The sequence below is a fragment of the Hydra vulgaris genome, chromosome 07 (assembly GCF_038396675.1).
Source record: "Hydra vulgaris chromosome 07, alternate assembly HydraT2T_AEP".
NCBI lineage: Eukaryota > Metazoa > Cnidaria > Hydrozoa > Anthoathecata > Hydridae > Hydra > Hydra vulgaris.
In genome coordinates, this window is record NC_088926.1 from 39,277,495 (window position 1) to 39,421,673 (window position 144,179).

Genomic DNA, 144,179 nt, shown 5'->3' on the forward strand with positions numbered 1-144,179 from the left:
GAAAAGAACATTACAGAGGTATCCTGGACACAAGTGCGATCCCTTTGGGACTTCGATTAGTCTGAGATAATTTTATTCTGATGTATAATAATAACCCTAAAGACTCTACATTATTATGTAGTATTTAATTCGAATCAAAAAAAGCTGAAAATGTATTATGTTTAATGACCTGGCCTCCCTAAAGCCCAGACCTCAACCCCATTGAGTTACTGTGGGATAAACTGGATAGAAAAGTTAGAACTGTATGTCCATCATCAAAATTTCATTTATGGAACATTAAAGAACAGGAATGGAATTATATTCAGTTAAAAACAATTAGAAAATTAATTGAAAGAATGTCGACAATAGTTAAAGCAGTTAGTAAATCAAAGAAAATTTAAATATTATAATGGTTTTTATAAATTTTTATTGCATAAAACTGACTAATAATATATTTTATATTGAAAATGTATAAAAAATATAATTTTTAATAATATAATAAAAATTCTGTAACGTAATTACATATTAATTTTGTTTTTTTGAAAAAATCTCCCTTGTTCTAACTTCTGAAAGCGGCAGTGTATGTATGTATGTATGTATGTATGTATGTATGTATGTATGTATGTATGTATGTATGTATGTATGTATGTATGTATGTATGTATGTATGTATGTATGTATGTATGTATGTATGTATGTATGTATGTATGTATGTATGTATGTATGTATGTATGTATGTATGTATGTATGTATGTATGTATGTATGTATGTATGAATGTATGAATGTATGAATGTATGTATGTATGTATGTATGTATGTATGTATGTATGTATGTATGTATGTATATATGTATGTATGTATGTGTGTATGTATTTAATATTATGTATGTATATATTAATATTATGTATGTATGTATGTATGCAAACAATTGTAGGAATAAACTAGTGCACTAGCTTAGAAAAGCTCATGTAAAATAGACATGGCGAGACAAGTAAGCTACTCGCCAAGGTAGCACTTTGCGTATACTTTGTGTTTTTACAGGAGCTATTGGTTTTAAACATACAGTTTTTGGTGCACAAGCTTACTTATTCCAGTAAATACTTTTAAATACATTATTTTGTAAACAGTTTCATCAAAGAATTTTTCATAATTCTAAAATTCTTTAATTTTATGGTTATTGATTTTCAATTTTAAAATCATAAATCGTGAATCCTATTTGTGTACAAAAAATCACCATTACCTCTTAAAAATCAGGAAGGTAAATAAAGTAAAAAAAAATAATCACAATACCTTTACATACTATTGTAAAATTTGTGGTCACAGGATCACCAGTGCCTGCTTCCTCAGTTTCTACTTTGACAAAAACTTCATAGGTTGTACAAGAAAGCAATTCGCTAAGATGTAGCTGTTTTGCAAAAATTGTTATTGTTTTATTGTACCTAAAACTGCCTGCAATTCCATTTTGAGGTCTGACATTTGTACTGTATAAACGATCTGAAAATTTTTAAAAGTGATGAAAAAATTGTTGAAGATATTTTATAGCATAAAAGTTTAAAACCTCAATCCTGTTTTAAGAAATATAATTAAGTGAAAATGGTGCATTAGGTAGATAAATGAAATAAAAAATTAGGGAGATAACAATTATATATATTTTTTTGAAAATGTTTGCAAAACTTACAATGAATTTAAGATTAGATTTGAATTTGATTGTGTTTACAGGATCACTCCAGTGAATATAAGCAGATGTTGTTTCCACTTCTAACTCACGCAGCTTACTTACAATTGGAAGAACTTTAAAAATAAATATAATTGTATATTTTTACAAGAAATAAAGTATAATAGTGATTCAGTTGATGGCAAAATAACGAGTTAAGGTCAAGTTATTGAAAAATAATAACAACTTTATTATATTTTTTTCCTGCAAACTTTAATTGAAAATAAGTTTTTATGAATTCAAGGTGTGTTCAAGGTCTTAAATACATAAGGCCAGGTGAATAAAAAAGCTGAACAATTACTCCAAAAATGTTAAGCTTTTTCTTATTCACACGGCCTATAAGCATTATAAGCATAACAAATGTTTGGCTTTTTAAGTATGTGACTTTAATAAAAGGTAAACAATGCGCTAATACTGCACCTAATGATAAAACATAATGAAAGTGAAAGTGAGCTACTATATATTATGTATCATGCAATAAAATATCTAATGAACCTAAAATTACACCAGTTAAACCTACTAAAGTAAATAAAAATATCAAACCAGTAGCTTATAACATAGATGTAGATGCCGCTATAAAGTAGGCTCTAGTATCAACATCTATTCCTACAGTAACATATGATGAGCTCAATCAATAAAACCTAAGAAAGCTATTGCTAATTGAGCATATCACACTTAAGAATCCAAAAACTTTATTTTTTGAAGTAAAAATAGGAATGATTTGTAAAATATTTCAAATCCTGTAATTAATAAAATATAAACTTCAGGATGAAAAAATCAAAATAAATGTTGATATAAAACAGGATCTCCTCCTCAAGCTGGGTTGAAAATTTTTATTAAAACTTCTATCAGTTAATAACACTGTTATTACTACTGCTAATTTGGGTAACGATATAAGTAATAAAAATGCTGTTATTAATACAGATCACACAAATAAAGGAACTTTATCAAATTTCAAATGCCATAGTGGTGTAGTGGTAGCAAGAAGTTCCAAGTTCAATCCCCGCCAGGTCCCTGGGAGTACCATGCTCAACTTATTTTTCCGCACAGCTGCCTTGTTTGTCAAGATTTGTGCTTTGGAGTTTTCGCAGGCCTTGTATTTTTAATAACAATTATAAACAATTTTAAGTTGAAATAAAATTGTGAATTGTATTTGAATAATAAACATTAAACTTGAATTAATTTTTTTTTTTTACAAATGAAATAATTATATTAAGTATTTTTTTTTTTTTTTCAGCAACAAACTATTGAACTAATTAAAATTAATTGAATAAACTTTGAAACTAAAAGATCATTTACCTTACATTTGTCAAATACTTAAAGAAAGTTTAATAACTAAATTTGAAAATTTTATTATGTTAAGGCCTTCACTAGCAGGGCCGTAGCCAGCTTGAGCAGACACGGTGAAAGAAGTTGCCCCAGGCCCCTCACCTAAAACTAACTATATAACTTTTACTTTATTCATTTTAAATTTATTCATATATAAATATAAAATAAATAGATTTTAATTTCAAATAACTTTTCGAGCTTTTTTGTTTGAGAATTCTTCAATGACAGTGTAATAATTAAGTTCTTTAGCCAATTCACATTCAATACAGAGTCTTGCTTGATCAAACGTTTTTGTCCCATTGTGGATCTTTTTTGATTTTTAATTCATGAGAGACAACTAAATGATCTTTCTGCCTAAGCAATTAAAAAAAAAAAAACTGTCACTATGGGGCTTGAAATAATAAAAAGTTATGAGATATGTTGATTTATTGATTATAGTTTTTATCTTTCCTAAGTTATCCACTAAACATTCCTAAGTTATAAACTAAACTTTCCTAAGTTATCCACTAAATGCGGTAGTGGTGTAGTGGTAGAGTGGTAGAGTGCTCGCTTCATAAGCGAGAGGTTCAAAGTTCAATTCCCACCACGTCCCTGGTAGTACCGCGCACAACTTGTTTCTCCGCATAGCGGCCTTGTTCATCAAGGTTAGAGTTTCGGAGTTATAGAGTTGAGAGAGGGTTATAATCACAAGTAGCCTCCTCATCTGTAGTGGCCTTCTCGGCCTTAGGGAGGTGAATTAAAAAAAAAAACCTGGGCCCCTCAAAGGCCCAGGCTTGATGAATTTGTATTGTCTTTCACCACCTGCCAACAGCCCTGTTCAAGGGTACCTTTTAGATAAACTAAAACCTTATACCCCATGAATTTTTTTTTGATTTTAAAAGCAGTCTAATTGCACATTCAAAACATAAATAATTTGTTGGTAGCTTTTAGAGAAAAATCATGAGTAAGACTAAATTTAAGGCCCCCTCTGATCCACCGGTAGACCCTAGCTATGTGATCAAATAGCAATATATAATTTGTTTGGTTGTTTGACTTTCTGTGTTGTTTTTTTTAATTGATGGGGTTAAGGTAATAAAGGAATACAATGGCTTAACCTAAAGCTTTGGATTTGAAAGTATTTTTTCTAGAAAGGAAATATTTACTTTAACATTAACGCTACATTTAACAAAAACTATAAAGTATATACATATTTTTCTATTTTTTTCCATTTACCCTAATCTTAACATCAACATTCTCTAATGAAAAAGATCTGTTGAAAAACTTTTGCTTAAACATTTATACTCATAAACATTGCATATAAGAGATTGGTCTATGATTAATGCCTGGAGTATTGATTCCATAAAAGATAAATAATTATGTTAGCCATATTCATATATAATTTTTACTAATATACATAAAATAAGATTATTTTTTTTGAAAATATAAAACAGAAAGTTACAAGTTTTTGACATGTATACTCATTAGGTTGGCTATAAAAAAAATTCTTTTATTGATTATGTTGCAACAGAGTGTTTTTATTATTTTTAAAAATAGTCTTTATGCTGGTTTGTTGTTATTCTCTTTTTTTATAAAAATTTTCATTTCTATAGAGAATACAAGTCGCAGAATTTTGGAACTTCATGTCATATCTTGTTTTTTATCTAGGTTTCTTAATTTACTTCATATTCATTTAAAATCATATTCACCTTAAAAAAGATACTCAAAATACCAGGATATATAACAGAAATATTTCTTTCAATAAAAAAACAATGTTAAGTCACCTAATGATTTTATTTTATATTATCAACTTTCAATAATAATCAAATTATTATATTATAATATATTACTCTTTAAATGGCCTTTTTGGGATTAAATCTCGAGTTACAATAATATATATATATATATATATATATATATATATATATATATATATATATATATATATATATATATATATATATATATATATATATATATATATATATATATATATATATATACAGTGGAGGCAGAAAGTCATGCACCCAGCAACTTTTACAACAAAATTTTGATTTTAGAATAGGTTTTAAAAATAAAAACAACCAGATTTCAAGTTCTTTAATGTCAAGGTTGTTTACTTTGTGTAGGAACTTTAAATTTTTTTGTGACTTTTAATTTTTAGTAACTTTGTGGTAATTTGGATGTTAATTTATGCAATCAGCTGATGTCCCTTTAAATTTTGTTTACAATTGATATATTTGGTAATACTTTATATATTTGTATTTTGGGCTTGTAACTTACCAGTCCATGTTATTTTGTATTTGTTTTCGGTTTTTAGTGGATATTAATTGTAATTTTTACATTGGTTGTATTATTTATTGTTTTATTTTGGAAAATGGAGGTTAATATGATGGGCCTAATTGTGCAATTAAGACTTGGCATTGGGGGTCACAAATTTTACTTGCTTAGCATTTATTTGATTTTACTTGCTTAGCATTTAGATGATCGTCTTCTTGTCTGAATGAGCTTAGCGGATAGGCGGTTAACTGCCCCTGATATAGCTGCCAGGCTGTATAGACTATATAGAATCAGGCTGGCAGTTAGGACTGTTAGAGCCAGGCTGCAGAAAGCTGGTTTAAACACTTGTGTGGCTGCGAAGAAGCCACACAAGTGTTTAAACCCTTCAGCTGGTGCTTTATTTGGCAGACAAGGTGAGTTTGTCTTTCAGCAGGACAATGCACCCTGTCACAAAGCTAAGCGGGTATGTGATTTCTTAACCTCCAAACGTGTACGAGTCTTGGAGTGGCCTCCTCAGAGCCCTGACCACAATCCCATTGAACATCTGTGGGAAATGTTCAGATGTTCAATGTCTCATCTTCCAAAAGCTGCAGGTATCCAAACCCACTGGTTTGGAAGATTTGTGGAGGTGTTTGAATGAAGCGTGGGAAAGCATAACCCCAGAAATCTTACATTCATTCGCCATTCACATAATACGCCGAGTCCATGCCACGGCGTATCATGCATGTCCTCAAAGCCAAAGGCGGTCAAACAAAATATTAAACATATCATTATTTTTATTTTTAAGACATTTATGTTTCATTATGCTAACATTTGGGACAGTTATTAGTGTTTTTTAAATAAAATTTATATGTGTAAATAGTAAAAAAGTGTTATTTTTCAAGTGTAGGAGTCTTTTTCTCTTTTTTAGCAGTTGTATTTTTTATTCATCATTGGTTTTTTTCTTATTGATTTTTATTATTGATTTGAATAAATTATCTACCATTTTCATGCTAGGTGTAAAGTACATTAACATGATTCATTAACGAGGCCGCACATTAAAACGATACATTAAAAAGACCCACATACTAAAACGATACATAAAAAAGACCTACATATTAAAACGATGCATTAATATGATTCATTAACATTATAACATTAAAAATCTCAGCATGATAAGCAGTAATAATAAAGAGAAAGTCCATTAAAAAAAAAACAGAAAGTTAGTAATAGTATATTTTCATTCATAAAATCCATTCAAAAGTTATGGCGTCAAAAATAGTAAATTCTTAAATTTTAAATATTTCCAACTCTGAAACAAAGTATTTAATTTTTCAAACTAATAAATCACTAATTACATTTTCCCCCTTAGGTGATTTAACCAAGTAAAAATTAGTTTTTCGGGATGACAATGACTTGTGATGATGGTGATGAATGTGATGATAATGGTTGGTAATGAGGCTGATGAAGGTGATGACAATGATTGGTGATGAAGGTGATGACAATAACTGGTGATGATGGTGATGAAGGTGATGACAATGACTGGTGATAATGGTGATCAAGGTGATAACAAATGATTGGTGATGATGGTGAAGAAAACACTTTTTACTTTTTTGGTTGTAAACACTTTAGTAAAAACTAAAAAAAAATTAACCTTCTTAGCTGGTCATCACTTGAATTTCTTTTGAAAATGGCTCATTACCTACTTGGGTAAAAGCTTGCACTCTGATTTTATAACTAAAAATAATTTAATAATCTAAGTACCTCAAAAAAAATTTATGAATTTTTTTGTATTCAAAAAATTACTTAAAAATTATTACTTTGCTCATTAAGTAGCATTAATTAATATTTATACATTTTAACCGAGGAACTGTATAAATTTAGCAGCCTCCTTCCTCCTCTAGACTCTAAAAAGACACATTTAAACAGCCTCCTTAGTAGTTCCTATGCATTTACTGAACTTCAAAAAATTTAGATCAGCATTAACTATTTAAATGAGCAGTTTAAAATAATTGTTTTGATCAATAGTAACTAATTTTAAAATTATCAAATTTTTAAGTATCTTTTTTTATTAAAAAGTTATACTTTATTTTTATTTGTTAATCCTTTTAATTTTTTTTCCATGAAGTTATTTATTTAAGTTCAAGATTAAGATGTGCTTAGAAAACTTTTATTTAACTTTCTAGCCTTTTATCTCTATTAAGATATCCACATACTAAACTTTTACAAAAACAAAAACTTACCGGGTACTTGCTTTGAGATCTGTCAACAAAAAAGCCTCAACATCATTTTTAGAAGTTTGGTACTTAATATTTCTCCAACAACATTCATTCTAACTTTTATATTCAATATAGTAGCCAATAATAATGCCGTTGCGTTTCCATGGGTCTGGTTTTTCCCACTGCAATTTTATTGATGAAGATGATTTAGTTATTCCTTCAAAATATAAAGGAGGGCTGCATGGAAAACCATCAGAAATTTTTCCCCAGACAATTGATGCTGCAGTTCAACCATTATGCTTGCCCAAATCACCAGATACCATAAAACAATACCAAACACCAGAATCCAAGTCATCAAATAAAGACTTTCGTATATCAGAAGCAACTAATTTACCCTTCTTGTGTGACAGCATATCATATTTGTGCAAACTTTTCCTATATTCTATCTTATAGTATTTAACAAAAATTGTAGCTGGTCTCCAAATTAAAGTGACTTTATTTGTTGTATAGTCTATTTCACATTGTACATTACGAGCAGATGGAAACTTTGGAGGAGTTTTCAAATAAATATTAGCGCTTTTGAACCCATCTCCAAGAACTGTGAATGCAGCAACAATTACACAATAGCCTTGGTCAGCAGATATAGATTCACCTAAAACAGCATCCTGCCAAAAAAATCAGTCTACATGAATATATTTGAAATCGCTTAAACAAAAAATAAATTATTGAAAGACTAACATGTTTTAAAATTGGTCAAGTAACACGCATTGTAATAATTTTATATATTTGTCTTAAAACTGCTTAGTTGATTTCAAAAAAAAATTTATTTATTAAAAAAAAAACTATTTTTACTAAAAATAAATTATAAAATGCTGAACCAAAACAAAGAAAGGCATAACTATAATATGATTCAGTTAATACTTAAGGTTGTTAGTTACTTAAAAACTTAGTAATGATTCCGTAAAATAAACATTTTACACATTTACACACATACAACTTTCTTAAAATTCACAAGATCTTTTACAATAAATACAGCAAGCAGTTAGATAATCAAGTTAATTTTAATTTAATCATTTCGTTTGCTTAATTTATGGTTAAGAGCTTTTTCTTTTTCTCTTTTTTAGCAGTTGTATTTTTTAATCATCATTGGTTTATTTCTTATTGATTTTTCTTATTGATTTGAAAACATTATCTACCATTTTCATGCTAATTGACAACTTTTTCTTTTTTTTAATCGACGTTTTTGTTGCAAATTGTTTTTCAATTTGCAGTTTTTATCAATTTTTTTTGTTTAAATCATATTCATGCATTTTGGCGAAAGTCATTTAATTAAAGTAGATTAAGCATTAAGTTAAATTTTCAATCTAGAAATTACATAGCTAAAGATATTCTAAGATTTATACTTATAATTCTAAGATAATTTAAAAACTTCTAGTTATTATTGTTAATATGTTTGTTGAAAATAATGACATTGAAATAGATGAAGTTAATAATCTACGAAATAATGGAAATGCATTAAGGCAATTGAAAACTAGTGGTCACTGAAATAAAAGAAATAGACAAAATCGATAGTCTTTAAAATGCAGGATATGTTGTTAAGTGAACAAAAGGTAATCTAAACTAAAAAAAAGACAATGTCCATAGGTAAATTAAAAACAATTGTTGCCAAAAAAGAAAGAAATTTCAGACAAAATTCATTATCTAAAATTAATTATCTACAAAATGTGTGTTTGAATATATATATATATATATATATATATATATATATATATATATATATATATATATATATATATATATATATATATATATATATATATATATTTGAACATAAGTTGTTTAAAAAAATATTGCAAACTATAAAATAGAAGCAATATTTTATTAAACAACTTTTTTTTTTGTTGCAATTTTTTAGAATAAATGTTTATACAATTTAAAAATTATATATATAACACTTTTCAGTAATTTAAATAAAATTTGTTTATTAAGCAATCATTAGAAGTAATTTGTAAAAGCGTTTTGCGTAACTTTAATAAAACGTTTTAAAAGATATGTTTTATTTTTAAAGATATGTATTATTTTTAAACGTAGTTAAAAACAAAATAAACAAATAGTTTTTTCTTGTAATTTGAATTTTGAGTTTTGTTTTGTGTTTATAAATTTTCTTGTTTGTAAGGAATCGTTTTTTATTTTCATTATTATTATTTTTTTTCTTTCTAGTTCAAGCTTAGGTAGCATTTTTAAAATGTTTAAAAGTCATCTAAAAATAGTGGTCAAGTTGTCAAAAAATAAAATCATTTGCGTGGTCAGCAATGGCGCTCAATCTCACGCCATTCCTGTCCAAGCCTGCAAGGGTTTTAAAGATAAATACAAACTGTATAAAGAGTTTAACCTTTATTGAAAGCTTGACATTTGAAAAGAGCATCGCCTTTGAGTTCATAAAAATAAAAATTACAGATCAGTATACTTTAAATACAATTAGATTTTAAATACAAATTAACAAAGAACTTGGACTGTGTTATTATTAAAATGCATGAATTAAATAAACTATCAGACTTTCGAAAGTACTATACAAATTTAAAAATAACGCAATGTTCATCTATTAATCTAAAGTTATATCTAGCTCAAAAGTTTTTGATCTTATTCCTGATTTAGAAGGTATTAACAGAGTCTGATACAGGTAATGAAGATTTAAGAATACCATATCGCGTGGTTGAAAATAAAAGAAAATAATAAAAGGCCAAGCAACTAAATTTTTTAAAAAAAAATCTGTGTCAAACGCACACGAATGAGTAACGGCAGCAACCGCAGCGTTAAATTAAACATTATTTATAAGCGATAGTTGTAAATAAGGAACTTTCTCTTTTAACTGTACTTTTTTTGTTACTTAATTTTTTCCCTACGTTTTTCTTGTAGCTTTAAACAGCCATTTTTTTTGTAGCTTTTACAGCCATTTGCAAAGTCATTGCAATCAATGAGTTAATTTAAAATATTTTTAAATTTATCTATTGTGCGTTTTAAAATAAATTTAAATTTATCTATTGTGTTTAAACATTTAAAATTTGCATTGGTTTTAATAAGAATTATTATTTTAAAATGAAATAAGAATTCATTAATTTTTTATCGCATCTTTATCGTATTCTTTATTTACAAAGTTATTTATTAAGATCAATTATTAAGATAAAAATTTAAAAAAAGAAAAAATTAAATATTTGAACATCAAAAAAAGAATCAATTGACCCTCAATTCCATATCAAAGTCGGTTTAATTGACCACTTGCCTTCAATTTCTTATTTTACACGCTAGACTAGCAAGTGGATTTTTTTAGAGCTTGCCAATAAGTTATAGAGTCCTGAGTTCTAGCAAAATGCTCAACATAGCTATTTGAACACCGTTCAGTAGAATTTACAAACTGGGTAATATCTTTTGCAATAGCTGACAAACCAACATTATTATTTATGGACAAATTTTCTGCTTCTACAAATCCAATACAAAATATTTTTTAAAAATGTACAAGTCTGCTCAAGGCCTGTCCAAAATGAATCTTTTAATATTAATTCTTTCGACTCATGTTTTGAAGAGAATTTTGGGTTTCCAGGATCTATATCATCTTTAGCCATTTGTTTCAGCACTTGTTTTCTTAAATAATACAGTTCCAAGTGGTATAGCATTACCAGCAAACCGAGTCTTTGACGCCAGCTTTAATGAAACATTAATTCCTTTTTGTTTTTGAATTAAATCAAACCAAGATTTTAACGATGAATTGATTATATCTTTGACTAAATTAATGGATATTTTAATAATATTTTCCAAAACAGATGTTTTACATAGATCAAGAATTAAAAGATTTAATGTATGTACACAGCAATAGAAAATTGAGAGAGGATACTTTTTCACAATCATGCGTCTAGAAAGTAACATTGCAGAATAGTTGTCTGTAACTCCTACTAAAAATGTATATGGTCCTATTTCATATAAACAATTGATAATAAGCTCTACCATGTAGGCACCTGTTTTTGGCTGGGTACCGGAGCAAATACTCCTGCAAAGAACAGGTTCAGGTTTAGTTACAACCACATGAATGATTGGCTTTTTTTCTAAAAATATAAGTCGTTTGAATAGTAAACTGTTTTTATTTAGACAATAATAAAAATTCTTATTCATTTAATGAACTTTATTATTTTTTAATGATTTTATTAGTTATTAAATTTTCTTTTAGCTTGTCAAGTTTATTAAAACAATTAGATAATTTTCAAAAAAGTAAACAAATTATCTAATATTGGCAAAGACATCCCATTGAATTGCAAGAGGAAGCGAATTAGAATTTTTTTTTTAACTAGTGCTTTTATCTTATAATATTCATTATCAATTAAATTGTTTGAAAGAGATTTTCGATTGGGCAAATTCATTGCAGGGTAAATCCATGTCAATTGAGCCAGAAAATTTCAAAAATGTCACCATACATCTCAGATTTTGCTGAATTTTATACAGTTGAGAGTACTTAGTAAAACAAGAAATTCTTGAAAATTTTAGCTTCTAGCTCCAAGAGGATCCTGAAATATGATCATTTTACTTTTAACTGATCTTGGTTTTGAGAACTTTGTTTAAAGGTTCCAAGTCACATAGCTTTAAAAATATTCGATATTTTGACTTAAAAATTTGTACCTGGCTATTTTCAGGGTTGAAGAATCCAATGAAATTATCAAAAATATAAAAAAATATTTTTAAGTACCTGTAATTATCAATTTAAATAAATTTAGGCAATTTTTTATATACCTGATTTTGGTGCTCAAGAAACCCACGTGGCCTTGATGATATCAAAAAAAAATTTTTTACACATTATTCTAAATTTTATGATCTTTTACAAAACATAAGATTTTTGATCTGCAAGTATATGGATTTCCTTATATGGATAACGGGGCACAGGCCCCTCTTTTTTGTAGCTGAATCTTGCAATACATTTTCCACTACCTTTCAGACTAACTAGAGCTATGAAAATTTCTGTATTTATATAGTTTCGATAAACGAGCATTTTAAAATTAAAAAAGAGCCCAAGAAACTAGGGGAAGGGGCTGTAGGCATGTGCCCCACTTTTTTGAGCAGAATCTTGAGATGGATTTTTCACTATCTTCCAGACAAGCTGCAGCTCTGAAACTTTCAGCATTTGTGTAGTCCTGATGAACATGCGTTAAAATTGTTTCAGATCAGATGACCAGATGGTCCATGGGGCTGGGGCACCTGGGACCATGTCCCACTTTTTTTCTTGAAAAAATTTTTTTTTTTTTTTCAAAACACATAAATGTGTCTTAAATTTAAGATAACTTTGAAAATATTGCATTTAAAATTTTTTATTGCTTTATACTCGTTCCTTTATACTTCATTATTTACAAAATAAAATACAAAAAAAAGAAAATCAAGATAATGTTAAGATTAGCTTAGATGCATCGACGGTCAAAGTATAAAAACGTCCATTTGTTGTTACAGGTGCATCTATTATACAAGTTATGTTGGTAATTGGCACCCAACACTCATCTACTCTAGATGGCCAGAAAAGTTTATTAAAAGGACCGTGCGGGTGCATGGACGTTACCATAACTTGCTCTATTTTATCAATTTACCATATCTTGCTCTATTTTATCAATTTCATTGATCATACCAATCCAATCAAACGCATCATATTTACATATATTTACATAGCATCAATTTTTAACGCATCATATTTACATATATTTACATTTTTTATTTACAAAATTCAACGCATCATATTTACATATATTTACATAATGAATTCACCCAATTTCAAGGCATCAATGTTAATTTGCTGATCATGTTGAGAACTTTGAATTTCAGAAAAAGAAAAAATGCCTGTTATATGAACATCTTCACTTGTTCGTTTAAAGCTAATAGTATCTATAAATTCTGGTTTAAATTGATGATAGCTCCTAGTTCCAGGAATTGTTCTACTTAGCTCAAAACGTGTTTTCAAAGTGGTGCGCAATTCTGTCAGTCTTTCTTTTTCAATCTTGAAAAAAATAATCTCTTTAATATTGTTAGTACAGTAGTCAAACATTTTGTTACAATTCAATATCTGGTCATTTATGGGCCTTTGTAGACTTGCATTTGTAGTTAATCGTTTTACAGTGCCACCAATACCATCACATGGTAACTTACCATGGCTTGTAGCAAAAAATGTCCACTCTGCATCAATGTCAAAATCATTTTTATGGAGACAGATATTGTAAAGGTTTTTGTGATTTTTATACTGTGCAGCACAACCATCAGAAAAATAAAGAATCTTTGAAATTTTAGGATGATATTCTTTTAAATAGTTAACTATTTGTGTTTGAACTTCATACACAAAACCAGTGTCATGCTCATTATCTTCTGACATGAAGATATTCAAATTGGTCATTTTTGTTTAATAAATAGAGGGCAACGGGGTGCAATGTGCATTGACTTTTGCACCAATGGTAACTTTGGATTTCATCTTGAATCACAAAAGTGAAGTTTTCTGCAAAGTCAACTAAGACAATACAGCAGTCTTTTGCTAAATTTCCTTTTTGTTGCTTTAGATATCTTGCTTGAAATTTTGCAATGTAGGAATGAGCTGTTATCTTGTTTATTGCCTCTGATAACATCAATTTGTATTCTTCCATTGTTGTTGTCTGATAGATCAATGTTGTTCTGTCTGTTTTTTGCCACTGATTGAATGACAGCTCCTCGTCATTGTCAATTAGTTGTGCATCCAGAAACTTCTTTAAAGAAACTATACCTGGACAGTTCGGACATCGATGAACCATACACTCATTACTTGTCACATCACAAACAACTTTTGTCATTAGATCTTTGTAAGTACGTTTTATTTGTATAGCATTGGTCAAGAGTATTGCATTTTGATGGAGGGTACATACACAAACAGAATGAGTGCCTGATGCTCCAACAGTTATACACCATTTTGTTCTTAAACTGCAAAACCTAAAAAATCCAATAACTTCTTGAGGGTATTTAGTTTTAAAAGAAACATAAAGTTCTTTAAGATTACATAAAATAAGGCGCTTTTGCATGTGTTGTTTTCTACCAATACTTACGTAATCTTTTTTACCAGGCATTTGTCTAGTAAATTCGTCATCATGGTATACATTGTTGACTCTATTTAATGTTATTTCTGAAAATATTTTTCCTTTCTTAATGCCTGGAACTGAAAAAATCCCACTTATTTTCTTTAGTTTGCGCGCGTCTTTAATTTGGTATATAGTGACGTTGAAATATTTTGCAGCAAAATTTCTTGACCAAGACTCGGGTGTAAATGTTAACAACTGAATTTTAGTTTTTTGGTCAGAAACAATTAACTTTTCTTTTATTTCTGCTGTTAGTTTGTCTAGATCGGCGCATTTACTTTTGTCAATAATTTTCGTATGACGAATTTTATGTTTCAGTTCTTCTTCCCTAACATTATGTATTTTGAAATATGCTCTTCATACTTTAACATTGTTTTTATAACTTTACTTTTAGCAACAGATAACCGTTGATGCTTTGGAATGCTATGAAGTTTTATGGGGGATACACCTATTGTTTCCAAACTAACATTAAATGCCTCTCGTGACTTTTCAGAAGTACCACACGAAATAGATTCTTCAAGTTCACAATTATCTTGTTCATGAAATTTACTGACTATAGCATCAAAGCAGCTCCGACAGTTGATATCCAGGCACAACATTCAGAAAATTAATTCTTAATTGTTTTGCCATGTCTAATGTTATTACATGACTCCCTGAAATGAAAAGAACAATTTGATTTTAGTAATTACCTATCAATATGAAAATTATTTGTACTTATTTCAATATATAATGCATAACCAGATCAGCTTTTTTTCAAACTTTTATAAACTAGTAGATTTTAATTTCATTATTCAAAAAAGATTTTACAATAATTTTTTATCAACAATATTTAACTTTGATTGCTTTTCTTTTTGATTTATGCTTGTCCAATAAATTACAACATTTTGCGTGCTTCTTTTCAAAGTGTGTACCAAAAATCTTTGCATGATGAAGGCAGATTGTTAAAATTTTATCATCTGTTATTCCAGATCTCCAAATAAATTCTTCTCTGGCATCTTCTCTATAGCAATCAAATTTCTTTAAATCAATCTTTCTAAAATAACTTAGTTTATGACAAGTATCATTTAACTTTTTTCCAAAATCACATGAATCCATTCTTACTGTAACACTAAAAACAATTTGAGATTAATTTAAAAATGAGAAACCAATAGTAATTAATTTAATGAAAGCAACTTAAGCAATCACCATGGTAATACAAAACTAAACAGTGATTGATTTCTTTTATCTTACTTTGACAAAAAAAAAAGTTTCCTTTTCACAAAGTTTAATTATACTCAATTTGTTAATGTTAAAAATGTTAATGATGACTTTAATAGGTAACAAATTTCTTCTATACTAGTGTAACGACATGATGTTTTTTGTTTCTGTTAACAACTTGCTATTACCATTTTAGAATTAGCAAAACATATTTTTCTTTTTTAATTCAAATTTTAAATTATACAAAAAAAAATTCTGTTAAAATCATTACTTTAGACAGTTTTTATCTTATACATGCAAATCAAAATTCTTATAAACATTAAGTTTCTTAAAACATTTTTAAAAGATTATTGAACATAGAATGGTCAAAACCAAATGGAACAAATATAAATCACAAAATTTGGGAAGCAATGTTATCAATCTTTCCTAAATTTTTGGGAAACATTGATAACATTGTTAAACATATAAAATGTTTAACTTTGTTAAAAATGAAAGTCTAAAAAAAAATTTGAAGACAATAGTTTTAAAGTTATCTTAAATAAGTTTTGAAAGAAAAAAATTTTTTTTTTGAGAAAAAAAAGTGGGGCATGGACCCAGGTGCCCCAGCCCCATGGACTATCTGGTCGTCCAACCTGAAACAATTTTAACGCATGTTCATCAGGACTACACAAATGCTGAAAGTTTCAGAGCAGCAGCTTGTCTGAAAGATAGTGAAAAATCCATCTCACGATTCTGCTCAAAAGAGTGGGGCACGTACCCCTAGCCCCCTCCCCTATTCTCTTGGACCCTTTTTTAAATTAAAAATGCTCCTTTTTCAACACTATATAAATACAGAAATTTTCATAGCTCTAGCTAGTCTGAAAGGTAGTGGAAAATGTATTGCAAGATTCAGCTACAAAAAAGAGGGGCCTCTGCCCCGTTATCCCTATATGGAAATCCATATACTTGCAGATCAAAAATCTAATGTTTTCTGAAAGATCATAAAATTTAGAATAATGTGTAAAAAAATTTTTTTTGATATCATCAAGGCCACGTGGGTTTCTTGAGCACCAAAATCAGGTATATAAAAAATTGGCCAAATTTATTTAAATTGATAATTACAGGTACTTAAAAATATTTTTTTATATTTTTGATAATTTCATTGGATTCTTCAACCCTGAAAATAGCCAGGTACAAATTTTTAAGTCAAAATATCAAATATTTTTAAAGCTATGTGACTTGGAACCTTTAAACAAAGTTCTCAAAACCAAGATCAGTTAAAAGTAAAATGATCATATTTCAGGATCCTCTTGGAGCTAGAAGCTAAAATTTTCAAGAATTTCTTGTTTTACTAAGTACTCTCACCTGTATAAAATTCAGCAAAATCTGAGATGTATGGTGACATGGCCTGGCTCAATTGACATGGAATTACCCTGCAGGCAAGTACCTGATGCAAAGATAGCTCGAGCAAAGTCATATTTGAAAGCATCTGTAAGAATAAAAAATTAAAATACATATCAAAAAATTATAAATATATATAATAAGGCAAATTAAAAAGTTTATTTTATGCAACTTAAAAATACTTAAAAGAATCAAGCTAAAATGAAAATCATGTATCAAATAAAATTAAAAAGTAATTTTGATATATTTTTTTAATATAATTAAACAAATTTTACACCACAATATAATGTTAGTGTTTAGTAACCAAAAAATTAGAATGCAACAAGCTCACTTGTTGCATCCTTGTATAGCTTATTATAAGAAAACAATATTTTCATTAGAAGTGAGTAGCTAATAAAAGCAAACATACTTGTTTTTGTTCCAATCCAATAAACATTTCATTGACTTTTTGATTTTATGGACGAGAAGCTGATTGAGCAGAAGATGAAGACAGTTATTCGGCGCTACTGCAGTTTCTTCCCCCCACCCCCACCCCCACCCCCACTCCGTTTTTCATGATTGATTATGATAGAGAATTTTACACTAATTAAGAATCGTATAAAAACATAGGTCTGAAAATCAACGGAAAGTGCTCTAATTCGACGTCAAAGTTTTGAAAAATTTCAATATAAACGCTAATATTCGCCATTTTGAAAATAACTGCTGATGGCTGTTTTAACCACTGGTATTAACTCGTCGTTAACGTGGTTTTAACGTTAAAAGGTAACTAAACCATGTTCATCTTGAGAAATTTGCACGCACAATTTAAAAAATTCTTTCGTGCTAATCAACAGAATTTCAAAACTAAATTCATTAAAAAAGAAACTATTGTAAACATGCAATGCAATTAAAAAGGAATTAACATAAGATTCGTCATTTTTTTTAAATTTTGTTTATTTTCATAATTAGCATAAAATTCTCTATCATAATCAATGATAAAAAAAGGGAGGATGGGGGGGGGGAGAAACTGCAGTAGCGCCCAGTTCTTCTAACTCTGTTTTACCAACTGTTATTGTATTGATGCTTTCAATACTTGATCTTGTAATTTCTGTACAATAAAGAAAAATTTCCTTTATAACAAAATAATAACAAAAACTAATAACAAAATAATAACTAAAACATCTTTATTTTTTCTTCATGAAGTCTCACTCAAAGTTTTTATTTGTGTTTTTTTTCTGCTATTTTTTCTTTCACAACAGCATTTCTTAACTCTTCTGGTATTTTGCTGCACTTATAAACATGAACAAGTAAATTATGTGTATTCTTTGAATAACCTTTTCCACAATATTTGCAACTGTATGAGTTGGTTGTTTTACCTAAGATTTTTAGAAAAAGCTTCTTGACAGGGTCTGCTTTATGAGGCATCTTTATTGAGAAAAGTATTATTTTATTTTTAGTTATATCTGAAATACAAATGATTATAAAGAACTAAGAGCCTACAAAACAAAATAAAATCAAGAAACTCTTCGTAAAAAACAAAGCATCCCATATTGACAAAAGTTTTTATCGAATAAAACGTTTTATTTCTATCGGCATGTTTTTCAAAAACATGTTGCAAAAAACACGTTTTTTCGCGACTTTTTCGCAACTTTTTCGTGTTATATATTTGCGCACCTCTAGATATACTTGATCTTTGTAGAAATAAGTTGTTTTTTTTGTTGTTTTTTTAGGTTATTTAGGTGCTCCCAGAAGTTCACGCCTCCTTCCTTACCAATGTCACTTATTAGGCTAGAGCCGGCGTCGAACCCCGGATCACTGGGTTCTGAGCCAGAACTATAACCCTGCGGCACAGCTGCTAAGTTTTCCAGTACCTTTAAATATAATTTGAATTAACGTCATACATATTTTCATGTAAGTCATATTTACTTTCGTGTTTTAGTTCGTATATTTACTGATAAGATTTAAACATATTAAACATCTAAGTGACTTGAAGACCAACAAAAAGGTCCTAAACACTTAAATTAGGTACGTGACTATCACGATTTACGAAACCGAACTTTGTGCTAAAATTTTGTGCCACGTTTTTCGTATTCTTTTCAAAGTTAACGTGCTTGAGGAAGGCTTTATGGAATAATTTTTAAGTATTCGTTATCAACATAGATTATTTTTAGAAAGAAGAATAGTTGAAGCATTAGTTCGATTTGGTTTTAATTATACTCACTTGGTATATTAACGAGTTTATTGATGTCAAAAATTTTGGTCTTCTTTTGGCTCAAAGTTGTAGTGAAATGGCGTCAGCCGACAACATCAGTTAGTTACTTTCTATATTCAATAATTCAGTAGTTATTATATAGATACTATAATAATATATGTTCTCTCTCTCTCTCTCTCTCCCTCTATATATATATATATATATATATATATATATATGTATATATATATATATATATATATATATATATATATATATATATATATATATATATATATATATATATATATATATATATATATATATATATATGTATATATATATATATATATATATATATGTATATATATATATATATATATATATGTATATATATATATATATGTATATATAAATATATATATATATATATATATATATATATATATATATATATATATATATATATATATATATATATATATATATATATATATATATATATATATATATATATATATATATATATATATATATATATATATATATAGATATAGTAACTGAAAATTCAATTCAATCTCTCTGAAATAATCGAAATCAAATAGAAAAAAGAAGTTTACTAATGACAGAAGAAGCTAGAAAAAAGTCTTTCGATTATTGTCTGGAAAATTTGAAGCAATAGAAAATGAGCTTTTTTTTTGGATTGATGCATTGCGTCGTTCGAAGATTGAAGTGCCTCCATCGTTAGCAACTATGAAAGCAAAAGAAATAGCGCAAAAATTAAATATAAAAGAAGAAGAATTTAAAGCTTCTTGGCAATGGCTCGCAAACTTTCGTCGTCGTCGAGGCTTAAAATCGATGCATCTCTTTGGAGAAGGAGCTGAAGTTGACAAAGATGATCCTGTTCTTCTTAAGCAACTTGAGGACCTTTACTCAGTTATTAAAATGTACAGATCCAAAAATGTACATAATATGGACGAAACTGGACTTTTTTTTACTTGCTGATTAGATATTCTCTGATAATGCCTTCTGAAAGCTTAGTAACTACAAGAGGTAAAAAAAAAAATCTAAAGAAAGAGTGGCTTTAGTTGTTTGCTCCAACGCTACAGGATCTCACAAAATACCCTGTTCTATAATTGGAAAAGCTGCATGACCTGCTTGTATAGTCGGTAGAACATGGCCTATACCGTATTTTTGTTAGAAAAATGCATGGATGGATGTCTCTTTATGTTGGAAATGGTTCATTGAAGTCTTTTATCCTGAAGTTAAACGCAAAACTGGCTTGCCTGTTTTTTTATTAATAGACAAAGCACCTGGACATTTTGAAGCGTTTGAGCGAAATCTTGTAAAAGTTGTTTTCTTCCCTCCAAATTGCACAAGTTGGAAGCAACCATGTGATATTGGGATTATTGCGGCTCTCAAGAAGCGATATAAATATCTATATCTCTCAGACATATTGTCATATTACAGCCTCGATGTAAATACAAAGGAATGTCTGAAAGAAAGTAGTCTTTTATGCAAAAGAGGTGCAGCAGGAGTTGAATACGGGAAGCCCGCACATCTTCTTGACGCTGCAAAGTATGTCAATTTGGCTTAGGTATCAATTCAACCTTCATCTCTCAAAAATTGCTTCGACAAGGCAGAATTATTTTAGACTTCCAGTCCCGTTAACACTGAACTATGCTCTGAGGAGGCTGACTTTGCATCTGACATATGCTCTTGCTGCTGAATGAAATTGAAGGAATAGGGAATATGATCAATTCGGAAGATATCAGCAATTTTGAATCAATTGACTGTGAAGATTCTCTAACGTATATTGAAACAATCAAGGAAGATGTTGAAGATTGTTTGTCTCTCGAAGAAAATAATGATAATGCAGTTGCTATGGATGACAAATCTGATGAAGAAGAAGCTAATAATGATGAGATAGACGATGGTACAGACTTCTTAGGTATTGAACTTGTATAAATTTATTAAATAAATACTTTTTCCTTCATGCATAATATATTTCATAATAAAGATTTGTTTATATAGTTAATAATTTAGTTTGCTTGAGTTTGCTTTTTTCTTATCTTTATCTTATTTGCGCACTCCAAGTTAATTGCGCACCGCAGTGCCTGTTTCAATTTGCGCAATTAAGCGAGAGACTACTGTATAAGTAGTCGATGTAGCAACACTCCGTGCATGATTTACAGTAAAAAAAAAATGAAAATAAAAACATTTTATTAAAAAAAATAAAAATAAAAACATTGTTATATTATTAAAAACATTGTTTATATTATTAAAAACATTCAGAATGTTTTTAAAAATATTCTGGTCAATCAAACTTGCGTTTTTGCGGTTTTTTTAAAAAAACGGTTAATTTGTAATTAAATTAATTGTTTACTATATGCAAATTTTTATATTACTTTGTAAAAACAAAGTTTATTTAATTTTTGTTTGGATGAAATTGGTTTAGAGAAGATCAGTCAGTTATATTCCTATTATATGATTTAAAGTTTTAGTATTTAGTCATTTACTATTAGTTTTCAAATACAGTTGATTCTGCCATTTGCATCCTCTTGATACAATTTCCACATCATGCCGTTCAGCATTGAAGTCTCTTGACAAACAAAATGAGATTTAAAGATGTAAAAAACGATGCACAAGGTTTTGTAAATTTTTTAAATAATAATGATTTACCACGACGAGGTATCAGGTTTCACGAGGTTTACAGATCGACTGCATCGATGCAAAGTAGGATATGAGATTTGCAAAGACAAAAAATCAAGCGCCAAAATATGGATGAAAAAGAAAAAAAAAACTTAGAGTGCGAGCTATCCCAATTGAATATTGAATAAATTATTTATTCATATAAGCACTTATCCAATGACCAACTTTTTGATTTGGAAGATGTCATGTCAGATAGCATTGATAGGAAGAAACTAGAACATGAATGGAAGTATTCAAAAACATGCAAAAGTGTTTTATATAGCAGCAGAGTAGAAAAAGTTAAAAAAAGAAAAAATGACTTCATTTACACCATTTCTTACTGGAAAGATGACGAAACTGATAGTGAAGCTGTTGACTATAGCATGAAAAAGATCCAGCTTGCTGCTGATGCTGTTTCTGGAGAGTTTATTTAATTTAATTTAATTTAGTTAATTTAATAACACTGCAAGTGTTGTGACTTGCGTAAATAATACAGCAAGTGTTGTGACTTGCCAAAAATGTATTGCAAGTGTTGTGACTCGCTTGAATAATACAGCAAGTATTGTGACTTGTCTAAATTATATAGCAAGTGTTGTGACTTGTTACATTTTTTGATAGACAGCTCTGGCTTACCTTCACGTGGTGTCTATTGTTAAAAATGATTAAAATATAGTTTCATTACTGGAATTAATCGTTTTAATCATTCACTAAAAGCCAAGATAAAAATATAATATATTATATTTAAAATAGTTACAAATTCTTTTTTTTTTTACGTCAACATTTTGTTTATTATTTATTTTGAAACAGGAAACTTGTTTGTTGACCAAACAAAATGGCTAGCTCGTTAACTATATGGTCCTTACGTCTGGTTATGTAATAATCACAAAGCACTGCTTATTTTTAGAGGTATTAAGTTGAAGTTACTTTTACTTCAGATTTTTTTTAACCACTCTTTCGAGCAAGTTGGCTTGAAATAGAAACCGTTAGAAACGTATCAAAAGCCGCATCTTTTTTCATTTTTTGACCATTATTCTAAATATATAAAACCTTCAAAAAATGAGGGGGTCTTAAACTTTAAGTGGCTGTATCTTTTGAGCGTCTAAATATATTTTGATAAAATTTAAAATCTATTCGCAATTTACGTTTAAATTCAAGATAAAGAATTTTTGTTTTTCAAAAAATAATTTCCTTCGACCAGGGGGATTCAGGGGTCATTTTTCAAGAATATTCCTGCCTCTGAGATCTGACTGCCATGATTTTTAGCAAAAAATATTCATTTTACTGAATATTAGCAAAATAATAGTTGCAATTATCATCTTGTCAAAAATCTATTAGGAATGCAACAAATTTCTCATTTCTACTGACATACACAAAACATGAATAAATCTCCGATAACAAAATCAGACAAATTAAATGCCACAAACAGTATTTTAAAAATTATAATATGTTACAAAAATGAAAAAGAAATAGGTATTTTTCAATCTAAATATATTTGTGAAAAATCTTACAATCTCGTTGAACTGTATTCAACGACCATAGCTCTTAGATTTTCACCTTGATGGACGTTTTTCTTAGATACAACGAACCTTTTCAGTGTTTTGTTTAAGTTTTTATGCACTGCTTCAGATGTTTGTTCTGATGTAATACCGAGCGGGATTTTCTGCCTATCGAGATACTTCTTGCGATAGAACCTGATTATATGAAACTTCCATCCAAGTGAAATCTTCATTGCGAATACATCATGGACATATACTTTTAAGTGAAGTATGAACATCACAAATTTGTCGATTTTTTCTTTGTAGGATCGAATTTCATCCCAAAACAGTATTCAGCTACTAAATCAAACAAAATTTAACCAAAATTAACTCGCTGAAAATAATACTATTAACATATTTGTGTCTCCTAATTTTATTTAGACTGACAGGTCAATTGTCGCCTTTCTGTACTAATTGAATTAAAAACGTTCTAAGAAGTGTTAAAAAAAATTTAAAAAGCAATGAAGTACTTTTTTTAAAACTCCTCAGGGTTTCAATATATTCCAAATATTTTATTGGAGAATAAAGTGTCATTTCGTCCAACGATCTTAACACTTTGGCACAGTTAGGTCCATCAAAACCACCACCATTATAGCCATGCCTGATAGCCGTTTTTTTTTCAAGAAACTTCATCAAATTTTTATCAGTGAAGAGAAGATCAATAATTTTACTAACATGGTATTTATAAATATGATATTCAGGTGGTGGATCTATGTTAATAATTTCTTCAGGCAATTTCTCATCCAACAGACGTGGATAAGTAACATTTTTATAATATTGCATCTGTATACGAGGTTTGTTATCAAATTGGTATTTTTTGAATTCAACTGCTAGTGATCCGAAAGTTCTTTAAACTGCTTTTTCATCCATTGGACCATCACAATAGCAACACAATTATTTTCCACCGTGACCCTTCATTATAGAAATTAACTTATAGGTATTGCTTAATCCAATGATGATGTCGATCAATTTGAGGTCAGAAGCCAAAGTAAACTTCAATTGATTGTGTTGAAGGAGTTGAAAAAGTGTTTTCAAGTTGTGATGATTCTCTTCTACGTTTCGAACTATGCCTCAGCCAAACTTTGTTGATCCCGGTGTACTTCTGGTTTCTTGGTTTTAAATCTAATACTGATGGGTCAAACATGTCCATGACAATCTTTAGAGATCCCTGCCTTCTATCAATACCAACACGTACAACAGAATAAAAAATATCAATTTTTCTGAAGGAAAAAACTTCAGTTACGAGCATAGATAGATCAGTACAATAAAAAACATCTTTTTTAAAAAAGTTTTTACCGATCTTAATAAATATTTCTTATTGCCAGTACAGTTGTTGCGACAACAAGTGCTGTCCAAAACAGTTGCAGGAGCGACATCTGCTAAAGTAAATAAGCGTAGTTTTATAGGTTTTTATAAAAATAATACTTTTGAATTTTATATGTTACTTTTTATTTTTAGATTTACCATATGAAGACTTTATGACATTTAGAAAACTGAATAAAGGCCCACAGGGTCCACAGGTCCCAACATAGATTTATAGATATAGACTGTTTAAATATTTTTGTAAATTTTAATTAAGATTTAAAACTTTTTTTTTATTAATAATGTTTAACCTAAATGGTTTTTTTTTTTTTTTAAATAAAAGTTAATATAGAAAGTGATAACATTTGATTAATTTGGTGTTGGTCTCAAAAACAGGGTTCGTAGCCAAATATTTGTATAAAAATTCCCTGACTTTTCCCGGCTTTTTTTAAAAATCAGATGATTTTCCCGGACTATTTTCAACAATGGTTTTTAAAAAATGTTTAAAATTTCCATCTAATGTAAATAAAATTGTACATGTTTCGAATGACAAAACTAATAAAACTTAGCTATTAGTTAAGTTGGATATTAGTATGGATCTTATTATGAATGTTAGTATAGATCTTATTATTAAGGATGACTAAGAATGAACACTAAGAAAAACATAAGTTTCAGAAAAAATAAATGGGTAACACCAACAAAAAAATTATAGCTTAATGGTAAAACAAGTAACTTCTTAATCAGAATTCCCTGACTTTTCCATGACTATCTAAAGAAAAAAAAAATTTCCTGACTTTTCCAGGTTTTCCATCACTTTAGCCAAATTTAACTAATTTTCCAGGTTTTCCAGGTACCGTACCCTAAAAAAGCCTTGGTTTTTCACACAATCAAATTCTATTTAGCATGTTCCGGAACCAAATCATTTGGTAATTTATTTTAAATTTATCATTTGATAAATTTGATAAGCATGCATTTCAAGGTATGTCATTGAAAAAATATTACACAAATAACTTAGTATTTTCAATGTTATATTTGTAATAGTTTTAATATGAATTTTTATATGTGATATGTGGTAATGTGTGTTATTTACTGTGTGTTAATATGTGTTATATAAAGTTATATGGATTTATATTTTGTAAATGTTTATGTGTTTTTATTTGTATGCTGTTAGTAGTTAAAATATGTACAACAAACTCTGGATAACTTGTTAATCATTCATAACTTAAACTAATTTTATAAACCTAGTTGAACCTTTATTTATGAATGATACTCTCAATATCTCTAACATTCTCTAACAAGCTAATTTCTTTATCTCTCAAAGGTGTGAGTTTTTGAGACTTTACTGTAATATGTTATGCTATTTTTAATTTTGTGATGTTAATGTTGTGTTGTTTTGTATTGATAGACAATTTGGTTCACCTTCACGTTGGTGTCTATGGTAAGAAACGATTATTGGGAAGTTTCATTACTGAAACTGACTACATAAAATCATTAACTAAAAGTTAAGTATTCAGTTTTTAAATAAAAGCTGAAAGTTTTATCTTTTATATTTAACTTTTAAGTAAGATTTATCTTATTGAGATTATTTTTAGCCGTGCTTTTTTAAAAAGAGTTGGTAATCTAAACTTGCAACAATAAATCTTGAAACTTTCACAAAAAAAAAACAACCTCACAAAGTAAGTTCTTATATGTTATCTGTTAAGTCACAATTTTGAAATACTTTGAAATAAATAAATAGAGTACATTACACATTAATACGTAATAAGTGTTTTTCTTTTATCAGTTACGGTATGACTATATTATAACTTAGTTCTTTGGAATTCACTCTCTTTTTTCTTGTTTTCCTGATTCATATAATTTGCAATCTTTTAAGTTGTTAATCATTATATTTCTTTATAAACTTTGTCTTTTCTCTTCCAGTAACTTCCAATTCTAATAGTGGTTGTTTATAGCCTTTTTGGATGTGAAGATGTTAAAAAAAAATTAAAATGTGGCTAATGGAGTCTTTCAAATCAAAGGATAGTACTTATCAATACTGAGATCAGATGAAAATACAGTAGAATTTAAATTATGTTGACACTGATCAAGCAAATCTGGTGAATTTAGCTTGTGATAAGATTTAATTGATTGAACGTTGCTACAAAGACCACAAAGTTTTTTGAAAGATTAAACTTAGATTAGTTAGCTGGTAGGTATGATTTTTATGCCTTATATTTTAGATTACTTTAGGTATAATTTAAGTTTAAAGAAAACCTCATTCATAGATGGATTCTGCCATCAAAAGAAATGAGCTATGCAATTGTCTTATTCATGCTAGTTAACCTTAACTTAGGGCTTCTTGTGTTGCCTCAACAATGCACAGCAAAAGCATTAACAGGGACATAATAGTTATTTTCCATGCGCAACATTAAACTGTTAATACTCTGACATTTAGGAGCTGTTGGTAGAATCAGCCTCTCTATATGTGTCATTATAAATAAATTAAAAATTCATAATTAAAAAAAAAATGATTACTTGAAAAAAATATGATAATGTTTATATAGCAGATTAAAAATTGTCAGTTGTAAAATTAGAAAATGAAAAATTTATAATTCTCCTAACCCTAACCCTATTGCTCCTCAATCCAAATCCTCTGTTGATGTAACATTTCTTCTTATTATCGTGTTCCAAAATCAGTCGATTTATGTACTGATTCCTTTGGGCTCCTTACTTTATTTCTTCACATTATTTCCACACTTTTCCATTGAATATTTTGAGATTGCGCCATTTCACTAAATGCCTTAAATGTTTTATTAAAAATATTTAATTTAAGTGAATTCCATAAATTCACGTAAATTTTCTTTAAAGTTTCAAAAAAAATTTATGTGTTTTTTGCTAATGATTTGTGCAAAAAAGAATAATCGAAAAAATTTTTTTTTTTTCTTTCTGAAGTCAATAGCAAAATACACTCAGAGATTTTGGAAAAGTAAGAAGAATTTAAAGCGAGTTTCCGGATTTCAGGAAATCCCCGAAAAAAACTTATCTATGTTCATTAAAAATATTTAAAAAAATATTTATAAAGTTTAATTATGTTTTATTAATTTTAGAAATAGAAAATTTTATTAAATTAATTTTAAATAACTTGTCACTCTTTTAGAGATTTTGTTAAACCTCTAAAAAAGATTCTTTTTGCCCACCTTGTAACTTCAGAGAGTTATAGAAGAGGTTACTCCACCACAGCAGCTTTTTTTTGTGTGTGTGTACGTCTATAAGCTGAGTGTACTTTTCAAAATTATTCACGTGTTAGTTTTACTTGTGTTGGTAGAATGTTTCACTAATCTATGTTTTTGTTTCTCAGATATTATTCTTTCAAGTTCCATGATCTTTCTAATTAGCCCATTTTTTTTTTGAAAAAATTGGATTGTCTCAACAATCCCTTTTTTTTGGCCAGCGTTTATAAATTTTTTTTTTTTCTTGAAACATAGTTTTCTGAGTGTGGCAAGAATTTTTTTTTTTTTTAAATCATCTCCCTAAGGTCAAGAATTTCATTATAGTCAAGGAGGCTACTTTAATTATGGTTACAACCCTCTCTCAACTGTATAACTCCAAACAGGAATCTTGACGAACAAGGCTGCTACACGAAGAAAAAAGTTGAGTGAGCATTTAATGTGACTTATGCTGGCATCATTAAAAAGCAGGCATCATTACCGATTATTTTAAGTGACTAAAGTCATTATGTCTGCAAAGTAGTTTGCCATTTATGGATTACTTGAACGCTACTAGAAGATCATTAGCAATTAAAAGTGAGCATTTTACTAATAACTAGCAAAATATTTAATAAACTGTTAGGAACAACACTTAGCACTGTAAACATCTTAAAAGTGAAATTGTTTTTCCTACTTGGACAACTCCAATGTTAATTCTAGGGTGAATTACACATAGGTGTTTTCCTTTTTAATTAAGGATTTTACAAGAGACTTGACAAATATTAACTTAGTTATTTACTAATTGCAGGTAATCATCTAAGATGATCCACATTTTATGTTGCCAGAGCAGATGCGCAAACTCTATTTGTTTGGGTTTGGGTTGGGTCATGTATACTTGTTGCTAGGGTTTGGGTTGGGTCATGTATACCTTGACATTGACCTTGGGATGAGTAAATGACATGCAGTGAAAACTCTTTTAAAACAGACTTGGCTAGGGTTGCTGTTGTCAGGTTTTAACGAAAGAGAAAGAAATATAATTTTTGTAGGTATTCTTCTATGTAAAAGCCAGACATCTAGTCTTGACGAGCTGGCTGACCTGATTTTTCCGTAAGCTCTTAGCATTTTAACAGACACTTTGAATGTTTTAAATGAAGTTTTGATAAACAAGGTCATGGATAAAATTGAATGATTTTTATAAATTTCTTTGGTTTTTTATAGTTTAACAACACTATTTTCTTTTTTTCTCTATTTGTTGGGTGCAGTTTCATTTGTTTTAGTTTTGCTCCGGTGGTGCTCTGCTTTGTTTTACCTCCACTTGGTTTCAACTCTTCTGAGTTTTTTCAGTTTCATATTTGATTTGTTACAAGGCCTGAAACATATACCAAATCTTGAAAAAAATTCCATAAGGACAAAAGTTATACAAAAAGACATTTGCAATTAAACCTTTCGGGAATGAGTTGAACTTTTTTTGATTTTTATTTTTTTATAGTTCTACATTTTCAATGTTCGTTTTTTTTCAACTCCATATTTTTATTTCAAGTTTTGAGTAAGAACTTTATATTATTTAGAGATATCAAGTTAACCAAGCAAAAATTTTAATGTTTCTTCCAAAAAATGTAATTATTTTAGTTGTTTTACTCTTTGTTTGCTTTAAAAATAGGAAAATTTTTTATGTTAATTTTTTATTAAATAATTTCCTTTCATTAAATTTCAACTTTTTCATTTAAATTTCAAGAATTTTTATTAAATATGCGTTTTCTTGTTTATTGACTTCAGTTGCTTATTTTATTATTGTTGCTAATCATCAATTTTGTTTATTGTGTTACTGGCTTATGCAAATTCGTACCTCATTGGTTGCTTCAAAACAATATTTTTTTTACAATGTTTAATTAATAATTTACTAATGAAAAACAAAAATTTTTTGTGTTACTATATTAAGTTTTGCAAAACCTGGATTTTTTTAAGTAACTTTTATATATAAATTTATAAAGTGAATATAGATAGAACGAAAATTATAATTAGTAATTTTATTCTTAGTTAAAACTATAAATAAGACCCTATGTTAATAGTACTATCATTAACTTGTTTAAAAAACAAAGCAAGAAGAGAGCTTGTTGCCATCGTGCAGTGTTCTGTTGCTTAAGTTTAGTGTCATGATACTATTGTTTTGAGATATATTTCAAAAAATTATTTTTACTTTTTTAAAAGTTTTTTCGTATTGGCCACCTTGACTTTTATAGTGTTAACACAATAAAATAAAATAAAAAGATGTGAATTGAAAAGTATGTTATAGTTCCTAGATGTTGCAATATCACAATTGTGTACCAACTATTTAACTTCAAATAATAATTATAAACGACTCTTTATTTTAATAACTCTTTACTTTGATAGCTAACAAATCCCAACTGTTATGAATGCTGTTTTATTGTTTCACGTTTATGGTCTAAATATGGAAAGTCTAGATGGACTATCGATTTTGTAGGTGGCTTTAGTGAAATCAATTACTAAAGAGTCATTTTTTATATTTTCGGCCTGTAATAAATGTATACATAGCAGTTATTTCTACAGTGGTCATTGCTCTAAAAGTATTCTCTACTCTTAATAATTGATTGATAAGTATTTTGAATTAGTTTAAAAAAACTTATTAAAAGTTATCATTTAAAACCTTTTGACATTTTTTTTTTTAGTATTTTAAACTCTTTTAAAGTTATTAATGACTTTTTTTTATCTATTGTTTATGTTAAATTGCTACAGTTTAGAAATAATAACCCTATAAACATGACAATATATCCTGCTAAAAATGTTGAGCAGATTTCAAGATATGGCAATTTTTATATTGACTTGGTTTCCTGAAATGAACAGTTTTTCATGATATCCAATCCCTTCTCTTCCCTTTAAACATCCTCGCTTCCAACAAAGCTGCAGGCAACCACTATTAGAGTTGGAAGTTACTGGAAGAGATAAGATGAAGAATTTAAAAGATTGCAAATTAAGTGAAATTAGGAAAGCAAGATAATGGAAGCAAATTCCAAATGTTCAAGGGAAAAAATTAGAGGAATAAGTGTTTTTGTTTAAGGAACAGTCACAGAAAAAGGATAAGACTTAATTGAATAACAAGTAACACAAGAATGATTTTTAGAAGATGCCACAAGAGACGATAGCTCTTTAGAGCAGTGCTCATTATAGTATTTGTTGAAAAGAGAAAGAGAAGCAACATTATGACGATGTGATAATGGTTGGAGGTTGGGTGCAAGAGCAAGTCCAACTATGTTTACAATGCATTTTTGCACCTTGTCTAAAAGAGAAAGGACATCATTAGAAGATCCACCTCAGATATGTATGTCAGTATACCAAACAAGGCCGGATTTGAAATTTATAAAGATAGATGATAGAATCCGGAGTAAGAAAGTGCCAAGCTCAATAAAGAGATGCAACCTTAGCAGATAATAATTGTGCTCCGGATTAGATATATGGTTTCCAAGTAATATCGGAAATATGAGTTATTCCTAAAAGATAAAGGGTAGATGAATCATCGAATACATTACCGTTCATAAATATGGGAAAGTCAAAATAATTTCGAAAAGGATTGGCTGAAAAAAAAAACCTGTTTATTTAACCCAGTTTCAGAGCCCAATATTTCAAAACACCCTTTTTCTTTTGCTTAAAATAGTTTTAGCTACTTCAAAGCTTAAATGTCGCTAACTGATCAAACTGTACGGTAGTGGTGTAGTGGTAAGAGCGCTCGCTTTGTAAGCGAGAGGTTCGGAGTTCGACTCCCACCACGTCCCTGGAAGTACCACGCTCAACATAGTTTCTCCGCACAGCGGCCTTGCTCGGCAAGGTTCGTGTTTCGGAGTTAAAGAGTTGATAGAGGGTTGCACCACGAATAACAACTAAAAAATTAAAAACACTAAAAAATGAGTAGCCTCCTCGACTGTAGTAGCCCCCCTCGGGCCTTGGGGAGGTGAATAATCTAAAAAAAACAAAAAACTGGAAAACAACAAGAACTTATAAAACAGTAATTTCAAAGAAAAATCACTTTTTAATGACATTAATAAAAAAAATGTTTTTAATGACAAAAATAAAAAAGTAAGCTAACTATAATTTAAAAAGATGATTAAAAAAGATGGTATAGAAGCAAGACATTATTTTTACTGCATTTTTATTAATCCACTATATTTTTGCTACTTTACTTTAAAAACAGGAATTATGAAAAATAAAAAGAAAATAAAGGTGGTACTTCTAAGTGCACAAAGTTGGTGTTTAAAAATTTTCCCACCCACCCTGAGCTAATCATGAACCCTCCCCCATTTATTAAATTTTACTTGTTATGAACAAAAAACTGTATCTCAAAATATTTCTGCTGTCTTTTTCTGATTTTTGAAACCGCTTTAGGTCTTAAAAATTAGAAACTATAAACTCACTTATAGGGAAAAAAAATTCCCATTCACCTGTATGTTAAGACTACCTTCCCTGCCCCTTTCTTCCTTTCCGATCTCCCCTCATTTGATACATATGCATAAAAACTCCCATCCAACCACATTGTATTAAGCACCTGAGAGTAACTTGACAGAATTAAAACTGGAAAAACTTTGACCATACCAAATCGTTTTTTTAGTTGTTGCTCACTTTCTTTTTTTGTTTCCTTCGTAGTTTTAAAATATCCTTCGTAGTTTTAAAATATCCTTCGTAGTTTTAAAATATCCTTCGTAGTTTTAAAATATCCGACCTTTAAGATTAATTAAAATTTTACTCGGGATTAATTGAATTATAAAAGTGCAGATGTAGAGGCTCATTTTTTTTTTAGTTATCTAGTTAATTTACTTAGAGTTATCACAATGAATGGAATTGTGGTCTTTCCTAAAACAGAAATAAAAAACATTGTACATCATTAGTAGATAAATTTAAATGAGGAAGTTTAGAATCATAATCTGACTTTTTTATTTAATGTTTCTAAATATTTAAATAAATTTTAATTACCTAAACAAGTTTCGACTTGTTTAGGTAATTAAAATTTATTTAATTTTAGTTAATTTCAGTGAATAATAAAAAGTTGTTTTTTCGTTATTGAAAATTAGCGAACAATTGGTTGAGACAAATCTTGGTAAAACACATCAATATTTAATAAAGTTGTTTGCTATCACTTTCTGCATTTTATTATTATCTCATTTTCTACATTATACGGTCCACAACATGTTTTATATGATGGGGCATTTATAATTTTAATTATTTTACCATTTAAAATATAAATTTATAAAATTTACAAATTATTTTTATTATATATATAGTTTAATTAAATTATTATAAACAAATTATAAAAAAATTTATAGATTTTTTAAAATATAAATTTGAAAAAATAACACTAAAAGGCTTATATTTTTTTATATTTTTACATTATTTTTTATATGCATTTTTTATATACATTATTTTTTATATGCAAATTTATAGTCAAAATGTCATAATCATTTGAATATCATAACATATATAAACAATCAACCTCTATTTGTTTTTTTACCTAAAATATTATTAAAAAAATAGTCCTTACAGCAATAGACGAGGGACTTCCAGTTAGACAGCATACTGCAATAGTGGTAAGTGTTATTGCTAATTCAGGAGGTAATGTTTATAACATTGCATTATCTTTTTCATTGTATTTAGAACTATGGAAGAAGCTGTAAATAAAAGAGAGAAATTATTACTAACATACTGGTCACTTTCCCTCAAAATTTAGCCTAATAACTTTTTTTAAGCTCTTTTAATCAATATAAAAATTAAGCTTTTGTTCTGGTGTAATAAATGAGGGAACATAGGAAATGGAAGGGAGAGGGGAAGAAATTGGTAATATTAAACAGGAGGGTGGGAATTTTTTATTTTTATTTCTATAAGTGAGTTTATATTTTCTAATTTTTAAGACCTGTACCCGTCTTCAAAATTAGAAAAAATTAACATAAAATGATTTTTTTGTTTTTTAGTTTTGAGATACAGTGTATAACAAGTAAAACTCTTTGTTCATAACAAGTAAAATTAGGAATGCAGAGTGCCAAAAGGACTCCGGCTTTTTATTTCTATTTTGTCCTGCTCTCGTGTCCAAAAGCACTAAACATGTTGTTTGACTTATGATCTGCAAAAAGAAAAAATTCATATGATTTAATGACTTTTAACTTATTGTTTTTAAGCCCAAAGTCCCAGAGTCCTTGCCACCATTATACCTAAGGACTCTGGGTTCGAAAACTAACATTTAAAAGTTTTTTCTTTAAGTAGTCAAAAAAGCTTTTAATATTATTAGAGCTCCTGAATACTAAAAACTAGGAAGTTTTGTGACTTTCAAACCGGAGTCCTTTTATCTCTGAGTAAAATTTTAAAAACAGGGCGAGGAGATCTTAATAAGCTCAGAATGGGTAGGAAAATTTTTTGAAAATTATTAAATATCATCTTCTGTGTATTATATACTTAGGAGTACCAACTTTTTTTGCCTTTCATTTTTCATAATTGTTCCAGTTTTATAAATGTTTTATACCTTATAAGTTTAAGTAAATGCGAGTTTTTTTTCTGTTTAAGAAATAAAACAAAAAATATTCCCAAAGTTTAAGACGATAAAACTTTGGGAATATTTATTACTCATTAAAATCTTTGCGTGATGTAAAAATCAGCAAAATCTGACGTTTAGGGTGGCATGCCCTGGATTTTTTTACATGGAATCGCTCTCATGTTATAAGGGCAATTCAATGCATGTTGTGTCTTCTTATTATGACGGCAATTTAATGTCCTTATGTTATGACGGCAATTTAATGCTTATTTAAACCTTTTAGCTGGTGTTTTTATATTAAAAATTTTTTAATAGTTGGTAATTTTTTTTATCTCATATCATTTTTTCTAATTCTGTGTGTGTGAGCTACGCTTTTGTTATTCAACCACACTTTTTTAAATAACATCTTCTGAGGCTAAGGCTTCCCCAGTTCTTGCTTGAAATTGTTCTTTGTATTAGTTTTTATAGCTATAGTTTCAGTTTTTTTTTGAGGGTAATGTTATTGAATCATTCCTTTATAGCTTTCTCAGCAAATTGTTCTGGAATTATTCTAGGTGTGTCAGTCCATCTGCTTTGCATTTTGTAGGCGGTTTTGCTTCTCTTTTTTATAAGCTGATCAAAAGAATTTTGATATTCTCTTGGTCAGCCTATACTTCTATTATCTGCTAAAGGAAACAATCCAGGTCAAATATATCTTTTTTAAATTAGTTCTTTTCTTTTTTAATGAATTTGCAGATCTGAAAAATGATCTGCCACAAAGTAAGCCAGATTTAAGCTCACGTTGTGACAGATCTAAAATGGATTTTTGGTTGAGTTATAAATTTACCTTTGTAATTGATTGGATGCCTTACCTTAAATAGTTCATCTTTAATTTGAAACTAACATAAGCAAGTTTTTGTTTTCATTAAGTAGACAGAAAAATAGTTCTTATGTACTTCTTTGCAGCCAAAACAAACTAATTTTGGTGTTCTTAAGTTATATATTCAAAGTCAAAGTAGTTCACAATCAAACCTGCATAAATTAGAATTAAATTAGTGGCCAGGTGAACTTAATTATGCCTAATTTTGTTTTAGTAAATATAGTATTTTAAATAGACTTTTAAATTTATTTTCTTAAAAATAAGTGAGGTTTAAGCTTAATTACAGTTTTAATATACATTGTCTGTGGTGCAATAATGTATATGTAATTAATAGCAACAATCAATAAACAAAAATCTTAGTAAAAAAAAAATTCAAATAAAATGCATATTTGCTTTTGGCAAAATTTGATTTGGGATGTAATTTAAAATTGATAAGATTGTTCGCAGTTTAAAAGCTCCCCATTCCGGTTTATTTAGCTATGAGTTTTAATACGTTTTTTATACGTTTTAAATTATATTTTTTTTATAACTAAATTTTTTTATACGTTTTAAATTATAATAGTTATAAATATAAACATAAAAAGATCTAACAAGTATAATGTTACAAAAGTATTTTATAATCAAGTATTGAATATATTTAATTTCACTTTATATTTGTTCTGATATTTTAGTGATACTAATGATTGTACAAATAATTTTTATTGTGTTTTTGTGTTTAATAAGTTTTATTGTCTTTCTCAATTTCCAAGTTGTTTACTAGTCAGATGTAGAACAATAAATTAACCTACCTTCAAAACGTTAGTGGTGCAAAAAAAAACAAATGCATATATAAATTATTTTTTTTTGCCGCGTAGAGTTTTTGTGCCGTAGGTGTTGTCTTAACTTATACTTCATAAAAAAGGACTGTTTTTTAAGTTTTTATAAAAACCTTAAAAGATATTCTTTTTTTAAGAAGTATAAATAAAAATATCACGTATGGCATAAAAATTGTTTGGCATGCTTTAGTATGCAAAAAAACTATTACAGTATGATAAAAATATGTATGTACCTAAGTCATACTAATTTTATAACATACTGAGGTATTATTCAGTTGCATTTTCAAGCGACTATTTTTAATCGATTCTTTTTCGTTTTATATGTTTACAATATTTGTACAATTTAGTACTATTTTTATTGTAAAAAACCAGTTCCTCTCAGTTTAAAGTTCTGACAAGAACCTGTTTCTTTTAAAAAAAGTTTCAGAGAACTATTGTTGATATGAAACAGATGTGAATGAGGAGTTATTTTCTTGTTTACGTCGGAATGATTATTACAAGGATTTAATTTTTTCTTTTTAAAACAAAATGTCATTTGATGTGATTTTATGGTAAACTTTAAATTTAATCGATTATCGGTTTATCTTAGGTATGTTTGTTGCTTGTTTTTTTTTAATTATACATATTACATTTTGTAGCTATGCTTTAATGATAAAATTACGTTGACTATGATGTGTCCCCTTATTATGAATCTTTTTTTCTAATTTCTTTGTATTTCACCATGACAGCCCTTTTTCATAAGTCTTGCGTAATTCTGTTTAGACTTTAATTGCTCTGTCTAATTTAAGATAGGCAGATTGTATCACGTGTTTTATCTTATAAAGTTTATAAAAGTATATCAATTGGAAGACAGAAAAAATGCGGATATTTTCAACGGGTAAATTGCGGGAAGAAAGTGGGAAATATTTTCCTTACTATTTTTTTCTGCCCTCTATTCCTGCACTTTTGAACTGTTTCAGTATTTTACCAATACAATACAAATCGCCCTTAAAGAAATAAATTCGTCAAAGTTTTTAATAAATGTTAAAATCAAATCAACATATATTTATTTTATACAATTTCTTTAGAAACTTGATTTATAAAAAACATTCACTTATTTAAATAAAATATTTTATGTTTTATTAAAACAACCGAGCTACGAAACTTTTTTAGAATATATGAATAAAATAAAGTATTTTTTAATTATATATTTGAATAACTTTTGTTATTTTCTTTTTAATATGTTAATTTTATCACTGCGCTCTCCTGAGACCGCCAGGGTAAATTTTGGTTTACTCTAATTTTTTTTTGTTTAATTATTAATATTGGGTTTAGGTAAGTGTTTTAAAATTATTTTTAAAATCTCAACTAACTTTTAAACATATTTTTTTTGTAAAAATAGTTTTTACCTAAAATAAACTATGGAGGGGGAGGGTAATATGGGGAGGGCGGGGATTTTTTTCAAAATTTATAGGGTATTACACCTCTTAAAAAAAATTTTTGTTAAAAGAATACAACTTTGAAACGAAAAAATAAGATCTTTTATTAAAAAATTGGGACGAATTCCAGAGTTAACAATATGTCAATGCAATAAATGCAGATGTTTAATATGAAATATTGAAATTCCTTGCAAAATAATTCAATCATTTCAAAGTTCACAATAATGGACCGTTCCCTCTATAGAAAAAAACCGCAATGCATTTTGGTCTTTGTATTCACCGAAAATAAACAAATCTGTGTTAAAGCTTTTTAAAATAAACAGTTAAGTAATTTAATTTAAAAAGACTTTTCAAAATGATTTCAAATGATACAATATCTTGTGATAAACTAATAACTCATTCTATTAAAGAAAATATTACTGTTGAGTCAACAACAACAACAAAATACCGCGGTGGCATAACTTGTTGTGTTCCATTATGCAACAATAATTCGCTCAAAAACAAAAACTTATCGTTTTACATCATCCCAAAAGAAAGTAGTTTGAGAAAAAAATGGCTAACTTCAATTAGTAGGAAAAACTTTGTTCCTTCTACTTCTCATCGGGTTTGTTCAGTCCACTTTACAGGAGGAAAAAAGACTTATATGAACAACTGTCCATCTTTACTGTCAAAACAAGTTAAAGACAACATAAAAAAAACAAGAATCACAGTAAATAGTTCTATTGGATATAAAAGAAAAATAGACGAAATTGAAAACGAAAAAAATGATGTTAATTTTTCATTTGAAGAAACCGAGCCTGAAAAGTTAAAAAAAGAAATTATTATCCTAAAGGACAAACTGAACATTATAAAAACTAAAAGAAAGAAATGAAAAATATTATTATGAACCAAAATCACACTATCAATCAATTAAAATTTACAGTTGACAGATTTAAACATAATCAAGCCCACTTTAAATTTTATACTGGCTTTGAATCATACAATCTATTTAAAGTTTTACTAGAATATTTAGAACCTGCTGCAAGCAAACTTATATATTGGGGGTCAAATACAAACATTGAAAAAACAACAGACTTTAATTACAATAAAAAGGGAAGAGGACGCATAATGAGTTCAGAGTCTGAATTGTTTTTAGTTTTAACAAGATTTCGACTTGGCCTTTTGGTTGAAGACATGGCACTGCGCTTTGACATATCCTCAAGTCATGTTAATAGAATCATAGTGACATGGACTGATTTTTTGCATTCTCAAATGCGTATGCTACCAATTTGGGCAACAAAACAAACTGTAAAAGAAACAATACCAAAATGTTTTAAAGAAAAATATGAATCAACAAGGGTAATCTTAGACTGCACTGTTTATCGCAATGCCTACATCTTTTCGAAGCCAGTCTGCAACTTTTTCTAATTATAAACATAAAAATACAGCAAAAGGATTAATTGGAATAGCACCAAATGGAGCCATAACTTTTGTTTCTGATTTATACTGTGGTCGTTTTTCGGACAAACAAATTACTAAAGATTATGGCATATAGAACCTGCTTGAACCAGGAGACAGTGTAATGGCAGATAGAGGTTTTGATATTGCTGATGATTTACCGGAAAACGTTTCTTTAAATATACCACCATTTCTAAATGGAAAAGCTCAACTCAGTCTAGAAGATGAGAATGAAACTAGAAAAATTGCTGCTGTTCGTATTTATGTAGAAAGAGCAATACAGCGAATAAAAAATTATCACATTTTACAAACACTATTTAAATTGTCTATGGCACTAGAAATTAATAAAACTTGGATAGTTTGTTGTTATTTAGGAAACTTTTTGCCACAACTTGTTTCAGATAGATAAAATGTTTGTAAAAAATAGAAAAAAAGTTAATCTAAACTGCAAATATATTTTCTTGCATAAACTCAAAGTAAAATTTAGTTAATTTTGGTAAAGAAGTTTTTTCCCATTGCTCTTTAAGAAATTTAATACTCTCAATAAAAACATCTTTTTCAGTATAAACTATAAAATCTAGTTCTGTGACCTCTAATAATGCCATAACACCTTGACATTGATAAAAATAAACATAATTTTGTTTAAGCATTGTTTTACCATCAACAACAGAAAGAAAAAATGTTTTATCTAGGCAAGCTTCAGCTATAGTTAAATCTTTTTTTGAATAAGGACATTTGATTTCAACAGCCCTTATTTTTCATTTACAAATACAATTCCATCAGGGCTTGTACCGAGCCAAGGCCATTTTGGGTTTATGATAAATACACATCTCGTTACTGATACGTTTTTTATATTTTCATACTTTTTTATTGCGGTGTTTTCATTTATTTTACCCCAATTACAAGCTTTGTTGCAAGAGCTTTTTTTATTGTTTTTCAGAATTCTATTCAAAATAGAGGCAGGAAATATACTTTTTTGTCTATTAATAACAAAACCAAAGTTTGAAGATGTCAAGCGTTTTTTTCTTTCTTCAAGCCATAAACTTGTAGATTGTGATAAAGTAGCTCTTTCCAAAGTCTTTATTTTCTCTTTTGATAGAACTAAATATTTTGAAATAAACATCAATTGAGTTTCATCAAATTCAAATGAATCACTGAATTCTACTTCAAATCCAATAATTATGTTATCAACAAGATTAAACATGACATCAGAATTTAAATAGAGTTCTTTTACATTTAGCTGATATTCAGATATTGATGGTTCATAGTAAAACGTGGAATGATAATTGTTTCCTTTTAAAAGATTTGCAAATGCTATTCCTTCTCCTTGATTATATAAACTATCAGACAGTTTTTTAATTTTTTCATCGCTTGGATTATGTGCAAAAATTGGGGTTGCACAAAAGTTTCTATTTCCTGATACAAAAGGACGCTTTCGTGAGTTGTTTAAATCCTTTTCTAAATCACTCTTTTCAAAGGAAACTTTAGAAAGCTTAATTGGTTCTGAATTTTTTTCTTCAGCAGGAACATGCCATTGTTGTAACACTTCTGTGCATGTTTTATCAAATGGTACAGAGTTTAAATTTAATTGCTTATATTCATTTAAGTGAAATAATACTGCAGCAACATGCTTGCAACATCCTCCCATACCAGCTTTACAATTACATTTAGCATACAAAATATCTCCTTCTTTTTGATAAAAATGTACATAAATAAGGTACTGATTTTTTTTCGTTGAAGCTGAAACATTAGCCCTAACAAGAAAAGAATTTATTTCAATCTTGACATTAGGTTTTACAACTAAATTTTTAACGAAGTTCTCCTTAAATAGCTGATACCCAGAGATTTTATGCTTTGAAGCACCTCTAGCTCCGAAATCAGTCGAACTATCGTCTATAATTAAATATTTGTGTATTTTTTCTTGGCTTATATTAGGTAGTAAGGAAAGGCATCTTGACCAAGAGCTTATTTGTTCTTGTACAACTTCTTCAGCATCTATTTGGTTAAACTGACTAGATATTTCTCAAAATACTGGTTGAGTAGCGATTGAAATGTTTTTAAAAAAACATGGATCAATATCAATAGTATTTGAATCATTTTCCAATGATAATATGTTTTGATAATTTGTTTATTATTGGTGAATAAAAAGACCAAAATGCACCGCGGTCTTTTTCTATAGAGGGAACGGACCATTAAAAATTTAAAAAAAGGAGAGAAAAGGACTACTTGAAACTGTGTATATCAAACTTAATCACACTTTCTTAAGCTGTTTTGCATAATCATTGTGTTCCAAACGACGCATTTATCGCTTCCATACCTTATAGTGATAGTGGTAAGCACTTTCTCCTGTCTGCTCGGCATATACACCAATCCCAAACTGACTATGCTGAAGAAAAGGAACAAGATGACATACTAAAATATGAACTTTCCGGCTAATATTTAATTGGTAGTTGAGCTTTTCCAGAAGTTTTTGTCTGATAATTTGAGATTTTCTCAATCGAATCATTTTGTTTTGATGTTTCACCCCTATTCAATGCATATACATTTGTTTTGCAAGAATTACCAATGTTTTTCGGACAACACTCTTTTTCTACATCATGTTCTCTCCAAAATAAATTTTGAATATGAAATTGTACTGCCGGAGTTACTTTAATAAGTTTATGTGATCCTTTTCCAAAGGAAATAAAGCAACATGCACAAATTAGACATTTTCGTCGGCAAAAAAAATTTTTGTTTTGACAAAAAAAAAGGTTTTACACAATGATATATTATACAACTGAATGTGTAACTTCCATCCAAAAAGTGAAGCCACTTTTGCCCTTTTTACAAAGGGCGAATTAAATTTGTAAACAAATATTTTTAACTTTTCTTTTCTTAAATGAAGTAAATGTATTTTAAACTTAAATACTATTTATGTAAAAGTGCTAAGCGGAAATTATAATACTTGTAAAATAATAATTTATGATTCCTTAAATTATTTTCGATTAAAAAGGGATTAAACTAAGGGTCTGCGTCTCGAAACTTTTCTTATTACGATACGATACGATAAGATATCGGAATGTGCGTATCGTAATTTTTTTTATATTACGATAATATCGTAACCAAAAAATTTGCATGAAAAAGTTTCGACATTTATCGATTCATTTCCATATTTATCGTTTAATTGCCATAAATATTGTAACTCATATCGTAACTCAAACGATAACGATATTTATCGGTTCATTACGATATTACTTTTTCCGTCTAAAAAAATAACTTTTTTAAAAACTTAAATAACTTTAATAAAATTAATGACAAGTGCACTATTTAATGTAAAAAAAGAAATAAACAAAACTTTATTTGTAATTTTGATTTTTTAATTTATTTAAGACATAAGCTGAAACAAAAAACAACTAAAAACAAAAAATAACAATGTTTTACTTGATAAATTGTTAGCTTGATATATTTAACATGTTAAGGTTTGTGCTTGTGACTTAATATAAGAAAAATATTAAAATTTAATCTCAAATACGAGGTTTATTGAAATAACTAAATCACTATATGGCAAATTTTATAAACTCTAAGCAGTGAAATAGACCAATGACGCCACTTAGGCAATGAACCAATTTAAGTTAGTCATCCATTTCAACTGCTGATGTAAGAGTTGAAGTAGAAGGTCCCTGAATTGAAGCAGCTGAATTCTCAGAGTCATTGGTAGAAGCCTCTTCAAACAACTCTTCTTTTTCATCCTGACTGGTTAGAAACCATCTTTTGATCTGGATCTTAGGGTAGTTTTGCTGAATGTACAACAATTTTTGAACTTGTTCAGGCTGCAATTTTGTTCTTTTATAAGAGACGATTCCACCACCGGCACTAAAGGCTCTTTCTGAAGATGCTGAGGAAGCAGGTACACATAGCCATTTTTCAGCAGCTTAAGCAAGGAGAGGAAATTTGTACATATTTGCTCTTCAAATTTCCAGCACGTATACACCAACAACCCCTGGGAGTTTTTGAAATATTTCCCATTCAGTGACAATATCCGACTTTGCAGGTGGAGCCGGACCAGAATAGGAAGTCATAAGTTCAGGAGTTTCTTCAATTCCAACATCATAGAAAGGATCATCTTCTAAAACATGACCTTGGATTTCAGCATGTAACCGTTCATTAAATAATCTTGTCGCAGAAATCCATTCCTGGTAAGCATTGGATTGAGTAATCAGTGCCTCATAGGCTTCATCAAATCCACCCAGTTTTTTCAGAACTCTTCCCTTGTACAAGGGGTTAAGCAAGTTGGCAACAGCGTAAAAAAGGTTTGACAACCAGTGTCCGGAAAACGAACATCCAAGTTTTCCACCAATTTTTGGTGAAACATTTGTGCTGTTGGTAATGCCCCACCAGCCTTGATGAAATCCAGGCATTTGTACCTCAGTGTGTAAATGTTTAAGATAACGAGATGAATGCTTACTACTTTGTCAGCTGAGAAACATTCTGAAATCTCAGCAACTCTCCTCAGAATAAACAAAATTTCATCATAGAGATTGAACTCATCTTCTGAAGGAATGCCTGGAGCTAGTTTAGTGTCATCTTTTCCAGGAATGCCTCTAATGGAGCTGAGGATACGACGCATTTTTGCAATACTTTCCAACATCATAAAAGTTGAATTCCAGCGTGTTTTCACGGGAGTGATGATTTTCACAAATTTCAACTTATCCTTGTCAGTAACATCACTGTCATCAAGCAACAGCTATAGCTTAAAATTAAAATAGAATTATAAGAAACATAACGTTAAACGTGATTAGTACTATTTACTATTATTAAAACCTGATATTAACTATGTTATATGTTTTTACTTTTTAAGTGTCAACATTTTATCAGTTATTAATTTCTATCTTTAGAAAAATTTTGTCACACAAAGTGTACTGAGAAGTTTAAATTGCGCTTGTATTGTACTAAACTATAAACTAAATTGCTTTAAAAGCTAATAAAGATGTTAAACTAAAAACTAGTAACCTCTTTTTTAATTATTTGCTCAGACAAAGATGACTTGTGGCATCTTAAACTTAATTCAGTTGCACTTTGGATTGCTTCAACTGCTGTAGTTTTTTCTCGTAATCAACAAATCAATAAACAGCAATAATCTTTTCTCCCAACTAAAACTCTGTTTTTACAAATTTTCTCCTCCATATATATACCCTATGCTTTTCCTAAAATATCTTTCCAAACACCGTCATAAATCACCGCAAACACATATTTACAATTTTTATTGGTAAAAACTATTAAAGCTATTAAATCCCTAACGTCATTAAATGTTCTAGAATTTTCCGGAATTACACTCCTCCTTGATCCTTACGGATCATCAAAATAGCAATCAAAGTATTTCGAAGGCATGCGCCGTTCCCGACCACTACGTCGCAAAAGCATGTCGATTTCTTGGGGTCTATCTTCAGCTTCGACATTTTCCTCGTTCGTCTCTAATACATCTTTAACTTGCACTCCTTGATTTTTAGCGTTCTCTTGACCAGTTTCAGTATTCATCTCTATTTCCACATCAGGGATAATGCAGGAATGAGTATCATTTCGAGGTCTAACGTGTTTCACATGACGCGGAATGACGTTCACTTCTACGATTTGTTTCGACGCATTCCGAGTTATCGTAGCTGGTTGCCAATTTGTATAGCACCTCGCATTTGGTGGTTTCAGCCAGACTTTATCGCCAATTCGAAATCTCTCGTTCGTGACATTTTGCGCAGGAAGATTCTCTTTTCCCAATCCTTTCACACCAATGGGATAGCTGTATATTTTGTCCATCGGACTTGCACCATTTTTGTCGGCTGAGACATTACACCAATATAGTGATTCCGGTATCGACATTTTTGATCGTTCTGCTATTCTCTTGATCGTACGGTGGTTTCTTTCCACAATTCCATTTCCTTCAGGATAATAAGCGGCTCTAAATTTATTTTGTACTCCCCAACTATCAAGGAAACTCCTTATCTCTTTAGTTTTAAATGTCGGTTCATTGTCAGACAATATTTCAGACGGTGCTCCACGTTCACAAAAAATAAGTCGGAGTATTCGGACTATGGCAAGACTTCCGTATGAGCTTGATAGTTGTCGCCACAACGCGTAATTTGAAGGTCCGCAATTAATTAGACTCAAAAACTTGTCAGTGCCATAATGCGTGATGTCCATGGCCAATCTCTCCCTGTTTCCTTCAACATCCAATTTAGCCTTTTCCCACCGTATTGGCGCTGGATCTATTGACTGACATGGTTCGCAACTTTTTATCACATTTTGAACATCATTTTCAGTAGCAGTCGAAATTGTTTTACGAACAAAGTTTAACATTCGGTTCACTCCAAAACGTCCAGTTCTTTGGTGTGTATCGGAAATAGATTCAGCCTTCGTAGCTGCAATTCCCATACAACTATTCCGACACTCTGGCACAGTCAGTTTGTTGAGCCATAGGCTGCGAACTCTTGGTAATGCGTCAGTCAAATTATCTTTAGAAGGAATGAGTTTCACCTCAACGCTAACATTGTATTCTTCAATTAGCTGTTGCAACACGCTCAGTCTTCTTTGAATCAGCATTTCAACCGTCGCTTTTGATCTCAACCTTGATTTTCCGGTAAGGGCATCAGAAACCCAGTGGAATACTGTCACGGAATCGGTAAAAACAGTCACTTTCTTCAGCTTCCACATCAGAGCCATACACATTTTCTTCAGCTTCCACATCAGAGCCATACACACTTTTCCCTCATCACCACACACAGCCCAATCACCACAAGCAGGCTCGAAACGTTCCACCTCAGCAAATACTTCTTTAAGCACCCACTTAACGTTCTCATCTCAAATTTCATCGTTCCAACCCTTCGTCAGAATGACAGCTTTCCTCGTCAAAAGACTACAAATCACTCGCAGCCAACCACACACGGGTAAATGTACTACCAACTGTCCACAGATTGAAAACATTACTCTCCTGGTTAACTTTTGCGAGATAGCATCAACTCGATTCCCTCTGGACCACATCAATTTGTTACTAACCTTGCGCACACACAATCCTAACACACGAACTCCATTATCACCAATCTGCTCACCTTCTTTACTTTCTAAACCATATTTTAAAAAATGCCTCTTGACACAATCAAGACTCACCACACTTTCGTCTACAAAAATGTTGTCTACATAAACGGACGTTCCACTCTTCACTAATTTGTCTTGATCAATGACGGCACTCACAACGGATTTCATGATCATTGGCGCAACATTCAATCCGAAACCAAGTCGTGTCAAACAATACCTTTTATTTCGAAACACCACTGGAAGGGCCGAAGAGATTTATCTGTTTTTAGTTGAAGATAAACCTTGCATAAGTCAATAATTGCTGGTTTGTTTCCCATTCTTCTCCATTCTCTAAGCTTTTCGACACACACATCTGCATCTCTCGTGTATGTCTTAACAAAATCGTTAGCTTCTCTCCAGTCTAGAACCGGTCGGATTTTGTTGTCTTTGTTTCTCTGAATGACAGCCATTAAAGGAATCTGCCCTTTTGGCGGCCTGAATTCATTTTCGTCATACTCTAACAGCCACTTCCGATCAATCCAATCCTGTAGTTCGTTTTCATAGTCTGCCCATTAAAAACTGCTTCATGATCTTTCTTTTTTATTTCGATTTTGTTGACTTTGTCCTTGTTCTAATAAAGTATGTGGCATTTAAGATCTATAACGTAGTATTTCCCACCTATATCCCATGTAGGATTTACCATATAAAACCCATATGGGATTTAACATACGAAACCCACATGGGACAAAATAATAATCCCACATGGGTTACATATGGAAAAAATCCACGCGTATCCCATGTGGGCTTTTTCACTGGAATATCCTTTAGAGTTCTTTTAAAAGTAAGAGGCTGTTTACAAATAACGTCACGCAATTTTTAACACTTTTATTTCCCTTCTTCCCCCCCCCCCCCCCATCCTCCTCACAACATTGTAACTCTTTAGTAACAAGTTCCGTATGAGTTGTCACAAAACCACTAACTCATCCTCCTCCTCCTCCCCTAAAAAATGGCTTATTTTTGGACGATCCCTAACTTGCTTACTCTGTACAAACACTTAACTACGCTTTATGACCTCATTGTTCGTATTAACACCCATTCACAAAATATTCTTATTCTTATTTAATACACAATCACAATTTTGATCCGTGCTTTGTTTATGTTTTTGTTTATTTAACCTTATGACTTTAGCGAATAAATTACCATTTTATTGATTTGAAAGCTGATTTGAAAATTTCATACCTTCCTGACATCGACAATAAAGCAGTTCTACAAATAGGCGAAAACAGAGCAAATAAGTATGATAAAATAAACAAGTATTTTCTTTTTTAATTAATATTTATTATAATAACAGTTGTTTTCTTATTTTATATATATATATATATATATATATATATATATATATATATATATATATATATATATATATATATATATATATATATATATATCTTATAATGGCTGAAATTCTGTTGGTAAACCTGTTTTATTAGCACGATGTTAAAATTGAATAGCTTGATTTTTCCTCTCTAAAATTTTGAAATTAGTTTACTAACCATATTTAACTCTCGACTGTGTGATTTTGTATGTGCCATGAGGAATTAAGTTTTTATATTGGATTAATCAAATTTTAAAAATTTATTATTTGAGAATGTTTCGTTAAAAATAATATTGTGTTAAAAAGAGTGTTTTTAAAATTTATAAAGAGCGATATTGCCTAAAAACCAAAAATAGAAAAAAAAAGAAAAAATGTAAAATTACAAAATATCTATATCCATCAGGTAATATCCATTAGGTGCTCCGCGAAGGAGGATTTAACTAATAATTTTAAATTCCTTTCCTTACCAATGTTGTTTATAGGGCTAGAGCGGGAATCGAACGTCTCTTGAACCTGTCAGTACTCTAAACACTACTCCACGGCTGCTTTTGAATTTAATTTTTAGATGAGTTTGGAATACAACTATAAATTGACAAACGGTATATATATATATATATATATATATATATATATATATATATATATATATATATATATATATATATACATATATATATATATACATATATATATATATATATATATATATATATAAATATATATATATATATATATACATATATATATATATATATATATATATATATATATATATATATATATATATATATATATATATATATATATATATATAATGTACTCGGTTAGCCGTCTACCCTTCATCTTCTAAAATTAACTCTTACTTCCGTTTCTTGGAAACCATGTATCAAATCCGTTGCAAATTAGCATCTGCTAAGGTTGCATCTCTTTATCGAGCTCGACACTTCTATTCTTTATCTCGATAAATCTCAAATCCGGTCTTGCATGAAATATTGTTGCCATATTTGGGGCGGATCTTTTAATGTTGTCTTTTCTCTTTTAGATAAGGTGAAAAAAAGCATTGTAAACATAGTCGAACCTGCTCTTGCAGCCAACCTCCAACCATTATCACATCATCGTAATTTTGCTTCTCTTTTTGTTTTTAACAAATACTATAATGGGCCCTGCTCTAAAGAGCTAGCGTCTCTTGTGCCACCTACTAAAATTCATTTACGTGTTACTCGTAATTCAATTAAGTCTCATCCTTTTTCTTTGACTGTTCGTAAGTGCTCCAAAAACTCTTATTCGTCTATGATATTTCCTCGAATATTAGTTCTTTGGAGTTCGCTTCCTTCATCTTGCTTTCCTGATTCATATAACTTGCAAACTTTTAAGTCGTCTGTCAATCGTTATCTTGCTCTAAAATCTTCATTTTTTTCTTCCAGTAACTAATGTATGTATATATATATATATATATATATATATATATATATATATATATATATATATATATATATATATATATACATACATTAGGTACTAGCAATTTTTGGTATTAAGTTGCTTCAAACTAGAGAAGATAAAAAATTCTGAAGTTAACTAGCTGCTATATTATTTGAAAACAAATTGGTAAAATCAACATAAATATTTAAACAATTCATAAAAAAAAGTTTTTAAAGTATATTCACAAAAAATATCTTACCAGATGTTAGAGTAACGACTATGTTTCAACTCAAAACTGTACACAATTTCACAAAAATCTCAATAACTAATCGATTCTAATAAAAACTAATAAAGAACTCAATGTTTCGATTAGAATGATTAGTAATGATATTATAGCAATTATAACTCTTCATCAATTTTAACAAAAACTTACTTAAAAGGTTATCTTGCTCAGTTTTAACGAAAAATAAAACTTTTAAATAATGAAAAATTAAAGATTGTTTCTAAATTATTAATCTTTTAATCAATCATGGAAAATTATGATATAAATTTTATTTTGTTTTCATTAAAAGTTTTAAGTCTTTATTTACTTATATTATTGCAAACTATTTTATTAATAAGTAAATTTATAAAAGTTATATTCAATAACTGCAACATTTACAAATAATGTAATTTTGATAACAGTTTATTCTTTATTTTGAATGTCAATAAAATAAGAAATTTAATTTTTACTTATTCTATTTTAAAGTTCATATCGTTTTATTTCATGAAGTTCTGACTTTTATATTAAGTTTAAGTTTTCACTTCTATTTTTTGAATTCTGAAACCTTTATATTTTTAATTTGTTAAAATAATTTTTTTATTATTGATGAACTCATAATTGTTATAAATTTTATAAAAGTATATGTGTATGAAGTTTTATAAATATATATATATATAAGTATGGAGTATATTTTATTGTTTTAAAACATTAAATTTTGATTATAAATAACCTGGTTAATTTATTTGCCTTAAATTGGTTTAAAATTCTTTCAATCATATTTTTGAAATAACTTTGAAAGTCCAGAGCCGACGACGAAAACATTAAATTTTCAAGTAGAGGGGCATAATTATCAGTTTCTTAAAAATGTCATCTATATGTAAAAGTTTAATTGAATAAAAAGGCACTTAAAAAAAATGGGAGGGTCATTTCCCCCAGGCCGCTTGGTGTCGCAGATGCTGAAGTCTGCAATTATTCTTACACTATTTTGCCTTTTTTTCAAAACTTTTTCGACAAATTTTGCTTTAAATTCTAATTTTTAACTTTAGTTACGATGCATTGATATAATTGTTTGAGTAGATAAATAAGGGACTTTCTCAATCTTTATTTAATTTAGTATACAAAACTTAAAAATATTATATACACGGCTAAATAAATAAATAAAAGGAAGGCAAACTTCCATTTATTAAGTTAAAAAAGCGTTTCAAATTGCACTTATTTTCTATATTTTGAGCTTTGTCTATTAGTATCACTTTTTGAACCCAATATATTTCTGATTTTATTTTAATGTTTATTGGTGAAAAAAATTGACAATCTTAAGAGGTCCCTTTTTCTTCATTAACCCCAATAAGGTCCCTTTAGGCCCTTTCTCATCATTAACATCAATAAGTTCAACTTAGTTAAAAATATATAATTTCCTACAAACATACAATTCGGGGTAAAATCAAATTCTTAAAAATATACTTCACTAAAAAAATAGTCTTTTTCTAGTATTCTGCCTTAAGTAAGAAATAATACAAGAGAAGTTCTCATTTTTTTGATAAGCTCTATCCAACCTAGAAGTCCTTGATCATTGCCTTAGCTTAGATTCAGGGTAACACCATCAGTTTATGCTATTTCTAATAACATCTTTCCAACTACATCTGTAAATATAGTGATGTATAAAATCTGTCCAACAACATCTGTAAAAACACTAAGGTATAATAACATTTGTCCAAGAACAACTAAAATTTTATTGGTGTCTAATAACATCTTTGTAAAAATTGTATGATTACTACATCTATGTATTGCAACATCTGTGCAACTTCATCTGGAAATTTTAAAAATGCAGTTACATCTTTTTTTCAATTATCTATGTATAATAACATCTGTGCAACTACATCTGTGAGTTCTACAAATGAAGTTACATCTTTTTAATTTATTGATTATTATCAATATATTAAATATAACTACAAGATTTTATGAATATTATTAAATTATAATGCATTATTTTAACCAGATCTAGATCGATGTAGTTTTTTTTAGATGTAGTTACATCTGGAAAAAATTCTAAATAATAATGCATTATTTTAACCAGATGTAGTTTCATATATAGTTTTTTTCAGATGTAGTTACATCTGAAAAAAATAGTATATATAAATGCATTATTTTAACCAAATGCAGTTACATGTAAGATTTTTTTCAGATGTAATTACATCTTGAGGAAATTCTTCAAGATGTTATTAGACTTAGAGAAAAATTACCAGATGCAGTTACATATCCTAAAGATGTTGTTAAGGGTCATCAATTTTCCAGATGATATTGGATAGATATTGTTTGAGTAAAAAAGAAATACAGATGATCTTGGACAAAAGTGTATATATGATCTTAACTATCAGGTGGACACGGAAAATCTGGTCAGCTTTAAATTGAGATTTCTCTAAAACCACTGCTTTTTATTTCTTTTAATTTTTTTGGTTAAACGTAACTTCCTAATCTTTAATTGTGTTGATGAAACTTTTGTTTACAAATCAATGATATGCAAAATGTTTTAGAAACAAATTGAGGTGGGTAAAAAAATTGTGAATTTTTTTTGTAAAAATCCATTGACTTCATATCGCAGGTGTCCCAAAATCTACAGTCATATATATTACAAATAAGTTCAAGACTACTCAAAGCTTTGAAAGAAAACCTGGAAGTGGAAAAAAGAAATTTTTCCGTTAATCCAAAAAGGTAAAGTTGATTCTCAGTTCAGTATCATGAAATCCGGAAATCCAGTTACATTGAAATCTAGAAAAAAACTTCAAGACTTTGCGTTCTTATATCAAAAAAGTACTTAAAAATGCTGGAAATAAAGCATTTTATAAGATAAATACGCCTAAAAGAAGCAGAAATAGTGAAATTAAAGAAATTTATTAAAATATAAAGTTATTTAAAATTTGCGGAATAATGGCATCAGCCCGCTATAAAATTTGATCTCTTGCCAAACAGCCCATTAAGCCCCTTCAAATCAAGTTAAAACCCTATTAGATGTAAACACACATAATTTAAAAAAAATGGAATTAAAAAGCATTTATGGTTTTAAAGAAATCTCAATTTAAAGTTGACGGGATTATTCCGTCCCACCTGATACTCAATAGATTTTGTTGGAGAGATGTAATAATCTTTTACCTTTGTTTTCTGTTTTAAAAGTTTGTTTTAAAATTATATGCTTCTTACGTTTTAAACGTTTTACATTTTTGTTAAAAAATCAAATGATTTGGTTTTTTACTTGTTTTCAATTATTTCTATCTCATGATTTTATGATGTGAATGCACTTGAATGTGTGGTTTTAAAAAAAGTTTGAAATAAAGATATTAAAAATTTGCATTATTTAAAGTAACAACATATTACGTCAATGTTGTTTACTTCATACACTGAAACAATCTCATTAAGTTATAGAGGATTAACACGCTTTAGTTGGAATTCTTCAGATTAAACTTTAAACTTTAGTTTAAAGAGAGAGCACATAATTAGAGAGCACTTAATGAAAATTAAATAATTTTTTAAGTATTGATTTTAGCACTGGAATTTTTAAAATATCTTATTAATCGCATTTAAGAGTGTTAAAAAAATATATAAGTTCTAATTTTTAATTTTTAAATAACACCATAAATCTCTTGATGCGCCAAAAATAAATTATTTTTGCAAACATAAAGACTATTCAATTAAAAGGGTTATAGTAATAAATTAGTAATTCTGTGGGAAAAAAAATATATATATATATTCTAAATTCATAAATATACTTATGGATAAATATTATTTGGCTTAATAGACATTTATCTAATTTGGTTGTGCAACTAATTTCTCAGCTTAAAAAGGAGGCGAGTAAGGACAAAAATGTAAACACACTGAAGTCATAGTTTTGCTTCAAAATAGAAATGTCTTATTTTACTTAAGCATTATTAAATCCAAAGAGGTGTAAATAGATGGAAGAGGAATTTATTGCTTTATAACTCTGTGTGAAAGTTCATTTTATAATAACAATATTGAAAAGACTAATGTTGGTCTATTTTCTTTTCCGAACCAGGAGAAAAATCCAATGTTCACAAAGCTTGATGTTAGGAAATATTTTAATATAGACGTAAAGGAGACCCTGATGATTTTAAAATAAGGAAACACGCTAAAGTGTGTAAATTTTACTTCAGCCTTAGGGAGATAAAAAATAATTCTCGTAGCGGTAAAAAGTCTTTAAGAACAAGAAACAAAGTTCCAAGGATATAAATTGATTTAAGACAGCAAAAAGAAAAATTACCGAGAAAATCTCCATTTAAAAGGTCAAGATATCCAGAGTTCACAACTAAGATGGATAAAAGAATTCATACATCAGAAATTTTAAAGTCTGTTAACTGTTATCAACCAAAAATTATAGTTAACATAATAATTCATGATTTACATATAAATAAAAATTGATGTAGATTACGAAAGCTTGCTTGATAAATACAAAAATTTGAAAATAATTTTTAACAACAAAACTTTTAAAAAAGATGATAAAATTTTTAACTCGTTTACTGGCATAAGAAAAGAAAAAATTTACATTTTTTTGGAATATTTAAGTCATGGAAATGAATTCGGAAATATGAAGTATTACCATCCTGAGCACCATCCTGAGGAAACGATACCCAAAAAAATATTTACATCTTCTTCATATTCTTTACCAGGTCAAATATGAAATTGGCTTTTTATGTTTTTTTTAAACAAATATTTAAACTATTTTTTATTCGACTAGCAAAAGAGCTAAAGATTTTGTATTTCTATTTTTTAAATTCCTTTGGCATTGCGTAATTGATAGACGATCCCTTACTGGCCTCTTTTTCATGTTACGAAAGTAGTTGCGAAATCGAATTAGAGAAATGCCTATTGTTTTAGTTACAAACCGGCTTTTAATAATGTCAGGGATTGCAGCAACTTTAACTTATGCAGGAGAAAGTATGGAAATGTGAATTTGGGTATCAAATAAGATTTCTTTTGAAAAATTGATGTGATTGAAACTTGGAAATAATAAAAACCCGAACACATTCTTTTAGAGACCTTCCTAGCACTCCTAACAATAATAATAACAATAATAGTTATAATAATATTGATAAATATCACATAAAAATATTAAACAATATTAATAAGTAATAATGACGGTAATAAAAAATCAAACAAAATGTAAATAATAGTAACATCGCATATAAAATTAACACTAATAGCAATAGCAATAGGAATAATAATTTTTAATGAGCCTAACATTTTACATAAAAAAGGTTGACCAACTGCCAACGATCTGAGGGTACGACTTGTCCTTTTTTTTGGGCTAGTAAAAAGGATGGCTTTTCTATTTTTCAAAAAAAACTAATTAAATTTAACGTTTTTTACTTTTCAAATTCATATTTATCAGTTATAGATACTTTTTTCAAGATTTCAAACTTATTTTTAAAATATTTAAAAAATTTAATACAATTACTGAAGTTAAAATCAAGTTTCTCCTTAGTTATATAATAATTATCTCAACTGCCGATCTGTTTATTTAATCTGTCGATTGAGTTTCAATTAAACTAAATATTTTTTCAACGATTTTATTGTCACCCAGTAAGCATATAGTAGATCATCTTAAGAATTTCCGAGCAAAAACAATAAGAATCTGCTTCTAACTTAAGTACGTTCTGTAGAAATGCATATGATAGTGAGTGAATCAACAATAGATAGCCTTCACTTAAAGGATTTTTTAATAAAAATTTCGAGGCTTATCTAGGGACAGAAAAAAACTTTTTAAAGCTGGAAACATTTGCAAAACTCGATAGATTGCTGGATGTAATAATAAGTAATGAGTTTTACTGAATGATAAAATCTTACGGTAGTCAAATTCTACAAAAGTACAAAATCTTTCAGAAATTAAACACAAACTTTGTTAGTCGATAAGTAATGATATATTTTAACGAACGCCTGCTCTATGTTAATATCCAAGGAATGTTCAGCATGCTGAATGCTATCGTCGAGCAGATTAGCCGCTTCCTTCAAGAAAACCAAACTCTTTTTGTTGCAAACTATAAACATCATGATTTCCAGAGTGAAAAATTGAACCAAAATTGCTATTGCAATTGTCACCGCCAAATGTATTGCACTATTTTTTGCACAGTATTTCTTTTAAATTATGTATCACTATATCTCTGACAAGCTTTATCACATATCTCTCATCTTTTTCATTCACGACTGATTTTAAATCTGTCAAGTTTTGCTTCAGCCATTTTGAGTGGAATTAAAGTATTAATTTACAATAGAAAAAGGTTTTACATTTTTATAGTTACTCCCATTAGTTTGCACGCCTGAGAAAGTAACATTTGCCAATTCTTTTTTGGTTATATATACTGTTAGAGGACCTAATATTCTGTAACTATTAGCTCACATTTAGTACGAGCCAGAAGATACAAATCTTGCATTTTCTGAGTCTTTAAAGATTACTGAATGTAGTTTTATTGTATCAATACCTAGAAGAGCCAAGCCGGCCAACAATTTTAAGTTGATCTGCTGAGGGTATCGATAACATTCACAAATGGTGTAGCAAAATATCAATAATTGTTTCAGATCTTTTAAAGCGGATTAAAGCTCTCGAAGTTGAAAAAATAAATGCCTCAACAACAACAACAAACAAACCCACAACAATATTGTCATATGCACAACCAGCATCAATTCAGAAAAATAAAATAAAACTAATTACACAATACCAGAAGCAAAATGTAACACAATAAGTCAATATTTTGCAAACAAACTTGAAAGTATTCAAAAAAATATCCTAGAAAGACTTGCTACAATCACTTCTACTGATATTTTGCATGTAATCAAAATTATCAAACCTAAAAAATTGCCACTAGATATTCCAACAAACATTCTTAAATCGTGTTTAGAATTATTTTGTCCAATTATGGCTCACCTAGCCGAACACTCATTCAAATCTGGAATTTTCCCATGTCTCATTCAAGGTTGCTCAAATGACACCCACTCCCAAAAAATCTGAACAAACAGTATTTAAACTCACTGATCTGCGCCCTATATCAAATCTCAATACAATATCCAAAATTCTTGAAAAGCTTGCTTTATCTCGGCATCTTCTATGTGTAACTTAAACTGTAAACTTCAATCCTTTTCAATCTAATTTTAGGTCTCATCACTCAACAGAAACCGCACTTCTAAAAATATGCAATGACATCCTATTAAACATTGATGACGCTTTAACCACCATTTTTATCTCTCGAGACATATCTGCAGCGTTTGATATAATTGATCACAATCTGCTAATTGCTCGTATAAAAGATGAATTTTTGTCACAGTTATTGCACTAAATTAGCTGACATCATACTTGCACTCTCGTAAATCCTTTGTTTCTATAGACTTAACAAAATCCAAATTGTCAACGAGTTCAACAGGAGTACAACAAGTTAGTGTATTAGGTCCATTTTTATTTTTGATGTTTGTTTCACCCGTATATTGTATTATAGCTTAACATGGCACAAACCATTATCAAAACGACGTTAGTTTTATTAACCCAGAAAAAGATAACATTAATAAAATCACTAAATGTGCTAATGCAGTCACAAAATGGTTTCTAGAACACAAAATGGTTTCAAGAAAAGAGACTTCTGCTATCCCAAGCAAAACAGAGCTATCTTATTTGGATCTAGGAAAGAAACTTGAAAGTTTAGAAATGATTCCAAAATTGCATCATCTGGAAAAATAATAACTGCAGTAAATTTGTGAGAATCCTTGGTGTCATGCCAGATTCAACACTTTCCTTAGACCAACATATAACCAACTAACTATAAATAACTACCATATTCGTGCTCTTTACCACATACGTAAATAACTCACCAAAGAAGCAGCCAACACAATTGCTTGTGGCATTGTTAAATCTCAACTTGACTATTGTAACAGCCTTTTATCAGATTCTTACAAAAAAAATCTTAAAAAACTTCAACGTATTCAAAATAGCTTATCTCGCATTGTTTCATATTTTCCTTTCCATTTAAAATCAGAAAAATTGTTGAAATCTCTTTATTGGTTATCAATCCATCAAATAATAGTTTTTAAAATATCCGTTATTAAATATAAAACTTTAAAAACCAAGTCTCCTGCATATCTATTCAAACTTCTAAACTCGAATTTCAAAACAAAACACAAGAACATCAGACAGTTGCCAACTTACTCGTCGCCTCTCAAAACATCTCTATGATCAAAATCTTTCTCCACGAATATACATCTCGAATGTAGAATTGCTTGTCTATAAGCACACGTAACTTAACCACTTAAGAAACATTCAAAAAGACTAAAATACGAACTTACTGTAGACGCTTTCAAAAACTTATAGAAAAATTTCTCAGTGTTTCTGAATTACTTTATCACTCTTGTGATTATTGTAAATGATGGCACTTCAATCTCTATTTATTATAATTATTATTATTATTATTATAGTTATATTATCATTATTTTTATTATTGCTATTATTGTAAACTACTACAGTTATTATTATTGTTATTACTATTGTTATTATTACAATGATTATTACTGTATAATTATTAATTTACTATTTAGTTTTTATACTTTTTCAAATTACGGTTTATATTTGTAGGTCGTCACGTTTTTGTCAGTTGCATAACTGTTTGTGACCAATCCTAGCTTTGTATTAACTTTATCTTATAAAGTTAAATAAATGATTGATTGATTTGTCTGCACATCAAGTTCTATTAGGTAACAAGACTCAATATATTTAACATATATAATTTTCTAAGATGATCAATTGCAGACAGCTGATAGACACTGTCATAAATTGAGGAAAAAGGTAATACTTGATCCAATACAGAGTTGTCATCTGATTTAATATTTAGACCTTTAAGCCTTTTTCCTGTTAATGATACAAGACTGTTCTGGAACAAATAAAGCAAACATTTAATTTTATTACATATTGAAGAAGGTGTTGAAAGTGGCAGCATATGTTTTTTGCGCAACTGCTGCTGTGTTATACATTAATTGTTTCCAAAACATTCCAAAAAATCAGAAAATTCTGTCAATAATTTTTTAGTATTTTCATCCACATTTTCAATAAATGCTATATTCTCTGCTTCCGTTTTCACAATATTTTCAACGTTTTTTTTTACATCTTTACATAAACTCAGTGTATCGGAGTGTATAAGTTATGGAAACTAGATAAGCCTAATGAAATTTTAAAACATGACATCTATATGTATTAACAGTGTTAAAGCAATAAACACAACCATCCAAACCACAGGACAGATTTAGATGTTTTTCATCACCATGCTGCATCATCGTGTAATTTAATAACCCTCGTGCATTGAAAAACCCTTTTCTGCAAAACTCGACTTGACAATAATACTCCATGCAAAAATTTGAAATTATAATAATCCATATTTTAAACTTTGCTCCATACACGAACTTTATTTATATTGAGGACAACCAAGAATTGAAATTAAGTTTGATAATCTAAATAAGTTCAAAATTTTATTTCAAGTAATACATTATTTAAAGGCTGTTGAATAGCATTTTTGGCAGCTTTGTAAAAGATTTTGTTTTTGGTAATTATGAGATTGCATAGACACACATTGTTTTGTTTGTTTATTGATTCCCTAAACTGCCTTTTTTTTAAAGTAGCAAATTTTATTCTTTTAATTTAACCAACTATTATTATTTTTTACCTGCAAAACTATTATTTGGCAGATAAGCAATTAAGCTCTTCTTTATACACCAATAATTACACTGGTTTACGAAAAAAAATGTTTGCTCGGTATCTTCGTTTCCTATAGGTAATAATAACTAGGTTTTAAGTGCTGATTCTGGAAATAAAAGTAGTTTTTCTGAATCAGGTCTGGATTTCAAGGTACCTGACACCTTATATAATACCATTTAAGACTGACTGCCCCATATATATATATATATATATATATATATATATATATATATATATATATATATATATATATATATATATATATATATATATATATATATATATATATATATATATATTCAAACAGACTATCCAATTTATAATTTTAATACAGTGAATAGACATATTCAGATAACAAAATTGTTCATCCATTTGTATTATTGTAGTTTTGTTTACCATGAGGTCTTCATAGTACACTAACCTTTGAGGAAAATAAATGCAGTTCATCCGTTGTCCATTGATTGCTTCATATTGTGTGTTTTACTGCTATGGAACAAAATATCTATTTAAAAGTGTGTCTTCTTCAATTTCTTTTGTGCGGGGTTTCAAATTCCCTTTTAAGCATTCAACAGTAATTGCCCATTACTCCGGGGTCCATTGTTACTTATAGTGCTTCTCCATAATGCTAATGTCTTTGTGAAAACGTTCTCTATGCTCGTCCCAGACCCCACTAAGATTCTCTAGAAAAAAATCCAGTTGGTTATGCAAAAAATGTACTTTTAAAGACATCCTAGCTCCTAGATCTCAATATGCACTCAGCAGTTCTCCAACTTTATCTTCAAAGTTATGAGCTTTGTGTGATCCTAGAAAACTTTTGCAGATATCTTTAAAAGCATTTCATGCTTTGTGTTCTTAAACATTTACTTTATAAGGAAACTCTGTGTCATAAAGAATACTCAAAATGGTTGACCAACATATATTCCCTCCTTTACTTTTTTGTCATTTAGAGCTGGAAAACTTTGACTCACATATTTGAACCCATTGCACTCTGAATGCATGGCTTTGACTAAGATTTTTATGAGCCCTAGTTTTATATGGAGCGCTGGAAGGAGAATGCTTCCTTGATCAAGAAGCGAGTTAAATTAAACGCCAAGCTTTCCTGGAGTAAATTTTTCAGGCGGGGCCAGTTCTTTTTTACGTATTGCTTCAGTGTTGCCTGGCTGTCCCACAAACATAAAAAGCACATGTATTTTGTGATGTCACTCTAGATGCTTAACATTAAAGCAATTACTTTAAGATCGCCACATATTTTCTATTTGTACTGATCATACTTAGTTGCATTCAGTAGTATAACCGTACTTTTGTAAGTTTTTATACTTTCGTTTTTTCTCAAGAATGCTGAGTGCGCAGCTGGAATGCTTGGGTATATATTTATATTATGCAATAGCACGGCCTTTATACTACGTTTACTGGAATTAATAAACAATCAGATGATCTAAAAATAACCGTGATGACACCAATCATCACGGTTATGTTTTACGTCACAAAGAGAAAACTGTCTTTCAAGATCTGAACAATAGCACAGCTGAATCACTGTCTGAGCACAGCCTGACAGTTCATCAGCAATTAAATTCCATTCTTTTAGTCTTGATGCTAACAGTTTTTTTTTTTAAAGTTATAAGTTTGCCGTTTAAAATAATTACAACTCTCGTATTGGTAAAATATACACATGGCAGGGGCAAGAAGAAGACAAAATAGTCTTATCGCCAAGCTCCTAAAAACAGTTCTGCCTTGTATTTGGACAAATATAAGTTCCTTACCAAATCATTTAATTTTTGTTGACTGAGTAGATATGGCACATACGTACATTCTTCAGACATGTATTTAGTATCAAATAAAGGATTTTTTTGTTCTGATTCCTCTTCTTTTGAAGGTGCTATAATTTGCTTGTGTAGGAGTGGCATGGGAACTAGCAACTTGGTACTATGTAGAACTGGTTTTATAGAAGATGCTACAGTGAGTTATTCTGTTTTGTTTCTTGTTTTAATGCTCAGTCCAGGAATTTTTGCATGAGTTTTTTGTTCACGATATACCATACGCACACCAAATATCAGATGCTTTTTCCTACCATTAAAATACGACGATAGCACCAAAGAACAGTTACTGCAGCAGGTATGTAGGGCCCATTTTTTTGTCTTGATCACCAATGGGGCATCCAAAGTAATGAAAAAATGCGGTCTTTATCGAAGTTGTTTTTGCGATGTCCTACAGAAGTAAAACGTCCACTAATGTAGCAGAACAAGTCTGGGTTGTTTACACATTATCTGGAGCTCACGGTGAATTTGTATTTAACAGTGATAACAAACTAATAAAAAATTTTTGTTTACTTTGAAAAAATTCAAATTACTTCTTTGCAGATTTTCAAAACTTTTTTCAAAGATTTCTAAGCTGCACAAATTTAAGTGCACACAAGACATTTTTTAATATTATATTTATTCCAAACCAAACACTTTTTGAAATAGATTAGTGCAATAAATACAGTGTATACACAATTAATAAAAATAATATGAAATGTAACACTAATGACATATATACATTTATATTGCAAATGTATGCAAAATCTTAATTGGCTTATTTTTCAACATCTTATTTTTAGTTGATTGTATATTCTCCTCCGATTATAAAATTATCACAGAATCTGTTTGTTTTATTAGCTTTAAATTGGACTATGATAACTGGGTAATGAATATACTCATCAGAACTAAAAGGAAAATTGTATATCTGTAAGATCCAGGAGTCATTTTCTAGATTTTATATTATTGAAATCGCGTTTAGATGTGACAAAAAGTGGTGTTGGATATTAGAGATAGATGATTATTATAGAGATGGATATTAAAGAAGATGATAAGACCATCGTCTTTTGCTTGCTCCAGTAACTTTTTTACGTTAACAATTTTTTAAAAGATTTTTATATTGACAAAAAAGATTTTATCTATTTATATTATAGTATATATATATACACATTGCATATCGTATATCGCATAGCATATATAGTCGTATATATGTACTCATAAATATATTTCATTAATTTTGATGATTCAACATTTGATTTCACTGGTATTGTGGTTTATCTTTCTCCGGCTAGTTAGCATACAGAGGCCACATTACCAAAGCCCAAAAAGACGAGTTCAGCTTACTAAAGACCATCATAGCCCGCTTTGCATATAAAGAGTAAGCGATTTTGTGAAAAACGAAGGAATTAGAGTGAAAGTTAGAAGAAGTCGAGTTAGAAAGATAGCATAGAGAAAGCAGACGGAAATTTCACCAGATGTTAGAATGTGCAATTTATACTATTAATTAGGTCGCCTAATTAATGTATAAGTATAAAAAGTTACAATAAGTATAAACATAAATTTATACTTATTGAAACTAATGTTACATATTTATTGTAACTAATGTTACAACATTTGGTATTCATTATCTCTAAAGTTCATAAAAAGTAACTTATATAGGGTAACCTCGCTATGGAACTCCCTAGACAATAAAACTATGACAATAAATTGTCTGAAGATATTCAAAAAAATTATTTTAAAATGGTATGGAAAATCTTGTTTCTGTAAAATCTGACAAAATATATTTTTTTTACTTTTTTATTTTTATATTTTTTACGTTAAAAAATAACCAACTTGTTGAATTGGTTGACATTTTATTATTTACTATGTAAATTATTTTTAATTAAATGTATGTTTGTTTGTATTGTCTTACACAGTTTAGTGTGTTGGTTTTAATTAGTTTATGTTGATTATAAAACTATTGTAAACAATCAACTGAAAAATAAAGTTTTAGATAAATAAATAAAAATCCCCATACATTGGATCAACGTTGGGTTTAGATCGGAAAGACAACCAACTTTTTGCGATGCTTTTATATATGTTGGACCAATGTATCTTTCCTAACAACTTTTAATCACGCCGTTTTTAAGATTTTCATAAATATAACTATAATAAAACTAAATTGGATCAACATTGTTTTTGCATCGGAGAAAACAGCCGATGCACAGTGAGTCAGAAAGGTGAAATAACGGCAAAAATTATATAACTATCATATATAATTATGTGATACATCAATATTATCATATTTTGGGACAAAAAATTTAAATTTTTCATTAAAAGTAATTTTTAGGCATACCTATGAAGCGTAAGGCGCGCGCATACGCGTGTAACTGTCTTTTACGCGCGTAAAATATAACCTAAATAAAAAAATCGAATTCCTTGATCCAAAATACCATATAAAAGAATACCATATATTTTTTAATCTAAATATTTCTTGTGCCTAAGGCTCGTACTACTTACGCGTATATGCGTTAGAGACTTTTACGCGCACAATGACTGACTTAATTTAGAAAAATTAAATTCCACAAACCAAAACATTTATTAATTAAAAAGAAAAACTGGTTCGAAAAATATTTTAATATTATATAATATTAAAATATATTTAAAACAAAATAAATATTTATCTTATCTAATTTTTCTTTCAAGAAAACAAAAAAAGAAAACCTAATACTAATAAAAAGGCTTTATTTCATTATTACAGCATTAACAAAGATAAAACTTCAGGGGTAAGTGTTTTTCCATTTTTAACCTTGTATTTTTTAAAACAAGTGTTTGATATTACAGGATCACTTCTAATCAACAAGTATTGGTACTGGTTTGTTATAACATTCTTTCTAGATATCTTGGCTGTATGGTTTAATCTAGCTTTGCGAATTTCTTTATTTAGAGCCTCTTGTGACTCTTCAGAGAAGTAACCAATTGGCAGTTCTAATGCCTCAGATATCTGCACATCATGTTCCAAGAGTTTATGAACAGTTGGGGGAATCACATAACAGCAATAGTTTTTGATTGTAAGTGCTGTAGTTTCATAGCAATACTGGCCAAAACTTTCAGAGTTCAACTCATAACAGGAGCATACTGCTATTAGGATTGTCCTCAATCTAATAATTACATCTATTGCCACTCCCGTTATATCAGCGAAAGTTTCAGCATTTTCAAATGCTCTTCTGGCAGTGTTTCCATCGTTAGTGTTGCCAAAACTCAGTTTGGGCATATCAACTATAAGACTTAGCTCTTCTCTAAACCTCAGTTAAATGTTCGTTTTTTTACTTTTTACTAATGCTTTTTCAGCAGGGGATTTGGCAAAGTATTTTTTAATGTCTAATTTATATCCTAAATGTAAAATATATTTAAAACATCTGAGCCAGCAATACAGAGTAGAAAGTCCCAAAGATAAAGCTTTTTCATTGATTGGTTTAGATCTGATCAATGCTGGGTTATTAAATTCACTGGGCTTAGCTCCGCAAACATTACATGATTTCGAGGACAGAGTGTTAGTAAGGGCATTAACCACTTTACCATCAAACATGGTTAAATCTAGTTTGAACTTAAATGTGATAGTCGTATCCGGTTTGCCTTCCTCTACTTCTAACTTTACTTCAAAATTGACTAGTCTATTTATTTCTGCTTTTAAAAGTTCATATTCATTTCTTATCAATTTTTCTGTTTCTTTTTGATATTGGAGATGGAGGAGTCTACAGTAATGTGTACTAGAGGGCTTTTTATTTAACCATACATTTTTGTTCATGATGGTTAATTTAAGTGGAACAACAGCTGTCTGGAAAAGACTTTGTTCATTAACTTGGGCTTCACCAATATTTGTATCAGTGTATTTTTGTTTATAGACACTTTGACTGGAGGCACCATCAAAACCACCTTTAAAATGAAGTAGACCTTTAAACCTCCCCCCAATTTCAGCAAACATTCTTATAGAGTCTTGGCATTCCGTAAAAGTTAATATCCTTGTCAGAGTATGATTAAACATACCCTGTTGAGAAGTTGAAGCAGATGTTTCTGTCACAATTAAACCCTCAAGAGAACATTTGTGTCTCTCATTCTTAATTTCATGAAGTGAAGGATAAATATCTGCATTATGTATTATCGATGAATTTCTAATAATTTGATACTTTTCATCAAAAAGGTCACACTGAATATTTAAGCTCAAGATGAAAAAGATAAAATCAAAAAGATAAATTTTCCGATAAAAATGAAAACCGAAGAGGCATCTTCGGTTTTCATTTTTATCGGAAAATTTATCTTTTTGATTTTATCTTTTTCAGAGTTTGTAGCACTTTTCACAAGATCAACGAAGTCTTTTTTGCTAGGATCTCTAGTGGCTTTTTTATTGAAGCTAATGCCAATGCTTCAGCAGGATATTCAGCCAATTTGGCAACCTTAAACAAGATAATATTTAATATTTAAGCTTGTAAACTATTTTTTTAACTGGTTTGAATTTAATTTATTTATTAATACCTTAGATCTTCTGCTTCTATCACCTAAATCTTCCCAGTTCTTGCACTTTCTACCTGAACCTGATGCAACATTTTTTTTGTTAACAGTATTATCTTTGTTCAACCAAGTTCGCTCGTGTTCTAAAAGTCTAGAGAAGGTTCTTGCATGCTTCCGCAACTCTGATCGGAATTTACATTTAAATATTATTAGAGTTTTCTTTAGATTTATCATTTCAGGTTTTTCAATACTTTCATTGTATAGACCCTCCAGTCTACAAAACTCACGTAGAAGAGCCTCGAGTAAGTTATCATGATTAATTCCTAACTCTTGAATTATAGGAACTAAATGTATTCTTTTCATGTTGAATGTAAGCAATGAACTATTTTAAGTTATTTTATACACAAATTTTAATTTTAAAACATGCACTATGCCATCAAACGTTGCATATATTGGTTTTTGAGGTTTGATAAATAGCACCATCTGCATGAGCATGAGTTTTTTTACTAATAGGAACTAAATGTATAATTTGTGTAATGAATGAAAGCAATGAACTAATATTCGCTACTTTATACGGCAAGTTTTAATTAAAAACGAAAAAAAAAACACAAAAAAACCGAAGTATTTGAAAGGTCTTATTTTAATTGGGGCAAGTTTGGGCAAATGATTTTTATTTTTTCTGCTTTCATATATACCTATTAATGGAAAAATATTAAAACTTCCATGGAATCTAGTGGAATCGTTTAGTTTTTAAACTAAACTCATAATTAAACTAATTTAAAAAAATCAATTTATGAGACATTTTTGAGATCTCAGTAATGAAAAACTAAAAACAAAATTTATTGTCAAAAATGTTGTTAGTAGTTGCCAAACATCTTAAACATATGATTTCAAATTAAATTTTGAACTGTTTTTACCCATGTCAATCTTAAAAGAGTGACACAAAAGCTAGATTTTTTTGAACGAGTTTTCCGATAAATAAATAAAATAAATAAGTCTCGGAAAAAGGCGTATAAATTGGTGAAATCTTGAAAATTGTTCACAAAAAAGTTAATTATTGACTTTTAGTGGTATTTAGTAACATTATAATAAAATTAATTAATTTCCAGCAATACTTTTTTTATGGGGGGCTTTCTGCCGTTTTTTATGGATTTTCACTCACTGTGCGACGGTCGCTATATATTTACATACGTTGGCCCAACGTAAGTTTGCTAGCTGGGCTAAAATGTAATGTAAATAAGAGCTTATTAACTTATTCTTTATTATTAATCAATACTTCATATTCTTTTTCAAAAACCGCTCTTTAAAAAATTTTTTTGTTTTTTTTTTTTGTTTTGTTTGGTAATAGGGTGCTCCTGGAAAACCAGCTGGTATTATAACAAACCTCCGCGGAGAAGCATTTCACGAGAAAGGTCATGCCACCTTCTTTAAGTATTTTGCTGGCGTCGAAACACAGACCTCACGGTTCTGAGTTAGAACTCTAGTAACTGCGCAAATGCACTTATTATTATTTATTCATTATTTAACAATAGTTATTAAATATCATTATTTATTTTAGATTCTTAGCATCATTAGCAACATAAACGGCATTAACTTAATGGCCTTAAATCAAGAAAACTGCCATAAATCTGATTTTTTTGAAGGTACTTTTTAATTTAAAAGCCTGATAATTTTTTATTTTATGTTTCAATAGTTTTAACATTCTTAAATAATATGATATAATAAAAAATGTTTATTTTATTTTGTTAATATATATTTATTCATAAAACCCATTGAAACAGGTTTTGGTGTCTTTTCAAACATTTGAATCGGCAGGTTTTTTTAACATCCGATTCAGCAAGTTATTTTACTTTTGTTACTTGATGATTGTTGATGACTATTTTGTGAGTGGAATATAGTGTGTGTTATTGGTTGTAGTACAGGTTGCATTGTTTGATTAATAGTTTGTTGATTAATTTAAAATGGTCACTAAGAGTTCTCTGATATTCAATGACATTGTATGTAATCATTTTTTACTTGCATCACATCTAATCAGCTATATAATTTTAACTTTTCCAGCATTGCTTCTAAAATATCTTTTAGGAATTTTGCTTCTAAAATATCTTTTAGGAATTTATTCATAACGACCTAGCCCAGTGTGTCCACTGGGCTAGGTCGTTATGAATAAATACAAAAACTTATACAAACTCTTTGGAGTTTAATTTTTAAATACCCAGAAATGGAGTTTTTAATAACGTTGAAAAGTTACTCAACATTGCTTTTTTAAAACAAAATTCCTAAAATAGATTTTAATTCCTAAAATAGATTAGTTCATGTTGGGCAACGTCGACCAACTAAACCTAAAGTTGTAATAGCGTTGGTTACACTGGCATTATTTTTCATCAAAATTACAGTGTTAATAACGTTGAGCTGTAGCTAGGCTCACCCACAGACCCTAATTAGGGAAGCCCAGCCAATTAAAAGGACAATTTTGTAAATTTTTTGCACTTTTTACAAATGTAAGGAGCCTTTTTTTTTAATAATATCTAAGGGGGACTTGGACCCAGTAACCACAGCCATGTATATATATACATATAAATAAATTAGGGGTGGACCGATGCCTACTTTTAGCCGATGCCGATTGTTACAGGCCGATGTCGGGATATATTCAAAATAAAATTTGTACTTATTTATTTTTTACTAACAGGTAAGGTAGGATTTTGTTCAAGCATACTGTTAACAGTCATTTTTAATGCTAACTTATAGTGTAAAGTTGCTGAACGTTAATACTTGCTTATTTATAAAATTTTCTTAATACTTAGTTGCCAGGGTCATTGTTATTTTATTCTTTTTTTAATTTAGTTCTAAGTTTAATTCCTTAAAGTATTACATATATATATATATATATATATATATATATATATATATATATATATATATATATATATATATATACATATATATATATTAGGGTGGGTCAAACGCCCCTTATTTTTGAAAATCAAAAGGCACTGTTTTCCATGTGCTGTGGACGTACTCTAGGATTAATAAAAAACAAAATTTAACTTAATTGCTCAAATTTTAGACCCCGCTCAACGGGCTCGAAGTTAAATTTTTGCCCCGAAAAGTCATATTATGAGTAGTTAAACCCCCTTAATTAATTTTTTTCTCAATTTTTTTTTTTGTTTAAGTGAATAGGGACATTTGTGTTATCAATTAAAACAATAATTCAGCAAAATAGAGACTATTAGGACAGCTTTAGGTGCTGTTTTGTAAGTTTTTTATGTTAAAACTTTGACCTGGTTTCTCAAAAAAACCCGGTTTTTACGTAATATTAAACTTAATAGCTAGCTATCGACAGCAGAAGAAATGTACAACTATGGATAGTTTTCTTATTGTGTTATGCATAGTTATGCACATATGTGAGTTTAGAAAGCTTTTTTTTAGCACATTTATAAATGAAAATTGCAATTTTTTTAAATTTTTATTTTAAAATCATGTTTTAAAAATAATTTTTTTTATCAATTAACTTAATTAACTTAAATTTATGACTTGACATAAATTAATGAAATTAGATTAACTTTTTACAATTTAACAATCACATAAACAATGTAATAATTATATAACACATGTTAAATAATTTTTGACAACTTGTCTTTAGTATTGACTGAAAATTTTTGTCTGTGAATTGAAATTGAAAGCATCAAACATTGCTTTAATTCCTCATCCTGGCACAAGTGTGTAAAGTCTCGGATAAACTTTACTCCTCTCTCAGTACAATCATTTACTACAGTTAACTTTTCTATGAATTTTTTAGGACTCGATATCCTGAAAAATTATTCCAATGTTAATCTTGAAGGTTTAGGGTATAAAAATAATTTTTTGGCAATTTTTTCGTGTGTTATTGTCTAACGTTTCATCGCATATAGCAAGTACAACATTTTGTTTTGTAAGAAACCACAAATTATTTTTAAAACTTTTAATTGCTGCAGTTTAAATTTTTTTATTAAATGATCCATTCTTGATCATGTCCCTGATTGCACATAAATCTAAGCAAGGAGAAGAGGCTGCTAATGGTGCTTTCAGAAACTATCTTGCATGAAATAGCCCAGTAAACTCAGCAACTTGATGAACAGTTGCTATTTCTTCTGCAATAATTATATCAAATTGTTGCAAATGAAATGTCAAATGCCAAACAGAACAAGCTCTGCTAAATGCTTGTAGTCAAGCCAAGTGGAAAACTGTCTGCGAACAAGGAACATTCTAGATAAATTTTGGTTTTAAAAGCCTTCGAAAAAATGTAATTTAAATTTGTTAATATGATTTTTTTATAATTTAGAAAAAAGAAATATACAAATCTCTATCTTTTCTTCTTAAAATGTTCCTTTTTGCTTGCTCCATTCAAACCTGTTAAGGTTGTTCAAATTTATATGTAGCTTTAAAGTTTCCCAGAAAATTTGAATTTTTTTGAACAAATTATCTATTTAAGACTATCCCAGAAACTGCAAGTGCTGCATGCTAAATAATGACAAATGAGAAAATGAAAAAGCCATTTGAACAGAACTAGAACAAAAGTACTTTATAAATAAACAATCAGCTGGTGGAAACTTAGGTTTCCACCAGCTGTAGCTGTATGTGCTAAACTCTGAAAACCATATCTCTTTGCTGTAACAGCAGTAGCCTTTAAAATTTTCCTAGGTAGCATAACTTCAACAAAATCTGGTTTTCTGTTATAAGATCTAGGTTTTCTTTCCTTTTGATATTCTTAATCTTGGTTATCCTCTTCGTATTGTGATTCTTCACTGCTAACCTGATTTACAGTTAAATCGCTTATATATTCAGAAGCTAATATTTTACTATTTAAAGTAGTCACCCTCTTTTTTTTAGATTCAATCTCCCTTTGCTTTCTGCAAGTAGTAAATAAGTATTATTGTCTATTCCACCCATTACAGCTTTACGTTCTCCTCATTGATCATTCAAAAAATTTATATAGACCTTTCTTTCCTCTTTAGTGATTTGTTTGCTTGATAAAAATTTTTGCTGCACATCTTTTACACTTATATCAAATAAGCACTTTATTTCACGTAGTTATCTATAGTACTTAAATTTTGTGGTGTTTTACATGATCAGTTTTTTAGCTTCTTTCTACGATCTTCTAAGCACAAGATCTTACTTCTATATAAAGAAAACAATGTTGTAGTGTTTTGTACTTATTTCACCGTTAAGGAATGTTTATATTGCATATACATATATCGAAACTAATGGCTGGAGCAAGACGAAGGCACAGATAATGTCCGCGGTGTTTAATTTCCTCAGCCAAGGTCCGCGGTCTTTAATTTTATCAAACACAGTAGATATTTGATTAGAAAGTTTTTTAATTTTTTTAACTTTTAAAAATAAAAATTAAATAAAAATCAACAATCTAACATGCAGTAGTGGTGTAGTGGTAAAGCGCTCGCTTCATAAGCGAGTGGTTCCTAGTTCGATCCCCATCACGTCCCTGGTAGTTCAATGCGCTTAACTTGTTTCTCCGCACATCGGCCTTGTTAGTAATAATAACAAAGTAGTCGTTTAGTTCTTCAGTTATAATAGATTTATCATAAACTAATTTTCCATAAATTAAATGATTTTTTGGCAGAGTGTTTTTTTTTTTCTAATTATTTTTTTCCAATTAAATCCTTAATGACATTCCATACTTTTTCCGTTGGTTTTTTGTAATAAATGAGCATAATAGGTTTTTTTTGAATATCGTTTTGTTTTTTCGATTATATTTTTGCAATTTTTATAAGTTATTTCATTTTTGTAAGGTTTTTTTTAAGATACTTTATATAATTAATTTTCTTTCTTATTTGAAGATTTTAGTAAGCCTTTTGACATCCAGAGACTTTGAAGTGATTTGGTATTTATGATTATTTCTTTTTCTGGAACCGCTACTTCATATGGCATGCAAAATTGACCTAAAAATAAGTTAATTGCAAAATTAAATTTCAATCAACATTATTTTTTAAACAGCTTTTAAAATGCTTTAAAGAATTTTCATTGATCTGTCGCCGAAATATTATGGATTTTGTGGCAATATTGTTATTTAAAATGTTATTGGTAGCTAAGAATGTGGGAAAATGATCCTATAAATCAGTCTGTCAGGGTTGTAAAATAAATCAGTCTGTTAGGGATACCTGTGTAAAGAGAACTATTACAAAAACTGTTAGTTATGATGTTATCAAGTAGGGTAGAAGACATTTAGGATAAAGTTTATTTCTAAAAGAGTATTTATAAAATTCTTAGCATTATTATTAGAAGCATAGTTGATTAGGTTGATGTTAAAATCACCGACCAAATAAATATGTTTTCTGGAATTTTTAATTTTGCTTAGAAATGTTTTAAAATGAGCTTTAAACTTTTTTCTATAAGCAGATGGTGGTCAATAAATACAATTTATAATTATGTTTTCTTCAGTTTTATTTAATAATTCAATACATAATGATTCACAACCTGTTTCATCAAAACAGAGTTCGTTACTTAAAATTTAATTAAGTGAATTGTGGATAAAAATACTAACGCCCCCACCTGCATTAAATTCACATAATTGATGTGTAATTAACTAGTTCAAATTTATAATTTGTTTCACCACTTTTACACCAAGTCTCTGGAAGGCATACAATTTTAAAATCTTGTTTAAGTTCATTTAATAATATTTTTAAAATTTCAATGTTTCTATTTAAACTTCGAATATTGATATTTTAAATTGAAAAAGTGTTTTTATTTTGTTTAAGATGATGCGAACATTCAGAATCGGAGAAATATTTAGGGGTCGTCCATTAAGTATGTACGCTTATCGGGGGAAGGGGAGGGGAAAGGTCTTCAAAAAGCGTACGAAAGCGTATGGGGAGGGAGGGGGGAGGGTTTCAATTTAAAAGTACGTACTTCTAATTTATAATTTATCACAATTAACCAGCTAATCAATAAAAAAGTTTAAATTCTGACTAAAGATCCTTGTTTGCCAGCATAAAAAGACGTATGATATAGGGAGTAGAGGGTATAGTATTGCTTTATGCACACACATGCATGAGCGCCCGAAGGACGATGCAAATTTTCCTTTGCATGGTCACAAATTTTATAATTTACAATATTTTTCTACGAAATTTAAAATCTGTCGATAAATTTAAATTTAGTTTTTGATTGTAAAGTTAAAAATTTTACTACATTACAAAGTGTGTACATTAGACAGTGTGGTCAAATTAATGTGGTTACATTACACAGTTGTGGCAAATCCATGCAAAAAAATTTTCAAATTTTCAAATTTAAAAAATGGCAAGAATTGTATAACATATTATTTAGCCAGAAATTATAATTTATTAGAAAATATTGTTGCGATTAAATATCATATTTGTTATTTAAATATCGCCTTAAAAACTTTAAATAAAAAAAAAATCTTTTTTTACATTTTTTTAAAACTTTTATTTTTTATTTTAAAGAACTTTAAATTTATTTTTTATCATATTAATAACTTATATATTATTATGTTAATATTTAAATAAATTAAAAAAGTTGTTTTTTTTGCACTTTATATAAATATTTTTAACAAAGAAAACATCGTTCATTTTGAGTGAAAAAATGAAAAAAAACTTTCAAACATACCATCTAAAACCAACGGATCAACCTGTATCAACCAATTAAAGTTTTACATCATTAAACACCACTGCGGTACTCATCTTGTGGTTCAAAAACTGGCTGCCTATAGCTGCCTAAACGAATACACTTTTAAATTTAAATAACTACGTACACGTTTCTCGTTATTGGGTTTTTTATCGATAATAATAAATTTAAGAGGAATTAAAACAAAAAAACTGCGGTTTGAATTCATAATAATTTTTTTTATAGACTTAAGTTTAAAAAAAAAAAAAAAATTAAGTTTTTGATTTCTAGTCACTGCATAGTATTCGCTCAATAAACATTTAGATCACATTGAAACTATTATTTGTCATTTTTTATGCTATTATTTTAAAATAATAAAAACTAAAGAAAATACGAAATTATGAATTTACCAATATTATTTATTTATAACTTATTTAAAATTTTCGAAAACAATAAAACTATTCGTATTCGAAAGTTATTAAATTGATAGACGGTCATATGAAAATGGATAGAAGATATCTTATGAATTATGAATTAATGGAAAATAATTTGCTGCAAAATGATGAAATACATGCGAAAATTTTTTGTTTTGTTTTCGAAAGCAATTTTGAAGAATCTAGTGATAGTTGGCCATTTATTTCAAAATTCATTTACCAAGCCAAAAAAATAGTGGAAAAAGTCAAATAGAACAGGTGTAGTTTTTAAAAAACGAAACAAAATTTGGTTAGACGAAATTATATTTGACTGGAAAAAACAAAAACTTGAAACGAAAATCTGTGGTATACTTACTTTAACTATAAATAAAATTTATTAAAGTTTATACAATTTATTTCTTTTGTTAATATGATAGTTAAATTATTGTTAAGTTATTGTTATAATTTAAGGTGGACGCCCTTCAGTTTTGTTTGAAGATGCGTCTGTGCGAACGAAAGATGGCATAGTTTCCGAGCTTTTTGATATATACAATTCAAACGAACTTTTATATGCAGCAAGTAAAAGTTTGAAAAAAGATAAAAGATTTATAGAAGCAAAAGTTGTTTAAAAAATATGCAGCATAGAATTATCGACAGGATCACTTATGTCAGATCAGTCTTTAGCATTAGTCTTAGATGCTAATTTATCTAAAGAAACTTATCAGCATTTAAAAAATAATGCTCTTCAATTTAACTCTCTATACCCACCATATCATATAGAAAAAAAGGCTAAAAATAAATGCTACCCTCAAAACATTCAGGTCAGTCACTACGCTGCAGAGGTACATTTACAAGATCTTCTTTTTCATACTGCATTAAGACTGCGTTCAACTTAGAGTGTTGTGTTAAGTTCGCCTGTTCTAGACTAATTGTAATATACAAAGCTGGTTTTAATGGTGTAACAGGGAAATCTGTTTATAAACAACAGTCAGATGATACGAGTGAACTTAACACTGACTAATAGCTTTTCATAACTTGCTTTGTTCCTCTAGAATTATATTCTTTTCAAAGATGAGAAAAAACAGGAGAAATCCGATATTATCGTCAACTAGTTACTGTAGGCCTCTCAAATGTAAATATATAGAAGAATTAAAAGTAGCAGTTCTTGCAAAATATGAGTCAACTATGGCTTCGATTAAAAGTATAACATTTTCAAATGCACAATGTATGTGTGTTATCCAATGTACAATGTATGTGTGTTATCGGAGGACGGCACAATGAAAGAAGTTGTAGTACAACATATTGTAAATATAACAATGATAGATGAAAAAATTCAAACTATTCTTTCCACAGCTACCAACTCTAACCAATGCTGTTTAGTGTGCGGTGCATCTCTAACCAAAATAAACAATCTATCTTTTATAGTTAAAAAAAATAACATTTTAGATGGCAATATCAGGCATGGTGTTTCAACTTTGCATGCTTGGATAAGGTTTTGTATGCTCCATATCTCTTACAAGATACCAATTATGAAGTGGAGTCTATAACTGAAAAAAAAAAAGTAAAGTTAAACTGAGAAAGATTCAAGTTCAATTTGAATTTCGAAAAAGGATGGGTCTCGTCATAGACCAACCAAGAGTTGGTGGGGCATGTTCATTAAACGATTGTAACACAGCTAGGCAATTTTTTTAGCAATACGATGTCTCAGCTAATATAATGAACATAGATGCAAATCTTATGAAAGGGATTCATATTATTCTGGCCACAATGTCATGTGATTATGACATTAGCTCATCAAAATTTAAAACATTCTGTTGGGAAACTGCTTCGCTAAATGCAGACCTGTACCCTTGATATCGTATGACGCAAACATTTTATAGGATTTTGATTCATGGCTATGAAATTATTGAATTATTTACTCTTCCATTAGGTATGTTTTTTTAAGAGGCTTAAGTAAATACCAATAAGGTTTTTAAGATCTAACGTGAAAATTTTACAAGAAAATGCTATCGGAAAAAAAACATTTCAGACTTTTTTCACCGTCTTTTATGTGCATCTGATCCTTTAATTTGCACATTTTGAAAAAAGATAACAAAAAAAGTCTACTATCTGGTGTCATTGAATTATTGCGTGAACCAACAACAGAATACTCTACTTAAAGTATAAATTTAAATAATATCCTTGTTGTCAATTTGTTGGGTGATTTAACGAAATTTTTTATAAATGGAAAAAATCGAAGTTTTTAAATAATTTGCGTAATTATATAATAAAATTTAAAATTTTTTCAAAACAAATGTTATTTTTTCCGCAGATTGTGTTTTTCAATGTAATAAACTGTTTCTAATTAAAAAAGTTAATAAAATTTTTGTTTTAGGGGTTTTGGCTATAAAATGTCACTTTTTACCCACTGAGCATTAGTGCCCACACGTATGGGCAGGGGGAGGGGGTTGTCAAGTGTTTTAGGGCATTTTTTTTTTCAGGCCTCTGCCATCCCATTCTTCGCAAGGTCTCCTCATTTAGCATAGGTATAAATATACTTAAGTGTGGAGATTGCACAATGTGTGAAAGTGTCCTATCTAAAACCTCAAAAAATGATGCAGGTGCCCATGCACACTTGCCACCTCTAATATACTGGCCCTGAATAAGACGTATTTCAGGCAACGTATTTTATGAATCGACAAGAACAGGTTATAGCAGTGCCGTGGCTTATGGTTTGGATACCACCCCTTCCCCCCCACCTTTCTCCTTCAAAAAAAAAAAAACTTCTCATCAGGCTCTCAAAATTATCCAAATTTTACCGCTAGGTTTTGATAAAACAAAAACCTCCTTAAATTAGCAAAAGGGCACAAAACTTGCTGCTTTTCTTCTTCCCATTCTCTCCCTCCAAATAAGGGGTATGGGTAACCCACCCTCGTTATTGGTTTTAGTTTATGGGTAAGGGTTAGGGTTAGGGTTAGGGTTAATAATATTATTGATTAAGACTCGTTTTTTACGGAATTTCTAAAGAGGGGCGCCGGAAAAAAAACGTTCGTCTTAAGTATAGTTTATTTTTATTTGATCCGTCATTAAAACAAAAGATAGTACAATATGGCGTACCAGGGAATCAAACTCCGGTCCCGCTATTCAGGTTTATAACATTAATCTCTCGGCCAAGCACACACATCAATATGGAATTAATGCTATTAGAATTAATACTTGTTAATATTTCAAGACATTTTTCAAGTTGGGACCATGTGCCGCAAACAAAGGCCTTTGGGATCGTATAAAGTATCTTTATACAAGTAGGTATATTCTCCAATTTTTTTTTTTCTTCAATAAACTTTTTTATTGCAAAACGTACGTACTTTTAAAGGGGGGTGGGTACTTAAAAGCACGCATGCCAACAGGGGGAAGAGGGATGGTCAAATTTCAAAATTTTTGTCGTACATACTTTATTAACGACCCCTTACTTAATATGTAAAAAGTACAACTTCTAACATTTTGTGATTAAAATAATTTGAGTCAATGTCATTATGACCGAGAATGTCATTTTCATCCCAAAATTTATTTATGAAATTTTTCTTCATTTTTAAAACAGTTTAATTTAAATTTAATAATAGTAAAAATAAAATTCCTTTAATTTATGACAAATATGATGAATTTTTGCTTTTCTTTGCAACCCAATCGCCAATTATTAATTTATCATAAGAAATGTATGCAAACTTACCAACCCCTCGTTTGATTTTTATTATCTACCACAAACAATTCCTGATTTGCGTTGTTTCAAAACAGAAATCCTCGTTTATACAAATGTTTTTCTCCTTCAGATTGTTTGACATACTCAAGATTGGCATCAAAACATCAATAAAGTTAAACTAAGATAAAATTTTGCACAATTTTTCTCTAAGATGGATTTTTAGTTTATTCTGAAAATGCAAGGAACTTTCTTTTTCTTTTTTAATTTGAAAATTTCTACTAGGAAGTATTATTCTCTGTGACAAGGTGTATGTTACAAAAATGTTATTGTATCAGGAAGTTGCTGTTTTTGGAAAACCAATGATATAAATTCTCTTTCAAAAAGCGTTTTAGATGTTATGATAACTTGTAAGACAAGTTATAACTTTGATGGTTTTAAATTTCTTTTGCAAATGTTGTGAAATCATGTAAACAAATAAGTTCCTAATTTTTAAGTGATCAAATTCGTTTAACTTTAGAATCAGTAAGAGGGTCAAATAGATAAGCAAAGGCAATTAAATGTGATAAAAATCTAACTCTAACATTAAATAAAAAAGTCTTGATTAACTACAGATAGAACTCTTTTGTTGTTTGACATTTGTCACGTTACCAAAAACATACAAAATAATGGACTCAAAAAGAAAAAAATTTTTTTTTCGGTACTACTAACAATGTTCTTTTACCCTGAAATTTTTACTATCTGAAACCTTAACACGACTTGTTATTTTATTAAACACACTAAAAAGTGTGAGCTTATAATTTAGGTTCAATAATAATCATAATGCTTCTTTAGAGACCTAAATGATATACAAAGAAAGTTTGTTTTCGATTTTTGCGGTACAGCATTATGCATGACAAAAATTAGAATATAGGCATAAAATATCAACACATGTCACAAGGCATTTCACAAATTATACATGTAATAAAATAGTCTAGCTGATTAAAACTCTATTCAGAAAAAAACTTTTGTAACAAATTTTTCATGTAAGGAAAATTTGTTACAGAACTACTTGAATCAGAATTAAAAATTTAAGAAAAGTATCATTAAACATATATTTTAAGTGTTCTTTGAAACCAAGAAGTTTCTTGTTTACATTAACATGTATTTTGAAATTATGATTTGCTAAACAAATTTGACATTTTGACCTGCATAATGTTTTATTTTTTTAAACTTTGGTCAATATCCAAAATCATTTGAAATAGGTGGATTAAAAATTCCTTTTGACAATACTCTTCAATTTGATTAAAGATAAAGTTTTTTTGACTTCCATATTCAATACTTTTATGCTTTACTGCATTACTTAATTGAAATTGAGTGTTATTATCACAATATACTTTCTTATATTAGTTTATTAAAAGCCACTGAAAACTTTCTACACCAAAATCAAACAAAGAACTATGTTTTTTTAAACAAAGAACGACAATATTAAGTTTGTCTTGTTAGGTTGACATTAATTTATTGACAGCTTTGTTTTTTTTATTTACTTAAATTTATTAATTGTAATATGCCTGAAGTTTGCTGTTTTGGGAATTTAAAAGCATTTCTTATTTATTTAAAGAAAAAAATTTTTATTGAAAAAGTTACTTTAGTTCTACTTTTTATTCAATTTAAAACCTTTTTTTTTTTTTTTTCATTATTTGACAAAATGTTTATTGTAATGAAGTAATGTTGTTTATTATTAAAAATATAAAAATATTTATAAAACGTTTTGATAAACTTATATAAATCGTTACAGTCTATTTAAATTTTCAGTCTTTTTTATACGTCTATTTTAATTTTCAGATATTTCATAAAGTAAGCCATTAAATAAAGCACTATGTATTTTTAAACAAATTTTATTTAAATAAAAAAATTAAATTATAAACAAATTTCGAATAAATTTATCGTTTTCTTTATTAAATATCAATCTCTACTTTTTTGCACACCAAAACATTTTAACAACCACAAATATTTTGTTGATTTAATTATATAGATAAATTTATATGAAAATGTTTTGTGTAATATTTGGTAATAGGAACACCAAGAACTAAATATAAGTACATCGACTAAGGAGAACGGGTCGGCCAGGGGTTTAGTCATGATTAAAATTTATAAAAGACAATTATCTTTTACCACTTTTATTCATGACTAAAACCCTGACCGAACCCCTATCCTCAGTCGATGCATTAGTTTTTATAAGTATATATGTTTTAAATTAGTATATATGTATATAGTTTACTTGAACAAGTAAACTTTCATTTTGTTAAATAGTATTCAGTTTAACAAGATGGTTTTACCGTCACGTAAATAAAACAGCGTTCTACCGCTCTAAACGTACGGAGGAATAAAACAGTGGTAGGCGACCTTATATATTACTATAAACCACTGTACATCCTAGGTTGGCGCGAATGGTGTGTGATACCCTCCCCCACCTTCTATCAATGAATTTTAGTTCATTTTGTCTGCAAGTTAAGCACTTTTAGATTAGGAAATTGGCATATGTAGATCATACACTACAGTCGGCACATATAGTACAGCCGGCACATATAGTACAGTCAGCACAACTTGGACTTTTAGTACTGTCGGCTGATGAGAAAAACGAGGACTTTTTTTTGAACGCAAAAAAAAATATATTTTTAGCTTTTTTGCTACAGTCAATAAAAATTCTGGATCCGCCCCTGTATATACATATATATATATATACATATATATATATATATATATATATATATATATATATATATATATATATATATATATATATATATATATATATATATATATATATATATATATATAAATATATGTATATATATATATATATATATATATATACATATATATAATATATATATATATATATATATATATATATATATATATATATATATATATATATATTTCTTATACTTTATCTAACACTTTTACAGAAACAATTATTTGGAACATTGAAAATTTAAACAGAAATAACTATTTTATCAACAGAATATTACAATATACACAAAAATATACATGCAGTTGTAAAATAAGATGTAAAGAAATAAATAAGAAACAGAAAAAATAAATAAATAGCAAAAAAAAAAAAACATTTTTTTAAATCAAGCAGTTTTCTAATCGTGTTTATTACTTGTTTCATTTTTAAAATGTTTAATTTATACTTTAATGACTGCACACTGTTGATATTTTTGGGGATAGTGCCCTTCCAGCTAACCCGAAAAAGCCACCTATATGGGCTGATAGTGGACACATGTAGGTATCCAGAAATAGGAGTTTTGAATTCCATCTATTACGTCCGAGAAAAAAAATTAATTTTGAGTTAAAAATTTCCCAACTTTTTTACTGTTTCGATTATTTACTAAACAAGCCATAAAATTGAAATGGTTTATTGGAACTTCATGAAATTTGATGGTATTGTACCTATATAGTATGGCTATCAATGTATAAAATTTCATGCAGATATCTTGCTTTGTTATAAAGTTATAGACCAAAACGTTTTGCAAAATCATACATTTTGACAGTGTTGGTACCAAAAGCTTTTAGTTTTGGTAAAAATATTTTGTCTAATTGCCCTGAACTTTTGTATGTATACTCTATAGGCAATAGGTAACTTTTGTTGTTAGAGTTTTGAAATTAGACCATTTGCTAAAAAACTGTGGCCATAAAATCATTTTGAGCCCCAAAATTTCCTTATAAAATTGGCAAATCAGTTTTCAATGAAAATGATCTACTCTTGGGAAAATTTTTGAAGTATTTGCAACCCTGAGCAGTTTATCTATGTAAAATATAATGAAACGCATGTACGCATAACACAATTTTGGGGGCTTAGCAAAATAAGTAGATTTTAAAATAGTAGACTTTTTAAGTAATTTGCTCTTTTCATTATGTCTGTATGAATTTCATTCAGAAAAACCATTACAGAGGCCGTAAAAATTGAGCTTTCGAGTTAAAAATTGAGCCCAATGTGAGCAATAAACTTAGGAACATACGTATAATTTTGGTTGAAATCTGACGAGTAGTTTTTGACGCAGACAACTTTTACCGAAAAAAGAAATGTACGGCATTCCCTATTTTTTTGTTTTAGCGATTTTACAGGTTAATCCATAAAAAAAATCACTTGTTATTGTTTTCAAAACTTGCATTTTATTGCATTTGAAATTAATTTCTTTCTTCAACAAAACTATAATTATCAAGGTAAGGTTCTTTTTTTACATTACATCTGAGGAAAGTTTTTGGTCTATAATGTTTACGATGGAAATGTTTTTTAGCGGAAAAAGTAGGAAGTGGTAAAAAGTAATGTATTTTATTGAGTATAGTGCGCACTTTTATTACAAAAAAATGATATCAAAGAAAAAGGTGCACACTTTAAAAATAATATTTATTTAATAGATGTATTCCATATTTATTGTTAAAAAAGTTGAGTGTGCACTATAATCATATGCAAACTATACTATATAAAATACTGTAAGATGACAAGTGAGTAAATAAACTAAAGGGAGAGTAGATATGAAAATAGTTTGCTTTTACATCAAAACTATTTTAATCCTAATAAATATATTTTAAAGCTCTGAAATTAAATTAAGTTATTTTTATTTTTGTGACAAAGCATTGCTTAAATTTTAGACCAATCTCCAAATAAAAGGTTCACCCTCACTTTTGTGACCGGCCATATTTCTGCATACAGGTAAAGTTTCGATTCGTTTCAATTGCATATATTGTCAATAACATCAATTATATTTTGGATTAAAAGTCTAAAAACTTTTGCCTGTTTTTTTTAATTCTTTCTATTTGCACAACTAAGAGATCGTTTAAATTTCAAGACTGGTAAAACTATTTGAATATTGTTGCATTTACAGGAGACTGAGCAATTTCTCACAATACCAACTCATGCAAGAGGTCACGAGGAGAACAGAAAAATTGACTGTCTAACTTGCCTTAAAAATTACACCAGGCAAATAACTTCATTCCAAGCGAAGCGTTTGTGAAAAATCTATGGCATCAACTTTGAATTGGGTGATGCAAGAGTGTCTCAAGGAATATGTGATACAAGCCGGACAATCATGAAGAAGCTAGATGAAGGCAAAGAAGTTGTTCTACCATCACTGTATGAATTCAAGTCTATCCGTGTCAGATTGGAAACTCGTGGCGAAAACTGCGACTGTCTCATCTGCATGATTGGGCGTCTACAGCTAAATGAGAAACATCCGCTAAATATTTCTCGAGCTGATGAGAAAGGGCCCACTGTGCGCTGCAACGATTGTCTGAGTCCCATCGGGAACGGCTTTCCACACAATTGTAACCAATCCACATTTCGTGAAAATCTCAAAGGGCTAGCTGCTCAAGATGAGAAAGTGGCAGAACAGATTGCTGCGAAGGTGATTGCAAGCAAAACAGCTTCACCAAAAGGCACTACAAGGCTATCAAAACCATCTGGAGGACCACCTCTTCCTGTGACTCCAGGTGCTTCATTTAATAATGAATACCTCAAATAATGTTACATTCACACGACAAATATTTTTGTTCAAGAAGCATTTTTCTCCTTAATAATTTATTAAATGGAAAAATGTTTCATAAGCCAATTTGTAATTACAGGGCCAAGTGGAGCTATACCAAAAACCTTCTCTCCTACTTTGAAGACACAAGACATGGTCAATGTTCAGCTCAACACAGGTTTATCTAATGTGGGAATAATGAAATTGGCAAGAGTAGTAAACCAGACTTCAGGCACAAATCTTGTTGAGCTGATTTTCAACAAACATTTTCTGGCTGCTGGTCGAAAACTGAGTGCTTTTTTTACCCACTCAAATATAAAGGCTTCTGATGCAAAAGCTGAATCTGGTTCAGATCACACTGTTGCCCACTGTAAAAACATCACTCGCCTTATCGGCGCAATCAGCACATCTAGAAATATTTCAACTGAGCAAATTATAAAAATCGGAATTGATGGTGGCAAGGGATTTCTGAAGTTTTGTTTGGGAGTTTCGACAGAGCCACAAAAGAGTCCCCACCTCAAAAGCGTCTCTTGACTGACAGGCTTTCAAAAGATACGGGTGTAAAGCGCCAGATGCTTGTGGCAGTTGCAGAAGAGCTTCTCAATACTTATGAGAATGTCCGCCAAATTCAAGTTGAGAATGGTCGCTCATTCAAGTTGATAGAGTGAAGGCCGTTGTTGCTTGTAACTTGAAACTGGCCAACATTCTCTGTGGGCTTAAAGCTTACTCAAGCTCTCACCCTTGCTCTTGGTGTATCATTGATTTCACAAATCTAGAGAAAGTTGGAGCCTTGAGAACATTTGGGTCACTCAGAGAGAGCTATAAAAGCTTCTTGAGTGCAGGGAGCATTCTTGCCAAAGCAAAACAAACCGACAATGTTGTCCATCCACCTATCCTCAGTGGAGCCAATGATACTCTCATTCTGGACATTTTGCCTTCACCAGAATTGCATTTTTTGCTTGGAGTTGTTAACCACATTTTTCAGAAGATGAAACGTATATGGCCCAATGCCAAAAATTGGCCAACTTCTCTTAACATGAAACTGAGCCCCTATTATGGAGGCATATTTGAAGGAAACTGCTGTCGCAAACTCTTCGGAATGTGGATAGGCTTCAACAGTTGGTAGAAGCTGAGTCTGCTTTCCAAGTTTTTGGATTCATCGAGGCGCTCAAGAAGTTTTATGCAGTAGTGAAAAGCTGCTTTGGATCAGACCTTGAGGATGACTTTTTGGACAAAATCCAACAATTTCAAGACTCATACCTTGCCATCCCGAATGCTAGTGTTGCGCCCAAGATCCATGTGATATTTCACCACATCAAAGACTTTGTGAACCGCTACATGTCACCACTTGGAATTTACAGCAAACAGGTAGTTGAAGCAGCTCATCAAGACTTTTCTCATCATTGGCAACGATACAAACGACTCCCATCTCATCCAGAATACGCTCTTAGATTTAAAAACTGCTTTGCGGGCTACAACAGCAAGCACCATTAATAGTTTTATACTCTGCCAAAAATGCCACATTTTATAAGTCTAAAATTGTGCAGCTTATTTTAGAACTGTTTAATTAAATTAGAAAGTTTGTGTTTCTTAAATCATAAAAAAAGACCTAAATTGTGATTAAGAGTAAATTGTTAAGTTATCAATTTAAGAAGAAAATAAAATTTTTGAGTTAATAGCTTTCACCTCATATATTTTTTTCAACTCTTTAATTCAACTATTTCAGGTGACTTACCTGATTAAAATTCAAGTTTTATTGCATCTAAAAGTTTTTTTAGCTTTGAACCTTTACTAAAGCCCCAAGGTGCATGAAGAGGAAGCCATAAAATTAGCTTATTGGGCAAAACCTCTAATTTGTGTTATGTGTACATGCATTTCATTATATTTTATAATCTAATTTTATTTTTTAGTTTTTCATGCAAAAAAAGTCATGGTTACTTATTGCTTTTCCATTTTGAGCCTATACTAATGCATAGAAAATGTCCACGAAAAAGGCCTATTTTATGAAAATCTAAAAACTGACCTAAAAGTAGCAATTTTTTGATATTTTTCAATAGGCTCTATATTTTTTTATATTTATTGGTGCTCAGGGTAGCAAAAAATGCAAAATGGACCCCTCAGTTGGTCATTTTCATTGAAAATTGATTAGCAAATTTTATAAGGAAACTTTGGGGCTCGAAATAATTTTGTGGCCACAGTTTTTTGTAAATGGTCTAATTCCAAATCTCTAATAGCAAAATTTGTTGCCTATTGCCTTTAGAGTATACATACAAAAATTCAGGGCAATCAGACAAAATATTTTTACAAAAACTAAAAACTTTTGGTATCAACACTGTCAAAATGTATGATTTTGCAAAACGTTTTGGTCTATAACTTTATAACCAAGCAAGATATCTGCATGAAATTTTAGACATTGATAGCCATACAATATAGGTACAATACCATCAAATTTCATGAAGTTCCAATAAACCATTTTAATTTTATGGCTTGTTTAGTAAATAATCAAAACAGTAAAAAAATTGGGAAATTTTCAACTCAAAATTGATTTTTTTCCATGCTTTATATAAGGTTACTTTTTATATATATATGTTTGTGTGCCACAAAATTTGAAATCAATTTTTGAAAGCTTTTTTCTCAACTAATTTTGCTCAAATTTTGCACACTTAATCATTTTCGATGACAATACAAGGAAATGGAAAAATTTGACCAAAAAAAGTTAATTAGGTTAACAAAAATTTAATTTTTATTTCCCCATAAGAACACTGATTTAATAAAAAAAAAATTTAAAAGCGTAACAGTAATTTTTCCTTCTACAAAAGATAACAAAAAAAGAATTTCTAGGCCCAATAGAATTCTGCTTGCATAAAGCATGGATTTGAAAAAAGAATTTTTTTTTGATTTACTAGTTTCTCGGACGTAATAGATGGAATTCAAAACTCCTATTTCTGGATACCTGCATGTGTCCACTATCAGCCCATATAGGTGGCTTTTTCGTGTTAACTAGAAGGGCACTATCCCCAAAAGTATCAACAGTGTGTAATATTTGAATATGTTTTTAATAATTCATAAATATCGATTATATTTTAAATATATTTTTATTTGCTTTGTTTTATCAAAAGGCAATATAATTCACAAAATAAAAAATAAAAATAACAATTTTGTTAAAAAAAAAAAAAGCTTATTGTTAAACATAAATTTTAGCTCAAAAACAAAAATTAAATTAAGCTAACATAAATACTCTGTACACCAACAATAATTAATTTATGTTTTACTGAGAATTATGTTTTTTAAATCCGTAATATTATTTTCATTTATTAAATATTTTTCGGCATTTATAAAATTGTTTTAGTATTCTAATGAAGTTTAAGCTGAAACCTTATTTTAAATAGCTAATTTGATTTTATAACTTTTTTTAAATTTCGTTTTAAAATTTTTTAAATATTAGCTAATAAAATAAATTTAAATATAGATTTTCTTAAATATGACAAAAGTCATTGCATTTCCAAAAGCATTGAAATAGATCAATGAAAATAAATTTAATTGAGATAATAAAATAAGTTTTCAAATAAGTAAACGAACGTTTGTTCTTAGATGTTCAACGTGAAAAATTACTAAGTGAAGTTCATCGCTATTTTATACAAGATACAAAAAGGTCGACTTTAGTATTATATGGAATGTCGGGTGTTGGAAAGACACAGATAGCCAGAAGATATTGTGAAATATATCATACTTTCTACAAAAACTTTGTTTGGATAGACGCCGCATTCGGAAAGTTACAGACTTCGGTTAAAAACCACTGTCAAATAATAAATCTTATCATTCATGATTCGAAAGGGGATTACTTTAATATTGAGGTTATTGTTGAAAAAATTCACAACTATTATAAAAGTGAAAAAACTTTGTATATTTTTGACAATGTTGACGATGAAAGTGTTAAAAGTTTGGAAATATACATTTCAACGAAACCGAATTCATTTACATTAATTACCTCTCAATGGAGAACGTGGTCGAACAAAGTAAATAAAATGTTTATTGATGTTTTTTCTACTGAAGATGCATTTGCTTACGTAAAAAATAATATTAAAGAATACACCGATAAAAACATAAAAAACTTAATTAAAGAACTTGGTTATCATCCGTTTGCAATTACACAGGCAATAAAATATATAAATATACATAATATTTCGATAGAAAAGTATATAGATCGATATAGAACCAATCCCTTAGAAATATTAAACACTGATATCTTTCCAACCGAAAAAGAATCAAAGTCTGCAATAAAAGCAATCAATTTAGTTTTAATAAAATTAGAAAAAACTCAAATTATTCCATTTAAAACACTAAACTGTTTATCTCATTGCGACGGACAAAATATCAATAAAATATTTATTATCCAAATTTTAAATCAAATGAAAATAAGCGAAGAACATTTAATTGATGAAACAATTGGATTACTAGTTAGTTATTCTTTACTAAATTGTTATGATAATGATAAATATTCAATGCACGATCTGACGCAACTGTCGTGTAGATGTTTTCAAAGTAGAAATTCAAGTACAAATACCTACTTTGATTTTATCAAAAATTGTTTTCAATTTGAGTTAAACGAAGTAAAAGATCACGTGGATTACGGAAATCATTTTGTTTTTCATTTTCTTCATATGTTTCGTATTAATAAAAAGTTAATGTCAGAAACCTTCCATCATAAGACAACTTCTATTAAAAAGTTATTAGCATGTAAAGGTTTATTTGATGAAGCAATTGAAATATTAAAAGGTATTCAAAAATTTAATGCAGAAACTTATGGAGAAAGTAATGAACTTACAAATAATGCAGAATATAATATCGCAGACTGTTTGTATGAAATGGGAGAATATAACAAAGCTTTAGAAATTTTTAATTCTGTTGACAAGATACAAACTGAAAGTTTAGGTATTTACCATTATTCAACAATGGAAACAAAACATAGTATAGCTAGATGTTTAAACAAAATGGGAAATTTTATCGGAACTTCAAAACTTCTTAAACTTCTTGATAAATCACAAACAGAAGTTTTAGGTATCAACCATCCAGATACAATGAAATCAAGACATAGTATCGCAAACTGTTTGATTTATATGGGAAAATATAACGAAGCTTTAGAAATTTATTATTCTGTTGAGAAAATACAAACTGAAATTTTAGGTAGCACCCATCCAGATACAATGAGAACAAAACATAATATCGCACGCTGTTTGTACAATATGGGAAAATATAACGAAGCTTTAGAAATTTGTAATTTTGTTAATAAAATACAAACTGAAATTTTAGGTATGAACCATTTAGATACAATGAGAACAAAACATTTTATCGCATACAGTTTGAATGATATGGGAAAATATAACGAAGCTTTAGAAATTTATTATTCTGTTGAGAAAATACAAACTGAAATTTTAGGTATCAACCATCCAGATACAATGAGAACAAAACATAATATCGCATGCAGTTTGAATGATATGGGAAAATATAACGAAGCTTTAGGAATTTATTATTCTGTTGAGAAAATACGAACTGAAATTTTAGGTATCAATCATCCAGATACAATGAGAACAAAACATAATATCGCAAACTGTTTGAACAATTTGGGAAAATATAACGAAGCTTTAGAAATTTATTATTCTGTTGAGAATATACAAACTGAAATTTTAGGTATCAACCATCCAGATACAATGGGAACAAAACATAATATCGCAAACTGTTTGAGAAATGTGGGAAAATATAACGAAGCTTTAGAAATATGTTATTCTGTTAATAAAATACAAACTGAAACTTTAGGTATCAACCATCCAGATACAATGATAACAAAACATAATATCGCAATCTGTTTGAATGCTATGGGAAAATATAACGAAGCTTTAGAAATTTATTATTGTGTTGATGAAATACAAACTGAACTTTTAGGTATCAACCATCCAGATACAATGGGAATAAAAAATAATATCGCAGTCTGTTTGGAAAAAATGGGAAAATATAACGAAGCTTTAGAAATTTATCATTCTGTTGAGAAAATACGAACTGAAATTTTCGGTATCAACCATCCAGATACAATGAGAACAAAATATAATATCGCAGTCTGTTTACATCTTATGAGAAAATATAACGAAGCTTTAGAAATTTATTATTTTGTTATCGAAATGCAATCTGAAATTTTAGGTTTTAACCATCCAGATACAATGCAAACAAAAAAAAATATTGTAAACTGTTTGTACAAATTAGATAAGCAGTAAAAAACTTGTTTAAATAAATAAATGCTTGCTTTATTTCATATATGCTTATAAGTTTTATTATTCTGTTGATAAAATATAAATATAAAGACTAAATTCATTAAATAAAAGTAAAAGAGATCCGTATTAATTTTATTACATTATGTTGATTAAATTCTTGTTTTTTATTAGAATTTCAGTGGCGGATATTTTAATTTGAAGGAATAACTAAGTTATCTAATATTAAATAAACATAAAATGTTTAATTTCAATTGTATGTTTTATTGATTGTATATGAAAGGTTAAAAATGGTTTTTAGTTTTACATATGTGTTTATAATTTAGTTAATTAAACTTACTATATCTAAAAGCAAAGGATTAAAGGTTTTATTTGGCTTTGTATATATATCTATATATATATATCTATATATATATATATATATATATATATATATATATATATATATATATATATATATATATATATATATATATATATATATATATAAACTTAAATGCTTAATTAATGTTTTAATAATAAAATAATAACTTGAGGAGTTTAAAAATTAAAGACTTCATTTTTAACTCTCATGATAGTAATTAACTATCTGCTAGTGATGACGATGTAAACCTTTTAATCTTGTTTATTGAATTTTTGAAAAACTTTTCAAAAATGTTTAATTAATGTAACTAGGTTTATTATTGAAAATTATACAATTCAGAATTACTGATCCTTATTGACTTAATTAATGAAGCATTAATTAAAGTCAACATGTTTTTATTGTTTATTTATTGTTTAAGGCTGTTTTTGTTTTTATTATAATGCTAAATGAGTAAAAAAAATTATCTCCAAATTAAATTATGCGTTAAAAAATATATTTAAAAAATGGAAGTTTGGTTTTTTCCCTCCCTTTAAAATGGTTTACCATAAACTACGGCAAGTCTTAACATCCAAAGCTTTTACGATTGAACTTAAAACTTAACCCTTAGTTGGAACTTAATTGCAAAAAATGTAAAATGATGAGATTCGGCAATCAAAATTATTTTGAAGAATTATTAAAATCAACAAAAGGAATATTAATGGAATTATTTATGAGCTCTCAGACAGTGTATTAGAAAATTTTTGTACAAACGGATATGAGCTGAACATATTCTGAACAAAGTATCAAAAGTACTGGGTTTACTAAAAAATGCATTTGAATGTAGAGGAGTTTCCAAATCCAGCAGAAATTTCAGTGCTTGAAAGAGTTCAAAAAATGGGATGTAAAAAGCGGCTAGTTAAAATGGGTTTAACGACTTAAAATCTAAGAAGAGAACGAGGAGACTTGATTCATTTATACAAGATATTGAACCATTTAGAGTTAGTCAAACCACTCTTTTTGTCAAGTGTTGAATTAGATGGTCCATGCTCTCCAAATAGAGGTCACAAACATAAAATTAGAATGCAGTGTTTCACCTCTTGCGAAATAAATGACTTTTTGCATCGGTTAATTGAATGATCCATTACTTCTCAAACAGAGTGATTGACGAAAAATGAAAAAAATATTTTATTTTAAAATAAGTACTGGGCTGTTCTTGCTGAACGTTGTTACGTCTCAGTTTGTGGATAAAATTCATGCTGTTTACCACAAATAACTCAAATATTTATATATAGTACATCGTACTTTATAATAATTTGTAATTTTGTATATAAAATATATATAAATACGGTACATCGTACTTTCGTGAATTTTGATTTTTAATTTTTATACTGCCACTATATGTGAATAATGACTTTAATAATGATTTTTTTAAAAAATTTTTTTACCTATGCGGGATTGTAGTTTATTACACTGTAGCATACAAATAGACCAAAACAATTGCATCTGGAAAAGTAAAACTTATCATTTATTAAAAAATGCAAAAAAGGTTAAAGTTTTCATATTATTGAAATCTGAAACATTGCGTCTATTTGTATGCTGCATTGTAATAACTTTCTATTTAAGCATATAGCTGTTAAACTGGCCCTATTGCAAAGGCTCTATCTAAAGTAAATAGCATAAAAAGAATAAAAACATTTGAACTTATATAACAGCTGGAACCTTTGATTGAACATCCTGAAAATATTCCCAAAACAATGTTGATATAAGCTTTGATATACGTTGGTATAACGTTTATATACAGATCCAATTGATATAAATCTTTCTAAAGAAAAGTGTAGAAATATTAACCATAGCAGATGGCTTACCACAATAAATCGATTTCCAGAGCAGAAGCTTTTATTTTTTTCTATATGAGTAAGTACATGCTTACTAGTGACGTTTTTCAAAAGTTTCATTTAATCGTTAAATGGGTAGCATCTTTTGACAGAGGTCGCGATTTAAAAATAGTAAAAGTTCCGTATTCACAACGAGCAAAAACGTAAGCAAAACGAGGTCCAAAATGATGTAAAAACGGATAGAATCAAAGCTGATACCTTCTGAAAGCAACTTTTGTTAATAAAGACCAGCAACTAGGTCTTGAGCTTTATATTTTACCTGACTACTGGTTAACTTTTGATATTCTAGGTAATAGTTTGAAAAATGCCTACGGATGAGACTCCCTTAGACTTTTTGGATAATACAGCGGAAATATAATTAAAATAGAATTAGCCTCACCTTTATTTTTTGTTCTAATTTAACAAAAACGGCAGTGAAACAAGTATTAGTCTACTTTATTTCTAATTATCGTCTACAACAACTAAAAAGTTTATAAATTAGTATGTTTGATTAATTATAAATGGAAAAAAAATTAAAAGTATTCAATTTGTGGAGTAAGTAGAATTAGCCTCGCATACATTATATACAAGAAAATACAGAAAACACTTTGTTTTTACAATCATTTAATATTTGGTATTGCTTCCTGAACTTTAAATGACTTCAAATATGCGACTTGACAAACTAGTCACACGATTTTGGATAGTTTTTATAGATATTGAAATATCTATAATTCATTCCAAGCTTCTCTGATACAAGAGTTCCAGCTCCAAGGTGGATTCGAATTTCTTTACATTTTCATAAGTTTTTCTAGAAAGTATTCTCCATAGATTTTCAATTGAGTTAAGATCTGGACTAGATGCGGGCCATTTCATTACGTGAATATTTTTTTCTCTAAACCAAGCTTTTGTAAGCTTTGAATTATGGATAGCATCATTATCTTGTTGAAATGTGAAAGTTTCACCCATCAATTCCGTGTTCAAACAAACTTATTTCTAATAAGACAATGTAGTCCTGTGAATTCATTTTTGTTAAAATTCATGCCAATGGAAGTTGCCAATGGAAACAAAGGAAAAAGCCCCCAAAACCATAGTAGTTCCACCGCCAAAGTTACGACTCATCCGAGTTTCTTTCTCTTTTCGAAGATCGTGCTAGTAATATCGATTGCCATCAGTACTTTCTAGATTGAACTTTTTTCATCACTAAAGAGAACTTGATGCTACTCTTCCTGCCAAGACGTGTACTTTTGCAAATTGTAAGCTAACTTCTTTATGAGCGCAGTAAGTTTTGGTTTTGGTTTACGCTTTTTCTAAACTTTATTTGGATCTTCATGGAAGATTTGTCTCACACGTTGAACAGATTCAGGTAATTGTAAATCAGCACGCATTTTAGATGCAGTCATGTGCTGAGCAGCAGCACGACGTACAATAACTTGTTTAGTACAATTATCAACTTTACGTTTGCCACCACTTTCCTTATAAGCTTCATAATTAACGCCAATCTTGAAGTATTTATTAACCACTTTTGGGAGATCTTTTAATTTTCTTTGCAATTTCCCGATTAGATAAGTCTGTATCTTTGTATGCTTTGACTACAGCTAATTCTTTATTCGTTAAACACTTACCATGTCCCATTTCAAATTAAGGTATCAAACGCCAATTTAAAAAACTTTATGAGCACTGATTTCACAGTCTTTGTTTAACTTTCAAATAGTAATAATAAACTCAGAAATAATAAGTCAGAAATGCGTATCACCAGATCAAAGTATACAACTGAAAATAAATATTGATGAAGCTAGTTCGATTTGTTACCCCAAATATCAAGTATTATACACTTTATGGTTTTATCAAATGTACCGCAATTTAATTGAACTATATCATAATCTAAAAAGATGTTGTATGTAACAATAACTATATATGTGTGGATACAAAAGATTCTCCTCACGAACTTGCTTACAGGTTTACAAAATGTTGGATCAGTACATGAGGAGGCTAATTCTATTTTCTCCACTGTATTAGTTTCAAAACTTTTAAAATCCTCCAAGGTTGCTAACAACTTATCAGAACTTGCAGCATATCGTAAATCTATTGATCAAAGTTTAAGAAATTATTTTCTCAAAACAAGAAATATACTTTCTGTTTTTAGAAATAAATTGCAGGGTAGGATAATTATTTCTTTAGGCTTTTTTTTGACATGAAGGAAGCATAAACTTCCAAGTTATATGCTCCTCTACGGTGCTTTGAGATGCGACCGTTGGGTCTTTTTGGAGCACCTAAAATAACTACAGAAAAAATGTGTATATATAGTTTTGAATTGCATTGATACGTTTTGATCTAATTTAGTTTACTACAAAAGTTTGAAAGTTCTTTACCCAATCTTTTAAGGAAACCATTTTGGATTTGGATTCGAATTTGTTTGATCCAAGGCTCCAGTAACAGTATTTAAAAAAAACATTGTTTGGTACGAAAATTTGTCGCTTGACTGGAAATGACCTCTAAGATCAACGAAAAATCACTTTACAATAGCCAAAGTGTTAATTTATCTATTGTAATCAAAAAATAAGTACAACATATTTCTTAAATTATTAGGCACAGTATTTTGTTTGATACAAAAACACATTAGGAAAATATCGTTAAAAAAATTAACTGGATTCGACATCAGAATCTATTCACATCAAAGCTTGCCCAGGAAAAAAAGTTCTATAGTATTTTTACAAACTTTTGAAACATTTGGTCTATAAAAATTACATAGAATTCTTTAAAATTTCTATAGTATGTCTATTAATTTCTATAGAAATTGCTATAAAACTTTATTTTCTATAAAATAAAAAAGTAGAAAAAAAAAGTTCTATTGGATTTCTATAGAAATTAATAGAGGTTCTATAGAAATTTTATAGAATTCTATAGAATTTCTATAGATTATATGTTTCAAAAGTTTATAGAAATTCTATAAAACTTTTTTTCCTGGGTGAAAATTGCTCTAAATTTAGTCAAATATCGCTAAAAACGTAACTTTGAACAATCGGCGCAAATACTTCTAACAAGAAAAAAAAAAACAATAAAAAAAATTTTATGCGGAGTGGCAACTCGTTAGCCACTCCGCATAAAAGTTGTCAAAAAAAGTTCATGAGATTGGCTACTTGGCAACAACAATTTTATGTCAGAAATAAAAAATATTACATAAAAACAGATATAATGATCTTTATTATATTAAAAAAAAATGATTTTCTAATGCATGTAACTGACTAAATGAGGACCCCATTAGTAAAACACGCTCGAGTAAATTAATTGTAAGAAATCGGCAATAAACTAAACAACGTATAGTTGTATCATTTAAAATGAGATCATTATCTTGAATAAACCAAACTTGTTATATATACTTATAAATTTTATATATTACAATATTATATATTACATATATATAATATTATATATATATATATATATATATTATAATATTATATTATATATATATATATATATATATATATATATATATATATATATATATATATATATATATACATGTATATATAAATATATATATATATATATATATATATATATATATATATATATACATATATATATAAATATATATATATATATATATATATATATATATATATATATATATATATATATATATATATATATATATATATATATATATATTACAAACTTGTTATATATACTTATAAATAAAAACACAGCCAAACATATATATATATATATATATATATATATATATATATATCTATATATATATATATGTATGTATATACATATATACTTATGTATATGAAATTAGATCTTGTCAAGTGACTTTTCAATGGCAAAACTATCAATTAATCCACTCTAATCGGTTACGTCAATTCCAATAATTTTGAGGGCATTTTTATCGAAATATTGAATCTCTTTTCATGCGGCAGGATTGCACGAAGTAAGAACTGGAGCACTGTATATCGCGTTGCTAATAGTATAAAATCTAAACACTTGTATAAGTTTAGACTGAGGGTGTCCGATTTGCTTAAGGCGTTTGAGTAGATACTTAGTTCGTAATGATTTTATTTGTTATGCACTTTGTCTATTGTTCATCCCAATCAAGATTCTTGATTAAGCATAATTCTAAGATATTTATGGCTGTTAACTATTTTAATCTCAGTAATGTTGAGTACAAGACAAGGTAAAGTTGAATATCGGAGCAACTTGGATTTTTTCTTACAATTTTAGATTTAGAGCTATTAAATTTTATTCCATTGATCACAGACCATAGTGTGACATCATCATAGACGCCACCTACAATGGATTAAGGTAAGTTGGCACAAACTTACCTTAATCTATTAAGATAAGTTTGTGCCAACTTACAGGGCACAAACTGTAAACTTGCAGGGCATGCTGTAAACAACTCCAAATAAATGCTGATGACAGGGTGTCATCAGCATTTATTTGGAGAATGTATATTGTCATTAAGTGTTAATGTTGGAAATAAAGAGAACCAACAGAATTGAACAAAAACACTACCTTGAAGTACACTGGCTTCTATATATTTCCAGTCAGCGGTGAGATTATTTAGTTTTTTTCCTAGGTAACAGTTAGATAAGTAAGCTGCAATCAAGAAGGTGAGCCAGTTAAATAGAAAATTAATTAACTTTAGCAGTAATTTTTCATGACTGACAAGATCAAATACCTTATTAAAATTAAAGAGTATTATTTAAATTGTTTGGTTATTATCTTTAGCTCCAGTCCCCTTTAACTTTCATAACAGCATCCATGGTAAAACATTCTGGAATGAACCGAACTGTTTGTTTGAGGTCTGTATGAGCCTAATGTAACAAACAATTATCTTTTTATAATGCGGATGTAAAAAAATTTTTAAAGAAATTTAATTTGAGTAAAAGCGGAGAAAATTCATCTGGTCCTATCTTAATTTTATCGATCCTGTCTTTACTTTGCTGAGTTGGTTGAGAATTTTAATAATGGTAAAAATGAGAATAAAAGGCGAATTTGTTTTTTTATAATAAAGAATAAGAGGTTAGGTTATTTCAAACCAATCCAAACACTTTAAAAAAGATAAATTAATTGGTTTGCTAATGTCTCGGAGATTTATTAGTGGTGATTTATTAGTGATTTGTAGTGTCTTCTTGTCCTTTGCATGTATTTATATCTTTGTATTTTCGTAACTTTTTTTAATTTTATTGAAAAAATAAATAATTAAGAAAATAAAAAAGAAAATTATTAAAAAAAAAAATTAATTAATTATTCCTTGGGAAAACGTTTTTGGTCCACATAAGTATGTGTTAGTTCGATTCTTGTTATGGCACCGTTTTAGACGCATAGTTTGTCTTTAATTTTATTTGAGTACTTTTTGTTCATTAATATAATATTAATACCGCCTATGCGATCCTGACGTTCAGCAATTATGTAAGTGTAACTACTATTGATTTGGGAAAGAATAGTTTCCTTATCGCTAGGGTTTAGCCAAGCTTCGTCTGGACAGACAATCCCAATGTTATTATCTCTAAAAATTGATAAAATATGTTAATATCTCAAAAAATTGATAATTTTAATTTTGTTACAGAATGAGCCCATATTAGTGGTGCAGATGGTTGGTAAGCGAGTGATGTTGATGTTAGAGCTATATGGCTATGCAGAGAGTAAGGACTCTGCATATCTTAATGATTCTTCATCACGAATGTCCTAGTGCAAGGGTACATCAGGTTTATCAATACGAAGTTTATCGTCACGATTTTTGTGGTCCTTGTGTAGTTGATACTTAAGCTCTCCTTCAGCAAGTGATAAGTCAGGACTGGCTTTGAAGCTTTTGAAAATTTTATGTGTAGCAAGTTTGAGAGAATTTAAAAGCTAATTTTTTATTAGCCAAGTTCTTAAATTCTTCCAAAAAGAGGCAGCAATTTATGTTTTTTTTTGTGTTAAGACGCTTAGAGGAACTAAAATCTTTATTGATACTATTATAACTGTTAGGACCTATGTGATGTAAGGTAACACTGCTGGCGGTGTGTGGGTGACATCAGCTACAGAGACTGGTTCAGGGACACCAAATATTATTACATGTTTCGCAAGCTGTTTGCTTTAGTTTAACAAGAACTTGACCAATTTTTCGCAATGAGTTAGGCTTGTTTTTGACTAAACGACTCCAGGAGGGCTGGTGAGTAATCTCCTTGTATGAGTGCTTGATTGAAAGTTGAGATTACTCCGGATATCGATGTGGGCAACTGATGGAATGATTTTTTGACAACTGAGAAACCTATGACACCTGTATTATTATTTATAATAATTTGTAAAATAAAAATGTTCAATTACGTGCATTGTTGTGTTGCTGTGATGGTTTGAGAACTACCACTCTGAACAACAGTCAATTACCTCCTTGTGGAGAAATATTCATTATTTATCATTTACCTTATTAACACAAATCCTATTTAAAGTTTAGATGAGTTTTTTTTTCAATTTATTTATTTTAATGTCCAAAAAAATTTTTTTACTGAATCAAAAGGTTTGAACCATAACCTGATTATATATATTGAATAAATAAAAAATGCTAAACCTTTCCGAAGTATTAAATGGAGATTTCAAATTTAAAAAATGACTAATTTTTAAATTATAAAACAAAGTTTAAAAAAACATATTTCAAAATAAAGTTTTTTTTAAGTCTTTAAGCCCCTTAAATCAAATTGAAAAAAAACATTTTACCTAAAATTTTTTTGCTAAGGATTCCGATCACTCTTTTATTACCTCTTGTCTAGACTTTTTCCATTCTCTTTAGCATCAAACCATGATGTTTCATTTATGACTTAAAATTGATGTTTCGTTTTTGCCAGGAAATCTTGAGCTAGACAAATATTTTTATAGAGCAGTTAATTATGCACTGAATATTTGACACAAATTCTTTGAAAAATTTGAAATTGGGAATAAATTTTCCAACAGGAACCCAAAAAAATATATCTTGCATTATAAAACCGAGTATGTAAAAAGATACCAGCTTTTTTTCCCAACAAACTCATGCCAATGAGTGTCTTTTTCAATAACTATGTTTTCTCTGATGTCAGGTCTCTTTATTTCAAAGTAAAATATTTTCTCTAGACAGGGATACTTGATGAAATGATGTATAATTAAGGATTTCTCATCATTAGTTGTTTTTGGATCAGTAAACGCTACATTAATAACTTTAGGCAAGTACCATGTATGTCTTAAAAGATAATTTTTAAGGCTTTTTCTTAATACTTCCTCTTCTTCGTCTATGTTTTTTTGCTACTTTAATATCTTTGATGTTAGTACATGGTATTGATGTTAGTAGATGGTACATCAATAAATATTGATGCTTAAAGAAACTCACATTAAATAAAATCATTTTCAGTAAACAATGTTTAGATTATCGAATAGGTAATCAGATCTTTGTGTGTAAGCAGCAAAATTGAGTAAATTGTAATAAATGTATAACGTGTTTTACCTCTCAAACTCCCATTTACCATAAGTCTAGCTTTATGACATATGCAAATGAGTGTTTTTGTCAATAATTACGTTGCCTTCGATATCAGGTTTCTTTTTTTCAAAGTAATATATATTCTCTGAATAAATGTACTTTAAAAGTTCCTGCATCATTCAGGATTTCTCATCATTAGTTTGTGATTTGCGAAAAGTATTACAAAAAATCATGGTCTTCTAGATATACAGGCATTGACATCGCAATTAAATATTTTTTGACTGGAGGCCAATTCTATATGGATAGATTTACATGGAATAAAATATTTTTGTTTTGCAATAGTTATAATCAACAGCGATTGGTCTAAACATGGCAGTTTAAGGTTAATCTTTTTTTGTGATGTGCAACATATTTATCTAACAAAAAGTTATCAATTGCGCTTCGAAAATGTTGTGTTCCATTATGTAATCTCTAGATCTAGAACTCAAATCTATCATTAATGGGAATTTAACATTAACTTTATTTCATCTTGGGTCATCTTGCAGTATTCCCCTTTTAATGTCAACATCATCATGTTGTAAGTATTGGTCAGTTTTGATGAAATCATATGTTACTTGAAAAATAAAGATGTTTGCCATAAAAAAAAATGTATTACACGAACATATGGACACTATGTCTCAAAAAAAAGTTGGTGAATTTATTTACTCTCCTGATATAATTACTCGAGCATTTAAATATTTTGCTATATCCAGGTCTCTGTACAGCCAAATTTTTAATGATTATAAATTACCCAGTATTAAAAATTTGACAAGAATCACTTCAAAAGTCGGATCACAAAATTATCTGAAATTTTTAAAAATTGTTATGATAAGTATTAATTATACACAATGTAAATACATAATAAAATACATAACTTAAATGTATATTGTTAGTTAATGAAGTTTATATTAAATCCACACTAACTTATCATGGAGGTGTATTATTTGGAAATTCTGCTGATCAACCCGGTGTCCTTGCGTTAATCATTTTGGCTATAATGGTAAAATATTAATTAGATGGACCAGAGTTTCTGGTAAAAATTATTCTAATGAGTCACTTAGATTCTGATTTTCTTTTTAAACAATGCAAACCAATTATTGAAACAATTAACAATCAACCCGATGCAAAACTGTTGTCGATTATTACAGATGGAAATAGAGTAAATCAAAAGTTTGTTAAAATGATGAATAAAATTGAAGAAAAACCTTGGTGCGGAGATAATGAAAACACATTTTTGTTGTTTGATTATGTTCATGTCATGAAGTGTGTATATATACACAAAATAGAGAATTAGTTTTCGAGTGTGAAGGTAACAAACATGTAGCAAAATGGAGTGATTTAGTAAATCTTAAAGAGTTGGAATCTGCTTATCTTTTAAAACTTAGCAAATTAAATGAAATTTCCATCTTTTCAAAACCAACTGAGCGACAGAAAATTGACACTTGTTTACGAGTTTTTTGAGATGAAACGGTTGCTGCACTTAAAAATCATCCATCCAATAAAAAAGATGAAATTATTGGCACCATCAAATTTATTTCTATATTTGTGAAGTTTTGGAAAATTTGTAATGTGAATGTTGTTGGAGCAGATATTCATTATAAAGATGAGTACCGTGCAGTTATAAGGTCACGCACAAACAAAAGCCTGTTATTCTTACTAGATGTGGCATATATGGTTGAAAAAATGAAAACATCAGACACAAAACGTATTAAGCAGCTTACAAAAGATACCTCTGAATGTATTTCTCATGTGTTTTGGGGTTAGTCAACATTGAAAGATATCTTTTGGATTGTAGAAATGATTATGCTATCCTGGGGTGGTTCACAACTGATCCATTAGAAAAAACTTTTAGCAAGCTTCGCCAGGGTTCTGGATTACTGGAGGAACCTATTTTATTACTGCTCAATCTGTCATAGAAAAAGTTAGAATCCAACATGCAAAACTTCCTTTACAGTTAGAAATGGATAGTTTGATGATTGTACCAATGGTCATTCCTGTAAAAACTGTTTTCGAAGTTTAAATGAGAAGGAGTGCAAAATTTGTGATAACTTAATCAGAACTCAACGATAAAGTTTAAGCAGAATCATTACTTTCAATTATATATATTGCTGGTTTTGTCCAAAGAAAAAATGGCTATGATTATACTGATACACAATTTTATTACAAAAAATGTGGTGCCTACATTGATGACTTGAATAGGGGAGGTCTTGCTATTCGCTTTGACAATATTTCTCAATAGTGCATATTTTGTTTGGTTTTATTTGAGCAGTTATCAGATAAATTTTGTCGAACATTTTTGATGAAGCAATTCTTATCTGTATCAAACAATTTCAATTTGGTATTTATGACCGACATTGCCTCATTTTAGCTAATATATTTCTAAAAAATCTAGCGCTAATAAAATCTCCAAAATGCTCCAAGGAGTCCATTTTGGAAATTTCAGCAAAAGATTTTAAAACTGTCATGAAAATGAGTTTTTATTTAGATTTTATTATATTATATAAGAAGTATATTATAGTTTAATAACTTTATTGAAGTTTTACTTTTAAGACAACTCTTGTTATAATTATAATTTTTTGCTCTCCTTGTTCGCATCCACTATACTTATTGGCGCTTCGCTCGGCCTCCAGTCATTAAAAATTTCGATGCGTTGTCAAGGCCTGTATTTCTAGAAGGCTATGCAAAAAACATATTCAACCAAATTATTTGCAAATTTAAAAAACGAGACTGATAAAAGTTTTGTAATTTCTGTTTAGACTTCATATCCAGTTTAAAAATGGAATGTGGCAGTATTTAGCTATGCGTTATGTAAAAACTTTCAAAGAAAAATGTTTTTTATAAATTAAAAATGTTTTTTAAAAATAAAAAAATCTTTGTTTTGAGTTTACGATTAACTTTCAATACTTTACAACTTCTGTAAACTTTTATACATATATATATATATATATATATATATATATATATATATATATATATATATATATATATATATATATATATATATATATATATATATATATATATATAAAATAAGGGACGGACTTTATTATTTTTTTCTTTAATAAGTTTCTATAAATTTTTTTTTAGGCCATCAGCAGCTTATTCCAGAGATCATCCAGGTTATTTTTTAAAAAACCCGGAAATTTGTTTGGATCAAATATTCGGAATATATTTTCTTCTTAAATTTGCTTTTAGCTGAGTTATTTCAAATTCTATTTAATTTTAGTATGAATGATGAGTGAAAAAACTTAAAAAACAAATAAATTACAAAAATATATTCCTAAACTTGTATATGTATGGAAAACGTTTTGGCTGTCCGGAACACCTAAAAGTTGAGAAAAATCTGGAATTCCTGAAATAGATTCGGAAAAAAATAATCTATGTTATTAGGATTCTTGCCCTGTTAATTTTTAAAGGAAATTTAAGTTTCCAAGTAAAATTTTTTTTCTATAAAAAAGGAAGTTGTCTCTTTAATGCGTACACTTACTCTATTACTGAGCGTATTAAAACATTAAACTCTACCATGACATATGCGCAACTAATTTTTAACGGTGTTTTCATGTTTTTAGAAATTTTAAAAACCTTTTTAAAAAAATCTCTCTCTTTCGTTTTTTAGTATATAATATCTTTATATATGATATGCATATAATTTCTATAGACCTTTAAAACTGTTAAAGTTTGTATTCTAGAACCTAGAAAATTGAAAAAGATTTAAAAAAAAATTAAGTGTAAAAACCAAAGGATTTAAAGCCACGCAAATCACTTCAGCCACTTTGGCATGCTATAATATTATCTTTTAACATTTTAATGAGCAGCCGTGGTAGCGCACTTGCCATTGGTAGTGCACTTGCCTCGGAAACAAAGGATCCGTAGCTCACACACCCCACCCCTGGGCAAGTTTTACGACATCGGTTAGGAAGGAAGTGTGAACTTCCAATTAAATGCTCATACGCAGTGCTCTATGATAAGATCGTAAGGACTTCTTGGGGCTTCAAAATAAAACCAGGAAAAAAAAAAAAAAAGACTTTTTAAACTTTATAAAACAAAATATAAATTCTTCATAAAAATTCATATAATTCAAAATTAAGCAAATATTGCCGCAATAAATTTATCAAGTAAAAGATGAAAGAAATTTATAGATATTTTAATTATATTAAAGTATTTATTTATTTATGATTAAATATATTTAATTAATATAATTATAGTTATTATAATTATAATTATTATAATATAATTTTATAAGATTAATATAACTATATTTATTATAATATAATAATATAAGATATTTAACTATTATAATAATAATTATTAGAATATAATTGTTTTTTCAACACATTTATTACCAAATTAACAAAACATAACAATATTTAATAATTTTTAACTGTATGTCTATATTGAACAAACACTCAGAAACAATCAAAATAATCAGAATAATCTTCAACAAACAAACAAACATACAATCAGAATAATCTAAAAAAGGCAATTGAATTAAAAAAGGAAAATATACACCATTTTAACTAAGTTTGCATTATCAATTACCAATTGGTAGATTAACTACAAATCGGTAGATTAACGACAAAAATACTAGTTGCATATGATAGATGCAGCGTTTTTTTTTCTTTTTTCCCACTACTCTCTCTCCTCATGCTTTACTTTCTTGAGGATCAACACTGAATATTGCAAAAAAAATAAGAAAAGGGGAGGGAGTCGGAACTTTTGCCTTTAATTTAAGCCCACACCTTAAGTGCTTTATGAGATGTGGGCCCTCTTATTGATATGCAACAAGCTGAAAAAGCATTGTAAGATATGTCTAAATGAAAAAAACTACCAATCAATTTACCTGTTGCTGATGCTTTTTCTTGAGCATTGTTGAAAATAGTCAAAATCTTTAAGGAAAGAAGTTTAATGCAAAGACAATTAGCTATTACACAAAATCACAAAAACACAATAGCTATCATTGCAAACAAATTATGCATTTTGATCAGAAAATAAAACTATTCTTACCTTGAATACTACAACTAATTTCTTTTAAGATATTAGCTAATGATCAACTTGGCAAATTTTAAATAATTAAAGTTTACTAAGTTAAAACCATATTTTAACAGTAGACAAAGTAAACATGATAGTTGGTAGACACCAAAGTTGAACTAAAGAAGTAAAATAACAACTAAACTTGCTATGCGATGCATATTATACCTATTGAGTTCTCCCCTCATTTGGTGAAGGATGAACAAACTATTGAGTACTCGCCCTCATTTGGTGAAGGATGAACAAACTATTGAGTACTCGCCCTCATTTGGTGAAGGATGAACAAACTATTGAGTTCTCGCCCTCATTTGGTGAAGGATGAACAAACTATTGAGTTCTCGCCTGGTTTCTTTCATTTAAAGAAAGTCTTATAATTTCACTTCTTAAATTAACAGACATAATTAAGCATCAAAGGAGTGTGTAAAAATGATGCCTAAAATAATAAAAATTGAACTTTTTTTTTTAGATTGAACTTTGAGTTTTCTTTCTTAAACTTATTTAAAATACAGTGTAAGCAAATAAAACAAAGCATAATATAATATTCTAACTTTATTCTACTCTACTATTAGTTATATTTAAACTAGATGTTTTAAAATAATTGAGCAATGTGTAAAGACAACATACTTCTATCAAAAACTTAAACTAAAATTATAAATAAATTGATATAATCTTTTTTGAGTTTTTAACTGAGATTCTTATTAATTATTGACAAAATATTATAAGTATTTAATAAAAAAAAAAGCAATAAAAATATTTAAAAAAGTTTTTTACAGATAAAAACTCAAATAAAGCAAATTGATAAAACTATAAGGTCTGTCTGCTCAGTAAGTACTGCTAGCATTGAACAGTCAAATGTAATCCTCTTTCATGTTTAAAGATATAACTAACTAAAAAACTAACAATCAAACGACCTGGTTTTTTATATTATAAACGCAAACAGATTTTCTTTAATTTCTTTAAATAAGTTATCAAACGATCTTGTTCTTTAACATACAACATAGAATTGACCGTGTAAGATGCAAGGGTTTTGGAAATAAGCACTAAATCAGGGGCGGATCCAGCATTTTTCGATCTTTGAGATAGCTAACTTCCAGACATGGAGCAAACTCCAAACATTTATATGTTTATACATATGTCAAATAAGGATGCTTTGCAAAAAATTGCGATGATTGGAGGCTGGGAACAAAAAAGCCCTAAATTTTGTGTCCCCCCCTGCCTCATAGTGAGAGCAACAAGTTGATGAAATATTTTTTGTACTGTTTTTAACTAGACTAATATTCATCGATAAATTTTAAATTTCATAGTAAAATCTTTTAGCTTTCAAAAATTATGACCATATAAAGTTTAAACCCCCCTCAATTTGAGGGGGTTATAAATTTTATATGGTCATTATTTTTAAACGCTGAAAGATAATACTATGAAACTCAAAATTTATGGATGAATATAAGTCTAGTTGAGAACAGTACAAAAAATATTTCATTAACTTGTTGCTCTCACGTTTGGGGCAGGTGGGGCACAAAATTTGGGGTTTTTTTGTTCCCAGCCTCCAATCATCGCAATTTTTTGCAAAGCATCCTTATTTGACATATGTATAAACATATAAATGTTTGGAGTTTGCTCCATGTCTGGAAGTTAGCTATCTCAAAGATCAAAAAATGCTGGATCCGCCCCTGTAAATTTATCAAGAGAAATAAACACTAAATTTATCGAAAGGAGCATCGTTTTCTAGAGTCATTGTCGTCTTCTAACTTTTAAAAATAAAAATTACAGATTAATATACTTTAAATACAACTGACAAAGGACTTGAATTATGTTAGTATAAATTAAATAAGTTACCTGACATTAAAAGTTACTTTACTCATTTAAAAATAACATAAGAGTTATCCTTTACTACTCATCAAATTAAGAAGTTTTTGATCTTATTACCAATTAAGCTGAGGTTGATGCATGAGTTCATACAGTTCATGTTTCGAGATCAGATCATCCAAATATGGTAATAATATGATGTCATTCTAAAAATTTTTCGAATAGCTCGATCATGAAAACTCCTCATTATTAAATTTTAAATCGTGTAGCAGAATTTTTATTGTTTATCATTTTACTTCAAAATATACATAATTAGACTTATAAAATTTTAAAGGCGGTTTATATTGAATATTTGATATTAAGTAAGTTATTTTATAGTATATAATCTTTTTTCGAAACCATTTTTATTTCTTTTCTACCTAAGTTATAAACTGAGTGATTATATGAGCTGGGTACTCAATCTAAATATATAATATATATATATGTATATATATATATGTATATATATATATATATATATATATATATATATATATATATATATATATATATATATATATATATATATATATATATATATATATATATATATATATATATATATAATACACGGCTGTTTCACTCAATAAAAAAGCGAGCTTGACGTCACCAGAATTTTTGTGTTTTAAAAAAAGAAAAGTATTTCCGCGTAAAAAGTATAAAAATTCACTAACTTTAAAATGATAATATTTTTTTTCTATAAATTCTTTCATCTTCAAATTAAAAAAATATAAAAGAACTATCCTTCCTTGTAAAATAAATATTTCATTAATTCATTCCATTAAACGGACTAAAATAAGATATTGTTAAAATATTGCTAAAGATTTGGGATCACTTTTCTGCTTTTTACGATTTTTACGGAAAATCTGTTTTGAACCAACGAAAATATTCTGAAAAAGCTACTTGTTTGATAGTTGAAATTTGGAAAACTTATCAATGAATGTTTATTCTATCTGATTTTTGGTGCATGATGCTCATTTTTGTAAAAAAACTTAGTTTTTAATGCATTTCTATTTTTAATTTTATCACTTTACAATGTAAATCAAATTCTTGATGTAATATGCACCAAATTATTGAAAATTCAATTCTTTATAAACATGAAAATAAAAAAAAAAAATTTTATGTACCTCCAGCTATGTTAAAAAATATTGCACTCAAACCTGGCTGATTTAGCAACAAATTTTTATTGTTTTATGCGTAAATTTTTGTTTACATTTTTAAACAATCACGTGACCTTAATACCTTACGACCCAAACAAGAATATCATGAATTTTATGACAATAACTTCTTTAGCGAGTCAAATTTTGAACTATAAAATAAACAAAGTTAGGCGGTTTTTTTCTCTTGAGGGTAATGAAGTATGAATCTAGTATCAACTGGGTGTACAAAGAAATACTACTTAAAGAACTTATCAATGGACCAACTGATTATAGAATAGTTTTTTATGAGAATAAAAACAATTTCAAATTTATTTGTATATTTAAACTCGAAAAAAAATTAAAGTTGGCGAGTCTTTATTTATTAACATTCTCACAACATATCATTAGAACTGTGTGCACATAATAAAAAGTTTTTTAAAAGCTTAAGCTTTTAAATTTTAGGCTAAATATTCCTTAATTTAAATCTGGTTTTATGTAATAGAATGAATTTTCAAAAACTAGATTTTTTTAACTAAACTAGAATTTATTTAATAGAATGAATTTTCAAAAACTAGTAAAAACAGTTTATCCCCCTTTAACAACATTTTCGTAATTTTGAGAAATTTCAATTTTCTTTACTGGCTTAAAATAAATCTGTTTTAGTTAACTTTAAACGTTTAAGTAAGATTTTTTTGTTTTTAAAGTAGTCCAACAATGTGTACATTTAATAATAAATATCGAAAATATTTTCTTTATGATTTTTTTTTGATAAAAAGTAACATCAAATTACTAAAATTTAGCAAAGTTTGTCATTTGACGCGTTTATTCTAAAATTAAAGAATTTTTTTAATATATTTGTGAAATGTTTTCAGATAAAACATTTTATTGGTGTTTTTATTCTTTTTACGGAACAAAGTTATCTCTAATGTTATAAAATTTATGAAGGTTTTAGTAACACCCCTTACGTAAATATTTTCTAAAAATAACAAGAAGCCGTAAAGCTCGCCTGAAACAGCTGTGAATATATATATATATATATATATATATATATATATATATATATATATATATATATATATATATATATATATATATATATATATATATATATATATATTTATATATATATGTGTATATACATACATACATATATATATATATATATATATATTTTTTTTTTTTTTTTTTTTACAGCCCATATAACACTCACTGGCCTACTAGTAAGCCGAGCCAAAAGCTGTTAATCACATAACAAATACGCCTAGAAATTTGTTACAGGTTATTTGAAGTAAAATATTTTCGGCTTTGTCTTAAAATAATAAGTTATGTTCAAATAAATAGCAAATATATATCATGTAAATAAAACTATATTGATTAAATTAACGAAACTTTAAAATGTTAAAAAAACTATATTGATAAAACTGCATTAACTAAAAAGGTTTGAATTTGCTTTAATCATGATTTGTTAACAAATATTTTAAAAGCAAAGTTTTTTCAGATTTGCAAAGACTTTTGATATCTTCTACAACTTTTACTGCTTGTTCGGCACAAATTTTAGATCTTTGCATTTTTATAGGCAAAAGAATATCACACCAAAACTTTGTGAATGTGTCAATAACCTTTGGATGATCTTTAATGGCTTCCTCCAATTCTTAACCATTTTCAAGGTTAAACATTTGCTTTGAAAGCGAGATATCTGGCCATTTTCCAGTAACAAGTTTAACTGCCATCTCAATTCGTTGTCTGTCTGAAGGAATTAGTATGTAAGCAAGTAGTAAATAAATTGCCTAAGAGTTCTATCTAGATAGGCTAATATTTGGTAAACTTTTAAAATTAACCTTAAGAAATTTATTTTCATACCAAAAGTATTTCACTACGTTAATTAGTTGCTTCAAAAACTGCATGTAATCTCTCCATTTCAGTTCATTCTCCTTTAATTGTGCACTACTATTGTTAAAGTTTAATGTTAAATAGTCATATTTACTACGTATTGGTTCAACAAAATAATATGAAAATTTATGTGAATTGGTATTACTTTCGAAAAAGTCACCCAGACATAACTTTATTAATCAATTTAATATATGATGTTGACGAACAACATAGATATTGTACTATATCCAACTCAACCAGATATCCAGAGTTGCTTTCTAATAAAGACTTTTTTCTTCAGAATGTAACCAAAGTTCGTTTTGTTATATCTAATAAACCATCAACTACCTGGTTTTTTGATTTCTATTTGTCTCTTTTATTTTTCTCAAGCTGAATTAAATTCTTTTTCTATACACCTCATAATATTTTGGCTGCGCAATGGTTGTGCAATAACTAAGCTTGTAATGCCTTATGCAATTTATTATTTGATTAGATTAAACTACGCAACACTAAGGGTGGAATACAAGAAGCGAACTTGAGTCAAGTTTGACTTGAACTTTACATTGTAACCAATAGCGGCAGAGTATGGGTTTTCCCCTCAAATAATACTCAGCCGTTTTGGTTACAATGTAAAGTTCAAGTCGAACTTGACTCAAGTTCGCTTCTTGCTTTCCACCCTAAATTTCACTATAAAAACAAAACAAAAAAGTTTTCCCATGCAGAGCATTAAGTTCAACCAAAAATCAAAATAGCGCATTAAGTTTAATGAAAATGGCCTTAAAAAGAGCTTAAGATCTGTTTACTTCTATTTTTAAAACAAATTTAGCATTGCGTAATTTATGAACAAACCCTTAGGAACTGTAATTCATTTAGTGTATGAGTTTTTTAAAACAATGTACCTTGAAATTATTGTCATTTATTTTAAAATATAAAAGTGTACACAAACATTTAGGCGGGATTTAACTCTTTGCTATTTATTAAATATATATATATATATATATATATATATATATATATATATATATATATATATATATATACGTTTGTGCAGGATAATCATAATCAGTTTTGATGTCTTGCCAAAAAAACTCATGTTATTATGGCAATAAATAAAAAAAGATTATTTCAAGTATTTAGTTAAAACTTTTTCATTATGAAAAAATTTGTCATTTTTAAAAAATGTTTATTTTTTACATATTCATCATCTCAGTACTTATGCAAAGTACTTATAATGCGATGCAGCTGTTGTGTTAAAAACTAATATTTTAGTTAATTTGTTAGTATATCTAGCTATTTAATACTGATATTGTGTTTTTTAACCTTTTTTTTTGGGCTCTATAATAAATAATTTCTTTATAATTCAATAAACCATCTATTACTCACCAAAATATTTGACTTAAGATTCCACAGTATTTTTCACACAGTTCAAATACCATTTCACCCAATACAATATTTTAGTTAGGGAAAGCTAAAGTTAATCACATTTATGATTCTTCTGCAGCATTAAATGAAGTAATTTAAAGGTTCCCATATATCAAATAATCAATATAGCATTATGATTATATGTAAAATAAACATTAAATGTTTTTTACATATAATCATAATGCTAATATCTATAAAGAAGCTTAGGTTTTGTAAAAAAAAAAGTCTTGTCCTAAACTTATTATAGACATTGTAAAGCATATTGTTGAGCCTTAAACTACTCTAAGGATATTTTGAGCAAGTACTGATAGTAGATAAGTATACTATACTTGTCTACTATAATAGTATACTTACCTGCTAATAGTAGATAAGTATACTATACTTATCAGCTATTAGTACTGTGCTCAAAAACAAAAATCTAAACTGTTAATAAAGAGATTTTCAGAAGTTATTCAAGTTATTAAAGATTAGTAGTGTTATACAAAAAGATAAAGTCTTAGTTCTTTTATATAACACTGCCAATCTCTAATAGCTACCTAAACTGCACTGCTAAATTTTATAGTATTATGATGTTTTCATATAATATATTATGTTATATTATTACTTTGTGATATATATTTATATATATATATATATATATATATATATATATATATATATATATATATATATAAATTAGTAAAAACACTTATCTAACTTTTTACTAATTTATTATTGCTCTGTTCTTTAAGAACATTGAGCACTTTATTTGTAGAATACACAGGACATAATTTATATATATATATATATATATATATATATATATATATATATATATATATATATATATGTATTTATATATATATATACTTATATATATTTATATATATATATATATATATATATATATATATATATATATATATATATATATATATATATATATATCACATTTAAACAAGAATTAAAAAAAAAACAACTAATAGTTTCTTTTTAAAAACAAAAAATTAATAATAAACTCTCTTAATAAAACCAAAACTTTTCTTTATAAGATAATTTAATTGAATATTAAAGTTGATTAAATTCCAAAAATATACGGTATAAAGTAGACAGTAATAAATCTTTTAGTATACTTCAAAATTAGATTGCGAAGATTTGCATATTTTTCATATGGGTATCAGCCTAATAAGCAATAAGTCAATTATCTTGAAGTGAATCATCGTTAGACTTAAAGCGTAGATTCAGGAAAAGAAAACCATGTTTACCAAATTATTATTGTTTTTATAAAGTCATTGACAAATTGACAAATTTATTGTTTTTAAAAAATCATGCATTATCAATTCATTATTGCTTTTGGAGGGGTACCAGAATTTGTTGACAACGGAAAATATATACATATAACAGTTATTTTGTGAAATAAATTCTTTGTAGCATTTCATATCAACAAATTTATTATATTTTATTTTAATTTTTATCACTAATTATTTTCGTAGTAACATTTAAAAAAAATAAGGTATCAATAGTGTTATTACAAAACTAAAAACTTTTTCTGGGATTTTAGTTATGGTAGCAAAGTGCTACGGCTAATCATTTTACAGACTAATATTACTAATTCTTTAAGAGTTAGCAGCTTTGAATCTGTTGTTATTGGAGACAGCTTGGATAAGTACTATATTAATACATTTGCTTAACTTGTCAAAGTGTTCAACCATATCAAATATTGAGTTCCAACCAGAGGTTGCAGAGGTTTAAGTTCATGTCCAAGTTCTAGTTTTACATGCTTCTGCAATATATCATCCTTTTTAACACGTAATTTTTTAAACAATTTATGGTGCTACCTTTTTTTTGAAACTGAAACTGAACTATTTTAAATTTGATGTAGCCTAGCTCTTCACCTTTATTAAGTTCTTGACTGTCGTCCTCATTGTCATCCTCCCTATTATTAATTTCAAAACTATTGTTTTGGTCTAAAACTTTATTTGGTTTCATATAAAGTACATTAAAATTCTGTTGAAGAAAAGAAAATTATTTTTAATAAATTTAATTGAAGTTACTTTAAGTTGTTTATATTATATTCACCTGTCTTCTTTATTTATTTATAGTTTCAAACCAAGAATTTCTTTTCATTCCATTACGAAAGTGCTAATATACAAAAAAGTGCTTAATTTACTTTTAGCTGTATATAAAGGCATTGCAGGATAACCAAAATCAAGCCTGTAGGCAAAATTATTAGATTTTTTTAAAAAAAGTTACATAAATTTATGAAAAGATGGTTTTTTCAGTTTCGAAATTGCTTTTTAACAAAAGTTTTTTTCTTTATCGCTATTTTTTTGAATTGATCATAGAATGAATGTCTATGATCAGTTTATGAGTAGTATGCAAAGGTTTTGTTAAAGTCAAAATGTAAAAAAAAATGTTGATAATTTTTATTTATTTTTTGAGCATTAAAAAATTTAAACATAAACAATCACCTCCTCATTAACAAAAAATAAACATAACATTAATGTTGACTAAATACTTGGCTTAACTTTTGCTTTGAATTGCATAAAAGTTTATGTAATAAAATGTCAAAACTTATGTCAACAGTTCAATAAAAATTCCAAACTTTGAATGCTTAAAAATTAAGTATCTAACATAATATTTATAATAATTGATTAAAGTAAAACTTCATTAATAGCTTCGATTTCATACAGGTTCAATAGCATTCTATTGTTAATGACTACTTTATTTAAATTCACAAACGTCAAGTAAAATTCAAAATGTTCTAATATTAAATACTTTTGTGTCAAATAAAAATATTTAGTTTAAAAAAGTAAATATTTTTACTGACTTATTTAATGAATTTGTTAAGAGTTTTTTTTACAGAAAAGCTTGTATAAAAAGTGTGAAACAAATAGAACTTATTTGAAATGAGTAGGTCCCTTTGACCGGTTTTCCAAGTCCATTTTTGTTTTTTAAGCAAATCTTAATGAGAGGGTTAGAATTTTATTATTGTCTTAATTTCTAAAAACACCTGAAACGTTTCCTAACTGTCTTCTATGTTAAAGATACTTTTAATATGTATAAAATATTGAACTTAACAAGTATAGTAAATTTATTGTTAATCAATACCCAAGAACTTTAAATAAAATAATTTGCCGTTTACAAAAATTTATTAAAGTATAGAGACCAAATTAAGAACAAGTTAAGAAATAGTCGGGTGTTGAACAGATGTCATGACTTTGTCAAGTTGAGGCCCTAATTTTTTTTGCATTATTATTAATCATCATCGCGGTACAAGCCTAATTGATTAAAATGAACTATTTTAGCTAAGGAATTTAAAATATATAAGCCTAAAATTAGCAAATTTCTGCTCCGTCGTAACTTCCCATTGTTACATCAAAGCATTCGGGTTTTTTTCTTCCACATCTCGTTATTAAAATAGAGTAAAGTTTTTCTACAATGTTTAATTAGACGAATAGTGTCCTCTGTAATTTCAGTGTGGATTTTTCCGAATTCTATTGTTTTATCTAAAACTTCTGCTGTAAATGTGGGGTAAAAATCATTAATATCAAATTGTATAAATGTGCATTTATTTTTATTACTAATTTTAGAAAACCAATTTATAACATCAGTGGTGTTTTTCCACTGTTGCAAATTTAATTATTTCCCAATAATATTATTTATTTCGTCTAATTTAAATTTACTAACGTGCCCTAGTTCACTTTTTGAAGGTACTAGTAGCCTACAAGGGAGTTTATTTTGAAAATTTGGTTTATGATCTTGTAGTGTCATAAACGCTTGCGCTGGTGCGACTGATTCAATTCTAGCGTCAAAATTAATTGTTTTAGCAATGTTTTGGCCTTTGAATTTTCTAAGATTTTTAAGGCTTTTGCATATCTGTTAGAAATATTATCGCCCAGTAATTTATGGAGATTATCTGGGGCAATTTGGTATATGTTGCTAGTTTTATCAGCAAAAACTAAAATATTAGGGTTTGATTTTATATTATTAATGTCTAACTTGAGTTCCTTTTGGAAATCATTATTAATATTTCGGAATTTTATTGTTTTAATTAAGTGTAATAAATCGTTTTCTAAGTTTTCTAGGTTAACAATAAATGGTGAGGCGTTATTTGTTTTGAATCCGAAATTTGTTTTTTGGCTATTTTCAATTATAGGACTTTTTATATTATAGGCGCCGGGGTCATCAGGGGCCTAAAAGAAAGGTTCGAAAACTTTTGTAAAAATATCATGGTATTTGAAATCATGTTTTTAGGTGTTAGTAAGACCTAAGAAAAATTTCAGACTCATAGGGACACTGTTAAGCCCTCCTTTTTGGACTTATAGAAAACCCACGTATCAAAAACTAATTTCCAAAGATAAATACGGTATTCAAAATAGTGATCACCGTTTATTAAAAACAATACTTTTATTTGATGATATTAGCGCTTTTTGTTTAAAAAGTCAACAATACACGAGCGCGTGTTCTAGCGGATCTCATCACGGAGTAGGTACTATTACCATTTTTCATTCCGTACCTTCTAAAGCCAGTCAATGTTGGAACAATTTAGTGTCTCATTACAAATGTATCATTTCTTTTGATAACAACAGCGAAATTGAAAAAATATTTAAAAACGATTTTCCTTCAACCGGCAAAATGCATCATCACGTTATCAGCGATTTGTTAAATAAAGAAACTTCTAATCAACACGGACATTTGGCTTTATTTAAAAGAAACTCTTCTGTTGCACGCTTAAGAACTCAGATTACGAGTAAAGAACAAAAAGTATTTATTCCAGTAGACGCTCAAGGTAAATTGGACTTTGATTATAAAGACATGAGCGTGAACAAAAAAATTGTTAGTTTTCAATCTTTTCCCTACGTAAAAGCGCCTAATCTAAAAAATCATTATTATCTCAAATCACATCACAACAACTATAATCAAGAGAAGGAGAATAAACCCGGCGAAGAAGATAAAATCGATATAAATAAGGAAAAAAAAAATCCGATAAAAAAAAGAAAATGGAGTGAAAGCGAAAGAGCAACACAGCTACTCAAAGAAATTAAAAGACAAAAACGATATGGATTGTGCGAATCTTCAGACGAATCTACAGAAGAATCTTCAGACGGTGGACCCGGTTCTGATTTTGAATGATTGGGAAAGCGAAGAATTTTTACGAATTTTACAAAACGATTACGAATTATGCAATCCTTCTAACAAAGCGAGTAAACGTCAAGCCATTAGACAAAAGTTGGCTGTTCGAGGACAAATTTTTATTTCCAAAATGAATAGAAGAAAAGACATTGACGAAAACGAAATTAAAATATGGATGAAAGAAATTTTAACGCGTTTTAATGCTGTAAAAATGTTAAAATGCGAACTTTTATCGGATCACGAACGACAACAAATAAAAAACGCTTTTCAAGAATACGTTTGTATAGAAATTAAACTTTTTGTCAAAGAATATTTGTATCCGTATCCAAAATTTAGCGAAAACGGAAAAGTCATCATGAAAAAAGAAAAAATGAAAGATAAAAATCAAGCTATATCAGACTTTGTTTATCACAATTACGACGTTTTAAAAAAATATTTCAACTCTACTCGTTTTAAACTTTATCACGAAATTATAAATTATTACGCTAATAAATTAATCTCATTCGACACTATACAACCTACAAAAACTGTAATCGATTTATTAAGACAACAATTTGATGTTGATTATTGTCAAAAAGAATTGTATTTTCAAAATAATTTGTATTTTTATGAAACATGAATAGATATAGACCTTATCACGAGTCTCCTTTATTAACTTTACGTAAAGTATTAGCCAAAAATGCCTACAACATGGATGTTTTTAACAAAAAATTATTACAAATCGACGAACAAGAAAACGAACAAGGTAACTTAGAATCTGGAGAAACAAACACATCAAATGTGTCTGAGCTTATCCAGAGATACGATTTACCTTCTTCTCTCAATTATGCTGATCCCATCAATCTCGAAAATGAAATTGCTGGTGAAGTGAGCTTTCAACAAAATTTAAATGCTTTGTTACCTCTAGACACTATGCTCGATAGTGATATAGCTACAAGTTTAATGAGCGAACAAGAAAAATGGAAAACTTATCTCAACGTAGGAGGAGATGCTTACGCTTTTAAATCCATTTTAAATCTGAACAAACAAAGCGAATTCAATGATTAAATTGATCAAAGAAACATTAGCGAATCTTTAAGAATGATGAGAAATTTAAAAAGATTTCCTATTGAAGACAACTCTCTTACTACTACACCACCCACCTCTATTCAATCTACATTAAACATTTTACCGCGTTCTACTACTTTAAATACTATTCCATCGACTAATAAAAAAATTTACACTTTGACGCCTCTTAATAAATTTTTAATTTTTCACGAAACAGCCAATGCGAGTGAAATTCTAGATCAACTTTATCGTAACAAATCTGTAAAAAAAATTCCCAACTTGGCTAAACAGCTGGTGGACATGTGTAAAAATCAAGTCAATTATCGATTTAGTTCACATCAAATTTCTTTACGCGTTTACAAACCGAGAAACGAAAAAGCCACTTTAAGCAATTTAAAAATTTATATTTTATATCTAGCCAACGTCGTAGATGTAGAAGAATCTATAGCTAGTATTATTAACAATGTCAGTAACTTTGCCTTAGAAAAAATAAACGATCCAAAACAATATTCCTATTATGCTAACGAATTTTTAACTTTACTCACTTCTTCTCATTCTGTAACAAACATGAGAATAGTAGCTGATTATTACCAAATAAGACAACTCACTTTTGCCAAATTATGGAGTTTTATTAGAAAATACAACATACCCTTCCGAAACGAAACTAAATTAACCTCCGAAGGTGTATATGCTAGTGCTCTAGCTCGAGATCCTTACACTGTTATGACTTCTAGTTTTATAGAAAGCGAATCTCTCAGCGATAAAAGTTTTGGTGGAAGTAGAGCTTTTGAAATATTAACACAAACAAAAGACATTATTCAACAAAGATGTATACACTATGGCGAAATGTTTCGAGGTGATAAATTTGAAATATTGAGAGAATACATTCAAGTCAACAGTTATTTATTACCTAATAAAGATATGTTTGTTCGAATGTTAAACAACTATAACGAAAACGCGTTAGCTAGCAGACCCATCGGAGAAACGATGATCTATTTAACGTTCAAAAAAAACTTTTTTCAACACTGTGCCTTCTTTACCTTTTAGAGATGTAACAGATGTGGTCCTATTAAAAGAAGAAGTAGAACAAACTTGTGCTAAAGGAGGTATGTTGGGATTATTGCAACATATTAAATCCAATTCAAATCAATTTTACAGTACAGAAAATACAATCAAAGAAAAAAGTTTACTCGAAATGTTGATGATAATGGGTGCAATGTATAATTCTGAACTTGGTCGTTTAAATTCGCTTTTAATATCTTATAAAAAATGTTTTGAAATGGATTCTAATAATATTGTAAATTTTGCCAACCCTTTAAAACATGTTACCCATTTTAAAAAAAGAAATTTATTCACTCATCCTTTAACAAAGTCTTCCTTATTAGAAATTCCTACACCCAAAAAAGAACCACGAACACGAGCATCCGATCCTTATTTAGGTCCGATAGAAACTAAAAAAGAAGAAGAACCTGTTGAAACAACTGCATCTACTGAACCTGAAACTGATCCCACATTATTAGGAGCTACTGCTTTACCTGAAACAACTGAAACTGAACCAACAGCTGCTAGTGCTAGTACTGAAACTCTAATGTTAACTAGAAGTGGTCGTTTAGGATTAAGAGCAAAAAAATCAACTACTAGATCGTCATCTACAAATATAGAAAAAAGAAAAAGAAAAGCTCCGATAACAAAATATTCCGACTTTTAAAAAGAAATGGACAATGTCTTGAGAGATGCTATTGACAACCTTGTAGAAGATCAACTAACCAAATTATCGAGTCGTTTGTTTGCTTTGACCGACGTACCCAAAATTAAAAAAGTTTTATTACAATTGGACACTTTAAAAAAAAATCCAACCGATTTGAAGTTTTATGATCAACTCAAAGCGCTTTTAGAAAATTCCATCTATGCCAAATGGAACGGTCTCATCACCGCTTGGTCACACGTTACTTTGCTTTTTAAAAAAACAACAGATGTCAACGTTAAAAAACAAGCCCCTCGGAAACCTTATGTTTACAAAACACATCAATATTCGTACGATAGACCTCGACAATACTTTCAAGCTGGTTTGGCCGACATGAACAGTTTTAATTTAAATTTTGCTCCTCATCGACCCGAATTTTGTTTAGTTGTGGTTGATGGAGTATCTAAAAAAGTGTATTTGAGAGTCACTAGTAAAAAAACAGCCGACAAAGTGCTGAGCAGTTTTAAACATATTTTTGAAGACATTAAAAGAGACGATAAAACTTTTATCTACTTGCAAACGGATCAAGGTGGAGAATTTTTTAACAACAAAATGGAAGAATGGTGTTATGAACAAAACATTGTTCATTTTAGTTCTAAAAATTATGGAAAAGCTTACTTGGCCGAATTAACCATAGGACGTTTAAAACAACTTTATCAAAAATTAAGAAAACAAGGCGAACTTCAAAAAAAGAATTGGAGTTTTTATATCGAGGACATGGAACAAAAACTCAACGAAAAAGAACGAGTCACAAGTGGAATCGCTCCTGATGAATTGGATGCTGACGACGCCAAAGGTAAAGCTCTTCGTTTAGTCGATCAATACCGAGACGGCAAAAGACGAGGACATCATTTTTCTTCCAACATGTTACATCGAGTAGAAAAAGAATACAAAAACAAAAAATTAAAAATATACAAACCTCTCTCCGTTGGAACCGAATGTTATTTGAAAAAGTATAAAATAGATCCCAAAGACACTTTTAGCAAATCGACTACTCGCGATCAACCCTATTGGGACACTACCAAAAAAGTAATTATTATCAAAGTCTCTAAGCGCTCTAACCCTTCAGTAGAAGGTTATTTACCCGTTTATATTTATAAAGTGGGAATAGTAGGCGATTTAAATACGACTTTTAAAGTAAAACGAGAAGATTTGTTACCTATTAACGAAGAAGACAAAGACATTTATTATAAAAACTTTAACGAATATGTTACCACTTTTTTAAAACCTTTGAAGAAAAGAGTACAAGAAAAAAAGAAAAAAAGAAAAAATGAACAATTTAACGTTTGACGATGTTTTAGATGTAAATAAATATGATTGTAGCACGTATTATTTTAGCGAAATTAAAAATAAAAATGAAGCTAGCGTGCATTATAATGTCTTGAACAATTTTAGTTTACCCTTGACTCCTAACGATATTGACAAACCCACATTTAAAAATAACACCATTTTACATTTAGCCAGTATGGACGTACCTACCAATTTAACTCGAGTAGATGAAAACCTATCCTTCTTAGAAAACAATTACGGATTAAGAATGGAATCCAAACCTGCTATAAAAAAAATGTTATCAGATATTCAAAGCGATATAATTAGCAATCCTACAAGACACATAAAATATTTTTATCTTGTTACTAAAAATGTTGTCTTGTACACCAATCATATACCCTTACCAGGTGACACGTTTCCTTCCTATGACATATTATGGAAAACATGAACGCCGATCATTTGAGTTATATGTGGACCTTTAATGCGTCAGGTGGAGATAAACTCTTTGGCGTTATGTCACCCACCGCCTATCAAGATTATTTTTTTGTTAGAAACTTGGAACTTTATAATTCTAAATTAGATAGAATTTTATATTTTTCAGACTTTTTTTCAAGTTATTATAACAAAGATGGTAAAATTTCATCAACAAAATATTTTAATCCAAAATATTTATTTGATCCTTCGACTGAGCTTCGATACAAAACGGCTGTAATCGATTTACCCATGATAAAGTTTAGTTTAGATAGCAACAACAATGTTCAACAAAATTTATTTAACGTTAATACTTCCCCATTTAGTAATAGAATCAATTATAATTTATTATGGTATTATAAAAAAAGAAACGAATACGCAAGAAATCCTTCTTTTTTACAACCTATTCGATCTACCTTAAGCGCCTTTACAAGAAAGAGGTTTATCTTATTTCGGTTTTTTTTCAAATAGAACAAGTGATAGTGTGTACGTTCTAGAAGATTTTACAAAATTATTACAATTTGATTATATTACTACTAATTCTCTATACGACAACATATTCAATTTATCATTAAATACTCACACTAGTAAAAATTATTTAATTTATGCAAAACATCCGCTTTTAACCGCCGCACAAATAGCAGCTATTTCACCCGAAAGACAAACTATTCTAAACGGTATAGAAGAAACCTTTGTTCGACCTTTTATTCATATTATGCTCTCACCCAATTATATAAATCCGGCTTTAACTGGAACAAATTTAACCGCTGACAATAATATTCTTAGTGTTGATCTAGATGTGTATGTTAAAAACTTTTTACCTATTGCAGAAAGTACAAAATCAAAAATGAAACACATTGTACCGTGGCAAGTTGCTTTCTTTTTATTAAAAATAATAACCAACACCAACACAATACCCTTTGAAGGCAACCGATATAACGTAGAAACTAATCTTAACGATTTCAACACACCTTATAATGTCAACCTTCGTATTCAATCTTTATGGAAAATTTGGAACGATTATGTCGACACTAAAAACCCACTTTATCCTGGAGTTTATACCAATGAAAAAATAGTACTACCACAATTTGTAGATATTATCAAAGCTGCTTTTACAACTGCTTTTCCAACTGGATTTGGTACAAAACTTATCTATGTCACAGCAGCTGATTTAGGCGTAGAACCTACAGAATTATTAACAAGTTTTTATCAAAATTATTTTCCTCTCACATCCAAAAGAAAATATTATCGTTATACTTTAAAAAACATACCGTTAGCTTCTTTACCTTTACCTTTTTTTAACGTAGATCAAGTCATATGGCCTGAAAGAGAATTAAAAATGATGGATGTTTTTACCGAAAGTTTAAACATGACAAACAATTTACTCAATCTCAATTTAAATAACTTGACTTTTGACGATCATACTTATGCAGGGTCCGATTTTAACATGTTTAGTAAATATCTTACAAATAAAGCAAAGGGTGTGCCTTCATGCATTCCTGATCCAATAGACGGAACTTCAAATTATTATACTTTTTTTCTTTACCATCCTTCCAAAGAAAATTATTATCACCCATTAAATTGAGCACATTACTTATGAAAAGTAACGCCTATTTTGAAATGAAAAGTAACTCCTATTCAGATTATGATACCAGTTACACATGGAATAATGTTCCTATTGGTACTCCCGAAATGAAAGGCACTCCCTTTCAAGTATTACCTTCAAACTTACCTAATGACATTTATAAAATATGGACATCCGATAGCTCTTTAATCGCTAAATATAGCGCAGAAACTTTTATTCAAGTTTTAATATATTGCGAACAAAGCAAACCTATTTTTTCAAATACCATCAAAGTACCTCTTGTCACAACAAGTACTTTAGAAAGAGCTACCACACCGAGTCATAAAACATGGTTAAATAGTGTCAAAGCTATATTACAAGGAAATAATCTAACAGAATTTATCAAAAAAAGAGCGATGGTACGATTATACAAACTTGGACAGACAGTTTACCTTTAAAAAATATCATTTTAAAAATGTATCAACCTGTTGGAAACAATCCTATACCTTATACTTTACTTTTACAAAGAGATCAATACAGTTTAACTCAACAAATCAATCCCTTTGTTATGCAAGTGGATCAAAATATGACCAACGCCGTGTCGCTAGATTTTAAAATTCAAAAAAAAAGACTCGCTTTCTTAAGATGTGCTCTAGTTCAAATTAGTAATTTTAATAACACTGTTTCCAACTTTCCTTCAACTACGGACGCTTACATTTTTATCAAATGCGATCAAGCTGTAAATTGTGGAATGTATATGAACAAAATTTATGTTCCCGGTATTGTTGCTTTTTTCAATTTATTAGACTACACCAATTCTACTCAAGTCACCACCAATATTGATTTTACAAAAAATCGTAATCCTTCTATTCAAGGACAATTATCCACCTTTGATATCAACGATGTAGACGATTGGAAACAAACAAGATGGTCATTTCTCAATTCAAAATCTAAACCGCTTACCTTTAATAATCTTAGTTCTTCTGTTTTTTTTAATCCTACTTTAAAGATTCAAATGGTTCCGTTTTACGATTAACTAGTTTGATTAGTATAAAATAATGTCTTTTATTTTTTATTATGATTAAGAAAATATAAAAAGAAAAAAAAAGTTGTTATTTTTTTTCTCTCACCTATCTTTCAAAAAAAATGAGTCTCTTTTGTGCCAAAGGAAGATATCATAAAAATTTAGTCAATTTAGAAGAAAAAATGATGCAAGAATCAAAAGTAAATCCTAAAGAACAATTCAGTCAAATTAAAAATCACATGCAACAATTACAAAATCAACTGACTCAATATTCGACTAAATCTGAATTGCAAAACATGAAATCCGAATTGGATGAAATTAAAAAAATCAAAAATAAAAAAGAAGAAATACCAGAAGAAAAACCTCCCAAGAATAGGAGAAAAAAGGAACAAATCAAATCCAAACTTAAAAAACGAAAATATTCAGAATCTGAAACCGAAAGTTCAGAAGAAGAAGAGCTTGTTGAAAAAAAACCTAAAAGCAAATCTAGTCCTTTACACATTTGTTCGCAATGCTTTCAAGAAGTCAATGCCGTTGACAAAATAAACGGTTTATGTAGAAACTGCATTATTCAACAAAGAGCCATTTTATCAAGTCCACTCATGCAGAATAACAACGACAAAAAGAAAAAAAAATTGAACAAAAAAAGTCTAATTGAACTTGGTTACACTCGTGCTTTAAAAGACGTTAAAAATAAAAAAATACCATTTAAAAAAACTACTTCAGAATCAGAAGATGAATAAATAGAAAAAAAATGTTTTTCTTTTTTTTAAAAAAAAAAAATGGGTTCGTTAGCTAAATATATGAGAGAGGGTGACGGCAACCGTTATACACCCAATACAAACGATCATGTTACTATTGAAGATGTTTTGGCACAAGCAGATCACGAAAATCGTTTATTACAAGAAGCAACAAGTGGTAATATTAGCGCTGAATATAAAGCGATATTAAATGAAAAATATCCTGGTTTTCAAACAGCTCAAGCTCAAGATGAAGTCATTGCTGTTAATAATCAAAAATTACGATCTTATTTCTGACATGGCTAATTTAATTTCTTTTACAACTATACTTAACGAATGGACATATCTACCAGATTATTATATAGATTTTGATTTATTTCTTTATAAAAATGTGAACACGCAAACAAGATTTACACCTGTAACAGACGATGAGTTAGCAAAAAAAGTATGTCTTTGCAACAACTTTATTCAACCCTTATTTAAATGTTTCAAATTTTATCCCAACTATCAAAAAAATAATACTACTTGCGCAAACAACGCTGTTATTAATCGTTCTTACGATCGATTTAAAACAATGCTAGTTAAAAAAAGTTATATAAAAGCTTTTAGAGAATTGATGATTAATCCTAATTTAGGTTTAACAGAAGAAACTGAAAATACAAACCCTATTACCTATACTGAAACCAAAGCGCTTATACAAGCTGCAGACCCTAATGGACTTATTAGACCACTCGCCGCAGTAGGAAGCGGAGCTGCTCCTATACCTCCTGGTTATCAAACAGTGCTAAGAGATAGATATAATGCTTTCATGACTGGAGAAAAAGGTTGTAAATTTAGAGTACCTTTGAGTTTAATATGTGAAATTTTTCAAATGAAAGAATATTTTGGAAAAAATAAACAAGTAAGATTTGAGTTTTATATTGAAAACGATATGAATCAATTATTAGAATGGGTAAGACCTATTTCAGACGCAAACGTAACAGCGCTTGCTAATGTAGGAGTAGCTATAAAAAACCCAATGATTTATTGCAATACGTATAGACTCAAATCTAGTTTGCCTTTGGAAAAATCTTTATATCTCAACAGTAAAAAAGACGAAATGTATACTTTACTACGTATCGCTCACTACGAACAAGTTGTCACCAATGTAGAAAATGTTGCAGAAGTCACTATCAATTTGGGAAGTATAAAGACAGCAGATCTTGTACCTCACAGCATTATATTTTGTGTTAATTCAAAAAAAGAAAGCGATCATTTAAGCAAAGGTTGTTTTACACCGGTTGAAATGGCTTGCAACATGATTAAAAAAATCACCCTTTATAATTACAGAAGAACATATGTTAATTCAGCAGGTGATACTACTGAATACGATTTGACAAAGCAAGATGATCAATGGTTCCTTTGGAAAAGTTATGCTTCCTGGTGTAAAGGAAATACACCCTCTACTTTTAATATTAACAATATTGCAGATTTTTATATTTTTGACGATGATAGTTTTTTGAGACATCCTAAACTCTATTTTAGTACTACTAACACTACAGAACCTTTAGTCATCGATACCACTAGCGATTTTAATTTTATCAACGATAAACCTCCTGCTACTATTGCTGGAAATAATTCGTTTCAAATCAATGTGCAATTTACAGAACAATTTAAAAGTGTACTTGTCATATATATGCAATATCCAGCTCAAGTTATAGAACAAGGGTCAGGAAACGACACTGAAGTCAACTATATTCCTACCAAATTTAAATCGTCTTAATTTGTTATAAAAAACATTTTTAATTTTATTAAACAAACCCTATTTGTATTTATTATTTTATAAGTAAACGGCTATTTATTTCTAAAAAAATTTCTTAAATCTAGTTGTTTTTATTTGTTGTGTTCATGGCTCGCAGGCGTACAAGAAGAAGCGGACACCGTCGTCAACATCATAAAACTCGTCATCATAGAGGGAAAAGAAAATTTTTTACCAAAGTGAAAAATTTTGCTAAACGGCTATTGAAATCAAACGTAGGAGGTTACGCTTTGGATTATCTTCAAAAGCAACGCAATGCGTAAAAAATTGTGTTGCACCGCTTGTAAAATAAAAAAAAAGTCATATAAAAAAAGAGGAAGAGGGAGAGTTTATTTACCTCCTTTAAAAGGCGCAGGTAGAAAACACTCAAAAAGACATTTAAAAAGACGTATGAGAGGTAAATTTCTACCCTTGTTAGCAGCGGTTTTAGCTCCGTCTTTAATATCTGCTATTTTACCGCGTTAAAAAAATGTATAAAAATTGCAAAAAACACTACAAAAAACACTATAAGAGATTAAAACGTTTTCGTAAACATTATAAAAGAAAAAGAGGTTTGGGATTAGAAGGAGACATTGTAAAAGATTTAGCAACCTTTGCAGCTGCTAAATACATTCAAAAACAATTACCTACTTGGCAAAAATACGCTTTTGACTTTACACGTAATAAATTAACCGAACTAAACATATGATATACATAAAATGCGAAAAAAAAGAGAAAGAGGAACCCTATTTACTTCCATTAAAAACAATTATGCAAGGTAAAGGTAAAAAAAGAGGCTGCGGAAGAGTCTATTTACCTCCATTACAAGGAGCTGGAAAAAGAAGAGGAAAAGGAAGAGTTTATTTACCACCTCTAAAAGGAGCAGGACGAAGAAGAAGAAGACGCATGCGTGGAAAATTTATAGGACCCTTATTGGCTACAGTAGGAAGTCGTCTTATACCTCTTTTACCTACAATTGGAAAAGCTGTTCTGGGTGGCGCTATTTCTGGAGGAATTTCTTACGGAATTAGAAATATTAAACCTTAATTTTATTATAATATATATCATTAAAAAAATTTTACACTTTGTTTTTTATTACAAATATAAAATCCCAATAATGTTCCAAGTAATATAAAAACTCCTAATAACGCTCCAAATAAATATCCTCCTACTACAATAACAATAAACAAGCTTGAAAGTGTTAATATCGACGCTATTTTCCATTTATTAATACACTTCAAAATTTCGAATACGATTCCCATGCGAGTCGTGTGTACCAACATTATCTATTGGAGGATCGGGTTTATAAGGTTGAACTACTGCTACTGTCGTTGGAGTTTGAAATTGTTGTAACGGTTTGTTTTTTGATTCCATTCGTTATGAACCCATTTCATTTTTTTTCACTCCTTATATACTTTTTGTCACGCTTCATTAAGAATTTATTTCTGCGCATGCGCGGTTTTTTAGGGAACAGAATCCATTTCATTTGTAACCTTTTTTTGATAAAAATTTTTTGTCACCTGATCTTTTATTTCTGCGCGCATGCGCATGCGCGTCATTCTTTTTTTTTGAAACCGGGAAACTTTTTTTTTAATCCGTTCATCACTTTAATCGCTCGGTTCAATACTCTACTTCCTCGGACCCTTGCTTATCGTCGGTTCATTGTTTTTATTTCAACTTTTTTCCACTCGGACGGACGGTCTCTGAGGATACCACAAGAATTGTAACATTTAATATCATCAGATGCATAACAATAAAGACTTTTTTTGCATTTATATGTAAACACTTAATATTTATATCTCATGGTGGGTAAACTTTGTTAACATCAGTCATTTTGCTTTCATTAAACATAGAAAAATCAATGGAAAAGAGTGGTAAAAGCGATTTAAAAGCTTTAAGTTACTTAAATATAACCTATCCATCACAACATTCGCCTATTTGCTCTTTTTAAATGCTTCTGACTAAACAAAAGTTTCGATTAAACTCAAAGTAGTTATTACCATTACTAGCAAAAACAAAACTTTATATTTTGATCATTTTAAAAATGCAAACAGTCTCTCAATGGAATAGTTACTTCATGTTTAATAGTTACTGGAACATATGTTAAACATATATATTGAACTTTGTAAATTTAGTTTAAAAAAATATTAAAAAATTCTTTAATAATGGTATTAAATGAAATTTTAAAACAAACGTCTTTTTAATGGGGTTTCACAGTAAAAAAATAAATTGAAAAGAAATTTTTTCTCTTCAATTACAATGTAAATGTAAGGAATACAAAATGTAAAATGTAATGGAATACAAAAAATACAATGGAATACAATGTAAAATGTTAGGAATACAAAAAATGTAATGCATAAAAGTTAAAGTTTTAAATTTATTTCACGCACAATACTAATTATAAATAGCAACTATCGAGTAAGTTTTGTTGTGATTTTTTTAATTATCTGTTTAAACCTTTTGGGAACCTTATAGGAAACCCGTCAAATCCCCAGATCCTTCGGCCCTGATGCTTTCACGGTTATCTCACGAATTGGCATGCTTTTGCATTGTTGTTAAAACGACTTCTTTGAAAACCTCTTTTACAATATCTCGTTTCAATATGACCTGTAAAAAAATTAAAGTTAACTGTTATTCTTAAATTTTATAGGTAACACATACATTATTTTTAATATTATAAAACTCTTACGATTTCTCCTAAAACTCTTCAGATAAAAATGTAATTTTCATTATCGAAGGTAGAAAAATATAATCTTTAATTTTATAATCGACATTTATTTCAATGTTTTAAAATGTACTTGTAATAAACAAGCACATGCTTGTGATACATATAATAAATTGAAAATGTTCCTTTAGTTACTGATAAATAAATTGTATAAAACTATTATATAAACATAATTTTATATTTATATTGAATATAATTTGATATATATTGCTTATAACTTTATATATCTATTGTATATAGCTTTATACATACACACTGAGGGTTACAAAAGTCATTGCACAGTGAATTATTTAACAAATTTGGTCATTTTTTATATATTTTTTCAGGTTTTTTTGGTGAAATTATGCACAAAATTCTTAATATAGATCAAAATTAATGCAACATTAGTTTTGATCTGGAAAAGAAAAATATTATATTTTTAGAAAATTTCTTCGAAAAACTTAGATGAATGAAAAAGGTCTTGTTTAAAATATTACAAAAGTCTTCGTACGATATAAAAATCATTCAGAAAAACAGAAAAAAGTGTTTAGAAAGGTATCAGAAAACCAAATTTCAACAACATGTTGCTTTCGCCATGTTTGACTGTTGCTACCATGTTTCTCTCTTCTCCAAACAATGACACCTCCATCCGATCCGAACGAATTAAATTTGCTCTCATCAGCAAAAATTACAGTCTCCTAGAACTCTTTAGGCATCGAAACATACTTTTTAGCAAATTCTAAATGTGCTTTTCGATTCTTTTTAAAAATGAAGGGCTTCTTACTCGCTACTCTTCCATGAAAAGTTTGTTTCTTTAAACATTATCTCACTGTTTGCACATTTACAGTTTGTCCAAGATCAAGTTCTAAATCCTTAGTCAATTTAGGAGCGCTCAACTTTGACTGCATCTTGATTTTTGTACCAACCAATTCTCAGTTTATTCCGAAAGAACTTTTGGGCGGCCAGTTCTTGGTTTATTTTGAACAGAACCCTCAGTAGAAAATTTTTTTTATGATAGGCAGAACTGTGAATTTTGGCACATAGAGTATTTCTTTTATCTGCAACAATGATATCCCATTTTGATAGTGAGAAACAACAAGATTCTTCATCACTTCTGGCAACTCTTTTCTAGTAGGCTTCATTTTCAAAATTACCAATTTTTTATTGTACAAAATGTCCAATTGGGTTTAAAAATGACAATTTTATTAACGGTGAAAATAAAAACATTAAAAATATAAATCTAATGTAAACATAAACAAAAGAAAAGGGGTTCGCATGAAGACTTTTGTAACATGTAACATTTTACATGTTACAAAAATCAGACTTTTGCAACATTTTACAATGTAAAAAACTGATTTTTCATATTTATTAATTTTTTGACGTAATATTCTTTAAATTAAGTATTATTTCTTTTGTTATATATTAAATAAGGATAGTTAAAGCAATTTCAACAATAATTTTTACTAATAAATACATTTAAGTGTTTCAAATAAGATAATAAGTATAAAATACTTCATAGTAAAAAGGCCGATACCGATGCCTATACTGATGAACTAATTATTAAATTTTGAAAATATAAAACCATACAACTTTAAATCTTGTAATCTTTTTAAACAAATACTTGCCAGTATTTGTTTAAAAAGATTACAAGATTTAAAGTTGTCCCGATTTTACGAAGGAGAACTAAGATGCCAGATATCCCGATTTTACGAAGGAGAACTAAGTAAAAAAAATATTTTTACATATTTGGCGCAGAATTCTCCTTCGTAAAATCGGGACATCTGGCAACCCTAATTAGAGTCAAACCATTATTTTAAAAAATATTAAAAAAACTCAGTTGAAAAAATATGCATTTTTTAGTTTTATTTACTATGAAAAGAAAACTTCCAAAAAATAAATACAATTTACGAAGAAAGTTTTTTATTTCAATTTAAAAAAAAAAATGGTACTATCATAAGCAGTCTACTTAGAACTCTTTATTAATTTAATAGTAACTTAGATATCAAAACAACAATCATATGTTGTTTAGATATCTAAACTATTTTTATATAATTAAGATGTTTTTATATTTATTTTATTTTGTGATGTTCTATCATCACCATGTCCCTGGTAGTAGTGTGCTAAACTTGTTTCAAGGCGCAGCAGCCTTGTTTGTCAAGGATTATGTTTTGGAGTTATAAAGTTGAGAGAGGGTTGTAACCATATCTTAAGTAGCCTCCTCGATTGCAGTTGCCTTGGGGAGGTGAATCGAAATAATACAAAAATAACAAATAAAAATATAGAAATATAGTAGGCTATACTTGAACACATATAGATAACAATACTTAAATAGGTTAATTTTAAGTATAACAATAAAACAACACAAAATAAAATTATTCTAAAAACAACAAAATGGTAGTAAAAGTATAAGTACATTCAGCTGTTAAATTAAAGGTTATAAACTTATCTTAAAAGTAAATATTATTGCCTGTAAACAAAGTCAAAATAAAAATTTATCAAAAAAATTCTAAGTAATGTATATAGTTTAGTTTATTTATTATTTAATTATTATCACAATGCAGGATGAAAATATTAAAATGCCACTGGTTGGAAAATCAGAAAATTAGGCCAATGCCAATACTGATTGTGCAAAAAGTGGCCGATAACGCCGATGCTGATTAATCGGTACATCAATAGTATATATATTTTTAGGTGCCCTAAGAAATCCTAACGGTTTTGTCATAGAGCTCATGCCTCCTTCCTTACCGTGACGCAAAAATACGTCTAAAGGTTGTTTCGAACCTGGATCTCCTGCTAATAGAGCAAGTGCTTTAACCACTGCGCCACGGCCGCACTATATACATACATATATATATGTATGTATGTGTGTATGTGTGTATGTATGTATGTATGTATGTATGTATGTATGTATGTATGTATGTATGTATGTATGTATGTATGTATGTATGTATGAATGTATGTATGTATGCATGTATGTATGTATGTATGTATGTATGTATGTATGTATGTATGTATGTATGTATGTATGTATGTATGTATGTATGTATGTATGTATGTATGCATGTATGTATGTATGTATGTATGTATGTATGTATATATAAAATGACTAAAAAGCTGCAAATTCCTCAACCATAACCTATTCGTCACAGGGTTCGTCTGCTTTTTAAAACCTTTTAACTAAACCATTTTTTTTTTGCAATTTCAAAACAATTATCACCTTTATTAGCAGAAACAAAACGCTCTAAACCTTGATAATTCTAAATTGTAAACAGTGTCTCAATACAATGGTTACTGATCGCATACCATATTAAATATCGCTATCAACAATAAAAAAGGAACACAATGTTTAATTATATATATATACATTTTTCCTATATTATTCTATGACAATAGATGTTGGTAACCCCAATACTTCTCGTTCAGATCAGGGTCCAGCTATGGTAGGTGACTGCTCAAAGATTTAATTGAAACAGACCAAACAATCAAAAATTGCTCGGAACATCTCCGATTTGTTGATCTGTCGGTGAGAAGTTCTTATTGCAAACACCCCACACCAAAACCAGATCAGTAGAAAAGTATCAGAGTGTACAATGAAATAACTATCCACTAGGGCAGTAAACAAGACAAATATTGTATTACAGATGTTTTCATGCAGCTAATACAATTATGAGACAATTAGTATATATATATTTTTTTTTTCTTTTAGATTATTCACCTCCCCAAGGCCCGAGGGGGGCCACTACAGTCGAGGAGGCTACTCATTTTTTTGTGTTTTTTATTTTTTAGTTGTTATTCGTGGTGCAACCCTCTCTCAACTCTTTAACTCCAAAAGACGAACCTTGCCGAGCAAGGCCGCTGCGCGGAGAAACTAAGTTGAGCGCAGTACTTCCAGGGACGTGGTGGGAGTCGAACTCCGAACGCGGTGGTAGTCGAACTCCGAATATGTCAATCCATTTCTACTCATGATGGTCATGATCCGGGTATAGTAGGTGATAGCTGTAAAAACCACTCAAAACAAATTGTTCAGTCAGATTACCCGAAATATCTTCAATTCAATGACTTGTAGGTGAGTGGTTCTTACTGCTAACATCTCACACAACCAAGAGATTGAAGGAATAGCATATAAGAGTACAACTGAATGAATATACACAGCAACAGTAAAAAGGACACACAACGTTTTACAGATGTGTTCATGCATCTAATACAATTGTGAGAAAATATGTATAGGTCAATCTAGTACTATGCATGCAGTTTTTGATCTAGGTATAGTTGGCAATAGCTGTAAAAACCTCTTAAAACAAATTGTTCAGTTGGATTACCCAGAACATCTCCAGTTTGTTGACCTGTTGGTGAGAGGTTCTTCCTGCTCACACCCCACACATCAGAGAGAAGGGTTAGTATTAAAGAGTACAGCAGAATGAATATACACAACAGCAGTAAAAGAAACACACAAACTTTTACATATGTATCAATGTAACTAGTATTATCTAAGGCCATTCGTATAAGTAAGTAAAATGCTAATCATGCAGATCATGATCCTGGTACGTCAGGTGAACGCTCAAGGAACTAAATAGGACAAATCGATCAGTCAGATTTCACAGAACGTCTAAGATTCGTTGACCTATTGGTGAGAAATTCTTATTGCAAACACCCCCCCCCCCACACACACACACACACACACACACACACACACACAACCAGATTAGCAGTATCCATTTCCATTTACCATTTGGGTCATTTTACTATAAGTTGATAAGTCTTTGCATACCCCTAAGCATACTAGATGCAAAATGTCTAAAAGAAACTTTTAGACCATGTCAAAATTTAATACAATTTAAAACACCACTAAGATGTTCAGAACGCTTTTGATGACAAAAATCTGAATCAGTGTTTAAATTGATGAAATATGTGGGAGTATTATCTTGCCACACCACTCTCCTTTCTGAACACAATACTCACATCAGTTATAACCATTGTGCCTCTAATACACTTAACAAATGCTCTAGCTGGTCCATCACATATGATAACAGTAAGATTGATAACATACTCAATATTTTAACAGATTAAATCATCTTTTTGAAGAACTTTGAACTCTACCAAAAATTTATGTAGATAATCAAAAATGGAATTAGGTTTTTGGGCACCACTTTTTAAAAAAATCTCTAAAAACACCAATTTCGGTACCCAAAAATTGCAAGCCTAAGCTCTGACAGCAACATTTATAAACAGCAACAACTTTTGACAAATTTTATTTAAATTTTTTTTACATGTATGTTTAAGTTTTGTCACTATTTTAGATTTTTATTGAACAATTTCCTACATGTTTTTTTAATATAAAGTACTTAGGAAGCATTTTTCTCTTTTACTATCAGCTATCAAGCTGATTAAACTGACTTGATCAGCCTCAGCTTTAATTTTAAGCTAATGAATTTAAAGCTGAAGCTGAAATATCAGTTGCAACCCCTACTTTATAGACAACATATTTAATGTGATGTATATACTTTCAGCGTGGAAAATAACGGGCGGTCAACGGTCACTGACCGCCCGAAATGACTGAAATTGCTATTTTGACCTCTCAAAACGAATTCTTCCCGGTCAAGGTTGACCGGTTGAAAAAAAAAGAGTTATATAATGTTTGACAAATTATCAGGATGCCTTTAAAAATGCATATACCAAAATTTTATAAAATGTAAATCTTTGAAAAAGCTTCTAAAATAATTTTATCCTTTGTACGCTACTTTAAATCGCTTCGTTAGTGAGTATTATAAATGACGTAAACTATTAATTTTTTTTGCTTCACTTATCAAGACTAATTTCATTTTAGTGGTGGTGAAATCCATAACTGCTTTTTTCATAAATGATTGAAGTTCTTATTTTATTATTGTTTTAATAATAATATAATATTAACTAAGAACATTTTTTTATTCCTACATTTTATTTATATTTTCTTTACATCATTTTACTTATTTTTCTTTTTTTCTACCTTTTGCTTTTAAATTTTACCTTTTGCTGCCAATTGCAATGAAAAAATACCTTTATTTTTTATTTTTAGTTTAATTTATCCGTAGTCAACAAAACTTACAAATTATCGACTAAAAGCCGCACACCAAGCCCTTCTGTGATGAAAATAAATTTCTTAGATTTCAATTAGTTAACACTCCGGAAAATAGAAAGTTCGTATTTGAAATTGTCGAGGTTCTTATGTTCTCTATTTTAAAGACTCTTGGTTCGGTTGACGCTGAGTGACTGAGAAGTTAACTTTAATATTTAGATAAATTTAAAATTACCAAATGCGCGTTTGCTTTTTTTTTTCTACTATTAAAATTTAAAAAATATATATACTGTAGTATAAAGTTTCGTTTTAAGTAACTTAAATAATTTTGATAGTAATTCATAAAACGATTGTCATGATTTTATTAAATATTAGTTCAGCATCTGCCGACGAGAGGCATTAACATTATTATCAACTAAATAACATTAATAGTTTATAAAATGATTTTAAATAAAAATGAATGAAAGATATAAAATGATACAAATGAGATATAAAATGTGCAATCATTTTTCTTTTTCAACGTCGGTAACGACTGAAGTTCTTATTTAACCATTATTTAAAATCAATGTATGTAGCTACGAACATTTTCTCCTTTTTTTTCATTCATTTTTCTCGTAACCTTTTCCCTCAATTTCTGAAGTCATAGCAATGAATGAGTTTTTTTAAATAAGTTTTAAATTAACAATTGCGAATTTGAACATTTTTTATATTACTAAATTGTAAGAGAATCGTCAAACATCAGCACTTCAAAATGGATGCGACTAAAAAGAGACAAACAACACTTTCATTTTTAACACAAGCAGGATCGGAATTAAAACCACCTGTTGAAAAGAAGAAAAAACTCAATAGTAGAAAATTACAGCTAACAACAGCTCAAAAATGGGTAAACACTACTCTTGCAAAATATAATGCAAATGAATGGCTAGAGATATTATATAATGGAAACTATGTTACAGCATTACAATGCACTGTATGTCGTCAGTATACTAAACAAATTGATATTTATAAAGGATATACGCCAGAATGGGGAAGCGATGAAGGTAGTTGTAGGATACAGCACAGTGCCGCAGTTGATCATGCAAATGGTTTGCCACATCAAAGAGCCTACGAATTAGCAATGAAAAGTAAAGGGAAGGATGTAAGCGAACGAAATGATAAATTAAGCAACCTGCAGAAAGAAATGCGGCAAACTGATATTTTATCGGGCCTGAAAACCATTACCAAGAAAGATCTAAATTTAACAAAAAAAAAATTTGAGGTGGCATACTTTATTGCCAAAGAAGAGCTTCCGCTTAGCGTATACCCTAAAATACTACGTTTGGAAGAAAATCATGCTGTAGAGTTTGGCCAAGCATATAGAAATAAAATAACTTGTGGAACTTTTATTGATTACATTGGATTGAGTTTGTCAAATATTCTCAGAAATAAGTTGAAAACACGAAATTACTTCAGTATTTTAATTGATGCATCAACAGATGTATCTGCAATTGAAAAAGAAGCTATATTTATTATCAGTTTCGATCCTACTCCAATAGGAAAGACCGAGATATGCGTTGAGTGTTCTTTTCTTTCTATTTCTAATCTTGAACATGGAACATCTGAAGGAGTTTTCAATAAAATTAGTCAATCCCTTGAATCAGAAGGTATCGAAAATTTTAAAACTAAATTAGTTGGTTTTGGTGCTGATGGCGCAGCTGTAAATAGAGGAAGTAGAACAAGTGTAAATGTATTACTTCAGAAAGAAATTCCATGGGTAACTTTTGGTTGGTGTGTTGCACATCGCCTTGAGTTAGCGTTAAAAAATAAAATTGCACAAATGAAAGCGTTTAATGATGTCAATAACATCATTTTGAAAATGTATAACATTTATAAAAAATCCCCAAAAAAGTTACGACAGTTAGGAAACCTTGTTGCTATCCTTGAAGAGGGTAATTCATTTGACATTGCAGGTATTCGCCCCAAAAAAGCATCAGGTATATTTGATTTTTTTTTCAATTTTAACTATAAAAAATACTTTATAAAATAATATACTTTATTAGATGCTGGTTTTTTATACAAAAGTTCTTTATAAAACAGTATTTTGAGCAATAAAAACTTTTTATAAAATAAAATACTTGTGCAATAATAAATAGGAACACGATGGATTGCACATAAAATTCAAGCACTTGAGATGATCTTAGACAAATATGGAGTATATATGAAACATCTCGAAAACATGACTGCAGACTTCAGTTTTACTCAAGCAGAAAGAGCAAAGTTTAAAGGGTATCATCAGCAATGGAATCATGGACGAATACCGCTTTATATAGCATTATTCATAGAAGTTTTATCGCCAGCAAAGTTGTTATCTTTAACTTTTCAAAGCAACGAAATTGATTCCGTAGCATCATCTGGATTTATTGAACAAACTAAAAAACAGTTAAGTCGCTTGAAGAAAAAAGAATTTAATGATTTACCAACTGTCAAACGTTTCCTTGCAAAAGTAAAAAACAACACTGGTAAGTATTCATTCCAGGATGTTGAGCTTCATGACTTTACAAACGCACTAACTTTAGTTAAGAATTCGAAATCAATGATTGTATCGTTAATTGCCGAATCCATAGAAGAGCGTTTGGAAACACAAAATACAGTTCCTGATATGTATGGAATGTTAATCCTAAACACTGGTAGCTGGTTTCAAAATAACACCAATAATTCATTTGCTGATGATAACATCGAAAAATTGTATGACTTTTATAATATGCCGTTACGTAATGCTGGCTTCACTGGGAGTGTAAATAATATGTTAGATGCTTGGCATAACTTAGTTGATTACACTGTCAAATATTTGGCACCAGATAAAACTGAGTACCGTAAAGTATGGTATCAAATTTTTTCGAGTTCTATGAAAAAAGATTGGAGTCCAGTTCTACTTCTTGTTGAATTGTTGTTCGTATTGCCTGTTTCGAATGGAAAGGTTGAGCGTCTTTTTTCTCTTATGAATAGAATTAAAACTGACACAAGAAATCGCTTAACTTAAAAAAGGGCTCAATAATTTAATTCGGGTGCGTACTGATGAAACAAATAGTGGAGAATTTGATGTGAATCCTGCCATTGAATTATGGGCCGAAGATACGTTGCGAAGGCCTACACAAGAAAGTCGAAAAACTTATTCAAAAAAAGAAAAGAAAAAAACAACTATAAAAACATTAATTGATTTAGAATCGTCATCAGACGAGTCTTTAGATTTAAAATTGTCTTTCGATGAAACTTTGGATAATGAATCAGATGAAACGTATATCTAAAAACATCTTTAAAAAAACATTTTTAAGTTATATAAAACTTTGTTTTTTGTAACTTAGGCAATTATTATAGTTGTATTACATAAAACGATACTTGATTAAGTATTCAGTTTAAATTTTTTTGATATAACATAAAAATGTGTATTTTTTATTTTTTTTAAAAATAGAATACAAATAAAAAAGGAATACGAGTTCGTTCATTTTAAAGTATCAAGTTATTGTTTTATTTACAAAGTTTCGTCATGCAAACGTAATTCGTCATGCAAATGTAATTGCTACGTTAAAAATTTAAACCAATATAAAAATTAAAATTTTGACCGCCCAATAAAAACAACTGACCGTCAATTTTATGTATTAGCCGGTCAGTTTGACCGCTCGCCTTTGATTTCTTATTTTCCACGCTGTACTTTATCATAATACATAATACTTTTTATACTTGAATACTTATTGTTTTATTTTTTATAATACATAATTTTTTTTAATACGTATTTTTTATAATATTTAATACTTAAGAAAATATTGACTTTTACCCAATATTCTTTAAAAACAACATTTTCTTATTCTAATTGTGGTAATAAATAAAGGTAATATTTACTCCAATTATTATATTTGTCCCCCAAAGTTCGTGTAAGTCTATCATATAGAAGACTCACTAATTCTAATAAATAAAAGTTTTTATTATTATTATTATAATTATATTTACTAACCTGTCATTACTAATATTTATCAAAAATACATTCTGGTTGTTCAAGTCACTTTTACTCATTTCAGTATGCAAATATTGTCAACAGTCAAAGTGCACCAAGCAGAAATATTCTTACACATGCTGCATAATACAAGATATACATAAGATAAATATCATATAAGACCTATTTTTGTTCCTTTAACCTGGAATTTAATATTTTTATCCTAACATTTTATAATTAAGTTAAATAAAAACAGTGCTTAACTTATTATAACTCAGTTATAATAAATAAACATATGATGTCATGATCTATATAATAACTATTATCTTTTTTTAGTTATCGTTATTTATGTTAAAGTTATCAAGATTTTATCAGTATTGTAAACATAAGTTAAGTATTATAAGTTTTTTTACAAGTATAAGTATTGTAAGTATAAGTTATTATTAATAATAATAACTTATACATAAATTAATATATAATTATATATATTATACTATATATAATAATTATATTATATATAATATATTACATATAATATATTAATTATACTATTTATAATAGTATATAATTATATATAAATAACTTATATATAAATAATATATAACTTATACATAATAATATTATGTATATTATGATATTATTGTTTATATTACAAACGCACATTTTTAAATCAAAGTCAAAAAATATCAATGAATAAAAAATGCAGTTGATGCATAACAATAAAGCCATTTTTTGCATGTTAACACTTAATATTTATACCTGACGGTGGGTAAACATCATTAACATCCCTAGTTGACTATCTTACAGAAAACTTATATATCTTTTAGGATTGCAATATTCTTATAATATCCTATAGGATATCTTAAGGGATTCGTAAGATCGTAAGTGAAAACAAAAAAATTGTTTTGTTTATGTTAATTCTGTAAAATATACTTTTTTTTCCAATAGAAAAAAAGTGCGTTTCTTAACTTCTCCTTTATATTTAAAGGAGAAATTAAGAAACGCGCTTTCTTAACGATTTTGTTGTAAAAATTTCATTTTCATTTGTTATAACAAGGTATATCCCGTTTAATGTATAAAAACGTTTGCATTTTGTTTGTTTTAATTTTTCTGTTTGATAGTTGTTTTGTTTTAAAAAGGTTATGGTCGTTTTTATTAGGCTTATATATTTGTTTTGTTTTTATTAGGCTTATATTTCATTGTTTAAAATAAGGCAATTTATTATCTTAAAATAAGGCAAATTATTATCAAGTATCTTACAGAGTATGGCATCTGCACGCAGATCAATACAGCGCTCTTATAGACATATCGATGTATATAACGAGACTGATAATGAAAGTGATGAAGAATGCAGAATTTTGGATGAAGAAGTAGATCAACTTATCCTGGAATCTTCGGAAACTAGTGTCTGCGTTGGGGATGACAATGCAGAAAAAGATGTCAGTAATGATTTAAGTAACATTTGTGCCTCTCAAAAGTTTGAAATAACAAGCATTGAAAGAGCTCTTTTTATTGCCTCAATTGCACTTCATGCAGTTCAGTCTGGCATTAGCAACAGTTCAATTGAAGGAGTGATTAAATTGTTTCAGGTATACAAACCCTGTTTATTATTTAAATAGTATGTTTTATACTTTTATAAATTGTAGTGCTGGTAGTCTACCAGCACTACAATTACCAGGTAGACTAGTTGGTGGTTGTTTTTGAAGTTCCAATATATAATAATAGAATATATACAAAATGTATAGGTATTAATGTAAGGATTTGTAAAAATATGTAAACAAATATTATATTCTTACAATTCTCTTCTGCTTTGTTGACTCAAGAATTCAGTGGACAAATAACATTTGTTTATTTACATGTTATGATAACATGTAAATAAATAAATGTTATTTTTCACTGAGGTCTTGAGTCTACAAAGCAGAAGAGCATTATTATGGCTATCAGACTCAAAACCACAGCACGTGTTGATGGTTTTTATTCAAACAATAGAAACAATGACCATATTTGTACCCTTTAAATTTAGATGTAATGTAGTCAATCAATAACACATGTCAATTGATTCCATAAATAATTCAAATTGCTAAATTTTTACATTTAATATAAATTCTTTAGTGTAAGAATTTTTAAAAGCGTACTGTAAGAGAAGGTGTAGCTATATGGTAGGGAGGAGTACTTAATTATTTATCTATCTAAAAATGCTGTCAATTTCTTGTAGGTATTATAAAAAATACTACAAAGAGCACAAGTATGAATTATTGAAATATATGATGGTATTTATAATTACAAGTTAAAGAAGATTCTCATATATTATATTCTCATATATATAAAATATATTTGAAATTAAATTCTATGCTATTTTCAATGGAGAAAAGTATTGATCAACTTGTAGTATGCTTGATCAACTTGTAGTATGCATTTAAATATTTGATCAACATATAGCATATATTTTATATTCATTTTTTTAGATTGCATTCTTTATTGAGAATATTCCTACCTCATGGAAGACTATTACAAGTTTTATTCAAAAAAATCTGTATGATTATTCTTCAATGTTTGATCTACCAATACCTACAGAACCTAGCAGTACAGGTGAGTTTGTGGTGTTTAATCTACATATACAGTTAGATTTAATTTTATGTGTTAATAAGCCACTGATTATTCAATACCGACAAGAACTAGTTAGTGCTGGAGATGTTATAAGTTTGGCTCTAACATTAACATCTGATATTTTAAATTTACATTTACTTATATCTGCAGATGGAGCAAACCCTTATTTTAAAAAGAAATCGTCATTTTGGCCATTGCAGGCAACTCTACTAGACTTGCCAAACATTGTTAGGTCCCGTATAGAAAATTCTTTGTTTTTAGTCATTTGCAGATGCACTGGTAAACTTAATTGGGATTCTTTTATGCCCTCTATTGTTTGAAAAGTTTAGATTTAGACAAGAAGTTAATCTTCCATCTGAGTTGACTGTGATTATCCATCCCTATGGTGCTGTATTTATTTCCCTGCTCGAGCACATTTTTTGAATGTTATGCAGTTCAATGAAGAGTTTGGATGCCTGTTTTGTAAACATCCTGGAAGGCGCGTCCTTCCATAGAGTTATAATCAAGATCCACATAGAGTTATAATCAATAACCAATGCTATCATTTATTACAGTATAACAAAAGATGCTCGTCAGTTAGCTATATTGTGCAGTATTGTGAACATAATTATTTTAAGTATGGCAAAATTTTTTCATTTTTACATGGTGAAGTAAGTATTGCGAATGTTTCTGTCTTAAAACCCATAAATACTGTAATTGATCTTTTCAATTTTATTGATCTATCACCTGCAGAAATGATAATTTGTTCTTATATTTCTGAGTCTTTTATTACTGTAATGGAAACAGAGGAGGTTCATTCAATTCCTATTGCATCATTTATCACTAGATGCCTGTTATTCCCTGTACCTAATAAGGTTAATTTACATATTGTTGTTCCTATTATATCTTTATTTGAACACGATTAATTTGTACCTTATTTGAATATATAAATTTTAATTTGGAACTTGTAACACCTATTTGTACACAATTAATTTAGTATTTGAACACGATTAATTTGTACTATATTAAATATTTACATTTTTATATTGTTTCAAAATAAGTTTGTCATCCTAATGAATGTTTGTTTAAATGTTTACTAATAACAATTTAGACTGGTTGTTTTTTGTAAGGTTATAACATAAATATATGCTCATGTAAGTATCTGTGACAAGATCATTTGTTAAACAATTTTTTTTTTTTGTAATTTTTAGCAAAAAACAATTATTATGAATATGTAATAGGTCAAGAAGGGTCAACCAACTTCTTCCTTTTTTGGTTCTTAGGGCTGAAAGAGTTCCTAGAGCCTGTTTACTTTAGCTCTACAGTTATGAGATCAATATCTCTTCATAAGAGAATATGGATGTAGAAAGTATGCTTGTTTTTTCTACTTTTTCTTATTTTTTGTTGCACAAAAGCAATCATAATAACTTTGTTCTATTTCTTCATTTAAGGGCGATGTTATAACTTTAAAAATCAATAACATCAACTATGAAGTCAAGCTTTATGCTAGGGGATCTGAAAAGGATTTAAAAACCACAATGAAAGATTTGGAGAAGTATGCTTCTGATGGTGTTTATTCTGACACCATATTTAAAGATGACAGTGCTAAGGTATTTTTTTCATGACAATTTTTAGTCTTATGGATATTGTCTATTTGAGTTCTTTCTAAAAGTTTTGGTTTTTATATTTTCAGTTAGAACTACTTTTTATAGAGAAACTACATTATAACCTACCAATTTTTAGTATTGGTATTTGTTTTCTATAATATTCCTATTAAATGAACAATAATTTCATAAAAGGAGACATTCAATTGTGGTTTATTACTGAGCAATCATCTGCTGATTCTTATGAATATCAAGATTAGAGCTTATCTGCAGACTCCTGTATGTATGTTGCTTTAAATTATCTAGTTTCATATTTTTTTTAAATATATGATTACATTAATCTTTTTAAATATATGATTACATTAATAGCTCATTTCATTTTAATTGCTAGAGTCAATAAAGAAAATGCACTTTTTGCAGATTTGGAAATGCATTTTGGTTTAGCCACAGGTATGTTATTAATTGCTAGAGTATATTTTATATAACTTTTAGCAATCTAACTTCTATTATCTTATTAAATGTTTTTTTTGATGCCGAAGAAGTTAGTTGTCATTCCAAAAAGTTAGTTTATGCTTATAAGCATATATTATGCAAATATGCATTAGTAGAATAAAATCACTATTTAATTTTGTAACAGCATAATTTAACTTAAGACATTTTTTGATTGTATTTTCTTTGATAGTTATTGTTAATAGTTTATTGTGTTAATTTATTTAAATTAAATGATATACAAGATATATGGGTCGAATGATTGTTTTAACCAATTTAAAGAAAACTTTGTGAATCACTATCTCTGATTTTCCTGATATTTACATATCATTATCTACATTATGTAGACAGATTAAATTTGAAATTTCAGACATCCAAGTCCAATGGTTTAGAAAATAGCTTTGGAAAAATCTGAAATAAGCTAAAAAATGAAAAAATAAAGTTAGCTGTAGTACTCTTTTCTATTCATCATTAAGTCTTAACAGGTTAGTTTTCTAGTTAGCTACTATTATCTGCAATAAACATGCAATATATAAGCAGCGTGTTGCAATTTAGAACTGACATATGCTAAAAACCATATTGTTTATTTGCTTAAATTTCAAATTTTCAGCCATTTGGGATGCTTGTAAAATTTTCTAACACTTTGTATTGGTCTAAGTTTAACAGCAATTAAGGCTATAAGCCCCAACTAATCTGAAAATGTAATTATTTTTAACTTGTTGCATTCATAACAAAAATGGCAGCATTTTAAATTAACCCTAATTTTCAATAATCAAGGTTAAATGTGTTATTGGAATCTAGTGCCCTTCCAACCTACCTACTTGTCCATATGAGGGGTGCAACCAATTATGAGAAATTTCTTTACAAATAGATTTCTAATATGATACAAGTTAGCAAAAATCACTATTTTTAATACAGAACTATTCAGAAAATACTTCTAGAAAAAAAGAGACACTTGTTGAAAGTTAGAAAAAAGTTATGAGACTTTAAAGTAGTTTATTTTTTCAGTTCTTAAATCAAGGGGGGCATTTTGTAGTGTTTAAAAGGTTGTATTTTCTAAACCGCTGCACTTAGGTGTCTGAAATTTCAAATTTAACCTATCTACATGATGCAGATGATGATGTGTAAAAATCAGGAGAATCAGAGATGGTGACCCACAGATCATTGGTTGAACTATAATGATTTGACCCATGTACAAAGTTGCTAATTATGCATTAATTGATTTACAGTTATTGAAAACATACTATATTTAACTTAACTTGGTAAAATACATTGCATAGTTTAAGTCTTAGTTTGTTTTTGCAAAGTATGTTGAAATAGACTAAGTTGACCAATTAATCTAGGTATAAGATATTTTCTATGTTTAAGTCCTTAATTCAAGTTTCCACCTGGCTAATTTTGTATTGGCAGATAAATCTGTTCAATAATGGATGGTTAAATTTTTTCGAAAAGTTTTTTCTACTTTAACCTTTTTAATTTTGTTTCTATTTCAGCAAAGCTTAAACATACTAGTGCTCCACTTCAATCACCTCATTGCTTATGCAAAAAAACAGGTTAGTGTTTATAAAGGCTAAACTATAGGTATATATATATATATATATATATATATATATATATATATATATATATATATATATATATATATATATATATATATATATATATATATATATATATATATAAATATATATATATATATATATAAAAACAATATCTGCAATACCATTTATTTAGTTTTTAATATGTGCAAAATTTATTTTATACAGAATGAAATTTTTTTTTAATAAGAAAATGTTAATTCCAACTTAAACTTATCTATTACCTATACGAATCTAAAATTAGCCTACAGCATCCTATAAGAATCCTATTGTGATCCTTCAAGATCTTTTAAAATATTCTTTTAGATCATACGTTATCCTGTAAGAATTCCTTAAAATCCTACAAGATCCTTCAAAAAGATTCTTATAGGTCTTGCAGGAACTTGTGCAACTCTGCCTATAGGATTCTTGCAGGATCTGTAAGATCAGTCATTTTGCTTGCATAAAATATAGTAAAATCAATGGAAAAAAGTGGATCTGTTAAAACGATTGAAAAGCTTTAAATTCCCTAAATATAACCTATTCATCACAACATTCGCCTGTTTGCTCTTTTAAAATGTTTCTGACAATATTTTGATTAACCTCAAAGCAGTTATTACCATCACTAGCAGAAACAAAATTTTATATTTTGATCATTTTAAAAATGCAAACCGTGTTTCAATGGAAAAATTACTGCATATTTAATAGTTACTTGAACATAAATTAAACATATATGTTAAGCTTTGTAAATTTATTTAAA

At 28.7% G+C, this 144,179-nt stretch overlaps 4 protein-coding genes across 4 annotated transcripts; all 4 read left to right on the forward strand.

The window, feature by feature from the left end:
- Window positions 1-38,026: 38,026 nt before the first annotated feature.
- Window positions 38,027-38,542, forward strand: LOC136082766 (THAP domain-containing protein 11-like). Its single transcript, XM_065802189.1, has one exon. The coding sequence runs from the start codon at window positions 38,027-38,029 to the stop codon at window positions 38,540-38,542; it is 516 nt and encodes a 171-aa protein (XP_065658261.1).
- Window positions 38,539-39,517, forward strand: LOC136082767 (uncharacterized). The gene is made up of 2 exons (XM_065802190.1): window positions 38,539-39,009; window positions 39,206-39,517. The coding sequence occupies exons 1-2, from the start codon at window positions 38,539-38,541 to the stop codon at window positions 39,515-39,517; spliced, it is 783 nt and encodes a 260-aa protein (XP_065658262.1).
- A 7,796-nt stretch (window positions 39,518-47,313) lies between these two features.
- Window positions 47,314-88,736, forward strand: LOC136082469 (uncharacterized). Its single transcript, XM_065801848.1, has 3 exons — window positions 47,314-47,444; window positions 66,781-66,865; window positions 86,024-88,736. Exons 2-3 carry the CDS (start codon window positions 66,820-66,822, stop codon window positions 88,696-88,698), a joined length of 2,721 nt encoding a protein of 906 aa, XP_065657920.1. The 5' UTR covers window positions 47,314-47,444; window positions 66,781-66,819; the 3' UTR covers window positions 88,699-88,736.
- A 45,211-nt stretch (window positions 88,737-133,947) lies between these two features.
- Window positions 133,948-136,215, forward strand: LOC136082768 (zinc finger protein 862-like). Its single transcript, XM_065802191.1, has 2 exons — window positions 133,948-135,169; window positions 135,329-136,215. The coding sequence occupies exons 1-2, from the start codon at window positions 133,948-133,950 to the stop codon at window positions 136,213-136,215; spliced, it is 2,109 nt and encodes a 702-aa protein (XP_065658263.1).
- The last annotated feature ends 7,964 nt before the right edge of the window (window positions 136,216-144,179 follow it).

What these genes read in the sequence shown, in the direction of transcription:
- LOC136082766 (XM_065802189.1), top strand. Translation starts at nt 38,027, where the DNA reads ATGATTTCAAATGATACAATATCTTGTGATAAACTAATAACTCATTCT.
- LOC136082767 (XM_065802190.1), top strand. Translation starts at nt 38,539, where the DNA reads ATGAAAAATATTATTATGAACCAAAATCACACTATCAATCAATTAAAA. An exon ending in AAAAATATGAATCAACAAGG is followed by an intron (nt 39,010 to 39,205) that starts GTAATCTTAGAC and finishes TATGGCATATAG; the next exon opens with AACCTGCTTGAACCAGGAGA.
- LOC136082469 (XM_065801848.1), top strand. Translation starts at nt 66,820, where the DNA reads ATGGCCTTAAATCAAGAAAACTGCCATAAATCTGATTTTTTTGAAG. An exon ending in TAAATCTGATTTTTTTGAAG is followed by an intron (nt 66,866 to 86,023) that starts GTACTTTTTAAT and finishes GTTTGTTCTTAG; the next exon opens with ATGTTCAACGTGAAAAATTA.
- LOC136082768 (XM_065802191.1), top strand. Translation starts at nt 133,948, where the DNA reads ATGGATGCGACTAAAAAGAGACAAACAACACTTTCATTTTTAACACAA. An exon ending in TCGCCCCAAAAAAGCATCAG is followed by an intron (nt 135,170 to 135,328) that starts GTATATTTGATT and finishes AATAATAAATAG; the next exon opens with GAACACGATGGATTGCACAT.